Source organism: Petromyzon marinus, chromosome 4, assembly GCF_048934315.1.
Source record: "Petromyzon marinus isolate PM22_M1 ecotype Great Lakes invasive population chromosome 4, UKy_Petmar_22M1.pri1.0, whole genome shotgun sequence".
Classification (NCBI taxonomy): Eukaryota; Metazoa; Chordata; class Hyperoartia; order Petromyzontiformes; family Petromyzontidae; genus Petromyzon; species Petromyzon marinus.
Genome location: NC_133670.1, coordinates 21,246,608 through 21,363,362, shown reverse-complemented (window position 1 = coordinate 21,363,362; position 116,755 = coordinate 21,246,608). Strand labels below are relative to the sequence as shown.

The window sequence follows — 116,755 nt, the reverse complement described above, 5'->3', positions numbered from 1 at the left end:
AGCCACAAGCAAATATAATGAATTATTCATTCCTGAGATGTGAATGTTTCCATCTAACCAGCAGTTTGAAAACATGTATAAATATAATCATATCTTCAAACTCCAACGTTTGCTTTTATTAACGATTCTACTAGGATTCCTGTATTACAATAATAGTGTTTTTTTTCAGTTAACATGAAACAAACATTGGTCCATTCACATCTCCACCACTAATTCATTGTGTAGATAGCAACTTCTGAAATTATTATTTAAATACTAGATTCTAAATTTTTCATTTTGTGTTACAGTTTATCACAGATCCCATCACTGCCTGTATTTTACTGGTCCCTACTCAAGTGCAAAGATCATTGCAGCCATATTCGTCTATTGTCTTGATTGCTGTTTAGTACCCCAGTTATTTTCCTTTCGTGTCAACCAAAAAATAGTTCACGTTTTAGTCGGTACATATGTAATTATCCATATGCCAATTTAAAACTGTTCATCAGGAAACAATATTTTAATGTACTTCTTATGAGGGCCCCGTGATGTCAAGTACAGTCTCCAACTATTATTCACTCTATATCTCATGCCTCTCTATGTGTTATGAAGAAGGGTCTTTGCCAAAAAAGGAAGCCCATTGTTTTTTTTTTCCTTTTAAGGTAGCGTTATTGATAAATGTGTTGAGTTTATTTATTATTTAAATGCGTCATTTATACACTCTCCATTTACCATTGTAACCATTTCTTTGAATTATCATGAAGCCGCTGATTCATCACCTGCTTAACCAGGTCATCATTTTGAAAAATATATTTTTTTCTCTCGACAAACAAGATCTACACAAATGCAGTGGAAAGTTAATCAGTGAACCACAGCGTCCTGCATAATGCAGGAAATGGTTCCTCCAAGGGCCACAGAATTGTCATCATGCCCTTGCTGAGAAGCAATCTTGTGCTTTCATTAAGCGATAATTTAAGAGAGGGAGAAAAAAGGAACACACAGAGACTTTCTGTACAGCTTGTAGAGCTCTCTTCACCGTCACGACAATCTGCGCCACACGCGAACGTTCGCTCTTCAGTGTCAGGTGAAGTACCTTCTTTGCAGTATCTTATAATGTAATCATATTGTGCTTTACTCTGAAATAATTAATACCACAGTGCTCGTGTTATTTTCAAGGAATGATTGTCAGAGTTAAAAACTAAACTAGAACTACATTATTTTTTTTATTTTACCAGGTAAGACCCACTGAGCTTAATAGCTCTTTTTCAGAAACGAGTTGGCCACAAATGATGGCCCAATGAAGTGGCTTATCATGTGGAAAGGTATAGCAGCCAAATACTCTAAACACGTGTCTCTAAATTTGGAGGGAAAAACCGGAGAACCCAGAGAAAAATCAACGTGAACACGACCTCCTGTATACTAGGCGCGGTAGTTAACATCTCACCACTACAGCAAACAGTTGAAAATTCTTTACCAGATTGAAACACTGATTACATCTAACATTTTCCATGATCTGCCAATCAGTCCATATCTTATGCAACCACAGTCTTCTTCAACATTGCAGTCTTGGCTCTACTTATCAATTAAAATCAATGCCACTAGAATGGCATTGATTATAATCACATGCACAAATTATGTGATTTGTGCATGTGCGTGTTTTTGTTAAAATATATTTTAATGTATGCCCTATTAAGCGGACTAATATATAAGTACATTGAGAGCCAGAAAGAGGAACACGTGGATCAGAGGACAAATGCAAATGACATTATATTGACTGTTTAAAAAATTAAGTGGACTTGGGTAGGACACATCACTAGAAGGGATAATGACCAATAGATGAGACTAACAGAATTACAGCAAATGGAAGATGACTACCACAAGAGTTTCACCACCAGAGATGGGTTGATGAGATTAGCTCATGTACATGAGCTGGACCATGAGGGATAACGACGACATGTGGAGGTTTTCATCTTAGCAGTGTATGAATACGTGCTGTTGATGATTATGATTTATGCATTATTTCACATGGTGTGTCAGAGGAACACAAATTGCACAACACAGTGCAGGCTTAGATAAACCAATAGACTCACAAAGACACCCAAAGACTCACTCACACAGAGACCCATATACTCACTCACAGAGAGACCCATAGACTCACTCACACAAAATCCATAGACTCACTCATACAGTGCCACATAGACTCATACAGAGACCCATCGACTCACTCACACAGTGCCACATAGACTCACTCACACGGAGACCTATAGACTCTCACACGTGATAGACCCTTAGCAGGGTCCATCACGTTGATCCATTAGAGTCCCTTTCTCTACCCAAGGGCTGATTTGTGCCTGGTAGATGTAATCTTCGATTGAACGCCCCTTATTCCTTTTTTAATGCGTACTTCTACAGTGTGAGTGCTGCATTGGCAATGTTCGTAAGAATATCCGCTCCCGCTAAGGAACTTAGTGCACCCTAATATTGTGCGCAAAAGCACGAGATTTACCACAGTGCTGTCAATTTCACAAGTTGCCCGAATGGAACGGCTCAGTTCCTCCTGAGGATGCCGCTGTCATCATTGTCTTGGTGCCACGCCAGTGAACTTTCACCTCGGACGCGGTAATGAAGCACGCAAGTGAGCGGTGTGTGACTGCCGTTGCCCGTGTTAACATTGAACTTGGCCTTGTCAACATTTACCTGCATCATTGCAATGATTTCGTTCTCATTTGCCAGTAAACTGAAACTTTTAGTGCTGGTCGCTCATACAGGGAGTATGCCCCCCCCCCTCCTCTCACCCCAGTTCTTAAGCTACACTCATTTCAAACCTTTTAAAACAGGCTGCCTCAGCAGCAGTAGAGCATGCGTTCCCACCTGATGATGGACGCTTGTGTTGCGCCCGAAACGTCGTTATTTATGTCATTTTATGCCTACGTCACTTTACCGAAAGAACCAAAGAGTAATTGTTAAACTCAACAACAAAACTTAACTTTTGACTTTAAACTTTCGTGACTGCAGGAATTCATCTTTTTTGGTTCCTTCGGTAAAGTCATGTAGATAGAAAATAATAAAATAATTCAATTAAGAAAATGTGTAATAAAAATTAAAAAAAACTCATGACGTTTCGATCGCAAGACAAGCGGTCGTCATCAGGCAGAGAGATCGTCGTGAGTTTTAGTTTTTTTATATTAAAAAAATCTTTCATTATTTGTATTTTATTATTTTCTTTCTACGTGCCTTTACCGTAAAAACCAAAGAATATAAAAAACTCAGCTAAAGTATTTTTTTTAATTCAACCGGGTAAGGTCCACTGAGATATATAGCTCATTTTCCTAAGCGACCTGGTCACAAATGATTGCTTAGCGAAGTAGCTTATAACGTGGAAATATAAAGCAGCCAAATACTCTAAACGCGTGTTTCCAAATGTGGAGGGAAAAGCGGAGGACCTGGAGAAAAATCCACTCGACCACGGGGAGAAGAATACGCCAACTCCAAATATACAGCAGGCATCATGATCGTGATCGAACCCACGACCTCCTGTATACCAGGCGAGGTGGTTAGCATCTCGCCACCGTGGCGTCCTGTTAAATGTTAAATGTCACCGCGTGTTGGCAACTGGTATTTGGGTGTTAGAGGCACTTGAAAAAGTTTTCCGAGTGGAGCTATATGCAGTGGGACGAGTTGTGACGTGTTGTGACACATCTTTTGTTCATTCCCGCAAAGAGCAAGGGTATGCTGCTGGAAGCAGCGGTGGACGCAATGTAAAATGAACGTAAAATAACTTCCGTGAAACTAACAAAATCAACGTAAATTACTTCACAAAAGTGTTGCACTTCACAGTGGCACCTCCTGGCAAATAGGTGCTTTGGGATAACGGCATGAAAACGCACGGGCTTTTGGAGTAACAAAAGAGTAAAACAGTGATGAGAAGAACATAACCGATATACAGAAACTGTCCATGATAATTATGTACTGGTCGCTTAGCATGGTTGGCTAATTATGTACTGGTCGCACCTCCGATTAGCATGGTTGGCTACATATGGTGAGAAAGAAGTTCAACATACATGCATGCAACCGTGTTTGTCCGGGCTGTAATCGGAGTGGCTTTGAGTTAAATCATCCACAGAACAGCCCAAAGCAAGTCAACCCCCCCCCCCCCTCCAGTGACTAATTTATCTTGAGAAACCTGAAGTAAAATGACGATGATGTCAAAGTGCCTGGTCCGGCTGGGAGTAGACTTCTCATCTGTTGGGATACCCTCACTGATCTCAAAGGGGGGAGCAAGTTTTTATAGATTTGAGTAGGACTGTCTTGAAAAACAGTGCTGGGATCTCACCTCCAAATCGTATTCTTTTTGATCAGACATAAATATTCGCGAGTGCTTCTGCTATGATTTCTTTGTTCAGAAGTTTCTCCAAAAGAAAAGTTATATTTAAGGATGTACAATTAATCTCTCTCTCTTTGAGTTAATCTTTTTTTTTAAACTACTGCACAATAAAGACATACATTTGACACACAACATAGCCTAGACCACACAAAAATGGTTTGCTTTTATAACACAGTGAACATGCACAAGAAAAAGTCACTATACTAATTGGTAAAAAAAGGATTAAGTGTGCTAGAATGATGTATGCTGGACAATAACACAGGTGTACAATGTGTGCATTCAAAATTAGTCAATACATCAATTTGGTGAAATATTTTATGAAGGCAAATGAATCAGCTACGGTATTTGTTATGCAGTACTCGTGTACACAAAGGGAATCTTAATGCGAAGAATGTCTGAAGGAAAACATAACCATCTCATAATTAATGCAGTTACATTGCTCTGCTTCAGCCGTTTCTGTGAAACCAGGGGTTAACTTTGAGGTTGAGAGCTCCTGTCAGATCCTTTCTCCTCCTGGAATTGTAAAATGTACATATCAGCACATCTGGGTGTGCGCTCCACTTTAAGCTTTAATGCCACTGCACCAGAGGACGACACATATGAGCCTTACATCATTTAAGAACATACAACGGGAAAGGCAAAAAACATACAAAATTATTCCTGCGTTGTAAACTGCATCCGAATGATTTCTGCATCAATGAGCCAAACCCACAGAGGCCAAATCACATGACCCAATCCCAAGCAAAGCATATGGGCATGTTAATTTGTTTATTGACCTAAGAAAGATTGATAGCAATGCTGCACTTATAAACAAACATAGCAGGTGGTGCAATGTACAATATTCTAGAATTAAGCCTGGCATAATGAATCAGTGCTAAGTAATGACAAATGTTCATTATTATTCACACAATAGGCTGCTTCATTGTAGAATTTGGCAATCTCACATTGGCCTCATTTCCAGAAATATTCACTGCCAGCAATAATTAATATCCCATGGCAGACATTAAAGTAATAAATGAGAATGTACTAAAGAGCTTAATGCACAGTGGGCATTTTGATGGTTGGCATTGTTAAATTGTTAATGTAAGTTTGTGCATATGTAATTCAGCCAAAATTCTAATGGTGCTCATTTGTGTCTCTCTCTTTAATCACAGAAATACACAGCCATGCATCCGAGTGATTTTCCGTGTTGCATCGCAATTCTAATCGTTCATTTTTAAGTGGGCATAATGTAGAGTTAAATATACACATTTACCGTTGATATTTGGATTAGGTCGCGCAGTGATCTGGCCAAATTTCTGTCGTGAAACCCTCAAGCACCCAACATTGACAAACAAATTAAATTATCAGATGTATACACGTTTAACGAGTCAATTATATTTTTTTCAGCTCACTCATAAGTTGAAGAATAATTTTACCAGCGAATTTAGCAATTCTATACAATGGTTTGCTTGAAACTGCATCATACATCTTCAGGATGTGATCCAAAATGCAATCCAGGAAGTCAGAACAGCCATGTCATCATAAATAAATAGGTGTCATAACATCACAGTAACAATAAATCATATTCAAACATGCTATTAACCACAACAAATTATTGCATTTGAATTTGATTACAATAAAATTGGACCAATTATTTGCATATCATGCATTATTCATTACAATAACTCATGATTATACTGGCCTCTAGCAGGATAGCATTATTATGCAAAGTGAATCTGAAATTAAGTGTTAGAAATGTAATAATAGTTCATTATTGGATATATGTCACCTACTTGTGAATCATGTTTCCAAGCTGCACTCAATGTATAATTAGTAGCTCAATTAAAGTTGTGTTTTTTTTTCATTTTATATCTGCTGGCCAGATTATTACTTGGACTAATTCATAAACGAAATATAGGTTTACGTGCTTTGAAGAGGGGCCTTTTCCCAAAATGGTACCACACAATTATATATTTATTTCAAAGCAGTGTTGTTGACAAGTGTGTTGAGTTTTTTTTGTTCATTGTGCTTGTGCACCGCTGCCAACACATCTTTAAAGTCCATAATAAAACCAAAATAAACGCAATATACAATATCAATATGCATGCAATTGTAAGCTGATTGATAGTCCAAAGTGTTAAAAAACTAAATCCCATGAAATTAAGTTCAACAGTAATAGACTTCAAATGACCGAGTGTGTGCATAAGCATATGCATGAGTATATAAATACTCTGAGTAAGTATTTACCAATATTTACACACATTACACATTATGCTCACACTGGCTTAAAATTCACACTAGTTTAAAATTCCTCAAAGTTGTACATTAACTGCACATGCATAAATTAGACAAACTTGGCACTCGAGTGAATAAATATCCCTGGCAGCGAGCGCAGCGCCACAGAAAAGAGTCTTATTTCAAGTCTCAGCATGAAGAGTCGTCGTGGCAACATGAATGTTTCCTCGGTTACGCCAAGGTGGCAGTGACACAGCGCAGGCCTCGCTGATTAGTTTCAATGGCCGACCAAACAATGTGCCCAAATGCAGTGGCGCCACTTGCACATATCCACCAGACGTGAAATGTTGCCCAGCCACCATTATTGTAAACAAGATGCCAAACTCTTTCAAGAAAAATGACACGTATAAATCTGCGACAACGTAAGTAACTTGAAATGCATTTTTTTTCTAGGATATGCTACAAGGTGGTTTTATGCCAAAATTATCACATTTACAAAGATGGTATTTATATGTGCCAATATATTGATCAAATTCTGATCAATAAAACTCACCAGTGATGTCAGACTTAAAGCAGACTAAATAGCCAATAATTTTGGCATAAAACAACCACTTGGCCGAACTAAACACAAATTTGCAATATGGATGGAAGTAAGTCATGTTATTCTGGGCACTGAGTGTAAATTATTTTTTGGAAACACTACGTAAAAAGCAACTATTATAAATAATTACAGTTTCCGAGGAAAGTCACATTAACTTGCAGACAAATGGTACAGGATGTGTGTCAGGAAATTAAGCGTCTGACATTTATCCCTGTAGACTGCACATTTTAAACCTTGAAACAGTGGTGTAGCCGTCAGGTATCCAGGCTGTGTAACTGCAGCAGGCCCACAGGCCAAAAGGACCCATGGGCCAACCTACGAAAAGGGGGGAAATTGGACAGGGAGCCTGATTTATTTCCTTTCCCCAGCACCAATATCATGTATGCTAAGCCACTGCTTGTAAATAATTGATTTAGTCAAAGTTTAAGACATCGTATTGATGTTTTCTCAATTCTCATTTATTACTTTGTAAGAATGTGCGAGAGAAAAAAACAGAACTGTCAAAATACTCCTGACCCAATCACTCGGAATGTGCCATATCGTGAAAGCTAAGCAGGCTGAGTGGATAGTGTTCGGATGGGTGGATAGTGATCGGATGGTTTCATGGTTGGCAGCCGTGGAGAATAAAGAAAATCTACGGGACTCTTATTTCTACGCTCCCACGTCTATGCTCCCGAGCATCACTAACTTGCACTGACCAACAGAGTGAACGTTGGTCAAATGACCTCGATGACCCAGACGGCGCAGGGAGGTCCTCACCCAGCAGTGGATTGAAAAAATAGCTGTACATGCACGCTGTATTACGGCATTCACATTTTTCAAATAAAACAAACAAAAATTGCAATAATATGTAAATCCAGCCACCCGGTACAGCACAGATCTACGTTGCCAGGGTATGAAAGCCAAAATTATTGAGAAAACAAATCTTGGGGTGTGCGAGTATCTGAACAAAATGTTTGGGATTGAAATTGACCTGAACACCCAAGTACTCAATTCTGACATAAGGTGAACGCATAGAGCAGCTGACCTATGAATGGGTGCAGTCACAGGAGTCAAGGACAACATCCGTGCCTGCTGCAGTTACCGCCAGTTAGGAGTGAGTGTAATAATCCATTCGGCCCATCATTTCCAGTGCAGTATTCACAGAAGACATTTTGAGCCAGCGCAATAATACCATATTACTGTAGATATTAGGACAGTTGCATTTTAAATTTGACAGGTTGAAAATATCATGGGACCTCCTTTGCCAGTACCAAAATATAAGAATAGTTTTTTCCCCTTTTTTTTCTGGCAACAAAACTGAAACCTTTTACAAGGAATCGTGTCTGCATTAACCACAATACCTGTGGTCAGAATGCAAACAAAAACATTTTGTTTGCAAAAAATGGTTTAGCACCATTTGAGACGAGGCTCAAAAGAAAGCTGTCTCTGGTGTCGACCAGTCAGTTTCAAGGACAATGCATATATTATCAGAGTATGGTTTTGTTTGCATTCTGACCACAAGTATTTTGATTAATGCAGACATGATTCCTTGTAAAAAAGGTTTTCAAATTTGTTGCCAGAAAAAAGGGGAAACCCCTATTATTTTCGGTTGCAAATGGTTGCAATAAAAAGTCAAAGCAAAATAAATGATTGTGCAAAATACATTTTGCTAAATAGTTTTTTTTCGCCAGATGTGTTCTATTTTTTCAATTATGCAGTCAATATGCCAATCTCTATGATAAACTGAAATAAACCTTGCTTACTTTAATCGTGTTAGCACTGTTAAACCAAGGCAATTTTCAAGTTACACATCTTACATGAATGCATCAAGTGCAGCTTAGACACACTGATTAATGGGTTATAAACTACATATAGGTAAACATATTAAGAGTTATTCTGCTCTCAGCCATGCAGGCTATTATCGATGGCATCATTTTTCAATGTCTCTTTGGCTGTAATGGTGTTGTTGCAGTGGACGCCAAAAACATTGAGCCAGTCTTGGCAACAGGACAGGACTAAATGCTCTGCGCCTCGCTCACCCACTGCTAACATCAGACATTGTTGAAAACAAAGGTCCCCTGTGGCAAGAGGGCATGTTGGTAATGTTTTTGATATTTTGCGAATATTAGTGCAAATTGACATTTAGCGGAAAGATGAGCTGGCAATAATAATTATAATAAAAATCAGAGGACATAGCAGTGCAAGGGATCATCTCGGTATTCCGTGAAGATAGTTTTCGTTTCAGCAATGCCTCAGATGTCACGTTGCAAAGTTAACATTGCCTGTGTGTCCATCTTGCAGCACTTTTCCTGCACATTTGTATAAATAATACAAACAGAATGTTTCTTCTTTCCCATAGTTATCTAAAATTTGCGACGCTTTCACCCACTCGGTGTATTTGTTTTCAGCTTGTCAGAGGTTTATGAGGGATATTTAATATTACAGCTTTCCCTCTTTCATCATTTTGATCCCAATCTGTCTTCCCAAATTGCCCTAGGAATACTATTCTTATTGTTTTCCAGTATTGTAGTCTCTCCAAAAATAGTATTTATTTTGTTTAACAAACTTAACGTGTATAGTTTCTGTTTTGGTCACGCAGCATTTATTTCGTGCTCAATTTAGCGAAATTATTTGCTCAGTTATTAAATTAATTCATGGAGTTCAGTTTCGTTGGATGATGTAATGCAATGGTGGAGCGAGGAAATCAACACGTGAACATGAATTAATATGAGCTGGCTCATCATAAGAGCATGAGAGACTGCATTTTTGTAGATCTTCATCATGGATAGATCAGGGCTAATGTTTGAATGGTATACCTTAAGCTAATGTATAGCTTATACGTTACAAATATATATTTTTAATTATATACGTATGTAATTAGTTGAGATCAACTCCTCTTCGTCAATATTAATATAAGCGAGCAGATGTGATACCCAAACATATACAAAACAACATAGAGTGTAATCACTCTCTGAATAACATTTATTGTCATTTTCAACGTTACTACGGTGCAGCAGTTGCCACTTGTACGTAATTTCCCCCCTGTTGCTGTTGTAGGCTTCACACGTGTTCTTTGTAATCGAAATTGTAATTTTTTTGTGATTTTATCTATTCTCGTCGGTGCTAATATCGCTGTTTCTAAACCTCATTATTATTTTTTCCTCCTCGTTCAATATGGGGCATTCTATCTCTCTCTCTCTCTTGCAACAGTAGAGACACTGAAACCTTGGTTCGTTTTTTTATCGATTACTGGAGCTGGCACGAGTCACGACATCTCGCATCGCTCGGCAGACTGCGGCTACACACGCGCGGGTGTGGGTGTGCCAGGGCCCTCCGTGCCACGGCGACTCATGTCCATAGTGGCGAGGAGGGTCGCTACCTCCGAGGTACAAAACAATCTGAGACATATCACGAGGAAAAAAAAAAGAATATTATCTCAAGATACCAGAAGCGGGGTGTAGAACCACATGTAAATGCATTCTCTCGGGGAAAACTCACAAGACTTCCCAGGAAAGCTGCCTTAAAAAAAGTGATCCTGGGAAAGCCATAACAGGTGGCAACTCTCTGGCTTCTCTCCCACTTGAGTAAAAAAAAAGATTTCTTGCTGTGGTTGTCACACCTAATGATGATTGCTTGTGTTGCAATCTAAACGTCGTGATTTAATTTTAAAAAAAAATTCTCCACCTACGTGGCTTTACCGAAAGAACCAGAGAATAAGGTGGCAATTCGAGTTGGCAAGATTAAGAGCCGACGTGGTCAATGCCTCGATTAATCTAACCGCCGTCGGTATGTATGTGGCAGTGATTTAGCTCTCTCGACACCAACGTTCATCACTCACGCCTTGGCTTTTGTTGTGGAAAGATTTAACCTATGCTTGGGGACTGATTTAATTATCATGTAAGTACAACTGTTAGTACTCTTTGGTTCTTTCGGTAAAGTCACGTAGGTAGAAAAATAATAGATCACGATGTTTCGATCGCAACACAAGCAATCGTCATCAGGTGGGACAACCACAGCAAGAAAAAAACTGCTGAAGTGAGCAGTTTTAACTTCAAATCAAGATACAACTGTTGGGTTTGTGCACTCAAGTTACGTACAATGTGCTACTTAAATGTTACCCCACCTACTCTAAGGAGATAAATATGTCTGTCCTGTCTGCTTTGAGTACTGTCAAAGAATTAAGTCACCTGTACATGAGCTTCCTTTTGAAGCCGTGTCGTCTACGACTTATAACAAGTCACATCAGGGTGGCTGAAGAGAGAGATATATGAAAAGTGGATGGGTGATGGGGAGGAGAGAAAATAATGAGATTAAGGTCATATGATAGGCATTGGAGCAATTATAAACCAGTGAAAGTAATGCCAATATGACCAAATGAACATTAGCTTAGGCCAGTGTAAATATCTCTAATGTAGATCAACGGCAAACGTCTGCCGACAAAAAATAACTCAATAGCGTATATCTGCAGAAAGACGTGGATAAAATGGCACCACTTCTCCGAGTCACGCCTTTCACCGACAAAAAGAGGGTAGCACTCTCACACTCTGCTCAATGAGAAGATAGTAGATCGGATGAATGTTCTGCCACTTCTGGAGGATTCCTTTTAAACACAAAATAAAGGAGACAATTTCCAAGTGATGTATACATGGACTGACTCGAATAGGATGAATTTTCCACCACTTCTGAATAATTCATTTGCAAAAAATTTAGATAGCAGTGCTAGAGGAAGATCACCTCCCTCTCACCTGTGGATATATGCGGATAGGATCAAACTAATTTGTCAATTTCTAGATGACTCCTCTTGTGTGTGTGTTAATTGCAGATGAAAGGCCATGTCCGTGCTATTCACTTAACATCTGAAAATAGGTTCAATGTAATTTTTTAGACCACTTCCAGGTGAATTAACCATGGATAAACATGACATTTGTTTTAACATCGAGAGCTGCATAAAATCCTTCCACGAATTTTGAGATTATATCTTTTCCATGGGCTACGGTTCCATATGTTTCACGAATGAATTCCATTTGTGAGTTGCCAATCATCAACCTCCCGTGACGATGAAGACGACGTGCGAATAGAATGACGTTGTTGTCACTCATGTTATCCATGAAAATAAAAAAAACCTGCCGATAATAAGAATCCACCGACAGTTGATAGGATATTTTGCACATCGATTTGCATCATCGCCATCGTGTTCATTACAGCTTTGGTTGAGGGGCAGAATTACACGTTATGTGTGCACTTTAGTGCATATCTGAAATACGCAAGCTAAATCTATATATTACTTGACTATTGCCTCTTAGAGTAGTACTCTGAGTAACATCTGAAACTTGATGTAACCAAGGTATTCCGTGAAATGAAAAACAGGCATGCACTCTGGACTGTGCAGCATAACTGCACCATCTGCTGTTTATTCTGTGGCATTGAGAGTCAAGCATGACGCAGTAGTGCACATGTATTCTGTTTCAATGTGGAATTGACAGTTGCACAGTGCTGGATCCTTCCCATCAAAATTGTAAAGTAAATTATATTCGTATATTCTTGGTTCTTTCGGTAAAGTCACGTGGAAGGGAAACAATAAAATAATATTTTTTTCAAATGTTCTTGCTGTGGTTTTCACACCTGATGATGATTGCTTGTGTTGCAGTCGAAACGTCGTGATAATTTTATTGTTTTATATTTTTATTATTTTATTGTTTCCCTTCTACGTGGTGACTTTACCGAAAGAACCAAGAATATGAATCCCTGCAGTCACGAAAGCTTTAAATCAAAATTAATATTCGTATAATTTATTATTATTTTCTGTTAATTATGTTTCTTGTCAGGTAATATCAGGCTTTTACTGCACTGCATATCCAGGTGTTTGGATACAGAGTTTTAGGCTTTTATAGACAGCTAAGAAAGCTCTGTTCTTTGATAGATATTATTTGCCTAATTAGAAAGAAAATGTTGACCTCTACGAGCTCGTCCTGTATACTGCAGTGAATCCCTCTTAAATACAGATTGACACATACATATTTGCATAACATGGGACCTTTTTTGCAAGTTTCAAAGTATGAAAAATAATAATAATAATCGGTTTTACCCTTCCCGGCAATAAAACAGGTGTTAAGATGTTCAACCACCAATTAGATACCTTTTGCAGGAAATCAAGTCTGCCATTAACCACAGTACTTGTGGTGAACATGCAAAAAGAACATTGCCCTGAAGGGTAAAACTTATTCTTACTTTTTATACTTTGATACTTGCAAAAATGGTCCCACGATACAGCTGCTCACCCCGAGCTATAAGTGCGCTAATAGTGGCATTGTCTTTGTACTGGTCGCCTCTTGCCGTTCTATGGTCTGACACTGGTGAGACTGGGCCATAAAGAAGGCTGTCTCTGGTGTAGGCCAAACAGTTTCAAAGACAATGCCCATTTATTATCAGAGCACGTTTTATTTGCATGTTCACCACAAGCACGTGCGGTTAATGCAGACTTGATGCCTTGCAAAATATATCTATTTGGTGTTTGAACATCTTAACATCTGTTTTATTGCCAAAAAGAGTAAAACCGATTATTATTTTTCATATATTTGCATAAATAGGACTTTCTCTTTACAGTTCCATTACCCAAAGCCTTAAATAATGTAAACCCCAAAACCCCATAAACTTTTAATTAAACTAAACATTTGAAAAAGGGATACGTATAAGGACTTGCGCATTACAATTAGATGTTTCAGAAGTGAAGATATTTCTATAAAAAAAATTGGAATATAGTTTTCCAAATATTATGACCAAGTAATTGTAAAATTGTACATGGTACTTTTTAACACATTGACCATCACTGGTACAACTGTGCAGTATTTGTTTTGTACTTTTTAATATTCTATAGGGCAGTTCCAAAATAAAAATAAAGATCTCAGTCAAAATCATCCGAATTATACGTACTGGGTGTAATTTTGAAGGCAATTATATTTTTTGAATGTATGGCTTAATTGTGTTATCGGTTAATAGTGTGACACATACAGGAAACTGAATGAAATAATCTAGTTTCAGTATGTCCTACACCACGGTATTTTATGAATAGTTCTCTCTTATCAAGAAGAGGTAGACAATTTTTTTTATATATATAATTAGTTGATATGTGCCGAAGTAAAAAGGCACTTCATGATAACATAAATGATTACCCAGATCTTTAAAGTGTCTGAAGTGAATGTCCAAAGCCATTGAAATTCTCTGTAATTACATTGCGTCACCAACAGTTGCACACTTTGGTGAATCAGTGCCTTTTAACAAAGGTCATATACTCATTTTCAAAGAGGCCATTGAATTGGCGAGAGCCCGCTGCACGGTTATAAAACACTGCTTTGGTGAGGATGCAAGCGCCGAAAGGTGCAGTGCCTCCCCCCCCTCTCCCCATGTTAAATTAGATGCACATCGAGCGTCAGCCTTCAAGACTGGCAGGAGCAGCAGGCTGCAGCCGCCTCGGGAGACGCCGCTACATCCACCGGGGCCCGCGGCCTCACGTAGAGCCCTAACGTCTCGGATCGTCGCCAAAGAAGACAGGGAGAGGAAACCAACCCCGGCACCGCGGATTCCACTTCCATCTGGGACCACGGCGTGCACTCAGAGATCTGCGGATCCACAAATTGGGACTCCTCAGCCACCTCAAGAGCCACCACTAAACCTGACGCCACCCCCCTCCCCAAGGGATTGACGGTAGCATCAGCCCCGTGCACGAGTGAGAAATTACATTCGGCAAGATAGACTCTCCGCCTGATGAAGATCGCTTGTGTTGCGATCGAAACGTCGTGGGTTTTTTGCTTTTATCATTAAAATGTTATTATTTATTATTTATATATACTTTCATTTTATGTTATTTTCTATCTACGTGACTTTACCGAAAGAACCAAGAATATGAATTCCTGCAGTCACGAAAGTTTTAAGTAAAAAAACTAGAGACCAGTTTGATCACAATTCGGATTCATCAGTACAGTCCATTAATCAACGCCTCTTGGAGCATGTATTTAGAGAGGGCTTGCATTTCCACTGTGGAGTCCCCCACTAGCATCTACCTAAAGGCAATGAAAGCAATATGTGTATAAGAAACCCCATTACAACACGTCTGGAAGCTGGAAACAAATTTAATGAACTACACCAAAGTGTTCACGCAACCATCAGTAAGGCAGTTTCCAGCATGCATACATGGCCATGTAATGTGACCACCACATTGCATAAATAATTTATCTTAGCCTTGTTACTGCTGTGCTATTGGATGCTCCATGAAGAGTCCCCGTGGGCCGTGTTGCAATTGCAAGTCTCCAATGATTAGGCGCGCGTCTTTGACCAATAACAAACCTCTTTAATTACCCAGGAAAGCATCGCTAAATCTCAATACTAGTATTCAAGAGGTTATTGCATTGAGATACCGTATTTAGACAATCTCGAGTGTGAGCATTTAACTTGTGGGAGGAAATCGCAGTAACTATATAAAAAAAACCCCACGCATACAGGAGGGTAATACTCAAAGCTCATCACAAATGTATTAAAGTATAAACTTTACTGCATTTCCATCGTCTGGCCACCTTGCACCCACCACCGGGAGGCAGTGGGGGCACACGCCTGTAATTCAGCACTGGAAGCAAGGGTTGGCGGATCGTACAACTGCTGTGAAATTTCCTTCCCATGGGCATTGAGGTTGCCATACCCTCCCTGTCTTGCCAGATGACAGTACAGCGAGTGTGGACTAATGTCCAGCTGAATGGGATAGTGTTGCCCCCTCGCATACATGAGTTTTCTCCAGGTGCTCTGGTTTCTTCCGAAAACATAGCAACACTCAATTAACCAATAACACCTTAATACGTAGAGGATTGCAGAGCTTGGTGGTAGAATTTGGCATTGGCTCATCACCCGACTGCCTTTCCCGCTTGTCTGTGGTATCTCACGCCTCCGAGCCATTCTGTTTTCAAGAGCGAGCAAATACTGAACATTAAACATTTAATGTAATGATTTTTATTCAAATGCCTTGGGGGCCGTCCATAAATGACGCCACGCACCTGGGGGGGGGTCAGACATTTGTGACGATGTGTGACGAGGTGGGGGGTTTGAGAAATGTGACATCACAACAAAATGCGCAACTTTAAATAAATATAGACAACACGTTCTACTTAATTAAATAGACTTTTTAATGAATGTTTTCTCATATAACATCAGAGTGCAGCGGCACATTAAATATACACTAGAATGACAATAGTTTAAAGCGATTTGAATGATGCTTTTTCTTTTTTTTGGGGGGGGGGGCAGAGCTTTGTGACGTCATATTTGAGTGGGGGGTCTGACTTTTTGTGACACCGTGACGATGGGGGGGGGGGGGGGGGTCAAAAATCGTCCAAAATCGCGTGTCGTCACTTATGGACGGGCCCTTTGTATTCCGAGGCAGTCTACCATCCAAACACCAGCCGGGCTCATCACTGCTTAGCTTACGAGATGTGATAATATCGAGCTCATTCAGGATGATTTGGCCATAGGCAAAGCACCTCAAGGGAATTAATTTGTCACCCATAGATGGGGACGTGTACCGCTTAATGCAACATCGTGTGCTGACGGCACGGTGTTATGCAAGTGCACAGAGCTGCCTCTGGTCACGTGGGTTGTTTTAATGATGAACTGTGTAGCAATACTCACGCGCGCCTCGGGTGTCGAGGTGCCAAACCATGAAGTCGGTGCTTTTTAGATGTGTACTGTACTTTAATTCATAATTTGACCACATACACTTAACTTACCGTAACATCTCAAAATGTTTAGCCATTAAAAAAACGGTGCAATTCAAACACGCACTAAACGTGTCTTTCATTTTAAATCTTAACAATGTTACAGTCAGCAAGGTATCGCTTCAGTGACGTCACAAGGTAGAGTGCAGGATCACGTGGTAGCTGACCTCACACAGCCTTTTCATACACTCTCCATCTGTGATTTAATAGGTTTTTTTTTTTAAATAAAAGTAGATCAACCGTAATCCCACGATACAAATGCGTTCGCACAGAAGCAGTTTCATTCACCCATATTTCAACACCTCGTTATCATAGTGAAAGTAAACATCATCACAAACTATTTTAGTCGAACCAGAATATCACCTTCCTTGAGTACAAATTTAAAACATTTCAAATACGTGATCATCTTTACAATTGGTCATTAAAATGCAGCATAAACGTCTTTGTACAAAGGCACATTCCAGAACAAAATGTTAAAGTACAACTTTTCATTGTTTCTCCACTACCCCCTAATCTTTAGAGAACAGAAGTCTATAATCGTGGTTACCACAATAATACATCTTCAATTTTGGCAATACTGTACAATGGTTACATTGTTAACAATGTTTGTACAGCAGTTAACATATATTTAACATATTATTTATTTCGTAAACATGTCTTTGGATACATCACAATGCAGATGAAATCACACATTTAAAATTACAATGTCATACGACCCATATACTTTCACATTGTTGATTACATTTGTTTAACTAAAAATGGTGAGACGCATAATTTATGCAGTTTACGTGAAGTGCCTCAAGCATTATCTTAAATAGGCGATTGATTTAAAATCAGTCGCTCCCCAAAAAAACTGTAAAAGATGTTCAAGATTTTTTATGATCTCTAAATAAAATGCCCGAGCCCAAAACAGGCGGAAAAGTGTTTGCAGATTGCTTCATGAGAAAAGGCTACATTTAGGCTTCCGTAGAGCTCACTGCAGGACACTCGGGCATGTCCCTGTGCATGCAGCCCACACACCAGGGCAAGACAATGATGGGCCTTTAAACAGGCGGCTTCAGAGTGTCTCTTGATCGTCTACCTTCTCGTTGTGGCAGAGCCACCACAGGCAGAAGACAATCTTTCTCCGTAGAAGCACTTTTCTCTGGACTCTGCAATGCCTGGCCAGAAGGCACTGTTGCCGTAGCATCCAAACTAGGCTTCTTGGGCTTGATGGGTCCAGTTCTACGAGGCTTATTGTTGGCTTCACTGGAGCTGGAAGGATGGGCATTGGTGCAGGTTGTGGATTGAGAAACACAAGGTGGACTGGCCATGAGTGTTGTGATTGGAACACTGAAGGGTGCAGTTTTGGAGACTGGAGATTTCTTGGCTAGGATTGGCATTCCATTGTGCTGATGGCTCGTCATGCCCTCCCTGGTGGCCGAGCCAGATCTGTAGCCGAGTATGGGTCCAGTGCGATGCGTGAGTCTAGCCACACCCACCTGCAGAATTCAGCCACAACACACGAGCGAGTGAAATGACAAAGTCAAGGATAAGTAATTTTCACAAACATTACAAAAGTTCTTAACATAAATGAACACATGCATATGTACAGCCCTTTTTGTCAATCCACCGCTGAAGGCATTCCTACACTGTTTTATGGTTATTTAACCATACTTCACCACACTGGATAGCGCACGTTCGTGAAGGGTGGGAATGCATAAACAGGGGGGAGCACACAGAAAGTACAGATCAATGGATGTTGGTGCATCTGTCCTCTGCTGCCCACCCACCATGCAGCCCTAGAATATGAAATGGAGAAATCGGATGACAAAACTCAGGTGAACGCACTTAAAAAAAAAAACAAATGTAAACGTGTTTATCTTGCAAGAGGGCTTGTACCTTTGCTGGGGTAGCGGAGACCGTTGTGGCGGCCTGGGATGCGTCCGACGCCGCGCTCCCGCTGTGCAAGCAGCTCTGCGCACCAGCAAGTGGACCATTCTGAGCTGAAATCATAGTCCGAGAGCCCGCCTGGGCGGCAGTCACGGAACTTTTGTGCCCGGTCGTCGCAGGGCTGACGTGAGCTGTTGTTGGACTGCTCCCAACGGCGATAGAGCTTCTCGCAGGGGTACCGGCGAGGCTGCTTTGAGAAGGCGTTGCAAGAAGAGCTTTGCTCTCGACAGGTGCTGCGACGCCCTTCTGCGGTGCATCCCTTTCAACCGATGCCACGGTCGTGGGTCTACCGTGAGCAGGAGTTACGCAGCATTTCTGCGTGGCACTAACAAGGTTGCTTCTTTCACCAGCCATTGTGATCGACATCTGCTGTTTGGCATGCTCCGTGTTGTGTTTGTTTGTTACAAGGCTCTGTTGAGAGGTAGCTGTTGTGCCGTGCTGAGCAGCAGCTGCAGTGCAGTGTTGCATAGCAACTTTAGTGTTGCGCTGAGTAGTAGCTGTAGCACTGAGTTCAGTAGCAGCTGTCATGCTGTGTTGAGTTGTAGGTGTAGTGCTGTGTGGCGTAGCAGCTGTCATGCTGTGTTGAGTAGTAGGTGTACTGCTGTGTGGTGTAGTAGATGTAGTGCTGTGTGGAGTAGTAGATGTAGTGCTGTGTGGAGTAGTAGATGTAGTGCTGTGTGTAGTAGTAGGTGTAGTGCTGTGTGGCTTGGTAGTTGTAGTGCTGTGTTGAGTAGATGGTGTAGTGCTGTGTTGAGTAGTAGATGTAGTCCTGTGTGGAGTAGATGGTGTAGTGCTGTGTGGAGTAGTAGGTGTAGTGCTGTGTGGAGTAGTGGCCATTAGGCTTTCTTGAACAAGTGCAGACTTGGGTTGAGCAATAGCTGCAGACCTGTGATGAGTCGTAGCTACGTTGCTTTGTTGAGCATAGGCCACAGAGCTTTGATTAACTGGTGCAGACCTGTATGGAGTAGTAGCTACACTACTTTGTTGTGCATTGGTCAGAGAGCTTTGATTAACAGGTGCATGCCTGTGTTGAGTAGTAGCTACGTTACTTTGTTCAGAATTAGCTTCAGAGATTTTTTTAATCGGCCCCAACATGACTTGAGAATTGGCAACAGGAATTCCTTGACAAGCAGCCACAGAGTTGCCTTGCGTGATGGAGACAGGACTGAGCTGAACAGGAGGAGCAGCAGGAGGAATGCACTGGGCAGCAGCTGAAGGACTTTGTTGAACTGGATGGGGACTATTGTGAGTAAGCGTTGCCACCTGAGTAGGAGTTTGAGCTGAAAGGGGATGGCTTTGGGATGGGGTAGTGCATGAAGATTGGTGAACAGTGCTGGCCTCGAGCAGGGTATCCACTGGTAATGAGACAGGCACCGCGTGTCCAAACTTTGGATGGGTGACTGGCAAACAGAGAAATATTCAATCATATTTTCTGAAAATAAAGACGTACGTAGTTTTTTTGCAACATTACAGCCACTATGTATGGGAAAGAGCATACGTAAACAGAATGCCGTTCTGTTTCTGCAGATATAAATGAGAATGTTTTTTTTATTCTATAGGCCTATTGGCTTTCAGGGAAATTATTGTCCAGCAGCATTTGAATAAGCAGGCAAACTCTGGACCCTGTTCAACCTTATCAGTAGAATCAGGCTGGTTGAACAAATGCTGCTAGTTTACCAGACGCCATTAGAACAGAACTCCATTAAAGATCGGGACCTGTTAAATGTATGCAACTTTTCGTTGGTGATTTCATGTTAAAACATTTTGGTAATAAACTAGTTTTTCAATGCAAGCCACCCAATTTTATTCAGCACTTAAAATTTCATAAATTCTGGGGTCAAAAGAATGTATTTTCTATTTTTGAGTGCAAATAAAAGTGTGTGCATTGAAACACTTGTTTTTTTTACCAGATTTTATTTATTTAACTTTAATCTTGCAAACATAATTTTTATATGTACATATTCATTCTAAGATTCCAATCCAGACAATAATAGTTCATTATTAATAGTTAATTATTGTCTGGATAATTGTAATATATTTGCAATAGTGGAATAAAAAAATAAGTAAAAAACACAGAGGCCCATGATTGGTGGGACTTGGGAGCGGTTCTTTAAATTAAAACTTGAATGGTCACGTGACACGACGTTAGATTTCGTAGATCCGAAGATATTAAGCGTAAAATATTTTAAATAATATAAACAGACAACAGGGCAAGTTAAATAAAAGCGCGTAAAAAAATTGCGCTCAATCGTAACCTCATTCAACTTGTCGAACCTCTTTCAAAAAAATAGTCCAGCAATCCTTGCACGACATGGATAAATGACAAAGGAACAGGCATCGCCACACCCCTGGTAAAACTAAATGTGCTGGGTTTCTGAATTGCACTGTACGGCACCACAAATGAACTAAAAAAATACGCAGTCACACCTATCGTCACGCAGCTTTTTCGTCGAGTTTAACAACGTGTTTTATGGTTGGACTGCTTGTTGTTCGAAGCGATTACTGTATGACGTTTAGCTCCACATCCATGAGGCCCGATGGTTCGCTCCACTTGCTGGCAGCCTCTTCAAGAACTGAATTCAGTTGCTGAAGGACTGAACTTATATCGTGCCAAGCAGCATGCAGTAAACAACGAAAATAACACATCGGAGAGCTATGCAGCATTACTGTGAAAACCTATACGGTAGTAGCAGTAGTTGTATTAAATGTAGTACTTACTGTTTCCAAAGGTGTCAATCATTTTCTTGACGGCTTGTCTGTCCCACATGAAGTGAGCCGTCTTGCCAAGGTCCTCATCATATTTACGCTCACTTACAAATTTCTGAAAATCACAAACAGCAATAGTAAATTCCTTGTGCAGTGATGCAATGGAAAACCACATACATGTACCGCCCCTTTGTCAATCTACTGCTGGATGAAGATCTCAAAATGGAGGAAATTTCAAAGCTAATTAAAACACATCAGCATTATCACTGCTGTAAGTGTGCTCATTAGCTGCACAGTTCAAATATAATACAGGCGGTTTATTGAGAACACCATGCCCCATTCCATATTGCCTTGAAGTTAATTGCTTTACCTTGATCTCAGCCCTCAGATCTGTGAGATATGCATCAGACATCTGGGCCGCATTGTTCTTGTCACAGAGTTTTTTCAGCTCAGTTGCTTTCCTTTGCCTTGCATTTAGTATGCTCACTGCAAGGACATTACAGAGATAAATGGGTACCCGTGACAAACATGTCAAAACACAGCCAAGAGATAAATCAGGCCACGGTTGAAGCTAAATTTAAAAAAAAACTTAGTTGGTCCAAGAAATACTGAAAATGAATAGGTCATATTTCAAAATGTATTTGAATTACATAATATTTTAAAACTATGTTTAAAAGTAATTTTATCGAGCCATTTAGTACATTAATTCGTCACTGGCTCTTTATTTGAAACCATTAAGAGCAAGTTACTCAATATTTTGCCTGCCCACCTTCTGCTTTAAACAAATACTACCCCAACTATTAGCATATTATTTATTTTTCTTCTTGCCAGTGTTAACGATGATTCTGGTAATTACATTGGCTGTTTATGTAGGCAATTTATCTTGAAAAGGCATATAGATGATAGCAGCATTTAAACCGTTCTCTTTTGCTCAGCAATTTATATATAACTGGCATTTAGTTAGTGTTCTTGATGCAAATGCATGCTGCAGCACTTACTCGCTTCGTGTTTAACTTTATCAAGCTCTGTGAAGATGCTCACCTCCCTGTCCATGAGCCTTGAAGTCAGAAACACAAGCAATACGTCTTAATAGTTGCACAGGATTTCCTTTTAACCCAGGAATATACCCACTGAGCCAACTCTTTCAGTGGGGTGGCACATCTGGATGTTTGGCCAATTACATTTGGAGTTTTCTGCATTTGCTTGCTTAGGCCATTGCTGGAAGGGCCTCTAATAGTGGGAGCTCTAGAAAGCCCCTCTACATAATATTTGAACCACAATACCTTGCTGATCGCATCAAGGAGCATAAACCATCCTCACATTGGCTTTTGGCTAACCATCGAATCAAGATGGTCACTGCATCTCGTGCTTTCAGATGTGCTTCTGCAGTTGTCTGGAACGCTCTTCCTTTCCAATATTAGGAAGCTACTGGAGGCATGCACTCTTAAATCTAGATTGAAAACTAATTTCTTTAGAACTGCTTTTCGTGTTTAGTTTGTTGTCCTACCCACACGCTTCTGATTAGCACGTTTGGCTATGTACGGTGTGAAAGAAGTTCAACATACATATAGTACATACATTTGGGCCTATTCTTCCACGCTAGCCAAACGTCTTGGAAGAGGTGGGAGTACCCACAATTCGTCCCACCACACGTGACATGGCTAACATCAGTGACGAGTGATTGATAAACCAGTTCTGAGGCACCTGACCTGAACTGACCAGCGTGGTGAAGTATTGTCACACAACCCCCATGATATCGTGTGGGGAGGCATTCACCAGTTATTGAAATACGCAAGAGAACTAAGAATAGGAACAGACTGATGATGAAAAACGTGTTTCTTTATTCATCTCTTAGCAGTCAAAAGTCCTTTCAAACCCACGCTGCACAAGTTCACTTACCAATCAGTTATTTCAGAAAATGCTGCCTTTATATTTTTGGTGGAACCTTCTGCTTCTTCCTTGAGTAATGTTTGGTATCTGTTTAATGATACCACACACCTTTGAAGATCCTTGACTGATTTTTCTACGTTCCCACCTATAATGACAATTATATAAATTAATTAAATAGCTGGCCGTCACATGAAAGAAGCCTTCTACTTACCGTGATTATGTGCAGGATATGCCTTATGTACTACAGTATGCAATTGCTTATTTAATATTTAAGAAATATTAGTAGAAGTGATATTATTCATTGAAGAAGCAACAGACAGTAAATTGTGCCAATCACACATTTTCAATAATGAACACCGAATGTGCAATATTTTCCATACAGTGCTTAAACTTTGCTAAAGTCTTTGGTATAAAACAAACGAATCATTCATAATAACACATTTAAATACAAGAAAAATATTTAAATTATACATTTGGTAAATGAACACTACAACAATCAACGAGAAACCTGATATGTGGTTGCACTGGCAATGCCTGTCATCGGAAATGAGCATTTTAATCGAGGAAACAGTTTGGGACAAAGCATGGGAATTTGAGATGTGTATTTTAGTGATGCCTGCGCTTGAACAGCGTGGAACGATATCCGAAGGCAAACATTACATAGTGTTATCTATACGTGATAATAAAATATAATGTCATGGCCATAGATTGGGAATTTGAATATTTCATTAAATCCGAGTAAAATACACAACAACGAGAAGAACGGCAGCTTGTTGTCACTTTTTGTATCTTCAAAATAACAGTTTCCATTCAAGCGTTTGTTATCATCAGCTAAAAACTGAAAATTTTGTTTCAAAGTGTTTTGTGAAACCCGTCCTTTCATTCCATACAATTCTACTCACAATGCGGAGGAAACAACGCACCTGGCCTTCTCCGGTTCTCTTTTCTGCTGGATCCGCCGCTGTCTCTCCTCCCACCTTTGCCATCCTTTTGATCTGGGTTGCTGTCCCTTCTGCTGTGGGGACCGCTGTCCCTACGCCCAGAGTTGCTGTTTTTTCGGCCAGGAAGACTACCTTTTCTTCCCGTATTGCTATCTATTCTGTCTGCATTGCTCTCCTTCCTCTGACTTGCACTGTTTCTCCTGTCAGACTGGCTGCTGTCCCTCCTCTCGGATTGGTCGTCTCTCCTCGAGACGTCGCTCTCCATATTGTCCACTTGGCTCTCCTGTTTAGCAGTTGAGCTGTCCCGTCTGGAAGACTGGCTGTCCCTTCTGATAGGCTGGCTGTCCCGCCTCGCAGATTGGCTGTCTTTATCAGCAGACTGGCTGTCCCTTCTGATAGGCTGGCTGTCCCGCCTCGCAGATTGGCTGTCTTTATCAGCAGACTGGCTGTCCCTTCTGATAGGCTGACTGTCCCGCCTCGCAGATTGGCTGTCTTTATCAGCAGACTGGCTGTCCCTTCTGATAGGCTGGCTGTCCTGCCTCGCAGATTGGGTGTCTTTATCAGTAGACTGGCTGTCCCTTCTGATAGGCTGGCTGTCTCGCCTCGCAGATTGGCTATCCCCACGATTACTTTGGTTGTCTTTATCAGCAGACTGGCTGTCTCTTCTGGAAGGTTGGCTATCTCTTCTAGACGACTGACTATCCCTTCTGTTAGGCTGGCTGTCCCTCCGGTCAGTAGAGCTACCCTGATGACCAGATTCGCTCTCCTGTATAGCAGTTTGACTGTCTCTTCTGAGAGATGAAGTGTCACTTTTAGTAGGTTGGTTATCTGTTCTGGTATTTTGACTGTCCCTAGCAGGCTGGGTATCTCCGTTAACAGAGTGGCTGTCCTGACCAATAGTCTGACTGTCCCTTCTACCAGTCTGACTGTCCTTTCTACCAGTCTGGCTGTCCCTTCTACCAGTCTGGCTGTCCCTTCGACCAGTCTGGCTGTCCCTTCTACCCTGGTCAGGTGCATCTGCAGCTACAGCTGCACCTGACTGTTCTGCACCATCAGGGTCTCTGTTGTTCTGGATCGGCGTTTTTGTGCAGTTCAGACCGATGTCCCCGAGGCTCATAGCAGTCGCTTTTTTCTCCAAGCCATAATTGACGTCAAATACTTGAGAGTTATGTTCTACCTTCGCTGGGTTGCTTCTCCTCCTGTCTAACTGGACTTTTGTTCCAACTGCTCCATCACCATTCTCCTGACGTTGTGTACCCAAACTAACGCTGCGCTTTAATAACATTTTCTCCCTTCTGCTATAAATGTCTGCCGGGCCAAACACGTGGACAGTGCCTGTCGACGAAGCGGAAGGCATGGCAGGTGAGTTTCCATTCCTCTCTATGTCACTGGCAACACCTATTCCCCTTCCCAAAATATCATTTGAGTTGCCGTCTCTCCCCTTAGTTTGGTCCTCCCATGTTATGGTTGTGCCAATACCGCCAGGCTGCTCCCTGCATGCACTTGGAGGAGCGGAATGTTTGTCAAGATTAACTGTGGTTTTTAAAACTCCGCCACTGGTATCTGCTGCTAGGGATGTGATGTTTCCTTTGTCGCCCACACCTACTTTGATATCTGTTTGCTCTTTATGAGCTAAATTGCTTTTTTGCTGCCCTTGTGATCCCACATTGGCAACTGGTGGCACACTGTCAATGTTAGACTCAGGCCCTGAGATGTGACAGTTATGATGATTCTCGACTAAATTGCTGGTCTTCTTTGTTGCATCAGAGTTACTACACTTGTCAGTTGGTACTTTGCTGCTACTATGCTTGCTTATTGCACTTAAGTTGCTTTTAAAAGACGAGCAAGTAGTTTCCCTGTCATCATGATGTGTAAAACTTATTTCAGTTTGGCGATTCACAGTCCCACGCTGTGGAGAGGCACCAGGCAGGCTGTCTGAAGAAGTGGATGAACAAATTAAACTATGCGTTGACACTACTCCACGACTGTTACTAATGTCAAAAGCATTTTCAGGTTGGCCCATCGGACTTTTGGAACATTCCTGTGGTAAACCATGATACACTTGCTCCTGAAAATGAATTTTCTTCGCACCTGCCAAAGCAAAGCAATTTAAGTCAATTATCATCGAAGTTCACCGCGGGAAATAATGCTTTTAAGATATTTTCATAAAACATTTTTTACCTCACCAGTGAGTCTACATTGAATAATTATATAATGGATTGCTTAGAACGACGCCGGCCACTTTGATAATTCGCTGACGGCAGTTCAAATATTCACCAGGCTACTCCTGAAGCCGTGCGCGCTGGCCTCTTCAGACTCAACAAGAATGAATACCAATTGCGGATCAACTCACAAATACATGAAAAAATAAGAGCATTATTATCATTATTCACCTGGAGAGAGAGGTGCAGAGTTGAATGGTTGGCTCGCCGGCTGCTGATCAGAACCATTCTCCAGGAAACCACTGTCCACATGGTCTCTTTCCGAGCAAAAGGACGAATGTCTGGAATCGACACCCGTTCCACTCCTCCTTTCACTCGAAAGCAACGCGTCTTGCAGAAACCCGTCTTTCAAGGCACCGTCACAGCCCGCTTCAAAAACGCTGCTGTGCTCGCTGACACCCGAGCAAGTTTCGCTGGCTGCCTCGGCTGCACATGCCCCAGGCTCCGTGGCAGAAGCATGAGACGGCACCTTTGCCTCAGCCCTTTCAGGATTCTGCACGTCTATGTCGTCTTGAGCTTTGCTTTTTTTCTTTTTTGGAGTCTATAAAAACAAAGTGAGCGAGCACCGTACTTTCACTGCATTCAGAGTCAGAAATATTAAGTGTACGCGGTTACAACACCATACCTGGTCAACCCATAAGGTGTACCCGTATTCTTGTACAGGGAAATTGAGTTTTCAGATCCATACGGAGTACAGCCCGAATCAATATGGGAGAAACACGTTTTTGTCTATTTTTGTGTTTCTCCCTTGTGATGGGACATTGTAGGATGAACGTTGAGATTTATAAGGGCACGGGGTGAGCAATAAGGCCTGAATTGGTCCGTAATAAGGTAGGCACTGATAAGGGGTTGACAGATATGCGACACCAACATACTGCATCTTCCAACATATTATGTTATTACATAATTAATAGGTGACATGGGTCAAGAATATTACTAGTATATAAATACCTTCTTTTTTGTCATATTCCAGGCACCCAGAATTTCTGAGACATTTCCTGTTGCAGAAAATAAATATACAGTGACCAAGAGTTTTTGGAATCGATGTAATCTACAACATAACAAGTTACATTTCTGCTGCTCTGAAACTGAAGTTTTGGAGTTGTAAATAAATACTAGTCAGTCACACTCAGTCACAGAATCACTTCATCAACAGTAAATTGTCCTTAAATCAGCACAAACATGCATATCTAATAAAATATATATTTACTCCAGCCACTCAATCTACAAAATGGAAAAAAAGGTCTCCCAATACCATGTCAGTAATAGGGTTTTACCATGCGTACTTGGGCAGTGCAGTTTTGACATAAATAGGACATTAATTGAGCATTTAATTAAATATGTACCCCTTTAATTTTGCAACCACAGCACATTGTGATGTGATACATGGCAGTGCTTGGACAGTTCTCTTCTGATCTTACACTGTTATTATTTTCGAGTAAAATGTCAGTTTGCATTCTTTGTGCAGTACTGCAAGATTAACTTTTGAACTGTTGCGTAGAGTCAATTATTGGAAAAGCAAAAGTCATGCTGACCGTGTGGACATGAACAAAATACAAGATAACACCATAAACTAACAAATAACTCCTGAACCAGTGGTCTCACACTCACCCCCACGTGAATCCCCATCCCATGAACAGATGAGACCCATATGTTTAGATAAAAACACTTTAGTTTTGTAAATGTAGAGGCTCCACAGTGCAGATATCGCAGGGTAACGCACTGCGTGTGAGTTAAAACTAAACAATTTTTTTTATTTTACCAGGCAAGGCCCACTGAGCTATAGCTCTTTTTCAGAAGCGACCTGGCCACAAATGAAATTTATAGCAGCCAAATACCCTAAACGCATGTTTCTAAATGTGGAGGGAAAAACCGGAGGACTCGGAGAAAAATCCACGTGACCACGGGGAGAACATGCAAACTCTAAATATACAGAGTCGGGATCGAACCCATAACCTCCTGTATACCAGGAGAGGGAGTTAACACCTCACCACCGTGGCACCCAGTTTAGGAAAAACAGCTGGTAGAAGCATAAATATATACGAATATATACTGTAATACAGCACTATAGATAAAGGCAAAGGAAATGTACATTTGTGACATTTGTGTTCAACTCTATGGAGCAATGATGGATGGAGACAAGATGCTCTCAATAGCTGACATTGTTACAATGAGTATTGACTGAAGCCAAAGTTCAGAAAAATACTAAATCATAAAACGAATACAAAGACGTCGCTCTCCTTTCAGTTGTGTCCGTTTTCATACGTAACACTTACTTCAAGCAACGTAATATTTGGAACCACTGCTTCCTTTAAGCAACATAATATTTTGAACACATGCAGAAACATCTAGTGGCAAAAATTTTACCCGGTGGAATTTAACTTGCCCCAAAGCGTGCACTCCAGAGTCGTTTCACAACGGCACACGTTCTTTGAAACAATGACTGTCGCCTAGCAATTCTAGTGTGGTCAATCCACCCACATTAAACAATTCAAATCAGGAAGAGATTTTTGGGTTAAATCGCGTAAGTATAAAAGTGTCTGTCGTTAAACCCGCCAAGACCCGGCGCATCCAATTAGTAAAGTTTGTCACGTAAACAAAACATGCCAATTTGTTACTAGTACAGCACACCGATGTGTTGAAGCATAAACCCACAATATATACAACAGGTTATGGATAATATCGGTCGCGAAAGCGTTGGTGTTAAACTGAAAATGAAAACAGATTTGTAGATTCATAAAAACAATATGGGGTTACTGAATGAGCATGGGTGGGAAATTCAGACCCTGCTGTGCCGAGGTGTGGCACAATTTACCTTCGAGAAAGGCATGCACGGCGTTGTCCACACTGTAATCAAAGTGCTGCAGCACCAGAACAACTTCATTCTTACTCCGGTTGGGAAATATTGCACGGACAGCATCGATCTGCGGCGGAGAAAGGCAAGAACGCAATGATTTGGCCAACTTTTGTTCGTCAACAGCCTGGGATTAAGGAGGTGTGGGGCAGGGGGTTTGCTCTTGATAAGTACAAACAGTTAGCATGCGTGGCAATTTCATCAGCAAGTGGGATTCTCTGTGGACTCGTCAAAGGAGCAGCAACAACAACAACCGCCATTCGCGACTAAGTGGCGGTGATGACACCATGGCGCTTGTGCCAAGCTACGTGCACGTTAAGGCCATGTGACGCGTCAAACGCCCACTGGCAAGAGGTCACAGGACAGACTCAGCAGGTGCCATGGCTTGACTGACTGGCCGATGTCACCACCTGTGCCAACCCACCATATCACGCACAGATTATACACAGTCTGTACTGCAATATTTGTTTTTATATTGATCTGTTTAAGACGGAATGTTACTCCTGCGGCAGACTCATAAATGAGAGACGTGAAACAATTGTGCAGGTTTATTTAAGTGGGTTTTTTTAAATTCCAAATGAAATCTTCTGCAGTATATGTACATTATAAAAACAGTGCAGTACATGTGAATTGTCAGAAATTTATTTAACAATGTATTTTGTTAACAACACTGAAGGGTAAATATGTTGGCATGTATATCGAATTTTAAACTTAATTTCGAATTTGAAACGTAGTTAAGAATGTCATATATATCGCTCAGATGAGCATGTAAAATACCCGTAATCCTTTCACTTGTTCCACTTGTTCAGTGTACAACATGGCAATCACCGTGGTTACATTATACGGCATTACACTTGAAAAGTATGTAGTGTGCTGTTAAAATGCATTCAACTGAACGAACCAAATACTTTAAATTACAAAGCAAGCTCCAGCGGTTTTGACTCGGAGAGACCTCTCCCTGATTATTAAACGCAAAGTGATGGCCCTGCAAATATTTCGCCTCCAAGTGGGTTGGTCCAAGCAAATGTCAAAAAAACCTGTCACCATGGCAGCAAAGAATGTCCGCTTTTAATCGTCTCGGTTAACGTACAAAAAATATTTGCGACAGAAACGTCCAGTTTGTGCTGATTAACAACTGGAATCACTAGTCATTGGGTTACATGCTGTGTACTTTAAGTATGCCATATGTACAAGACAGGGTTCAATGCAAGAATAACCAACCCACATTTCACCCATGGTGGATACGCATACAAACCGCACGTATCAAGGTTAGATATTGGCATGTGTTGTGCGCGCGTGTCCGACGTGAGTGTACACATTTCTTACCTTTTGCTTCACATTTTCCTGGGCTTTGGGCTCTGCAATTTTCATGTCAAGGAGCAACGGGGACGAATCTGTAAAACATAACAATTACAAACATTTTACTTCACCAGCAAGGAAACACCATTCGTACAAACCTGTACATTGCCCCCCTTCTCGGTTTCTCCCATCACAATCACAACCTCGGAAGTGATATCTCTTCTCCTGAGATCCTGCAAATTGTAACACTACAGTCTTGTAATACAGCAGTATTCAAAGTCGTTTCGGTCCTTTTGGGATAGGCACCTACTAATGAAACCAATGTTACCGACGAATGAATGGAAACAACAACAAACAACGGCTTCCGTGACTTGTGAACGCTTACGTGTTAAACTGCATTTGCGTGCAGGGAAGTAGATCATGCATAAACATAAACCGTACCTGTTTTAGTCACCTGCAGATACCGTAATGTAATAGCATTGAGGAATCACTGCGAGAGAGAGAGCTGAGCTTGGAGACCGGTAAATGCCATTGGCAAAGCATTGTCATTGTTCCCGAATAAACAAAACAAAGACAATGATCCCCACCCCCTGTATAGCCCTAACAGACTGGTGGGGCAAGTGCTCTTAGTAAGCACCTATGAGGGGCGAATAAACAATACTCTGTAGTACAGGGTGGTCTAGATGTCTCGTGACCCCCCCCCCCCCCAGTTTAACTCTCTAAAACGTAAATGTTGACTTAAAGCTATGAAAACATTCCTAAAAATGTTCTTACTACATGTCTGCATCAAATTTCTGCGATAAGACATTACATCCGTAAGTTTTTTTTGGGTTATCACATCTTTAAATTTAAAAAGGAACGAAGACATTACATCTTGAATAAAAAAAAAAACCTAAATTCCTCAGGAAGACGCTGTACAGCAGTGCTTAACATTACTGACGTCACTCAAACCTTAACGATGGAATAACCCATATTCTGAAAAGGTCAAAGCAAGTGATGCAAAGATTGGCACATGACACCGTGAACCTGGCATCCATGGCTAATGCCACCGGTTCGATTCCCGGGTCGTGGCTAACACCAACGCCGAGTGGTATCTGACATGGGGCCCTGAGCACCCACTTCCTTCACAAACTGCACTGACCAAACAACCCAACGTGACCCAAAAGGTGTGGCTTCTTCACACAAAGGGTTGTACGTCCAGCATTTTAAAAGTCAACAAAACTATTTGGTCATGCTGCAGTTTGCAGTGCTGCAACACTCACAATTCATAAAAAAATAACTCTATATATTCGTTAAAAGGAAAGAAAAAATATCGGGAATATTTCAGGCATTGGCCTTTCTTGATAGCACACACATTGTTGCACATTTTAACCTTAAGGCACATTAATTGTTTATCCAATTAAATATATTTGTACAATTTCAATCTAAATCCAGGCAATTCTCAATCCCTCCTCACACCATGTCAGTCGTAAAGGGTCTTTGGCCGTAATACATATTGCCATTCAAGGCAGTGCTATTGACGAATGTGTTGAGTTTCATTTTGTATTATTTAAAAAGTCAGCATCTCTACAGTCACTGTATGTTGAGCATTACGGAGCGTTGATCATGGTCGTGCTTAATGTCTCTTGATGTCCCCGTCCTGTGATGGGAGACAGTCTCTCCAGACGACAACTACTACAGAAATAAAGGAAGTGTGAACTATACAGTACAGTCGTTGGTTTTAGGGTCAGTGCCCATGAGCTCACCAAAAATGTAGAGCACAGCACTGGCAATAAAAAAATATACACTGGGGTTGAATTGTTGCTCATTTTAACCTGAAGACGCTTAATACATAAAGTGTATCCAATTATTTTTTCATTCATAATTCTCAATCCACCAATGGATGAGGGCCTCACCACGCTATGTCAGCCATGGGGACAGTTTGGCCATACTTCACCACGCTGACTGGTGAAGGTGGGGCAAGAGCAGGGCCAATTCTGATACTGTATAACTTTGCCACGGATTTTATCTGTGAACAGGAATTTAAATCGGTTGACTGGGATTCACAATGCAGCGAGCTCACCGCTGTACCACAGCTCCATCCCACCCCCCCCTTTTTACATAGTTTTATCCTACATATTTTCGAATAGTGGACTGTATAAGATAAATACTGGGCCCCCCCCCCACCCTGCACAATTACTGTAAGACCATAAAATGAAGGGCTCAGCAGGCGTCTCCATTGCGCGTGTTAATCTCAACGGCTGATCTGATATTTCGAGCAGAGTCACACAGTGTTAACTATGCAAGTATTGTACAGAATGTATGGGCGTGCTTCACTTTGCTGACAATTAAACTACACAGTGCCCATGAACTGAAATTAAGGTACGTAAAAATAGCAATAAAACAATCCACGTGTCGCTATTGTGAGGCTGGGTATGGTCTGGTTTAACCGGTTCCTTTTGCTGTCCTGCATACACAAAGATGAACAACAACGTTCAAAGTTATCAAAATGAGTAACAAGATCTAAGGATTTAGGAGTGCGCAGTTGAAACAATTTTGATCGTCAATGTTTTATTTAGAAGAATTTGTAAAAAAAAAACTGATCCTGGTAGCTGATGAATGTACTGGATCGTATATACAGGACAGAGTAATTACTACTATAATGAGCCAATAATGTTTGTTTGTGCGTCACGCGCGTGACGTCACTCCACTTGCCGCACCCCCCCCCCCCCGTCATTAATATTCATGAGCGGGTGGATTTTTACACTCACGCAAATTCGCTTTTAAAAATGAATCTAATAAAGAATTCTACGCAGCAACAAAGTGGATTTGGTGTCTTTGTTTATTTCTTCAGCACTTGAGACAAAAGGTAAAGCTAATTTATGCTTCTACATTATGGTAAAATAGACATTTCTCGGTGATTTTCCAGATATTGCATCGATTTCCAATTTATTTCAACCCCAGCGACCGAAAGCAGAAGAGAATAAAGTATCAGAGCAGTGAATTTGAACAAATTGAAGGTCAGTTTATATACAGTGCTACAGTGATATGAAGCGAGGTGTTTTATGACATCGTTTTGTGCAAGAATCACTGCCATTAATACAGTGATACAGTGAAATGCAGTGAAGTATTTGATGACTTCGTTTTGTGCAAGATTCACTGGCATTAAATTTACACAAGATACAATTATACTCTGCTCAATTGTTTCGTAAATATTACAGCTTCCGTCCTAGGGCGGGAAAATAAGCTCGTATATACATGATGTTCTGCGTCTAACAAAACAATGGTTAAGGATTTAATACGTACAGCACTGTAGAACATTGATTTAATATCCCATTGTATTGTGATTGAATCATCATCACCACCGCCACTCAAAATATATTGATAATACGCAATTGACAACACAGGTCTCATCGCACAACATCCAGAAACACAAAACTTTCTGAATTCAAATGTGCACAATATATATTGTCACGTGCCTCAAAGATAGAAAGAGTAAAATAAACAACCGGCACTTCCAATCGCAATATTTATTTATATGAAAGCCCTTTGACATCCATAGCCTTTTAGAAAAGATGCTTTGGATCCGGTACTAAGGCAGATTATGTATATTCTATGGGTCTTTCGGTAAAGCCACGTAGATAGAAAAATAATAAAAAAATATATCACGATCGAAACGTCGTGATATTTTTTTACGTGGCTTTACCGAAACACCCATAGAATATGTATTCCTGCAGTCTCGAAAGTTTTAAGTCAAGATTTCACATGTGTACCTATGTGACGTACGTGCGAGTGTATCTGTGTATGCACAAGCACACAATAGGCCTTAAAGTTCACAAATGCCTACATAAATAAACCCAGATATTATCCAGCTCGAGGAATGTAAGTTCCCCTCGCGGTCGACACCTACTGATGTGTGTAGCTACACAATACATGGGGTGGGGGAGGGGTGGGCAGGGTTCACCTTACCAACGCACAGGTGATGCGTGCACCACGCGCAACATTCCTGGATGCTGACGTCACTCCCACGTACCTGGTTTGCCTGAAGGCTATTTATAGGAAAGGCAAAACGCCCTTTGTGCGTTCCATCTCCTGTCATTTCCAGTTTCTTTACGGTTTCCTACCTTTGCTCGCTGACGTAAGCAAAATGCCACCATGCACGTGCCAAGCGCATTTCTGTGCGGGGTTGCATTGCTAGGGACACACGCTGTTATTTGCCCGTCAGTCAGTCGTGCGGGGTTATCTTTTTTTGTTTTAGCAACCTAGAAATAATATAAAGAAAAATGCACCTTTTCGTGGATTTTTAGGATTCCTACTAACAGTTTCTTTAACAACAGTTACAAACAATCTCTGAAACAGTGTAATTCTGTGAAACGTGTTCATATGGATTTACAAAATAATCTTTGATAATAGGTTTTTTTTTGTTACTGGCAAAGGAGGTCCCAAAATAATCTTTACAAGTAATAACTAACTTTAAACATTTGGTTCAGCTATTATATATTTGCTATTATTTTTCAGAACTCTACATTTAATCTGTGGCATACCCCGTATTGTCATATACACATCTCTGTTCTCAAGCTTATTAAACATTTTAATTACTCTTTGGTCCTTTCGGTAAAGTCACGTCTAAATTAAATTAAAAATAATAGAATACGACGTTTCGATTGCAACAAGCAACCATCCGTTACAAATGAATGAGAAAACAAACATAGTAAACTTGGAAATATAATGCAATACAACACAACAGTCAACACCCCACCTGGTTTATTACGTTCTTCTAAAGATTGCTAAATGTGAGAGAGACAAAACATAGACACGGAGACACAGAGACACACAGACAGACACGGAGACACACAGACAGACAAGCTTGTGTCAAAGATTGGTTAGCCACAAATATAATTCCCAAGGGAGTAAGATAATACCATAATACAGTGAGGGAAAAAAAGTATTTGATCCCCTGCTGATTTTGTACGTTTACCCACTGACAAAGAAATGATGAGTCTATAATTTTAATGGTAGGTTTATTTGAACAGTGAGAGACAATAACAACAACAAAATCCAGAAAAACGCATGTCAAAAATGTTATAAATTGATTTGCATTTTAATGAGGGAAATAAGTATTTGACCCCCTCTCAATCAGAAAGATTTCTGGCTCCCAGGTGTCTTTTATACAGGTAATGAGCTGAGATTAGGAGCACACTCTTAAACGGAATGCTCCTAATCTCAGCTTGTTACCTGTACAAAAGGCACCTGTCCACAGAAGCAATCAATCAATGAATCAGATTCCAAACTCTCCACCATGGCCAAGACCAAAGAGCTCTCCAAGGATGTCAGAGACAGGATTGTAGACCTACACAAGGCTGGAATGGGCTACAAGACCATTGCCAAGCAGCTTGGTGAGAAGGTGACAACAGTTGGTGCGATTATTCGAAAATGGAAGAAACACAAACGAACAGTCAATCTCCGTCGGCCTGGGGCTCCATGCAAGATCTCACCTTGTGGAGTTACAATGATCATGAGAACGGTGAGCAATCAGCCCAGAACTACACGGGAGTATCTTGTCAATGATCTCAAGGCAGCTGGGACCATAGTCACCAAGAAAACAATTGGTAACACACTACGCCGTGAAGGACTGAAATCCTGCAGCGCCCGCAAGGTCCCCCTGCTCAAGAAAGCACATATACATGCCCGTCTGAAGTTTGCCAATGAACATCTGAATGATTCAGAGGACAACTGGGTGAAAGTGTTGTGGTCAGATGAGACCAAAATGGAGCTCTTTGGCATCAACTCAACTCGCTGTGTTTGGAGGAGGAGGAATGCTGCCTATGACCCCAAGAACACCATCCCCACCGTCAAACATGGAGGTGGAAACATTATGCTTTGGAGGTGGAAACATTATGCTTTTGGGGTGTTTTTTTGCTAAGGGGACAGGACAACTTCACCACATCAAAGGGACGATGGACGGGGCCATGTACCGTCAAATCTTGGGTGAGAACCTCCTTCCCTCAGCCAGGGCATTGAAAATGGGTCATGGGTGGGTATTCCAGCATGACAATGACCCAAAACACACAGCCAAGGCAACAAAGGAGTGGCTCAAGAAGAAGCACATTAAGGTCCTGGAGTGGCCTAGCCAGTCTCCAGACCTTAATCCCATAGAAAATCTGTGCAGGGAGCTGAAGGTTCGAGTTGCCAAACGTCAGCCTCGAAACCTTAATGACTTGGAGAAGATCTGCAAAGAGTGGGACAAAATCCCTCCTGAGATGTGTGCAAACCTGGTGGCCAACTACAAGAAACGTCTGACCTCCGTGATTGCCAACAAGGGTTTTGCCACCAAGTACTAAGTCATGTTTTGCAGAGGGGTCAAATACTTATTTCCCTCATTAAAATGCAAATCAATTTATAGCATTTTTGACATGCGTTTTTCGGGATTTTGTTGTTGTTATTGTCTCTCACTGTTCAAATAAACCTACCATTAAAATTATAGACTGATCATTTCTTCGTCAGTGGGCAAACGTACAAAATCAGCAGGGGATCAAATATTTTTTTCCCTTACTGTACATGGCAGAAGCTTAAAATTAGTGGGCGAATTTTATGAAGATCTACATTACAAAATAAATCCCTATAGGCTGGCTGACTGAAAGTACAGGTGCCCAACCCCATTAAGAACAGTTTGTGTGGCTGTCTCATCAGCAGGTATATATCCCGGAGTTATCTGTTGTGCCGGTTTGTGACTGGGAGGAAGCTCCAAGCAGATGACTTCTGAGAGCACTGGCCAGGCCACTTTGGTCGTACGTGCAATGTGCGAACAGTTAACTCTGGTGAAAAGTGCTTTTAATTGATTTTTAAAAAAACATTTTATGTGCTTCAGTTCATAGGTTAACTGTCATTTCTAATGATCATCGCAAGTCTTTTTGAATATATATTATTGTACCATCCAAGGTATTAACAGTAACATTACATCTGTTAATCATCAACTTGAAACTACTAAACACCATCTCCTGTTACTAACAGAAATGAAGATTTCACAATCATCTGACCTCTCACACTTACTGTTCCCTGCCTACAGCCTTGGTTCAAAGGTGGAGTTTGCTTACAATTTAACTTATATACCAGCAACCTTCTGGTGCTGAGATTATTTCCCTTGATGAATTTAATGCCCACAGCACCACTGTACATGTGTAATGTAGCACTCAGAGACGCTGTCTTGCTTAAGCTATATATTTATTAAATATTATAGTCGATGACACGGTCCGGACCACGACTCCCTACAGCCGCTTCGAGCACCACTCCGCGCTGCCTTTTATTCCCCCTCGGGTCTGCCACGCCCCTTTTCCCCGAACTCTCTCCTTGGCCTCACTATAACACCCCGGGGGGGTTCCATCTCTACCCCTGTGTTGACTCCTCAACTAGTTACCTCACTTGACCATGCCTGTCCTCATAGCTGCAATCATTATTTATGGCCACTAGGCCCCGTACTGTCCTTACACATGGTTACAAGAAAGTCAAACAACCTTAATAACCATGCTACTTGCGCATAGCAGATTAAATCTCTGATCGACCATATGTCTGTTTCTGACATCTGACCCAACTCCATACACGGTTGACATTACTGCACCAATTGGCACATCTAATTGCTGTATAATACCACTCTTACACATAAAATGTACAAAGCTAAAAACATTATTTCCAGTTACAACAATGTTTATTTGTGTATGTCCCATCACTTATATTCTAGCTTCCCAGGGTGCACAACCTTTGTTTTGCAACAAATGAGACATCAACATGTACTTCGGCTGTTACAGATATTATTTCTGTGGGCATGTCAACCTTTATCCATAATTTCCGAATGTTGGCAAAGTTAGTTCTTCTCTGCGGTTCAACTTGAACTGGCAAGCAGAAGTGTACAGAATTTTAAATAAAAAGCAGATAAGAGATGGTAGCACTCTATCTCTCTCATCTCTTACCAATTGCAAAGATACACGGAACACACGTAGCTGTGTCATCAAGCAAGCAATACTTGACTTTGTAAACCATAAGAGCAATACACTGGCATCGTGTCCAGTTGGCTATCATCAATGCTGGTCGTTTGCATGATCGCTTTAAAAAAAATTCTGCAAAACTTTATTTCCGCTAATCAAGCATGAACATGGCTCTGTAAGTTTTGATCAAAAGACAAATGCCAATCTCTTGATTTGGTCCAGCAGACTTCACTCTTTCACCCCATCCATGCTGTCTTCAACCAGGTGAAAAGGCTCCTCTTTATGTTTTTTTCCCCCTGTACAGTACTGCTCGACAAAATATGAACAGCAAAGTAAAAGTAAGTGTGCTTGGGTAGGATACATCGCGAGATGATAGCAGATAGATGAGACTGACGGAGTGGTAGCCAGAGGAGAAAACACATAGGACTAAGATGGATTGTTGTGTACCATGAGATCGTGAAGGATGGTCACTTTGGGGTAGCCTTCATCCAGCAGTAGAGCGATCAATGCTGCTGATGATACACCATATTAAAGGGAAGTGTTTTTCGTTTTGAAAGCAAGTCACAAGCATAGCGAGTTTTTGTTACTGTGCCAACGACTCAAATGCATAATAATGCAACAGAAACACAGACTCGGGTGATTCTGATTGCTATTGTTGTTAATGGTCATGCTGTGCACAGACTGGCTATACCCCGGGGTACCAAATAATACTCCAGCGCTGTCCTACCAGACAGTCTCGTCCCTTCACCTGATGAAGGCCGCTTGTGTTGTGGCCGAAACGTCGTGAGAATATTATTGGGTTATTTTATTTTATCAATTTATTATTTTATTCTCATTCTACGTGACTTTACCGAAAGAACCAAAGAAGATGAATACAAAATACCCGAGGCAATTAAATACTCTATTTCTGGGACACTATTTTTTTTTCCTGGGGTGTTACTTAACTCCGCGACTGGGGTACCAATCAATCCGAAATCAGTGCCACACTCCGCGATTTCGAAACGCCAAACATCAGCATAAAAAAATCCGTTATCAAAAAATTTAACTTTGAATAGTGCATCGTGTACAGCTCGTCGAGATTGCCGCATCGCTGACCATCACCAGACTCAAAATGACTGCATCACGGACATTATGCGAGAGCCGGGGTACTATGGTACCACGGGGTACTATGGTACCACGGGGTACTGCCATAAGGTTCAATTTTCACTGTTGGCTCAGGGCTGCTGCAAAGGGTTACTTTGCTATGCTTAAAATTAATGTGTCCTTTAAGTGCGGTGATTGAATAGAGTTAATGGTTATAAATCAGTTCAAACATTGTAAAACTCAACAGGTTCCCGGAATAAGTGATCAAGACCATATTTTACAAGCATTCCATGAATGTTGCAAGTGCAATACAATACAGGACTGTACTGAAGTAAACTTTGCTTTCAAGGAGACCTGTTCCCACACGCATTCAGAAACGCACACCGTAAAGCACAGAACAAACATCAAGGCATCAAAATAAATCCGAGAAACCACAAACTTGACCTTTCAAAACCCAGTGTTCGTGAGATTAATGTTACTTCCTTTTAAACGGTGAATAAGCAAACAGTTGACACACGTCGACTAATCACCGAATGCAAATTGTTTAGTATATGCATGGGTACGAAGTTACAGTCCATATATATAACGAAATGCAATGTCGATTTAAATAGAACATAAACGTACCCACACTTAAAGAACCGTACAAAAACAGTGGGAATACAGAACAGTATTTATTTAGAGAGAGGCGCGTAGTCAATCATAAGCAGAGGAAAAAACAAAGCTATTGAGCTTGGACTTGAATCGGCGTATGCAATAAAGGGCATGGATGGCTGAGGGAGTTCCAAACTACATGGGCAGCATGGGAGAATGTGCAACTTCCCAATGAGTTCTGAATTGATACTTCTTCACATGACTTGACACCAATAGCACTATCAGGATAAAAATGAGGAACAAGATTTAAAAAAAGCCTTGCTTACTTCAGTGAAGAGTGCATGGAGGGGCGAAAATTGAGATAGAGAGGAGAGGGAGGCATGGCAAAGTCCATGGAGTATCTTGAAGACAGAAAGTAAAATCTTGAAAAAGATAAAGGACTGGATTGGGAGGCATAAAATGGACTGACGTATTGGGATGATGTGGCCTTGATTACGGGAGAAGTCTATCAGCAAAATTTTGGGATTATTTAGAGTTTGCAGATGACGGATTTAGGAAGTTTTGAAGAGGAGAGTCGCAAAAGTCGAGTCAGGATGTGATAAAGGCATGGATGAGGGCCTCTAGTTGTAGCTGGGATAAGGAAATGGCATTTGACAGTTGCACAAATGAAGCAGAGAGCTACTTTAGTTTGAAGATTTGCATATAGGCATGCCCAACAAATACTCTACTAAATGTGTTCTAAATACAGAATCTTGTCTTGTTGGAAATCTGAGAATATATATTTAACAACAAATACATAAGTTATGCTAATAACTATGGGATTTTTTTCAACTGAACAAGAAACAAAAAAACCTGTATCACAAGTTAGATGATGTTTTACATAGTTGGGGTTAATTCAAATGCAAATTTGTCATGAGTGTGTAGCGTATATGAAATTAAATGCTAAACATGTGTGCACAAAGTCTAAATGTTAGTCTCAAGGTAACTACTGTGCTGCAGGAGATCGCTCTAGCTTGCTTCTCAGGGTCATAAATGTTATTCACCTGATGAAGTTTTCTTGATAATCTGACACGAATCCCATATTCAATCCAGGTGACTGCTCATTGAGACAATATACAGGCATATATTGACTACATGCGTGGGCACAGATTTTTAATACAGTGTAGATGCCATTAGTAAGGCTTCTGTACACAACATACCAAAAAAGCAGCTACTATGCTGTAATTTTTCGATTTAAAGCTTTCGTGACTGCAGGGATTCATATTCTTGGTTCTTTCGGAAAAGTCACGTAGAAGGGAAATAATAAAATAATAAAAATACAACAAAATAAAATTATCACGACGTTTCGGACGCTGTCTTTCTGACAGCTCTGTTTCCTCACCTGAGGACGGCTGCTTGCGTTGTGGCCGAAACGTCGTGAGAATTTAATTTTATTGTTTTACTTTTATTATTTTATTATTTCCCTTCTACGTGACTTTACCAAAAGAACCAAGAATACTATACTGTAGTTTCAAGTCTGTGTATAATGGTGGAATGATTTCAATATTTAGAACACACGGTGCTAAATGGACATGTGATCATATCATCACCAGCCGTGATTAATACACTGCTGGATGAACGTCTCCAAAAGCTGTCGCCAACTCTGGGATGCAACAATCGATGTAGCTGAACCTGTATGGGCGCTGATTTCGCACTCCATCGTCTTCTCTTGGGTGTGTTACCTCCTTTGGATGTGACCAGGTCGTTCGCCCCAACTACTTGTGACGTCTCCAGCCCAAGGACACTTAATTTTCAGACAACAGGATGTCGTACTTCGAGTCCATCAGTTCCTCTTTCAGCCACTTAATAAAACTCAAAGCATGCATTTAACCGTGCTTATTTTGCGAAGATTTCAGCTTGTGTTAAAATTGTATTTGTGAGTGTTCACGTCTCTGGATCCGAGTCATAATAACTGGCCATGCTTAAAACCGTTCTTCTTTCTGCACATGCCTTTATTGCTTGTCATTGTGACAGTATACAGTAGTATCGTGAATCGTGAATGCTGTATTGGACTTTATCAAGTTAAATTAATGTAAATTATTATAAATCCCTGTGCAGCAAACGTAATAGACCGCATTCAAGTCTGTGAAACGTTTACGTGCAGCACCATAAAGTATAAATTTAGCTAACAGGGTTGTATTGCACTGTAGATAAAGATCTTTACACACAAAGGTTGAAAGTTCAAATCCAGATCAACGACGACCCAGTAACATCATTAATCCAAGTAAGAAGAGGTTTTACCCTATTAACTGGCACAAAAACTGACACCTTTATTCAAGGCATCATGTTTGCAATAACCACAACACAAGCAGTCAAAATGCAAACAAAAAAGACAACTCTGATAATATTATGCACTGTCCTTGAATTTGATTGGTCCACACCCGAGACAGCTTTTCTTAGAGCCTAGTCTCCATTGGTGTTGGACCAGAAGACGCCAAAAGGCGTACAACTCAAAAACAGCGCACTATCATTAATCCAGTTGATAAAATTACTACAACTTCATGGGAAGTCAATTGAGTCGTGGTCTTATAATAATTATCTGACCCTACGATAGGAATATGGCATTGCCAATACTGGCCCAGGAGCTGCAAAGAAATGAGCTCCGTTTGTAGTATGCTTTTGATACTCGTTTATAAACATCAATACGAGGAAACACTGTAAAGCTAACGGTACTGTAATGTATTATAAAGATAAACATGATATAAAAAATACCCACGTAGCACAATAAATGCCTTAATTCCAATTAAAATGGGCGCTATCACGCATTACAAACTGTACCACACACTCCTTAACATCGGCTCTAAAGTAATGTATTCGTCTACATTACGTCCCCTTGCGTATGTGTTGCAATTGCAATGATTACCAATCTAAAACTGAGTGACGCCGAAGGAAGACCTCTTCCAGGGAAACACTGCTGATCAATCTACTGGGTAACTGTAAGCTGTGTACCTCGTTTCTCCTAGGAGTGGTTCTAAATCGGTTGTCTTGTGTTACCGGAAATCAATTGGAAAACAAAACCGGTAAAACCCGTCAGCGGTATGCCGCACGTTTAGAAATGTGAAGAGCAGCACATATATCTTCTTCAGATCGTTTAACTGAGGCCACAGGGAGATGCTGTGGTATAAAGGTGAGAAAAATGGAGTTGCAATGCTGAGGTAACCGGTTCCATTCGGCTGGGCAGCATTTGCAATCATGATCAGTAATGTGCTTGCATTCCCTCCACCTCTGTCCACGAAGCAGTATATTAAGTGCTCGAGTCGGTGGACTGACAGATTGCGCGTGGTAGGATAAAGTGGGGGTAATGCTCACCTATTCTTTCAGCGTGAAAGTACGTAGGATGGAAATCCTCCCTCGAAGTGGAGGGGGTCCTTTCCAACCACCAGTGGCGTGGGCAATGCAATTACCGGCCTGCACCTTAACCTTATTTTACCTTTTGCCTTAACTGAGAAAGAACGGAACCCACGAGTGAACTTATTTGGGCATTCTGTAAGGAAGCCACCGTTTTTTTTTCCCTGCTTCTGATTTCTATTTTGCTTTATTGCTTGTACTTTTTTGCCTTTTGTTATTTTCGTGAACCAGGTAACTCTCTTGTTAATTACTTTAATACTATCCTGGTCTCTTGAGTACTCACCTGATTAAATAAGGTAAGCTTGACAACTTGTAACTTGTAGGCGTTGGTGATTTAAGAGCCTGTCCGATGGCCAATCAGAGTTGCACGCCACCGTGCCGTTTGTACGTTCTAGTGGTTGGTAATTGCTGCATTCATTCCGAATATTCCACAGGTCGTGGTTACCGGTATACCAACCCTACTTTATAAAGGGTGGCCCATGTATTGTGACCCCAAATCCTTTGCATATTCATTTCTGTTTGAAATACACCTTACTTAAAAATATATAGTTTTAGGGAATTTCAATAGGGGGTCACCATGCATCTGCACCACCCTGTACATTTGGCTGAGTCGAGGCATCCAGTGTGATGGGGTGTTTTTTTTTAGACTGTGGAGTTCCCGCGATATTGCTTTCCACGATACGACTGTACGGCGATCCCAAATTTCACAATGTGATTGTCGCGATACGAGTTTCTTATTGACTTTGCAACAGCATATTGGACCTTTCTTTTACTTGAGCGCGTGTAAATAAAGAGTTCCCTCGACGTTCTTCGACTGCAACGCACTCGGCAATAAGCCTGCCGCAAGTCTTCTTAAATCATTGCAACTTCACATCAACACACGCGTTGTCCTCTACGCAGCACATCAGCACTCCGCTGTAATCCAATACAAGCTACTTATACAATGGTGACGGCAGATAAGTGACACACTACCAATTCAATGAACAGCTATCGATTTACGACATAGCGCGATGTTTTCGACCGCAACAAAATTATGTTTTTAGTTTTTTTACAAATCACGCCGTGACGATATTTGCGTAATGAACGACGATACGAGGTGTCGATGATCGAGGGGAGACATCGTCGGTCACATTGCGACGCCCCTCGGTACCTTGACGCGAGCCTCTCTTGGCCATGGCGATGCAGCTCGACGCGGTCGAGCCAGGCAGGTAACGCGTCTTGGGGTCAGCCTCGGCATGAACGTCTTCCCCTCCTTCTCACTCCCTCTCGGCGGCGTCCTTCTGCCTGTCAGCTTGAGGAACTCATCTCCACGCTCCCACCCACCAACCCCCCTCCTCGAGACGTCTTCTTCACTCCTCGACTCGTCTTTGTCGGCGAAGCTCGCAGGCGAACGCCCGAGTTGTCCGTCTCGGTCCCGTCCCTTGTCACAAGCCGCTCAGCCGCCGAGAGCCACGGCGCGAAGTGACAGCGCGGCGCAGGTGAACGCGCACAGCATTCAAGTCACACCTGTTGCAGGTGGATGGGAGGTGGGGAGGGAAGAGGTGGGGCGGGCTAGGTGGGGGGGGCTATGGTGGGGGGAGCTAGGTGGGGGGAGGGGAGCTAGGTGGGGGGAGGGGAGTTCCTCTTGCCCCAACTGACTCTGCGCTTGCTCAGGATGTGTCCACGTCAATAAAAGTGCGGCGGCGACCTGGTCGAGTTCAGCGGCTCGTGACGCCACATCCCCTCCCTCCCCACCACCCTCCCTCCCCACCACCCTCCCTCCCCACCAACCACCTCCCCACCACCCTCCCCACCACCCTCCCTCCCCACCACCCTACACCCACACAAGGACAAAGATCCCACCCCCCGTATAGCCTGCAACAGGCTGTTGGGGCAAGTGCTGTTAGCGAGTAGCACACCTATGAAGGCCGGCACGGCACACGAGGTTGGTGGGTGGCCAGTACCACGCCCGGCCGCCTTTGTCTCTCCCCCACCCCCCACCCCCACCCTAGTGGCGATATTTAACTATAAAACCAGGTACTCACTTGAGGCTGAGTCGACCTAGGGGAGGCCCAGGACCGGTTCAGATAACCGTCACCGGTGTTGGTGGCCGCGAGCAGGGAATCGAACTCGGGTCGCCGCCAGGTTCGTAGCGCTAACCACGACAATTACCGCTCTCCCCACCTATGGGGCCGTCCATATATGACGTCACGCGATTTTTGACGATTTTTGACCCCCCACCCCTCGTCACACGGCGTCACAAAAAGTCAGACCCCCCCTCAAATATGACGTCACAAAGCTCTGCCCCCCCTCCCCAAACCATATTTCCATTTTTAAAATAAAACATGCTTCAAATCGCTTTAAACTATTGTCATTGTAGTGCGTATTTGATGTGACGCTGCACTCTGATGTTGTAGGAGAAAACATTTATTACAAAGTCTATTTAATTAAGTAGAACGTGTTGTCTATGTTTATTTAAAGTTGCGCATTTTTATGTGACGTCACATTTCTCACCCCCCCCCCCGTCACACATCGTCACAAATGTCTGACCCCCCCCCCTAGGTGCGTGACGTCATTTATGGACAGCCCCTATCCCCACACACCACCCCCACGCTCCCCACAGTCCCTCCCACCCCTAAGCCCCCCGAGCAAGAGCCGCGGACCCCGCCCGGCCGCACCTCTCGCCGGGACGCGCGAGTCAAACGCCCGGGTCGCCTAAGGGGCTGGCGCCTCCCCCCACCCCATCGCTAACGTGGTGGCAGCGGAGGGAAGTATTCGGAGCACAGCAAGGCCGGTGCGGAGTCGTGCCTGCGGTGCGGTGTCGTGCCCGCGGTGCGGTGTCGTGCAAGCGGTGCGGTGTCGTGCAAGCGGTGGTGTCGTGCATGCGGTGCGGTGCAGTGCATGCGGTGCGGTGTCGTGCAAGCGGTGCGGTGTCGTGCGCGCGGTGCGGTGTCGTGCAAGCGGTGCGGTGTCGTGCAAGCGGTGCGGTGTCGTGCGCGCGGTGTGCTGAACTTGGTCGGCGACGGTGAAGAGCAGGCGGTTCGGCAAAATGCAGCATTCAAGAGCAGCACAGCGGTGAAGTGTTTCCTGTGTTTGAACTTCTCTCGCAGCGCACGTAGCCAACCGTGCTCATCTGAGGTGCGGAGGGAAGGACAACTAAGCACTACAAGCAGTTCTAAAGAAATTAGCTGTCAATCGGGATCATTCTAAAGTGCATCATGGCTCCCAGTGGCTTCCTAATATCACAAGAGCGTTCCAGACGGCCACAGGGCAAGAAAGTGCGCGATGCAATGACCGTCAGTGGCTGGCAAGTGAACAGCAGCAGTGCACGAAAATGCAGCCGTGGTGGGCAGCATTCAAGAGCGGCAATGCAGCAGTGAAGTGCCATTCAGCAGTTCAAGTGCGGCAGTGCATTGACGTACATCGATGAAGTGTAGACCAAGTGCAGCAGTGCAGGAATCCAGACTCAGTCTGCCACCGCTCAGTGCAACTTGCACCTTTCACTGAACTCCTGCTGGTGTGGGTGTGCGACACACTGACAATGATCCGAGGAGGTGGATTGTTTTATTTGCATTGCGACTTGAATAAAATCTACGCTTTTAATCCCCCAATCGGAAGCTCGTGTGCAAGTGTTGGGTGGATTGATACATCGCAGGATCGACTCCGGGCAAGGCTGGCAGCATCGGATTTTTCATGGTTTTAATCAATAAAAAAAACGATCATCTCAGATCGCCAAAAATCCGGTTGTATTGCCTGTTAATCCCTCTAATTATAGCCCCCCCCCCACCAAAGAGAAGACAAACAACAACACATTCCGCTACAAGATGGTCAAGTGGTCGCAAGACACCGATGGAGTCTTGGCTGTCCGATGGCAGCGAGTGGCCAGAGCTGCAAACGGTCTCCGTCAAGCTGTTTCAGCATCGCCACGTCCAGCGCCGCATCCGAGAGGAACTTCTTCTCCACCACCGGCCTTCGTTCACTCTCCAAGCTGAGGAACAGCCCGAGCGTGCGGTCGGTGGAGAAGCTCGTCTTCAAACTTGATTTGGTGCTTTCGCGACTGCAGAAATTACTCGTTTTTTTTTCGGTAAAGTCACGTAGAAATAAGATATAATAATAAAATTACATAATGGCATACGACGTTTCGATTGCAACGCAATCATCATCAGGTATAGAAGAGCTAAATTTGAGAGGAAACGCAGAACCGCAGATATATACTTAGGTGTCTGTGTATATATCTGCGGTTCTGTTTCCTCTCAAATTTAGCTCCTCTATACCTGATGATTGCTTGCGTTGCAATCGAAACGTCGTATGCTATTATGTAATTTTATTATTTCTTATTTCTACGTGACTTTACCGAAAAACCAAAGAGTAAGCTCGTCTTCATCAAGAGCAACATTCCCACCTTCGACGGCACGGTTGAGATGATCGAAGAGGACAGCGAATCCAATGACTGGCGCCGATTGGCGACTTCACTTGATGGATTAAAACCATGTTTTCTTTTCGACAAAATCGTTTTTTTATATATATAAAACCAATAACCCGAAAACATTTGCAAAAAAAAATCTGTTTTTTTCCACTCTTGACTGGGAGGGCTTCATCCAGCAGTGGATGGATCCATAGCTGATGTGAAAAAAACGTGTTGTGGTTAATTACAGTACTCTTACTATGCTCACCGACAGTGACGAATTATTAAAAACACGTTCACGTGCCACATTTTTCACGCTGTTGCCAACCTGATTTTGCACGATTTTTCAATGTCAGTCTTCGCAAAGTGTAAAATGTAACGTGGCTTTTCGGCCGTTTCATCAAATGTAAAATGTGGCTCTTCACGTCTGTCAAAGATTACCCGCCACCTCCGATGAGCACGGTTGCCTACGGACGGTGCGAAAGTTCAACATAACAAAGGTATATTTAGAAACATGTGCTTCGAATATTTGGCTGTTATAAATGTCAACATAAGCCACTTTGTCAATCATTTGCAGCCAGGTCGCTTCTGAAAGAGCCATATAGCTTAATGGGCCTTGATTGATAAAAAAAACTTTTTTTTTTGCTTCAAACGCCCACGCAGGTGTACGTACCTACAGTATTACCACGTCATTTATGACCAGGCGATACCCCATTAAAATGTCTGTGTGTAGCATAGGAAGGACCTTAACCTTCATCAGATGGAGAAGTGGCAGGACTCGTAAAATCAACATGTACCGCGTTCTAGAATTTCCAGATGACAATGACGTTGGCTGTTACTCACGCATCCTCAAACATCCTAACTTCTCCACCTGCCTACACACGCGCTAGCTTGCACACACAGGAATGACGATAACTCACAATGGTCACGCGCATTACTGCAAGGCTTTCAGAGAAGTGTCAAACCGACCATGCCCGCATTGAAGCCAATGGCATAACTTGCTAGTAGCTCGAAAACCATTATTACGATACACAAGGTGACACCTAGTCTTTCGCGAGCAAAGGACACCTGTTAATCAGTCCACGTTCGTATAGCACCACCTGGCGGTGAAAAAACAAAGCAGAGAATAATACATTTAAATGGTTAAAGGAAACAATTTGAACATACAAATAAAAACCAATTTAATTTCGAGCGGCTGATTTAAATACACGTCGGTATTGTACTATATACGAGTCAACGAATCATTATCGGTATGAGTTAAACTGGAGTTTTCCAGTTAGAGAACAATTACTTAAGGTGGATCGGGACCAAACAGAAAAAAATAAGTGCATTATTTGTACTTCTGGAAAACTAAACTTGATCATGCAATGCAACATACCAATGTCTCTGCAAAATTAACATTAACCAACGACTTACTCACCATGACATGGATCAGAACCAAGAACGGACAGAAATTGAACAAAAGCCGAATTACTGAAAACAAATTAAGACGGGAACACATTAAGGAACAATAAATCATGTAGTATCCCATCTGGAAGGGGCTGGAGCAGGACCACATTGGTATAAGAGATGACGGCCAATGGACACGATTGGTGAAAAGGGCAGTGAAAGGAAAGCACCAAAGGATAACCACTGCTAAGAGGAGCAATGTGGAGTGAAATGTATGTAGGGATGGGAACAGCATGGAGTAGCCTTCACATCCAGGAGTCGCTGATTGTACCATGTAACATTAAAATGCTTCTTACAGTAAATTATATGCATAGTGTCCCTTTTGAAAACTTAAAGTGAACAATCGCTTCGACTTTCCATGGTAATGTGCATCTGCTGATATACATGCCCTGGAAGCAGCAAAATGGTTGCCCTATAATGTAAATTATAAACAAATTAATATATCTGCAAATTATAACAGTGAAGCTACAATGTGTCTACCCTTAGCATATATAAAACAAAGACAGGCAACACGAGCCCAGTCTACATTTGAAGAACGTTTAACAGATTTTCATAATAAATTAGCCATTGTCGACCAACACAATGATAACACCATAAGTATTTAAGTATTAATGAACTCAGAACAGCACTGCAATAATGAAAATCAATTGATTTTATTAAAATTAAAATGCTTGAACCCCACCCACATTTAATGACGTTAAAATTGTACAAGTTGACCAGGCAATTACATCTGGCAAGTACATTTATAGTTCTACTATTTCATTCTCCGCAAAGAATATCTTTCAGAAGAAAAAAAGTTTCAAACAAGTGTTCACAAACCAACTCCCACTTAAAATGAGGATGCAGGGAGCCTCTTCATCAGTGGTCGGCAATCCGATGCAGTGTGCAGCGAGAGAAACGTGAACACTCCTCATTGAGGCAACTGCACCTCTTCAAGCCAAAGTTCCAAACGTTCTCTTCCACGGACTTGTTCCCATAAGTGGCTTCAAGTCTACTCCATCATCTTCCAATGTACGAGGCGGATGACAGTCCAGTCTGCATCCACACCTTCCGTAAATTCACGGCGAAATCTGAACAATTGAAAATGGACGTGATGTTAAAATCCAAGCAGAATACAACAAATATTAAAATTCCCTTCCAGGTGTTCTTGTATTACACTTTAAAAAGTTGACCAATATTTGGAAACGGTCTGCTGGTGCCAGTAAAAGCAAAATTTAATGCCACAAATTAATCAGTTTACCAATTAACAAGCAATTATCAAAATAGTAGTATTTATATATACACACCCAAATAGGGAAAGCACCATGACAAATGTTTACATGTTTTGTTGAATAGGGTATAATGATCATTAAGGTATATTAAATGCAAGTGTGCGATTAGCCAGGTGAATATTTTTGAAGCGCAAGTCTGTATTAACCGTGGATAAAATGAAAAAATCATATTTGCTCTTTCCTATTTTTATAAGACCGCTCATAGCATAAGTGTCCAACTTTCTTCAAAATAAAGTTTACAAGTGTATTCTGAGATTGATTAACTAAATGTATGAAAACCACTGGGAGTGAGAACACACAAACTATACTGCATACATGAAACTGCAACGAAAATAATATAATATAATTGTTGTACATGAACACCCCTGTGTTACAATTCAATCTGGACAGGACACAGGCAAAGTGGCCACCTGCTTCCATGGAATATATCACATCAACGTGCGCGCTAAGATATTTTGCAGAAGGCACGTCTCATTGGCCATACTTCATGCAAGTCAGTGTGGGTTGCAGGTAGAAAGCACAGACGTCGGGGCATAGAATTACAGGACGAGACGTTGCTGCAACGCCCTCTGTTGACAAACTACATAGCCAACCCCCCACCCAGTCCTATTTGGCATGGTCACCCATCCGGACTCCACAATATTTAGCATCATAGATCTGATGAGATTGCACGCTGACAGATGAAGTCGTAGGTTTGTTGTACGCACTCGTAACTGGCCGTGGCAATTCTCTGCGTGTTGTCCTCATCTTCTGCGGAAAACGTGATAATCTTCATGCCAGCCAAATCATTGTTAGGCAAACTTGCACTTGTCAAATACCAGAATCTCATGAGGATGTTCACGTAGCGCCGACCTGAAAATAACAATGTGTCGCCGTTAAACACCTCTTACATTAACAATGTGCGAAATAACTGACAATGTACATAAATAAAAAACAAAATTATAGTGTATACACTTACAAGGGTGGCGAAGTGGTTAGCATACCACACTATGAACCTGGTGATACAAGTTCACTTCCAAGCCATAGTAAACATTTATGCCGAGTGATATCTGAACTAGTCCAGCCACCTTCACCAACCCGCACTGACCAGCATGGTGACGTATGGTCAAACACTCAAGTCTGAAACGGCAAGTAGAAGCCTTCATCCAGCAGTGGCTGTAAATATACAATTAAAGGCAGCTTTAAAAAAAAGTGCACGTGTCTAAATAAGCTTGAGCTGCAATGTTTACAAACAACTGAAGGTTGTCTCAGATGATTGATCACCAACGCATCCACAAAAACCAAATACGAATGCATTCACTCCATTTTCTTAGACCCGAATGAATTACATTTTTGATCTTGAGTGAAAAATAGCAATACAATTTATGCAAGTGCCACCTTGTGGCCAAGGAGAGAAAATGCATAAAAAGGAAAGTGCTGCAGTCGTTTGAAACGTCATTTTCGGGGTATTTTCACTCCAACATAAGTGCACGAATAAAGTACAGATCCAGCTCTTATGGTGCATTACCGCTATTATCGTAGTAGATGGCTACATCGTCAGTTGCGGAGTACATGACATCCTCCAACGGCACGGCAAGTTGCCTCCGCTGGCTCTCACCCATCAAGCTGCACTTGTGGCGCAACTCTTCCAGGGTCTGTTGGGTGAAGAGAGAGTTGTAACGTGTGCTCGTCGCCTTCGTGGTTCTACTCATGGCACCCATCTGCCAGTGCTTTAAAAACAGCTGGCTTGTTTGTGTACTTGTTGCGGAAATTAATGAAAAAGTACAGCCCTTGTGCAGCAGCATGATTAACCAAAGTTTCACCCCACACCATGTGGCTCATGTGGGTTACGTGACCACACTTCACACAAAAATCAGACTAGCGTGAAGGCAGGGCGCATAGACGTACGATTGATTTTGCCGCACTGCGCTTCGCCCCCCCCCCCCCCCCCAAGGATCCCCCCCCCCCCCAAGGATCCCCCCCCCGCAGCTACCTATGATGAGCTGTTTTGTATCGTGATTACCCATCCAAACAAATTTCGAGGTTCAACCCTGCTTGGCTTCCAAGATTTTGGCAATATAGGGCACATTCTGGCCAATTTGGCAACATACAGCACATACTTAATACTACGCACATCCATTAAATACGTGTCCAAGGTCTCAGGAAAAGACATCCATGGAGTGCAGGTGCTGCTGTTCTTACATCTTCATCCATGAGTCCTTGAAGTTTGTCGAATTTGCTCTCGGCGACGAGTGAAGACACGCAAGAAAATGCCTGCGAAAAAAAGAAATTGACGTTAATGCGCTGCCATATCTTGAACAAACAAAAACCTTCAGCAGTTTAATTGATGTACGGGTCAGTCTCCTTTTGTTAATCCCCTGCTGGATGAAGGGATCTCCCCACACGGGTCGTGGGGGGTTCACCATACTTCACCACGCCGACCAGTGCGGTTCGAGGTTCCACAGCAAATATTACCTGTTGTTATGCATGGAGTTCGCCCAATCCAAATCACTATCCAAGACGCAATCCTGCTTAATCCATCCGAGACCTATTAGAGCACGAACAATCGTGGCAAAATTGGTCATGCGCGAACATGAATAAAATGTCATAAAACAAAGAGACAAAAATGTGACGGGCATTGAAACCGCAGGTTTAGCTTGCCAACAAAGATCAGTGCAAATGTAATTAGCGCTGCTGTATTGAGCGGAGTTTGCTCCTGGTTGCGTGCAAGCGCGAACTCTGGAATTCCTGGGCTGATTGTCTAGGTCAGCGGTCAGAACTCCCCACAAGTTCATGGTGATGACAAGCGTGGCTAATCACCGACCTACCAACCCGCCAGGGCTGCACCTGCATCAGAAAGCCCTTTCAGGGAGATTAAAAATAAGTTGTGCACCACTTATCTTTTCAAATGGGGCAACGAACAGTCAACTGATAACCGCGAATGACCTGCAGTGCCTCAACTGTTTAAAAAGAGGTTAAGCACAATACAGGAGAAAACGCGTAGGATTTCGCGACCAATATATGAATTCATTCATCCACCCCCCCCCACCCCTTTGGCACGTGAAGGGCTCACAAGTTACGCCATCGCATCTACCGCTCTATTTAAGGGCCGAAACAGGATTTCGCCGCAAATCTGGCCGTCCGCTTGATAATGCTAGTTGGAATTATTGGCGAAACGTCGTACTCAAGATTGTAAATGTTGTGTGGTTACTCTCCAACACACCAGGTGTTGCTGTACTAGTCACGAATTGGCACGTTCTGGTTAACGCGACAACCCTTACCAACTAATTGGCCGACGGGTGGCGGCGGGTTTGACGACGCATTTATATTTACGCGATACAACCCAAATATTACGGACAATACAATGTCCATCACACTGCATTTGCTCAGCGAGGGGGTGGTGGGTGGGATGGTTGCGACCTCCGTCGGCAGGCCGTAAGCCATCGTCATCAGCCATGGTCAATCCACTGCTGGACGGGAGGCCTCTCCCAAAGCCTCCACCGGCTCACAAGACCCTCGCGATTTAAGCAGCCAAAGCCGGGACCCGCACACGAGCAGATGTCACTGCACCAGCTCTACCGGCAGACGTCTCTGTCGGCCGTGCTTCCCCCATTCCTTGACCGCCCTGAGCCGGTGTTGACAATTGCACATTCCCGTGGCGGGAACCCGTACATCCAATGAGTACAAGGCCATTTCGACTTAAAAGTAGTACTTGGTTGTATAGACTCCAAGATAACATTGCCCGAGAGAGCCTTGGGTCCAACAGTCGGCTCGGCTCATGCGATCTGAATGTTTGACCTTGCTTGCTCGCCGGGCACAGAAGCGAAGCCACAATTGCAGAGACATTGTTGCAATAGAACAGTGAAGACCACCGTGCATCAGCGAACGTCCCTGCACGGTTACGTTCACAACAGCCCCTTGTTGTCAACCTACAGCCGAATGCGTGCCCCCCCCCCCCCCCCCCCCAAGGCGTTAGGCCGTCGTGTAAGGGTCATTTGACCATACTTCACACCGCTATGGTCATTGCAGGTCGGCGAACGCAGCGCGCACAATGCTGTACAACAATACAATAAGCGGGCTGTGAAGTCGTCCTCATCGCTACTCACAGCGCCATCAACTCAGCCGCGTTTAAACCCCACGGTGGTCGCCCATCAAAGCACGCGCTACCACAGGCTCAACAATCCGCTTAGCTTTCGATATTTGACCATATCGAGGTGTGTGTGTTGGGGGGGGGGCGGGTAGAGGTGGCAAGGTTACAGCAGCAACAGAAATGCGGAGGCGATCGATGCCTCGTGGCCGCGGTTGTTCGAACGCACTTGCTTTGCGCCGTCCGTGAACTCCTCTATGGTGAAGTCGGGGTCAAAGTAAGTCCTCACGAGGAAGAATAGGAACTTGTGCTTGAGCCACGCGCCGGGACTGGGGATGGCCATGAACATCATCCTCTTCTTCTTGTTATTGTTGTCGGCCTTCTTCGCCGGGCCCGTCGTCTCCTCGCCGTCGTCGTTGTCGTCGTTTTGATGCCCCGGGCTTCGACCGTAGAATCTCCCCGGCGCGGCCGCACCGCAGGGGCCGCAGAAGCCGTAGGCGGAACCACGGGCACCGCTAGTCCCGACGCACGGAGACCCTCGGCACGCGGTGCCAGGAGTCCTTGAGAGCGGCCGCGACCGCGAGGAGAGACCGAGGCTTCTGCTCAGGCCCAGGAGGGCCGAGCGAGAGGCGCCGATGCGACCCGCGGAGACGAACATCGGGGCCGCGTTTCTGAGCCGATGGCGGTGGATCTCGTGGTGGTGGTGGCGGCGGCAGCGGCGACGATAATGTTGTTGATGATGATGATGTTGTTGTTGCTGCTGCGTTGACAGCATAGGCACAGGGGCCTCGTCTCCGTCAACGCCGCTTTTATAGCGACCCCCACACCCAGCCCCCCCCACACTCCTGGCACCACGCCCCCGCCGTACTGTACGTACAGTGCGCGACCGTCTCTCCGCGCACGTGCGTTTGTCGTGCACTGTACGCGCGCGAGCACGTGGCGCGCGCGCGCGCACAGTGCATGCCTGAGTGCACCGTACGCGACTTCCGCTTCACGGACACGCCGCTAAGTCGAGTGTGCGGTGTGGGGCGTGCGGTGTGTAGGACAAGGAAGCGCTCGCACCGTAGTACGGTAATCGAACCGTGGTACAGTAATCGTACTGTTGCACAGTAATCGCACCGTGGTACAGTAATGGCACCATGGTACAGTAATCGTACTGTGGTACAGTAATCGCACCGTGGTACAGTAATGGCACCATGGTACAGTAATCGTACTGTGGTACAGTAATCGCGCCGTGGTACAGTAACGGCAATGTAGTACAGTAATATCACCGTGGTACAGTAACGGCAATGTAGTACAGTAATCGTACTGTGGTACAGTAATATCACCGTGGTACAGTAACGGCAATGTAAGTACAGTAATCGTACTGTGGTACAGTAATATCACCGTGGTACAGTAACGGCAATGTAGTACAGTAATCGTACTGTAGTACAGTAATATCACCGTGGTACAGTAATCGCACTATATTAAGGTGCGAGGGGACTCTCTCCAGCACGGCGCGCGTTTGCGCCTCCGCTCCACCGAATTAAGAACCCCCGCACACACTCACACACTCACACACACACTCTCACACACTCACTCTCTCACACACTCACACACACACTCTCACACACTCTCTCTCACACACTCACACACACTCTCACACACCCTCTCACACACACTCACACACACACTCACACACCCTCTCACACACACTCTCACACACTCTCACACACACTCTCACACACTCAATCTCACACACACACTCTCTCACACACACACTCTCTCTCACACACTCTCACACACCCTCACACACACACTCTCTCACACACTCACTCACTCTCACTCTCTCACACACACTCTCTCACACACAGACACTCTCACACACACTCACACACTCTCTCACACACTCACACACTCTCTCACACACTCACACACACACTCTCACACACTCACTCTCACACTCTCACACACTCTCTCACACACACTCTCACACACACACACTCACTCTCACACACACACTCTCTCACACACTCTCTCTCTCACACACTCTCACACACACTCTCACACACACACGTACTCACACACTCACACTCTAATACACACACACTCACACACACTCTCACACACGTACTCACACACACACACGTACTCACACACACACACTCTCTCACACACACACACTCTCACACACACACACTCTCACACACACACTCTCACACACACTCTCACACACACACTCTCACACACTCTCACACACACTCTCACTCACACACACTTTCACACACTCACACACACTTTCACACACTCACACACACTCTCACACACTCACACTCTCACACACACTCTCACACATACACACACTCTGACACACACTCACATACTCACACTCTCTCTCACACACACACTCACACACACACTCTCACACACACAGACTCACACGGGTTCGGGGTGCCGTGTTTATATTTGCAGTGCGGCGGGCTCATCGGGGTAACTGAGAGTGCGAGAGGAGAAGTTTGCGGGGTCGCGCTGCCCGTAAATAAGAAAGCGAGACAGACAGACAGGGAGCTGAAGGACGTGTCTCAGCGTCGTGACACGGGCGATGGCAGCGGGCGACAGGACGCAGGTGCGTCTGCACAACGGTGTCACCAAGGAGGTGTTCGTAAACGAGATCCGGCCCCTGGTGAGACGCCTATATGCACGCAGATTTCATTTATGACCTGCTTGGCCGGGAACGAGAGAGAGGGGGCTTCGGGCCAGAGAGTTCGCGTAACGTTTTTGCTCTTCATCCGTTGAAGGAGCGCCGCAGGCCACGAGGATGATTTACTCAGCGGCGCGTGGTTTCTACTGAATGGCTACAGTCGCGCCGTGCTGTGGGGCTCGTCTTCTGATTTTTTTCATTCGTGAAATGAGTACGCGCGCGCCCGCCGCTCGTTGATGTTGCGTGCACGTTGAACGTCTTTCGCACCGTACGTAGCCAACCGCGATAATCGGGAGGCGCTGACGATGTTCCGATGCTGTTGGTGGTTAACAGCAGGCGTCTAAGTGGGCCGGCCATAAATGACGTCACGCACCTGGGGGGGTGGGGGGGTGGGTCAGACATTTGTGACGATGTGTGACGAGCGGGGGGGAGGGGGGGGGGGTTGAGACATGTGACGTCACGTAAAAATGCGCAACTTTAAATAAATATAGACAACACGTTATACTTAATTAAATATACTTTTTAATGTTTTCTCCTACAACATCAGAGTGCACATGAAATACGCACTACAATGACAATAGTTTAAAGCGATTTGAAGCATGTTTTATATTTTTTTCGGGGGGGGGGGGGAGGCAGAGCTTTGTGACGTCATATTTGAGTGGGGGGGGGGTCTGACTTTTTGTGACACCGTGTGACAAGGAGGGGGGGGGTCAACAATCGCGTGACGTCATTTATGGACGGCCCCTTAGACGATGAATGTCAAAGCCAGAAGAGGTGTGCGATGTTTGGGTCTCGGGTGAGGTGTTTGTTATTCTGAACGATTCCACAGTCCGCCGGCAGCGATCTTCTGGATACCGGGGTGAGATTCAAGGATGACGGTGACAGTGGGATCTCAGAAGAGAGATGGTGCATCCAGTGTACCTCGCGCTACGTCTGTGGCTACTGAATCACGTGCCTACAACAATGTACAAGCAACCTGTAAAACAATGAGAGATTCATGCCTGGGTAATATACCGTCCCCAGCCCACGTGGAACCTGTCCCAATGGGATATTCACAGTGTACATTCCATAGCTGTCAACCATATGGTTTACCCCATATTCTTGTACAGGGAAATTCAGTTTTCAGGTCCGTACGGCGTACAGCCGTTTCAATACGGGCAAAAAATATATATTTGTGTTTCTCGCCTGTGATAGGACTTTGTAGGATGAACGTTGAGATTTATAACAGGATCGGGTTGACCAATAAGATCTGAATTGGTCTGTAATAAGGTAGGCACTGATAAGGAGTTGACAGGTATGACATTCTGATTAAATTCCTACTACGGCCTATTTCTTCACCTCGGTGAGAAATCCAAACCACGCACCAGTTCACACATTTGGAAATTGATCCAATCATCTGAGCTCTCGCGGACCAAGGCCTACTACAATTTATGCGAAATAAGAATGTAAAGGCTGCTCCTACACAGAGATTTCTTCCAGAGAGTGGCAAAATACTTGGAAATCCCAAGGGTATCACGTGACGAGATACACTCACCAAAATAAATATGTATAGCGACATTACAAAATACAGTTTCCAAAAAAATGAACGGGAGAAATAAAGGCACACACCAATGGAGAATATATTAACTATCATATTGGCTGATGATAGTCATGACAACCAGTGACATTGAACTACGTGAAATTATTGAATTTAATTTAAGGAGGCTGATAAATGGGTCACACAATCCACCTTTGTGATAGACTCTGAAGCCCTGGTGAGACCTCAATACAGTATCCTGTGAGACAGCTCCCAACTTCCATGTGAGATGCCTACCTCTTGTGGACTGTCTCCTTCATTGAGACCTCCAACACCCCTGTGATACATTACAACTACTGCATTTATAGTGCACCCATAACGTAACGAACGTCTCAAGAGTGCAGCGTTTTAGCCTAGGGACAGCCGGGTGGCAGCTTGTCCTGCGTGGCCCATATAAGATGAACACAGCACCTGTTTGTGCGAGTGGGCATTAGTCTGCCATTAGGGGGGCGATGTTGATGTTCACAGTACAGGGGACTCCTCTACTTGACGAAGGAGTTAGGTTCCAGAGTTCTGTTCGCAAGTCGATCTGTTCGTAACTGTACTCCTGTTCATTCCAGACATGTGTAGTGGCCTTATTGACATCGGAGACTGTTCATTGGAGGCAACACGTATTTATTACAGACGCTTCAATTACAGTGTTCGAATCTGATACTTGAAGAGGTAACGGCCTCTTCACCCGTACTCTACAGAGGGAACGTTCCCCGAGCTTTAGCCCAGGCTTGCTCCCTGGTTCCCTCTATCCTGGTCCTCTCTCAGGAGGCTCTCTGAACTGGCCCAGCTTCAGCGCAGGTCCCGATCACCAGCCCCACGAGTCCGGCCCTCAGAAGGACATCGGGCCTCGTGGCTCTGATGTCGCACCCTGGCTTGCTTTGCCCGGCCCTCAGAAGGACAGCGGGCCAAAGGAGTTCCAGGGTCTGGCTAGTCGATCTTCTTTCTTCACTGGCTCTTCATCTTGCTTGAGTCGAATTCCCTCTCAGCTCTCTAGGTCCCACCTTTTATACAGTCCCTCACTGAGGGGCGGGGCTGGGAGGGATCACAGCGTCCCCCACAGCCCCCCAGGGTGGTGGCCGTAGCGGACGTGGTTGTGGCCACCGCCCTACAACCGCGTGTCACCCTGCGGTAACACCTCTACACATGTATGGCATGTACACTAAACACGGGGAATCGCTTTAAACGATGTATAAAGTGGTTAAAACACAATGCATATATTATCATAGTATGTTTTTTGTTTGCATTTTGACTGCAGGTATTGTGGTTAATGCAGACATGAATCCTTGTAAAAAGGTTTCAGTTTTGTTGCCAGAAAAAAACCCTATTATTACATTTTGGTACTGGCAAAGGAGGTTTAATGATGTATAAAGTCCTGTAGATGTAGATGCCACCTTTTCTTCCTGTTCTGCAGATGTAGATGCCACCACCGCCATCTATTTGCGCGGCGGTTGAACTTAGGCCTCTCGGTCCAAACAGGCAACTGGACATATGGAACGGTTTGTTCGTATCTCTGAAAGTTCGTAAGTCGAATGTTCGTAAGTAGAGGATTTCCTGTATTCCCCAACGTCCACTGTGATGCAGGCATACTGCACATATTTGATGGTGTTAACGTGTTGGTCCCAGAGCAGTTGCTGGGTGTGTGCATTCTTATTAAGTGGTTCTTAATACTTTTTTTGGGCTACTTAAACACGGTAGGACCAACACCTCGGCCGTGGCAGATCACTGTTAGAATTCAGTAGGCTCACATGACATTGACTTCTCCAAGACAGAGGTTCTTTGCAAGCCATCTGGCTACCATGAGAGATTCGTTCATGAGGCTATCCACATATACAAACACAGAGACAATTTCAACCGAGAAGATGGATTCTGGCTTAGCAATCATTGTAAGGATTTGATAAACCATTTCGGGTCTTAATTGATTGTTCACACGGTGGCTTTCAGACCGCATCCATTATTTTCGTCTCCCCCCTCCTCTTTTCCGAGCATAGATGGGCTCGTCCATCTGAATAACTGCCAAATCGCTCTCCGTGGTGCTAACGTAAAAAAAAAACCGCCACTTTTTTCAAATTTTCTTGCTGTGGTTTTCACACCTGATGATGACTGCTTGTGTTGCAGTGGAAACGTCGTGATAATTTTTATTGTTTTATATATATTTTATTATTTTATTGTTTCCCTTCAACGTGACTTTACCGAAAGAGCTAAGAATAGATATATATAATACTGCTGTACACCTTGTTGAATTTAAGTTTCAACCGAGTACCCCCTTGTCTGACCCATCATGGTTGCTGGGAAATAAATGTGAATAATGAACATCAGTGTTTTAACCAATTTGTCCATTTTGTGAGGTATCCTAACTAGCCTCTGACTGCAAACAAATAAAAACAAATTCAACGAACGATCTGCATGCATGACGTAATTTGTTCAAGTTCGCCGGTTACTCTTAGAAACCACATTGTTTATCATCAATGAGTTTAGAAAGGTATTACATATCGTTCTATGTTACCACATGGATTAAAATGTTATCGTAGTTATTTTATATTGGCAGATGCATACATGATTATTCACCAATGACTCTCATGTATGACATAATTTCACACATTTATAAATCACCTCGCGTATCCCCCAGGGGTCTGCGTACCCTCGGTTGAAAACCACTTGCTCAAGACCAGTGGTTCTTCACCTGGGGTAGCACGCACCCCCTGGGGGTGCGAGACATGGCACATTTTTTAAAAGAAGGTAAATCAGATTCTTAGCTCTTTCGGTAAAGTCACGTTGAAGGGAAACAATAGAATAATAAAATATATATAAAACAATAAAAATTATCACGACGTTTCGACCATAACACAAACGGTCGTCATCAGGTGTGAAAAACCAATGGCAAGAAACATTTGAAAGAAGTGGCTTTTCACACCTGATGATGACCGTTTGTGTTATGGTCGAAACGTAGTGAGAATTTTTATTGTTTTATATATATTTTATTATTTTATTGTTTCCCTTGAACGTGACTTTACCGAAAGAGCTAAGAATATGAATTACTGCAGTCACGAAAGCTTTAAATCAAAATTTAAGAAGGTAAATCATCGAAACAACTTGAGCACGGGCATGTAAGTGCAACTACCGTGTTTCATCAAACCTGTGTATTTATTTAACATACATTTTTAACGGTTGAAAACCAAAGGAGTGCAAGGCTGCAGTGAAGGTTAAGAACCACTGCTGTAGACGGTGCTTGCTGGGCCCTGTTGGTGCTTGCTGGGCCCTGTTGGTGCTTTAACAGCGACGGCCGGCAGTGCTGCGAGGCGTGGATTTGGGGCCGTGCCTGTCTCGCTGGGACGCCGAGTACTTGCGGGCAGCCGGGGGCACACGGCCCGTCCGGGTCCACGCCTCCCCCTCACCTCGCATGGACTTCATCCACAAGAACTTTGCCTACAAGTGAGCATGCTCTTGCGTGAAAACGGGGTGTCCGTCACAAATAGTAATAAGAAGTAAAAAGGCGTTCAACTAATTCAAATGTATTTCATTTGAAGCACTTGTTCAGTTTTCGAATGAATTGCACCGAGTTTGAGTTACGCACACTCTGAATGACGCTGCAAATCCGTTTTGCTGTTTGAAAAGGTAATTTGTGTTGACCCTGGGTTCGACCCAGCACTTAAGCGTTGCCCGCATCCATAAACACCCCCAAGTCTATGGTTGTGGCTTGACATAGTCATGGTGAGGAGCATGCTACCTATAGAACCGTTGACTTTCCATTTGAAAAGCAACTCACCATGTTGAGTTTGGTAATCGATTTGATGGCATCAGCAGTTACTTCGTGAATGCGTGCATACGTCCTGTGTAACTAAGGGACCGTGGATGGTTATGTGATGAACTTTGGTTATTGTGAGCGTGGATGTGTTATGGTATTTAACAAAAAACAATGTTACATTATATTGATGAATATTCGGTATACAAGATAGCAATGCTCATTTCCTTGTTAGAATATTTACATGATCTTAATGCAACTACCTCTTTTAGTTTTAAGGCTGCCATTGTAGCTTCAAGTTATGTCCGACACAGATACAAATGTAAAAACATAAATCGCGACAAGCTATTTTCTCCTCTGTTCCTTGATTTATATACAGAGCCCAACACTAAGGTGCGTCAAATTACACATGCTGGACTGTTACAACCCAGCCGTGAAAATACAGCAAATCGTTGCCCATTGAATGGGTTAAGTACTTTTTTTTTATTAGCCACAATGGGCAAATCCGTAATCCGCAAACTCAAAGGCAAATGGGAAAACTGTGGTTTGGTTCATGGTTTGTAATACGACAACCCTGTTGTTTTATGTTACCCTACATCAACCTTAACGTTAAACAGGAAGTTTATTGTATGTAAACTACAATTGATATTTCCTCATATAGAATAATACAAATGTTGTGGCTGAACCTCACTACCTCACTGGAGTCTGGGAACACGTGACCTGTGACACGCAATTGGCTGCTTGGGAGACAAGACGGCACCGCGTGGGTTCTTCTGCGGCAGCGTCATCATCGCCGCGAGCGGTACAGTTAACGATGTTGTACAGGAATCTCGCGATCAATGGTCGAGGGCACGATCAGCGAGCTGTTCCTCAAAAAACTGGCGCAAAACCGCAATAGCTAAACCCGCGAGAGGGAAGGGGTTTGCTGTACTCGCAATTTTAGTACAGAAGCCGTGCTTATATCCGAGTGTGCCTGTATAAGAAGTTTCCCTTCCCCCCCCCCCCACCATTGTGCTCAGCATGTGTTGCTATAAAGTGTGATTATATCCAGCTTTGCATTTTGAGAAGTCAGGAGCACCTGTTGGTGAATGTGTGCAAAGCAGCTTGACTCTTATCCACCAGATTCGGGCTGGAGTTGTGTTGCCGAATTTAAGTGAAGCACAATTGCTGTTGTTTAGAACCCTCCCGTTCGATGAGTTCATTCAACGCACGGCTGAAGAAAAGCACTCTAAATTCTTCTTTTGTGAGGTAAAGTAGTGTTTGCATTCACACTGGGTCTTCATCCGCGTTCTCTGTTGGCGTTCTCTCCACGCTGACCTCAATATGGAGGGTTACGTGAGCTTAAGGAAGCTTAAAAACGTGAGATATGTGCACACTGCTCAATGCACATGTGGCAAGACATTTTCTACGCTTTATAAGTTGGTTAAATGCAGTGGTTAGTAGATACTTTCAAATTATTCATATAGCATTACACTTAACACGTGTTACCAGGAGGTACTCATTTGTATGTGTATTAAAATGAGTGAGTGATTTGCATGACTGAAAAATGACAAACACGGGCTCTGTTTCAGAATGAAAAATACTACCTGCGAGCTTTGGGCAACGACCCCAGAAAGGTAACCAACGTTGCCATCAGTGGCGTAATTGTTGCAACATTAATGTACCGTACAGCACTTTTAAAATACCATTAATAGTTTTGTGATGCATTTCATGTTTTATATCGCTTGACACATTTATCTAAAACTATTGGAGCGTATGCCCTGAAAATTGGAATCTTTGTTAAACTTAGTTTGCAGCGTACACGTGAAGAAAAAGGCAGACCCATCCCTCTTCCCAAACAGGATGTTGCTGACATAAGAAAGCAGTTTCCCGAGTTGGCCAAGGATGTCATCCTCCCTGAATTTTATGAAGAAGAGCAGTTCTTCTCAAGTGTCTTCCGCATCAGCTCCCCGGGCATTCAGCTTTGGACACACTATGATGTATCACGCTCGGCGCATTCACACTCTTTTTGCATGCTTACTTTATTTTAAGATATCATCGTTTCATACAATCAATCCCCTGCAGGCTGAATGCCTTCCCCCAATTGCCATCTCTGACTGTTCTGCGCTGTGACAATCCACCTAGCACCGGCCCACAAGCTCCATTGCCTTGTTGGATATTTTCTCGGATGTTCCATTTCTTTGGACATTTCTGTTAATTAATTATTTGGGAGACTAAACCCCTACCTATAAATGCAAAACATAAATTACGGTCCATTTTCTATTTAGAAAAATGTATTGCCACAAGTTAAAACAGCAGCCCTACTAATTTTCATGTGTATGTATATACAGTAAAACCTTGGATTGCGAGTAACTTGGTCTGCGAGTGTTTTGCAAGACGAGCAAACATTTTAAATAAATATTAATTTGATAAACGAGTGAGGTCTTGCAATACGAGTAGTACGTATACGCTTTGTCTGCCGAGCATCACGTGATCACAACTGATATACGAGTGCTTTGGATAACAAACACGTTTCTGGAACGAATTATGCTCGCAATCCAAGTTTTTACTGTATGTTGAACTTCTTTCACCCCGTACGTAGCCAACCGTGCCAGTCGGAGGTCTTGGGTAGTGTGGCTGTGCACTTTTGGGTCCACTTGTTTTTGTTTTCCATTGCAGCGACAGACTCAAAACACGTGATTTTGGGGTATTTGCAAAATATTGTGATTTAACAAGTTGTGTTTTTAATTTTGATTTAAAGCTTTCGTGACTGCAGGGATTCATATTCTTGGCTCTTTCGGTAAAGTCACGTAGAAGAGAAACAATAAAATAAAAAAATATAAAACAATAAAATTCTCACGACGTTTCGACTGCAACACAAGCAATCATCATCAGGTGTGAAAACCACAGCAAGAAAATTTTAAGAAAAAAAACGCCACTTTTTTCAAATTTTCCTGCTGTGGTTTTTCACACCTGATGATGATTGCTTGTGTTGCAGTCGAAACCTTCTACGTGACTTTACCAAAAGAACCAAGAATAAGTTGTGTTTTCCCTTCTATTTAACATTAGTGAAACCGCACACTTTGTTGTGTCCTATCTAGAATTGTATTTATACTTTGTACAGGTATTGCAGTTGAGGTTATAGAACAATGCACTTTGATTACTTTCATTACCTATGCCACAACTTTGATCTACATAATAACTTCGAATAGGAAAGGTATGCTGTTTTGCATTATTAATAGCTTAGTTAAATAGTGATACTTTTATGAATCATGGTCAAAGTCCAATGCTTTCTTAATTACCAATCACATGTAACCTTTATGTAAGTACAAATATGTTATATTACCGTGTGTCAACTGAATAAGTAAAACTTCGTGAATGTTTTTTAGTCTTTAGATGAAATGGTGAGTGGTGGCACAACGGTTAGAGCACTGTGCTCTGAGCCCGGTGACCTGAGTTCAAATTCTTGTCATTGGTAACATCAGTGGCAAGTGAAATCAGCTGTATGCCAGCTCCCCTCCTCTTACTTGTCACCAGCCTACACTGACCAGTGTGGTGAAGTATTAAAATATGGTCAAATAACCCCCATCATCAACACAGCATAGGGAAAGCCTTTGATCCAGCAGTATATTGACAACGACTAAAATCAAAAGTACATAAAGCACAGTATACATTAAGATAATCGGATATGAAATGTTACGGTTATAACAAAATGCGTCGTGTGCTGTTGCTAACTCTACTCTTGCTGTGCTCGTTCGTACAGGTTATGGATAACATGCTCATTCAGGTCGTGGGCAGGAAGAGAGTGGTGTTGTTCAGCCCCAGTGACGTGCCTTTCCTCTACCTCAATGGTACCAAAGAGTCAAGCTGGAATATAATTTTTTTTACATGAACTATTGCTCTGCCGATTAATTGGTTCACGTGCTCGACTAATCGGATAACATAAATATTATCCATAATATAGTTTTTTTTTGGGTTATGTCGCATAAATATTAATGTGTCGATAAACCCGCCACCACCTTGCAGCCAATTAGTAAGGTTTGTCACGTAAACAGAACATGCCAATTCGTTACTAGTACAGCACCCCGGTGTGTTGGAGAGCCAAGCCACAACATTTACAATCTGAGTACGACGTTTCGCCATTACAACTAGCTTCATCAGGCGACAGCCAGATTAGTGAAGAAATCCTCCTGTTTCGTTCCTTAAATAGAGGGATAGATGTGATTGTGTCACTTGTAAGCCTTTGTTGAACTAGTAATGAATTGGCATGTTCTGTTTACAATGCAAACCTTACTAATTGTCTGTGTCGGGTGGTGGCGGGCTTAACGACACATCTATATATATTTACGCGATCTAACTAAAAAAAACTATATTATGGATGATATTCGTCGCGAAAGCCTACATGTTAAACTGACATAGACCTTGAATGTGACAGTCACATTCAGGGGCCCGAAATCAATAATATTCGAGTCTCACTGCAAAAGCAGAAATTAAACGGATTCGCTTATCGTTGACATGCAATTGGTTAATAAGTTGTTGAATTCATAATTTAGTGAGCACTAGTTAAGATATCAATTATCTCTGCGAAACTAAATGAGGTTTGCTTCCAATGATGAGGATTATCTCCATATATATAAAAGGCAAAGTTGTGAATATGTGTGTCTGTTCAAAATGTTTAGCATACTTCCCGACATGCAACAAATTTGCCATGCGGGTTCTTTCCAGACTAGAGGTTAGCGCGCTGCACTACGAACCCGGCGACCCGAGTTCGATTCCCGCTCATGGCCACCACTGGTGACGATTATTTCAACCGCTCCTGGGCCTCCCCTAGGTCGACTCAGCCTCAAATGAGTAACTGCTGTGGTGTGAACATCGCCACTGGGGAGACAAAGGCGGCCGCGCGTGGTGGATCCAAGCCCCGGGCGAAGCCGGGTAGTACAGCTAGTATTTTTCATATCATTGGATAGCAATGTAATACAATATCAAGAAGAGCCATCAAGATGAAATGCATGGAAAAATGTCTAAAAATACCTTCTCATATGTTTCACTGCCATCGCCACTATATTATTGCTTAACATAGGTAAACATACCAATCCACCAATGGATAAAGGCTTCCCCCACACCATGTCTACCATGAGCCGAGGGCAGGAATGGCTGAACACTTTCCACTGGCGTGACCGGTGCTTGGAACCAAACTCAGGTTCTCGTGTTCATAAACGCAGTGCGTCAACCACTATACTACTGCTCCACACCTAATTATAAAGTTATATATCATTAGTATCTAAAGATGAGCCTTCATAATGTGCTTTACATAAAGTCAGTGTGACATGACTAATTCTGTGAAAACCACAGCAAGAAAATTTGAAATGTAATTGCTGTGGTTTTCACACCTGATGATGATTGCTTGTGTTGCAATCGAAACGTCGTGAGAATTTTATTGTTTTATATTTGTATTATTTTTTTTCCCTTCTATGTGACTTTACCGAAAGAAACAAGAATATGAATCCCTGCAGTCACGAAAGCTTTACATCAAAATGACTAATTCTCTTAAATGTGTGACTATCTTTGCTGTGTAGTCTTATTATGCATTTAATTGTATATAATTGTTAATTATTCTGCATCTCGCTGTGTCATTTAAAGGTGGTAGTGGTGACAAAAGAAATGTAGCAGTGATGAATATTTAAAAATCCCAGCCCAAGTGCCAATGAGCATTCACTGCACAATAATTTCTGTTAAGTGGCCAGTACGACGCAAGACGGCACTGCGTTTAGAGGCAAAAGCATTTCATGCACTAATACAGAACTTGCATTATTTAACAACTCGCTAAACTGTATGAGATGTTTAATAATGCACTGGGGAGCTGCGTCTGTTGCATTCATAACTACTTTGTGAAACTGGTCTTTTGTGTATTGTCATGCCTTATAAGGTGTCCTCCTTGCATTATAAATATCGGCTACCATGAATCATAATAACTTGCAGGAATGTGTACAGTTGTAGGAGGGAATTGTGTAATCTGATATCTATAGTTATTTAAAAGGTGGTGATTTAACATTCGGTTGCTAATTTTTTTTTGCATGAATATTTTCCAAATCACAACTGCGTCGTAATCTGCAGGGTTTATTTATTTTAAAGTGAGACAACTAATATATCGTCTTCTGTGTCAACGTTACTGAAAACATGCTGTACAGTGAACGCTGTCAGAATCAAGGAAATATATTAGAAGCCTTAAGGGGGTAGCAGATTGCATTTTTGAATGTTAAAATCCACATTTAGAAACTAAATTGACTATGTGCTGAGGTTGCACATTTATCACATGAGCAACGTTACAATATGTGATAAAGTTACTTAAAACTATATATAATTAATATTCAATCGTTAAATACTTCAAACTATCTGGCAACATAGGTCACATATGATTATGAATTAAGCATTATATTACTAGATAAATTAGATCCTCGAACTAATTATTTAATGAGCACTTTGCCCAGTCTATGACAACTCATTGTCTAATTTCATAAGGTCTCCTTTTTTCCCCATTGCATTTTAAATGTAATAAACACCTCATTCGAGCCCCAAACATCGCACCTTCTGGCCTTGACATTCTTCAAAGACACTGGTGGAACCATCAACCGCATTAGAGCATAAACAGGTCGATGCACACACATCTTCATGAATGGAAAATTAAAGACAAGCCACAGATTGACTGGCCATGCAACCCAAACTATGGATTTTAAAATAAACTGCCGTAGTCTGTGTTCCTTCAACGGAGGAACGGCAACAATCAACAACCTCCCTCCTGGCATTTAGCTCCTGGACATATCGCCGTACGTAAGAATATGATAGAATACAATGGTATTGCAATGGTCATGTGTTTGGGCTGTACGTGAGCAGGCGACAAATCAGAAGTCTTGGATATCGACAGCCCGGACTTGAAAACATTTCCTGAGTTCAGCAAGGCCACCTGGCACGAGTGCGTGCTGGAGGCAGGAGATGTCCTTTTCATTCCAGGTATTCGGCGGGCCGACATGCTGAACCGTGATCTGTGTCCGTATAGCATGTATATCCATTCCCCTTGTCTGAAGAAAAAAAAAACACGTATAGTTTTTAGTCCCTCTGAAAGCAGTTCATGTAAATTTGAACCGGATACATTTTTAATTATTAACACAAATACTGCATGCGCCTTTACAAATAAAACCCATTTTGTTTTTGCCTTTAATGAGCCAGAAAATTCTCCATCGTGACATTCAGCCAATCACTGCTTGTGGTTTCACACTTTGAAAATCGTGCTGCGTCCCATCTCTGGTGTGACTTTTTGACCTTTCCTCCACATGGGAAAGTAATTAAATGTTTAAACCGAGCTATATGGCATTCATGATTTATTTTAGGGGTTGTAACTAGTTATTGTGAATGTTGGTGTGATTTGGTTTGTATGGGATTTATTTCACAGAAAGTGTATTTTGTGACATTGCGTCCGTCGCCTTTAATGCCATGTTAATGCCTGTAACTTTTTCCAAATTTCCACAGTACTTGTTTTTTTTGTCATTTTTCGCATGAAGAAAACTCGGCTATTAACGTGCCTGATCCGAGTAATGAATAAAAAATAGTTCCATAAATGTTCACTTATTGGGTAGATCACCACGGCTGTCGTTCATTATTACAAGGGTGTTTGTAGTATTTTAATAATGCCGAATTGATTACTGTCGACGCTGCTAGCGGCTAGTTTTCTATTACGTTATGAAGCGAGCTAGCATGGCTCATTTACTGAATTTTAACTCGGTTACAACTGACTGGACGATTTCAGCACCGGGGTAATTGGAGGTTAACAGCCTATAGCAGTCAGATTGCAAGTGACATGCGTTGCTGTTTTCTGACTAATGTATTAATTAAAACCGAAAGATAAAGTCGACCAATATTGCCCCATATAAAATGCATGCTCTGAACGCATTAGTTGAGCCAAGTGCCATTATATGTAGAGAAGTGATGAGGCACTACTTATTTTCACCTCAATGGATGGTATACCGTCTAGAAGGGTGCATTGTGTGGATACTCAAGTTGAATAGCAAGCTCAGTCCTTAAACGTAAGTGAACCCTGGCTAATGTACGAGCTTTAAGTGCAGTTAGTATAGGGATTGGTACATTTAAAAGCCATTTACTAAAGAGTAATTGGATGTTACGTTTTTTTTTGTTAAACCACACTGACAATATATGGTTAATAAAAGAGGAGAAACTCACTTTGTTATCATCTTGCAGAAGGACAAAGCAAATAGCTTAGGTTAATTGAAACAATACCGCCGATCATGAGCCATGGCCGTCGCATAATATAGTCACGTGTCAAAGTGTCTCCCTACTAAAATGAGCATGTGCAGTCCCCATTTCCGTAGGTGGCCTGGAGGCAGTGAGGAAAATTCCACATTCCTATGGTCAAGGCCATTCTCTACTGGAATACCACTTATTAGCACCCTTAAGTATAACCAACAAGCAGTAACTGGTACAGGCATCTTGCCACCATGGAGCCACGGTGGTGAGATGTTAACTACCTTGCCTGGTATGCAGGACGTTGTGGGTTTGATCGCCTGCATATTTGGGAGTTTTCACGATTTCCCCGTGGTTGCGTGGATTTTTATCCAGGTCCTCTGGTTTTTCCCGCCCCATTTAAAATCAACACGCGTTTAGAGTATTCGGCTGCTGTAAATTTACATGTGATAAGCCAATTCATTGATCTATCATTTGTGGTCAGGTCCCATCTGTAAAATACCTATATTGCTCTGGGCCTTACCTGGTAAAGTTAAAACAGTTTAGTTTAATCGTTTTAGATTATAAATTGTACCCTGGATATCCTTCAGAAAAGTTGCATGCACTCTTTAGGCACAACGTGTGCTGTCCCGTTGACGTGCAGCTTGAGTCTCCGCGTGAACGCCACTCACGTGGGTCTTTGTCGCTGGCAGCACTGTGGTTTCACAACGTGACGTCCTTGGAGTTTGGCGTGGCCGTCAACGTCTTCTGGCGGCATCTTCCGCTTGACGCTTACGACCGCACGGACACCTACGGCAACAAGGACCCAGTGGCGGCCGCACGAGCCATGCAGGTCCTGGAACGCGCGCTGAAGTCGCTGGCAGAGTTGCCTCCGGACTATCAACGCTTCTACGGGCAGCGCATGATCCTGACGGTGCAAAGGAAGGTGCTCGGAAGAAATTGCTCTGAACCAGCTGGAAAATGATGGCTGTATTTAAGCAACTTAAAAAAAAGCATCTAATTGTAACATGACTTAAATTGTTTGAAGTGCCTCCATCCTAAAATGAGTATTAGGGCTGTGCTTGTATTCGTTAGTGGCTCCAAGCCAGTGGCGAAAAATTTCACTTTCTCTTGGCAGGGGACAGCCTCCACAGACTGACCAATGTCCCACAAAGTAATACTCGTTTCATTGACCCCTGAAGGATATCGGGTTAAGATGACCCCCTGACCATTTTTTTTTTACTTTCAGCCCATTTGTCAATCCACTACTGGGTGACAGCCTCCCCCAGTGCCAGGTCAGTCATTGGGGGTTGTTTGACTAAAATGTCACCATGCTGGTCAGCTAATTGCCTAAATGTTGTATCTAAATGTACCATAACATAATACACATTTTTTTACATAATACAAATGGAGTACAAAATAGTCGGCAGTGCAATAACTAACCTACTTCAGTCGTTAACTTACGATCGTACATTTTATAGCGTTGGCGACACTTTTAAGTTTGATATTAAAGTTTTCGGAGGACAGCTGCGACGCATATGAATATGTACAGTGAAAGCATAATTAAATAGTAATTGTTTTGTCAAAAAAGATCATCTTAAGGATTCATTTCAATAGCGTACAGGCATATGGTGATACATAAGAAAACGCATGCTTCCTAATGGCTGTGGTGCACCATGTTAATGAGTCCATCTGCTGTGCCAGAGTGAACATCACGGTCAGAATTGCACACAGCTGACCACCTAGGCAACAGCCCTCATCTGTATTCAGATACGTTTTGATTTTATTTACCGATGTTTTTGTATTATTCAATGTGGCAATTATTTACATAAATCTAAATTTGCCTGAGTTTCTGCAGGAGGTTTAAGACTATTTGGTTTGTTTTTGTTTATTTTGGCCTGAAGGCTGAAACTTGCGAATGTTATTAATCATTATGCCTGGTTTATACAATTAGTTTTTATTGATTATTGGTGTGGAAAGATATATTTTGATAAACATGCTCAATGGTGACCTCTGCAGTTGGTGATTGGGATTGATTGACCTTTGCTGTTTTATGTACCATTAAGCATCATAGTAATGAACTGATGTGAAAAACCACATCAAGCAATGACGTATCTTCCTTAATAGTTGAGTGAAATGTTACTATCCAGTTGCATTGCAAAGTATTGTTCTGGTGTATAAAATACTTGAGCATGCGTGATATTCAATAAATGACTAAACAACGTTGTCACGTCAATGTACTTGTTGGCAAAGCAGAGTCGTAATTATTTTTATTTATTTAATAAGGGATAGCTCTTTCACGCGATTGAGCTCTTTTAAATCTCGGTCATTGTCTGGCCCATCTCTGTGGCGCGGATTGCTTCGAACACTTCACGTCAACGAGCGCGCCTCCTGGAGGAGCACTTCTGAAGCTGCGCTCTTGAAATCGCATTCCCGCAATTTGCCACTGCAACATGATACCTCACATGCCGACAACGAGGCCTACCACTTGGCATGTGAGTTACTTTGTTCGCGTTTCAGTCAAACCGGTCTCAAGGTGAGGAACGCATAACTGCAACACCGAATTTTATTTTATCTCCTCGTTCCTTTGTGCACAGTATACCACCCTCTTACTAAATATACAGTGGCCTTATTTCCTATAGGGGATTAATATGATTAACTAACTTAATAAATGTACAATACATTACTGGGATTTGACGGGACTACGAGGTTGTTATTTTTTTCTGCGTGAGATTGTGTTAGTAAAATGTGTGTTACATTCCCTCCTCCACCCGACAGCTAATTAATGACGTTACGTGAACAAACATGGCAAAGTTTGACCGCTTCCACACACCCCGTGTGTTGGGAGACCAAATCCACAACATTTAACAATTTGGGTTTACTAGGTAGCATGAAGCGTGTGCAAATATATGCGCAGTGAGGTGTACTTGCAAATCATGATTTGAAAAAAAAAACAAGTCTAAAACTTATTCAAATTCGTCTCCAGCCACGAGCAATCCACAGTTCATAGCTTTCCGCAACTATTGGTGTTTACTGTGGCTGGAGACGGTAACTTTCGTTTTAACAGCAGGGGGCATCCATACTCTGCAACAGATCATGCAGACCTTTTTTTTTACGTTTAGATTTTTTGAGATAATGGTAACTGGTACTCATTAACTTGCCGTAATCATATTGCGATCATGAATTTGTGTAATAAGGACGGGGAGAAGGGAGACTGAAGTGTAATACTTTCATAATTGCAGTGAGCTGTGGAACTAAAAAAAGTCAGACTAGTTTATACCACTGAAATTGCGTGGCCTGCAAGTTGTTTGGCAGGTAAACGTGGTTAAACATTTTTGTCTTGTTAGAATTTAGATTAGAAATTATTATAGTATGGTAAAAAAAAAATTAAGTGGAAAACAGCACAGAATACGTATGTAAATCACACGTTATAGCAGTGTAAAGCGTTGCGCATTTATATGTAACATGTTCAAACCTACATTAATCTGCGGATTTGAAAGAATGAGTGCTTGCTTTCAAAGGACACGTGCTGCAAAGGTAACCTTTGAATTACGTTACAATAGCACAGCTGCACTAAAACGATATTATCTAAAAGTAGCTTTGAAAACAATGGAAAATAGTACATTTCATAACTCGGTTAGTGTTGTGGTAATAAAACAGTTTATGGTAAAACAAACGAGAGACTAAATGTGGGTAAATCCATGAGTCTTTTAGTGGGCTGCATTTAAGTTGTACTGCACAATGGATAGCTGTCGTCAGGGAGGTTCCCGGGGCTAAAACAAAATGCTCCGAGGCGTTGTGATATGAGCACAACATAAATGCAAGTTATAGTTAACATTTTAATTGTATACTGTACATCAATTACAATGGATGTAAGTGTACAGCTTCTGAATAACTGAAAAATGAGAATAGGGTTTACCCTTTTTGGCAATAACACAGGATATTCAAACACCAGATACCTTTTGCAAGGAATCAGGTCTGCATTAACCACACGTACTTATGGTGAACATGCAATAAAACTTTGATAATATATGGATTGTCTTTGAAACTGGTTGGCCTACACCAGAGGCAGCCTTCTTTGTGGCCTCGTCCCACCAGCGTCAGATCAGAGAAAGCCAAAGGGCGAATAGCACGAAGACAACGCAAGTATTTATAGCTCGAGGCGATCAGCTACATCATGGCATCTTTCTGCCAGTTTAAAAGTATGAAAAATAAGAATAGGTTTGACCCTTTCTGGCAATAAAACAGGCGTTAAGATCCTCAAACGTCAAATAGGTAAAACCTATTCTTATTTTTCATACTTTGATCATGGTAAAAAAAAAAGGTTTTCTGAACATCATTGTTCTTTTATTTTGAAGGACAATGCAGTACGCCACGCGATTGCACAACCGCAGAACTTGCAACTCGGACGGGGTCTGTTTAAATGCGTGCCGTGTGTGCCCCTCTGCACTGCGGGCAGCACATGGCCCGTTTTGGCTGAGCTGCAGAAACGAGGCTTATGGGAGTGCCTAATGGCCCGGCACTAGCGCCAATAAAGCCACTTTCCATGTTAAATGCGGGCTGGTCCTGGAGGCCTCCCTGGCTTAATTGACCAGCAGCAGAAATGCCCCAAAGTGCAGCAGGAGCTGATGGAAACGTGCTGTGACTTTGCGCAAGTAAATAATGCACTGTATTTTGATGTTTATCCGTAGATTTGTAGCGTTCCAATCCTCTAGGTGCTGAAAGGTAATTAGACTAATGGATAAACTGTGTTGGGATATTATTTGGTTAATATTTTATTTGAAATGATTTATTGTTTTCTACCTTCTGGCAGGGCTAAAACTTTCATGCAGATGACTTTAACCCTGCCTGTGCCAGTGTAGTGAATTGTGTTCACGATGAAAATCTGGAGATTTTTCGTGTTTCAGAGACAATGGAGAAAGAACCAAGAATATACATCAGTGTTCTGATGTATATTCTTGGTTCTTTCGGTAAAGTCACGTAGAAGGGAAACAATGAAATAATACAAAAATGGTTCTTTCGGTAAAGTCACGTAGAAGGGAAACAATAAAATATTAAAAATATAAAACAATATTATTATTTTTTATTTATTGTTTCCCTTCTACGTGACTTTACCGAAGGAACCAAGAATATGAATCCCTGCAGTCACGAAAGCTTTAAATCAGTGTTCTGATGGTCTTCGTGTGTATATTCAAAGTAAAAATAATGTTCCTTTGATTTTTTTCTAATTGCAAAAACTTTGCCGTTTGACTTGACATTTATGTACGTGTGCATTATGTGTACAGTAACTGTGAAATTTAAAATGATTTGAATAAACGAATAAGCACCAAACACGACAGTGCTGTGAGAAAAGACAGCAAAAGTTTGTGGCGTCCAGCATCCCGGCCCCTTTTACATCATAGTGATAGTTGGTGCCACTAAATGTTTTCTTTTCTTAAGCATAATTCTCTAGAATTGTGTTGCTTCTTCATGTGTACACTTTAACGCGCCACGGTATCAAAATGTCAGTCAGTCTTCCTGCAAGCGATGAAAACGTCCTGCAGATGTCAGCCACCACTCTTCTTGCACTTGACAAATATTCTCGATGCTCTTCCTGTGCTTTTAGACCAATGAGACAGCCCGCACTCGTGCATGAGGGTGTGTATTGGTTACTTAGCACGAAAGAGTGCTTGTCTCATGTTTTCAAAGTTGAGAGTTCACGTCTCAGGTTCGACTAACATCATCATCATCATCTCTGGGGTCAAAGAAATTAGCATCTCTGTATTTTCTTAGAAAAGCAACTACATGTGTCCTGTGATGAGGACAGGTCCTCCATCATGTGAATGCGGAATTTCAAACACATTCTCATGAATCGTAACATATATATAAGCACTGCCCATTGCTCATAAATATTCGGGCACAGTTACATTGGCTTTATGGTTACTTGGTCGCCACGCCCCAACTGATCCAAAAATTCATACCTAGCTTGAGAAGAGAATTCCAATTGCAGTACAACTGTGGTCACTGTCCAGTATTAAACCTTCACAAAAAGTTACCGCACTTAATTAACAATGCACGATCACATTTTGCTCAAGCGCATGCATATAGGTCAAGGGGATCTAAACCTGATGAGAGCTGAAGATAGATACGGGAATCGTGTGAGGTTTGGCACAATTCCCACAAGTCTGGTACAACCGTGCAAGTTAAACCTCTACCGAGCGTGACGGGACAGGACGAGAGATGAACGACACGGCAGGAGGAAGTGGGATAGGAAGGCTTAACCCTCGGATCAAATGAGAAGCAATGATGCCAAAAATTAGGTGCAATCCAGTCATTTAGTTCGGAGCTTTGCACACTCAACACAGTGGACCTGCTGCGCATCATGTGGCCTATTAAATAAATGACCAAAGCCTTGCACTTGCAATGTTCCTGGGAATTGGTCATTTAAATGCTGGACTTTCTTCTGAAAGCAAGATTGAGAATAACGATATACTTGCACCATAGTGAGGATAATAATGTTAGAGAGAATGCTATAAGGAGTCATATTAGTGTGCTGCCAGACCTCGGACGCAGATGGGTAAGAGAGAGTATTAGTGATGGATGAGCACACAAATTGGCAAGTGGGTGGACTGGTGAGTGGTGAGCAAAATGCTGAAGAAAGTGAGACGGTGTGTTAACATGCAAGCGTGCACGATAAGCAGGTGCACGTGTTATGGAGTGGATTAGAGTATAGTCTTTAGGGCATGTGCATGTTAGATGACTGAATGTTAATGCAGAAATGTAAAGACATTATAAAGTACACAAATATTCAGGCAGGGGTGTATAGGGTAAACCCAAATGGTAGCACCTCTGCATAGCAGACAGCCACATCCACAAGTGTGGTATGTCTGTATGTCTGTTGAACTTCTTTTGCACCGTACACAGCCAACCGTGCTAATCGGAGGTGCGGGGGAAGGACAAAAAGTTGGTGCTTGCAGTTGGTCCTGACGACTCGCTTAGCTCTCTGTGACACTGTGACCTTGCATCAGCTGGCATGCTAACTGTGACAGCCAATAGTGAATGAGCGAGGAGTTACACTCGAACAAGTGGTCAATTCTAAGGACCGTTTAAACTGAACAGAAACAAATATGATATTGGCCTCAAAGCACTGGTCCAAGATTGCAACAACAAAAATCATTGAGGATTAACATGGAGAAAACTAAAATTATGGAAATCTGCAGACAAGAGGAAGAGGTAAATGTTAAAGTCAAAGAAGAGGTATTAAACTTTTATACCTTGGGGGATTAGTATCGTAGAATGGACATAGCAAAGGAGTCATTCAAAGAATAAGACCATATCTAATACTGAACGTGCAAGGCATTTGAAAGGCTCACGACATTTCAACAGCAATAAGTATACTAAGTATGCGAGACAACTGTAATGCTGATAATGTTTATACGGGTAAAGTAAGAGGAGAGTCGACAAACAAAAACTGCAGAAATAAGTTGGAAGGAATTCTGAGAATTGAAGTCTGCAGAAAACAGATTTTAGTGATAATAGTGGTAGGTCAAGAAATACCACTTCTGATTTGGACATGTTCTGAGAATGGACCCGGACAGGATGCCACATATGGCGATACGTACCAACGTGCAAGGCATGAAAAATAGAGAAAGGCCGATATTGTTTGATAAGCACGATTAAGAATCGAGTACAACATTTTTTGGGAAAATAACAAAGCCATGAGGCTGATATTGGATAGAAATGGTTGAAAATACTTAACTTGGCCCAATCGTTACTGTTGAGCTGATGGATAGGAATCTTATATAATTCAGTGGTGGTTCATGACACCAGGTTGAGGAGGCTAAAGACTCCACTTCAAGTTTTACAGTCTCAGGTGACAACACGTGCAGGCCATGTGCAGGCAGACTAACTTATTGGAACACAAAGGCGGCGCCAGTGCTGGGCTCCCAACCGGACCAGCTATCACGGGAAGCTTCGTGGGCTGCGAGTGTCCGTCTCGTGCAGAAAGTACTGATGATGAAGCCACACTCCAGTTTCTAGGTGGGTCTCCATGTGGTCATATGGGTTTCTGTGTGAGTCTATGGGTCTCTGTGAATATATACGTGTCAATGTGAAAAAAGTGCTGATCATGAAGCCACTGCTAGCACGTGCAGTTTCTCAATTAGTTCACCTGCACGCCTCGCCAGAGATTCGAAAATGAGGTGGACTTTGCTACCCCCTTTAACCTGGGGCCACATATCAGTTGCAGCATTTTCATACTTAGGCCCAACATCATTTTAAGTGACATTTGAAACCCTGTAATTTTGTACAAATCATATAATGAGTGAAACCCCAGGGTTGACGTGCTTTAAAAATATGTGGGTATCCTTAAAATCCCATTCACGTGTTGTCCCTGTTTAATATATGCAGTCTATGTGATAATATCCTACATACAGGCCTACAAGACAGTATATATGTATGTGTATATTTCCATTTATGTTTAACGTGTGGAACATTTGCACGTTTTTTTTACCAAGTAAAACCGTTGCCCTCAAACGAGCAATGGCACTAGGCAATCTCTGGCACTAGGCAATCTCTGTTGCAGCACTATGCCGTTGATGTAAATTCCACATTCCTATGGCGGGTGTCGGTTTATCTATAGTAGACTAATCCTTACTTTCCACAAGATTGTACTCTTTTTCCTGACTGCCAGAGGGATGATAGATTGGCTGGGTAAACCCTCGACCAGGGTTTGAACTTGTATCCTTTCCGTGCTACCTAGAACAGATGACATTGGACAGATGGTATTTTGGAATACAATCCTGTATGTTGTGTTGATTGTACCATGCATGTAATAAAAGAGTAATAACAAATGAAGATACCATTCATGGAATGGCAGTTTTTACATATTTATTCTTAGAGTGGCTTACTCAGTGATAAACTTTATTTAGGTATGTTTTTTCTTCTTCCACAAATATAAATATTACCTCACAGAGTTAAAGTCAAATAGAGTCACTGTTGTGCTCTTTGTTAGTTTATTTATAATTACAGCTCTTTACTGTACTTTATATTAGACGCTAAAGTGTAACGGACGAATGGATTTATTGCAAAGTGTTACTGTGGCCAGTAACACAATTGAGTCTATGATGGCTATACGCTATATGTATATCACGTGCAAAGGTACTGCAAACGGGTCTTAAACATTTTAAATAAAAAATGCAGCTGGCAACGTACGTCTTAGAGTAGACGGGACCATACTGTGGCTACTCCCTTGCTATGTCTTTTTTTTGCCTGGTCATATGCTGTTGGACACGTGTCAGCAATAATGCAAATGGCGCACCGAGTATACCTGGAGATCTCAGGGTTATGCTCCTTTCAGTAGCCGAGCAAGTGTGAGCAGGCACCATGGTTTGTCAATCTGTTTGAACAGAAAGGTCGGTGTTAGGATAGCCCAATGAAGTATCTGGACTTGAAAGGTTACATGTCCATAAGCAGTGCCAGTGCCACAGTGCGTAATACCTGCATTGACGCTGTGGTTCATGAACCAAATTAAGATTGAACAAAAACCGATAAGTGGCCAAACAAGCGTTGAGAGATGCGTGCTTGCAAAGACATAGAGAACAACATCAAGATAAGCAGATAGATGAGAGAACATATGCGTGTAAATGGCATTATTTAAACTGTTATGAAAAGTAAGTGGGCTTGGGCAGGACATGTCGCAAGAACAGATGATGGCAGATAGTAAAAAAATAATGACTGAGTGCCAACCAGGGAATGGAATGCGTCTGAGGGGGGTTTCGATCACCAAGGAGATGGAGCGATGGAATCTGCTCGTGTGCAGGTACGCAGTGGATCACGGGACCGTGAGAGATGGCGGTGGCTTGAGGGGGGCCTTTGTTTCACAATGGATTGATCATGGGCGATCATGATTAAAAACAACAGGTGAAATGGCTGGTGACAAGTATTTTTGCCAGGTGAGTTCCTCAGTGATGACATTTGGGTGTCTGATGATGTGTGATGCTTGTGAAGTTGCACGGTGTATTCATTGGTTATTTAAAAACACACATTTGCCTGTTAGTCAATTGAGTTCTGGAAAAGACAAACGTAAATAACATTCCATCAAGTACGACTGTCCAAAACGTACATATATTTAACCTCATTGTTAATTCCTTGGCATAATGTGTAACTCTTATACAAACAATCATGACTTCGAGTGGGTTAATATTATATTTATTAGACTCGGGTATGAGCGACCGACATTCAGCATTGGTTTGACAGAGGGCTGTCAATTATTATTAATGATTGTGTTGGTACATCCATTTTAACTCTGCTGTCGTTTTGTTAGGACGATTGTGTTCCGCCATTTTAGTCATGATTCCCCATTACCATTGTAATTTTCCAGGGGGTTTAATAAGTTTGCCAAGTTCAGTGGCTTGTATTACTTAGAGATTCAACACTACGGCTCAGCCCCACAGATGCCCAACCAGGTTTGAGTCTGGAAAGGGGCCAACCAAAACACTCTTTTGGAATTCAACAATGGTTGGCAGGTTTTTTTTTGTCTGCCACTATCTGGAGGTGTCCATACAATCGCAGTCTATAAACAGCCAATGTCTCTTAGGTGCCGAAGACCAATAAATTTGGTATGAAGGACTTTGTTTCCATGGCTTTCCCTGCCCTTGCACTTGGCCATTTTCCACATTCTGAAAAATTAATCTTGAGATAAATCATTGAGATGTGTTCTTCGAGTTAAACAATTTTTTCCCTCCCTCCAATCAAATGTACAATCAGCGACGCGACAATTTAACTACTGTGAAATCTGCCAAATATTGTAACGCCAACAAATAAGAACAAAATGTGACGAACCTAAGAAAAACAAGTATGGGGCGCTGCATAAATTGAAGCAATTAGCGGGACCCCGGGGTCCCATCACTGCCCCGGGGTGGGAAAAACCGCGTAGCGACACGAGTCTTGCCTTACCGACAACAAAACTAGTGTCAATCGATAGGCCTCGTCGAGAGCTACTCGGGGCACTAAGTTTAGTAAAAAGTTGAAAAATTACATAAACACGTTAAATTCACTGCCTGGGTGGCGGGCCCGCCTTGTCAAAGAAGCTGAGGATGGACGGCTGACCGGAGGGCGTTGTCGCCGCGCGCGACTGCGGCGGACGCCCCCCGGGGCTCGCGTTTGGCCGGTGGGGTGGCGCCCATCGTGGTGATCGCCGCCTGCTGGCGCTTGTTGGCACGAGTCTGGGTGGGCGGCGCGTTGCTGTCGGGGTCACGAGTGGGCGGACTGAAAAATAATAATTATTGACCTGATTTTTGCAGGACCCCGGGGTCCCGCCAAATGATTCAATTCTTGAATTTTTGCACGCTGTTATTTGTAGCACTTTTTAATTAAGTTTCTTTTTTACTATTACCTCAATGCTCAAATCAGCATTGAGGTGGTGCTCATTTCCTCGTTGCCACCCTGAAACAGTGGTGGAAGTTCCATGTTGCTATTACGAGGGTGAGTGTCTCCATAGAATACTCGCTGTTGATTTTCTCCACGAAGTGGTCCTCATTTATTTTTAATCAGTGATGGTTACCTGAGTCTACCACCAAACAGGAAAAACTGATCATAAAAACAATTCCAGAAAATTATTGTAAATGCAGTTGTGTTAGTGGTGTATAACAATACGTAAAGACCAAACATTACCCTGGTTTACTATGTGTGTATCCATGTAAGAGCCAATTCAATGTGTATGTTCCATCGTCTATATTCCATAAATGTTATAACGATGCAATATTTAAAATGATTTGCATGTCTGGAAGTCATAGAATTAAGTTGATGCCGTCAGATACAGTATGTACAAATCATTGTTACAATAGTAAATGTTAAGAATAAAGTATATATACAACAATACCTTGACTTTTCTTTTGTCAGCAGTACTGTATAATGACAGTTTTGCGCTGTGATATTTCCAACGAAAGATGAGGCCTCATTTAAGCTCAGACATTATTAAATATTTTTTGCTGTTTCTTATAATTACTTCAAGGCAATTCAGTTCATGGAACCAATCTTAACTCATCCAATCTAGAGCTGGAAAGATTGGAGGGTCAAGTAAATTTATCAACTATAAATGGTAATTGACAACTTCTTTGTGGAAGATTATCGAGGCCACGTAAAAAATGGCGGCCACCCTGACTCCCGAAGGCGGGCAACCCCGGACAAGCCACGCCTAGCGTGACGCGCCTGACGATGCCGATGACGACACCAACGGCGGACCATCGCCTCCCGTGCAGCAGTCATTGAGAGAATCGAAGTGGGGATTTTTTTTTATCACACTTTTCGCGAATTCAAATGAGTCGACTCATCGAACGGATCATCGGTAAAGTAATCGGTCACTTAAATCATTGCGTAGGCCAATTCTAATCCAAACGGCATCATATCCAAAACCCGCTTCGACAGGAGCCATGAAAACCTCATCCTCAATGCGCCATTAGCCTTTTTACTAAACAACCATGGCCACTGTGCATCACAGCTACTGAAGCGTGCCCCTCTGGGTTAAAGTTTCACCGTGCAAGTTTAATAAGTGGCGGCAGAGATACCTCCTATCCAAACACGGCAGCACAGTGTGGCCCAAGTAGCAGGATCAAGCATCAGTCATGCATGTCCCATCTCAGTGGCCGCCCATCCTAATCTTGCCCTTTTCACACCTTTGTGAGTTAAACATCTACCAGCTTTAGAGGGGCAACTCTTCCCATCCATCTAAACGTACCCTGCCTCTTCCGCACCCCATCACGCGTGCCACAAATACCTGGGAAGCCGGCAATGTCATGAGCATTCGCTCTTGAGAATTTTTTTTATTTTCACACGCGCGTACACATTTGTGATTTTTATATGGGCACGCAGAATTTAAAACAAGCAGGAGTCAAAAAAGCAATTATCTCATAAATACACACGCGTACGTACATTTTTGGTGGAATCTTCATCATATATTGGTATTTTACGAGGGTTTACAGGAGAGAAAAAATATACCACAGATGTTCTGATATAATCTGGTCATAAATGTCATGTCACACAAATTGTCATATGATATATGTGATGCTGCAAACCGATTCCGTTGTTTGATGATCAAACAAGACATCCGTGGGCCAAATTATATATTTCAAATCGCAGTGCCTTTATAATAAACATTTACAAACTTTTAATTCAAACGAGGAGGCTCTCGTGTCTTCAGCAACCACGTTCGTCTTGCTTATAAGATTAAATAGTTGTGAGCGTGTTGTTGCTGTGCTTTTGTCGTCAAACAGCATATTATGTCAATGCTCATGCCAAGCTGTCTATCCATCAGACATTCGGCTCCTTAACAGAACATCTTTGTTAATATCCTATGACAACACAAAATCAAATACTGTGACGTCTTTGCCCATTGCCAAGTTCGTGCAATGTATGTGTCTTATCGTCGCCATAGGCATCACAGAAATATTTTAATAAACTTATTGAAGTAGAATTACACACAGAACAGGTACTTTAGCTATGCGAGTGAAAATATGCTAAATTTTAGAAGCTGCTAGTGGCCACTTTACGTTAACGCAGTTGTTTTATTTGAGAAATATTTAGCAAATTGGTAAACCTACACCCACTGAATCCTATCCTCTGTTGAACACACCATGTGGCATTGCTGTTTTTGTGAAGAAGTTGCTCCCTGCCTAAATTCTGATTAAGTGGAACAGCGCTCACTCAAGTGCTGAAAGCATAAACCAACAACCAATTACGACAACCTAGAGTGCAGATTAGAGCAATCAGCTCTCACTTCACACCTCCTAAGTACTTTCTTCATTCAAGCACTGCAGTCACAGAGGGCTCCACAGTGCAGCGTCGGCTGGAGGGTGAGGTGCTCGTACTGGCATTAATCAATGTTGAATCTGGACACACATAAGTAATCTTGGGATGTGGCAATTGCATTTTAATATGGAATTACCATATTCACTGGGTGTAGTTGCTCAGTTTAAAACGGGTAAAGGTGCAGTGCAGCAATTTCTTGAGGGTATTTTGGTCAGGTATCTTAGAAGAGGTGGGAGTACCGACAATTTACCCCACCACATGTGACCTGTGAATGGACTAACTGTGGTGTGTTAATTTATACTACTGAGTGGACAGAAGTGGGGGGAAACTTAGAAACCTGCCCCATTGTGTTCACTGTGCCTTTGCCTCTTACGCATAAGTTGAACTTCTTTCGCACCGCACGTAGCCAAACGTGCCAATCGGAGGTGCGGGAGGAGGACAACAAACTGAACACGAAAAGTAGTTCTCAAGAAATGAGCTTTCAACCTCTGGCCACTGCCTGTGTCTGAGTTCACAATGCAAATTACTGTGTGACACAAATACTCTTGTGACTCTATATATGTTTGAAGAGAGAATTGCACTTCAGTAAAATGCTTTTAAATATGCACAGTCGGTGTTGCTTTTGTCTTTCTGAGATAATTACTCAGGGATTGCGTAAAACAAACTTGGCGGGCTATAATGTATAACATTGAAATCAAATTAACGGTTGACAATTATTTTTTTACACCATGACTTTTATTCTGACCCGTGAATTTTTTTCACATTATTCAACTGCAATTTTTTTACAATTTTAGGAAATTCACATGATGGGCATAGCTCATTTAAAAATACAAAAAATATATATTTTTAAAAGTGTCGTAAAAAATATTCAGGAAATAGAGCTGTTTATGTTTTTAATAGGTCTGCCCAGCTTCCTGAATACCTGTGGGATGAGTTATTTACACATAAATTCCATGCTTATGATCATCAGTGATAGTGAATCAACTGCTGGTTGAAGGCCTCCCCAAACTGCCACTATCTGTTCCGACCCTGCGATGTAAATAATCGAATTAGCATTATAAATGAATTCATTTCATCGCTCCATCGCCCTGGTAAACGGTCTCTCAGACACGTTCCAGTCCTTGGCCACCACTCAGTCAGTATTCTCAACCACCAACGTTTCATCCCTTCTAGCGACATGTTCTTAAGAGTCCTTGTGTTCAGAGTTTGAATGGCGTCATTAGCCTGAGTATGTTCTCTTATCCACATGTTCCTCTTTCAGTCTCTTAATGAAAGTCCAAGCATGGATCTGTCCATGCTTCTTTGCACATTTTTTGTTAATGACCATTTTTTAAGAAACGTACATCATAGCAATCGGAAAAAATGACTCAAGATCACAATCAAATTGTTGCTGTATACTTTGCTGGCGCTGAAAGTTTCAGGCAATTCGCCATTCTGTGATTCACTGGCCAGAAGTGACTGCAAGTGTGACTTGAGTGGAATGTTTTTGTATTTACAGACTGCAATTAAAACTCTAAGTGCTTTGAATTTTCTTTAAGAGTAACCTATGAACCTTTTTTTAAAATATTACCAGTTGTAAAAATTACCTCTTTACCAGAAATAAATGACGTTGTAAGCAAAGATTGTATGCTGTGGGTTTTTTTTTATTGTGAAGCTTCACTGAAAATGAATAGATAGACAAGTTTCAATGTTGAGATACAATGTAGGTTAGGATTAACGGATGGCTATTGAAAATTATATACCAATTCGAGAACATTCATTGAAATATTTTTTTAAAGATATATTAATACGGTGAAAAATAAATTCAATGATGATCTTACGTGGAATAAACTGCACTCAACAGGTGCACCCAGGGGATTTTTTTTTTCCACTCAAATACAAAGTCATTCTTATCAGGAAACAAAATGGGTTGTCTATAAATCGAGTTTCCATTTTCACTCCACCACAGCCGATTGGCAGGGTAGGTGGCTCCCACCTCTTCCAAGACGTCTGACCAGCTTGGAAGAGGACGTAGTGTGGAAGAGGTGGTAAAATACCCCCAATAACCTCCAGAGGGTCTCCCGAGAGCTCCCACTGTAGTGGAGGTCACTTTCGCCAGCAGTGGCATGACCAAACAATTGCAGGGCTGCACCTTTTACCGTTTAATATCTTGTCAAGTAAATGAAAATATACGCACAAACGTGGTAATTTATTGCTTACAATAATACATTCATGAAACAATCTCAAAAATGGTCTATTACATACAAAGTAGTCCCCCCCCCACCTCAACCACCTCAAACCGGATGCACCGTATGCTACACACGTACGCTGCACTTATTTCGCACCGTACGTAGCCAAACGTGCCAATTTGTGCGAGGGTGCGAAGGATCTCCCGCAGTGAGTCGGGAGGGGGGCTGTCCCTGCATAGCTGCCGCCGGTCTCTCACTGTCCCAGAGTTTCCTGCGAGCTAACACAATCGCGTTTGGACTGTTTTCGTTAACAAAAAATGATCATCTGTCAGTCAACCACAGTTTAATATTTACTACACCGGGAAATGTTTGTACTGATGGATTATACCTTCAGCAGAATGCCAATTTAATGTACTGATTTTGTGTTTAGTTTTTCCTTCCCCCTGCACCTCCGATTAGCACGGTTGGTTATGTACGGTGCGAAAGAAGTTCAGCATACATACAATGTTGCTGAAATTATGCGCTCCCGGACAGCTTTGGGAGCCAAGTGGTTGTGAAAAAACAATACTCTTATTGTTTTATGCGGAGAGATATAAGAAGGGGTTGTATCGTGTGATTTCTAGTTTAAAAATGGATCAACCCGGTGGTTTTCAATCAGCCACATATTCCCAACATACATACATCTCAATGTGACCCAAAAGATTGATACGAAAAGGAGGAGTAACCAAGCTGGTTTTTTAAACTCAATTTTGCATATGAAGAGGAGACACGGGTGCACTCGCTGACGGGTAAGCCGTGTGTTTACTTTGCTACACGCAAGCTACACACAAGTTGGAATCATTTTTTTTTAAACGTGTACATGCTTGCAACTTGTGTTGAAAATTGTTTCAAGTAACTACAATCCCTTACTTAACATGGCACCACTCCTCCTCCTAAGATGCCACACTGGTGCTGTGAGGATGTGCCTAAATTAGGAATAGTTTAACCAAGCGCCGATGAAGCGATGGAAGCAACTTTAACTTGACCCGTGTAGAAATTCGGCTGCTTGGTGTGATGGCTTGAGGTTGTTTTGTAATGCGAATTGATATGTTTGCTCATCACGATTCCGACCCTTTCTACCGGCGCTTTTAGTTTCACTCATCAGCAGTGCCTACAAAAAAAATGAAGTGAACCATTATACACGGATGAAATGGAACATTTACACTTGTACTGTGTGGTGTTGACGCTTGCACGGTGGACAAATCACATTGCGTCTTCACGCCACCTCGCTTTGCCAAGGTGGACTGGGTATGCCGCCACGCACGCACGCACACACACAGAGCGCTCCCAGCGTGCAGTAGCGAGACTGCTATGCGATCCGCAATGTCGCTTTGCTCGACCCCTTCGCTGTGTGACAGACGTGACCAGGCGGACGAATAGCTACGAAGAGCGCAACAATGCAGGTGGGTAAACAAGAGTGTCAGGTGGGGAACCAACCCGATCATCGGCTAACAAGTGCTCGTACAATCTCACTGTTGTTTGTTGAGAAGCAGGTTTTCGCCATTCTTTACACCCCTTGGGTTGTCTAAAGAAGCAGATGGATAACGATCAGTTTCCAAAACAAAACATCCGAACGATACATCGCCTCCTGTGCACTTTGATGCCGAGGATATGACGAAGGTGCGTTCCTGTCGTAGGCAGGGGCAATGAATGAAGAGGACTCCGTTTTAGTTTTTTCTTGCACACAGTAGTGAGGCAAACATCAGACTTGGATTATTACATCTTTAACACATATTATTTTAATTCATATTTGGATTATATATTTTTTTTTACGTGATAGTGTCTCCACGCTCAAAACGATCCGCGAACGTTTATAGTGGTGACCCTCAGGTGGTGGTGGTGCAAATTTCACATCCGCATTGTGGATGGATGGGTGGGCCAGTCCCTTTAGATCCCTCACCTCCCTCTGGTTACTCCACTGGCTTCCCATCGCCAGCAGGTTCAGCCACACGATCACGGGATCTCCCTTCAGCCCCTGTCGCCCTGCACTGCAGCCCACGGTAGACCTCTGCCCAGGGTGCGACTCAACGACCTCCTCCTTCTCTATTACGAAGGAACCAGGCCCACCACTGCCAGGCATCACGACTTGCCCGTGAAACGCGATCACGCTGCAGATTCACAGCATTTAATCTACTGGGTAGTTCAGGTGTCTTGTGACCCCCGATTAATTGACCCCTGAACATGTTTTTTTGTACTTTGCATATTCAATTCTGTTTGAAATAAATTGTACTTTTTTTAAATATTCAGGTTTAGAGAATTAAATTGGGGTCGCAAGACATCTGGAACACCCTGTACACCTACTTTTTAGGGAGACTTCAAGGCCCCACCTTTTTTCGCCTGGTTTTCGAACGACACTGATCTTGGCTGTGAAATAATTGTACACATTATAAATTGCACTATTATATTTATTATATGACATGTAATGTGTATTTATTATATGCCACAATCTTGACCAAATAAGAACAATCATAAGTCGAGTAAAATGTATTTTTTTCCCATTTCCGATTTGCAGTATGATCCAATAAAAACACTGGCCATACTTAATACCAAAGGTTAATGTTGAACATTATGTATAACAGATACAATTTAGGCGTTTGTTAATTACTACACTCTGACCTCAACCTTACATGGTGATGTTGCACCACTGCTGGTAGATCATATGTTCACTGTAAATCAACACTACAAATGCATTACAATGATTACGTAGATGCTCTTGCTTGATTAGGTTGATTTATTAATAGCTTTAATGCATTACATGTCAGTGTTGAATCACTCATGATATTTTTTAGTGTAATTACAATATGCGCACACAACTTCTTCAGCAGATACACGAGGAGCTTTTGTCCCGAAGGCACTTTAAAATATTACAAAGAATAAAAATGATTTCTCAAATTCGGACAGGCAACTGCTTACATCTAAAATCACATAAAACTGTGAAGTGAAATTTAATTCTAAATTATAAACAACACGACTTTAAAACACTCTTGATCAGTTATGAGCAGTAACATCAAAGATAACTTTAACTTTTTTGTTCAATGTTAGAGTCAGCATTAGGGGACTTCCAATATATTCTGGCTATTGTGAGTAATTTAAGTGCTTTGTTCAGTAGTGTTAATTGTCTAACCTTGATTATTTTAAACATCTTAATATTTTCGAATTTCCTACATAGATAAAATTTGTGTCATCTGTTCAGCATCATGGCATTGCCACATATTGGACCAATTGTATAACTCCTAAATCCCATGGTAAAATGAATGTCCTTATTATAAATGAGGCGGACAGACACAGACTAAATGAGGAAGTAATGCACGGTATGGGCAGTCCTCACGTTACGAACCGAATTCGTTTCGGAGAATGGTTCAAAATTCGAACGCTTCGTTAAGTCGGAACACAATAACGTACTGTATTTAAATGCCCCTACGGTCAGTGTTGTGAAATGTGTTACGGTTCAACAAAAAGGGAAGCATTGTTAAACTCATAATTAAAATAAATATTGTACATTGGCACGGAACACTACACATATACTGTATAGTAAATAAAAGAAAGTAAAATAAATAGAAAAAAAACTATTTTCACTTACCTTGAGTCCTGATGCTAGCTTGTAGTCGGACGGGAGGCAATGAGTCACCACAATTGCACACAAACACGCGGGGCACCCACGCAACAACAACAACAACCGCCATTGGCCACTAAGCGGCGGTGACGTCACCACGGCGCCTGTGCCAGGCTAGGTGCACTTTGAGGCCACGTGAAGTGTCGAAGGCTCGCTGACAGGAGACCCGGGTGCCATGGGTTGGCTGACTGAGGTGACTGGTAGATGCACCACCTGTATCCCCTACTGTGCCAACTCGCTGTATTTTAGCCACCCGGCGCTCCGCTCGTTGTTGTGAGCGTCGCTCCTCCGCCCTCCGTTGTTGTTGGAGGGCGACTGCCTCCAACTGCTCAGTAGCATCCTTCACGAGCCTCCTCCACAGAGGCCGATCTTGACACCGCTGGTACCAGTCATCGGCAAGTCCACTCAGCTCCACGTCCTCCTGTACAGCATCAGTCCATCTTTTCTCCAGCCCGTGTCGTGCCCGTTTAGCCCCCTCTATGCGGCCAAACAGAAGCTGCTTGGGCATGCGGTGGCCGGGCATGCGAGCTACGTGAGACCCAGCCAACGCAGCCTCGCCTGTCGGAGGAACTCACTGATGGGAACGTGTCCCACATACACACACACACGCACTCACTCTCAGCGCGAGGCTGACTCGTTTACATCTCGCCGAGGATCGCTCCTCTGAACAAAATAGTTACGCCGTTCAGTTTGCAAATGCGAGTTCGTGTTTTAAGTGGATGTTTAAAAATATATATATTTCATGAAAGCCGGTTCGTTAGCACGGGCGTTCGTAAGTTGGGCGTTCGTAAGTCGAGGACTGTCTCTACTCATAGCATCACATTAAAGCTGGCCTACACATACATAGACATTTGTTGCCTCCCGATTATCGCCGTTGGCTACGTACTGTGCGAAAGAAGTTCAACACACAATACCGCAAACAACGAAAACAAAACAATTCCCATCATCTACATTTAAGAGTAATGGTCTCCGCATATAATATAACACATTCGAATCATGTGATATGGCAGAATTAACTGTCTTTTAAATTAAAAGAAGATATGCGATGTTTAATATTAATTACGTCCCTTAGAGGGAGAAATGTCACTCAACAAATAGTGTACGCTTTCATTGAAATATACAGTTACGTGGCAGAGCCACGTCTATTGTCTGAAACATTTGCGTCATCTCTCACAATGTAAATGAAATTTGAGCTTTCTTCTGTATGATACGTCGTATTTGATAATATTTGTTAAATACATTACAATATTGAACTATGATTGTTCCATTCTTTTTGAGGTGCTTTAGGCAAACAGTTCAAGTGATTACTGTGCTGATAATCGCAATATACAGTATCACAATGAGTACAATGTGTGTGTACATTTGTATCGGTAACCCAATGTCTAATAATCGAAAATTGCACAAACGAAATTATAACTCTGTTTCATTTCATTAATCTGCTCTCAGTTCCATATCGATGGGTTAAATAAGATTGTCGGTCAAAATATATTGCAAATTTCACAACACACACGCTAAAGCGTTAAATCTCAACAAAACATTTTCACTTGTCATTAACTTGTCTGATGTTGGTGTTGGGGGATGTTGAACGTCACTCGGTTTGTCACTGACATCCATGGCACAACATTTTTTGGTGTTGTGTTCAAGAAGCTACGTTGACCCAACTCTGTGGAATCCTCCGCGATGTGTATACGCGGATGCATAACCACCACCCATCCGAGATGCAGTATATGACACTTTCGCTCTGAAAGCTGAGATAGCGAATGCAAGTGACTCACCAAAAATGATGCGATGTCGTTTTATGCTCTCTAATGAATTAGTCGATAATAGAAACTCTCCCTGAGCCTCGCTGTCACCTCATTAAGCGACTCCTTCGGTGGTATGCGCACAATGCTGTACACTGGAGAGCACCAGCCCGTCGAGTTTGGCTGGCGCCGTGAGTCCACTGTTGGTGTACGCGAAAACATACACGAGACAACGAATTGCAAGTGCAATACCGCACAATGAATCAAGTTTTTCTTTTTCGCAAGCAACATATTAGGACATTGACTTCTGTGAACTTTTCCCTTTACTGCTACTATAAGGACATAACCGTAACAAAAAATGACTCAACAGCTTAATTTTTTTTTTAATTTAAAGATTTCGTGGCTGCAGTGATTCATATTCTTGGTTCTTTCGGTAAAGTTACGTTGCAGTCGAAACGTCGTGAGAATTTTATTGTTTTATATATTTTTTATTATTTTATTGTTTCCCTTCAACGTGACTTTACCGAAAGAACCAAGAATCTAACTTAATGTATGTTTGTTGAACTTCTTTCGCACTGTATGTAGCCAACCGTGCTTAATCCGAGGTGTACATAATGCATTGCAGGTCCGAAGTTTACATACAATATATGTGCAGTTAGTTACACGTTAAGTTCTTTAAAATTCATAAAGTTTGTGGAATCACAGAGAACGGTATTTTGATGGCTCCTGTACGTGGCAGGTTACAATCAGTGGTCAAATTAAAGGGCTGTGGCATAATGGATTTCTAACCACCATTCAGGACGTTAACAAAGCATGTTCCGCTTATGGCTAATCAAGTCCCGATGTGCTCAGGGTACACTGGATTCCCAGCCACGTGACTTATTTATGGTGCTGGCTCGCCTTCCATACCTGCAATAAATGGCGAACACCATCGTTGTTCATAAATTGTGCAACACACGTATTGAGGATTTGATATTAGTCATATTATTGCTGAAGCGAGCAATGGCATTTGTCAGTAGGGGCACATCAAAGCTTGACAGTTTTTTTTTTACAATCGGCACGTGGTTGTATGTACAGCTGGGCCTGCTCTGTAAAATGGCAGAGGCTACGCTCATCATTATCACCATCATCATAATCATCGCTATTGAGCTCTCTGTAACGTCGAATTGTTTGGAAATTTTGAAAAGTAGTTACTTCAATAAAAGTTCTCAGAAGAATAGTGTACAATGACTCTTAATTTTCTAATGTATCCCATTTGTGTTATTCTGTTATATTTTGTTATACTGTTATATTTGTCTAACTCACCCAAAACAAATCATAATGTTCCCATGTATTTAGATGTTTGACTTGGAAATGTATCAGTATAGGATGTAAAAGTACACTTTACAATATTTTGTCAAACGTATAATTTCAGTCCACAATGCAATCATTAATTATATATATTAGTTACAACGAAAATAAATTACCATTCGATTGAGCTAAATTCTCACCGCAAATGATATGACAAAATCCACGTGCAAATTCCTACTTATGTACATTTCTGCTGCCATTAGTATGCATTTCATAGTCATTAGCATTGTATCACAAGTAAATTAAGGCTATTACTTGATTTTAAAAAATGTTGGTTTGAGTATGGTTCCACATAAAAAAGAAAAGCTTTTATCTCTTAAATAGTACAAAGGCTGGGATATTTACACAATCTAGAAATGTGTTTTATTATTAAAAAAATTAAACTGGTTTATTGCCACGTCATAAGAACATCCTGAATGATTTTATTGACCCCCATCTGAAGTCGAAAGGTTTTTTTGTGTGGGCAATTGCAGTTAATAAAAGTTGTTTTTGAAGATGGATTAAAGGTAAGTTATTAATGCACCTTACCTGAATAAACCAAACTGTTACATCATCAGTAACTTTTATATTCCAATAAAAAAGCAGCAGTAAATGTAAAGAAAGGACTTTGGCTTTCTTTAAAACACAAGCTCATCCTTTGGTGTGCTATCAATTGATTTCCATGGGAACTGCATAATAAAATGACAAGGCAATAAAGGCTCGAATGGTGTACCTGCACGTTCAAACTATTATATTAGCTTTGATGGCCAATGTTTGTCCACACCTGGAAAATTAAACCGATTTAAACTCCCTGTGCAATACAGTAGATCCAACAGAGGGAAGATGTTAACTGATAACCTGCCATATGTTTAGTTAGGTGCACTCGTGATCTGCATGAGAGGGACAATCGCTGTCATGCTCCCACCTGCGTTCACAATTGTTAACCGCCCATGCCAAATAAATGAAAATGTGATGCTTATCGTCCGTTGCAGTTCAAATAAATCCATTACCAGGTAGTAAAGTCCCACCACCTTTAATTAACCACTCGCTGAACAGTGAAGGACAGGCCGAACTCAGCCAAAAATGTTTCCAGGGTTAAAGTTTTTTTTTATTGTGCACATTTGCAAAAACAACCCTGTACATGCCAATTATCCCGATTACCAAATCAGATATCCCTTCACATCACAAAAGCTAAACAATGCTCATCCCAGATGGTGCTTGGATTTGCGACCACCAATGCATAACACGTGTTCTTGACCGCGGGAATAATAAAATAATTACATTGTGGACATAATTTTAGTGCACAAAAAGTGTAGCAGCATCTGCTGTTGTACTGTGCTCCTATGCTTCCGGATCTATGCTCTTCACCTTCACGAGCCCGCACTGACCAGCGTGGTGAATTATGGTCAAATAACCCCCACGACTGACACGGTATGGAGAGGTCCTCATCCGGCAGGGAAATTACAAGAGGGGTGTGTAATGTGGACATGCCACGTAGAATTGATCAAAGTCTAGGGCAACACAAGTTTCTGAGACTTCATGTATATCTTGCAGGTTGCTCTGACATGTTGGATTTCTTTAAGCACGGCTTGTTTACCACCGTCTTAACTGTCCACCACTGCGTTCGTGAGACAATGAGAACACACAGCACACAACAAATTGAGTGCATTACACATTGAGGCAGGAGAAACACAGAAGAGGTCACGTTGTTATTTTATTCCCGTTGGAATGGCAATAAATAAATGTACAGAGAGCCCTAAGGATTATAAATAGCATCACCGTTTTCTACTTGAAATGTGTTTTCTGGTGTCTGCTGCGTCATACGAATGGCTCATATCCATTGGTGGCACTGAGCCAGCGAACAAAATTCCACATTCCCACGGCAAGGGCTAGTGGAGGTTTTCCAAACTCCAGTCCTCGTAACCCATCACGCGACGTCTTTTACCAATTGACTCCTCCCATTCAATACAAATTAACGCACTTCACGCTGCACGCGCCCGATGATTGTTAAACACGTCATACGTGACGCGTCAAGCAATTAATGCTGTCCGCGTTAACAGAGCCGATTCAAATTAAAGTCTCAGTGTGTTTGCGTGTGTGTAAAACACACGTGTTGCACGTGACGTAGCCAATGTTAATTGCTTAACGCGTCACGTGGGCCGTGTTTAACAATCATTGGGCGCGCGCAGCGTGGAACGAGTTAATTTGTAGTTGAATGGGGGGGGGATGCAAATTGGTAAACGCGGCAATACATAGCGTGGCTTTGGATCGCGAGGACTGGAGTTCGGAAAAACCCTGGGCACGTGTTTTTATGGGACGACCGCACTCCATTAACGTCCCACAAAAATGTGGGACTCATTTGATCGACCAGCGAAGATGAACGATGGACTATCGATACCCGACTTGGATTGCCAGTGGAGTGGCGGTGCAGTGGTTATCGCACTGGGCTATGAACCCGATCACCCAAGGCTGTACTCCCGGCCATGGCAAACATCAGTGGTGGGTGATGTCAGAATCGTGCCCCCCCCCCTCTCCGCCACCAACCCGCATTGTGGACGCGGGTGATCAGTGTCTGTGTATCTGTTAGGCCAGGGGTCCCCAACCCCGGTGCCGCGGACCGATAGCGGTCCGTGGCCTGTTAGGAACCGGGCCGCACAGCAGGAGGTGAGAGCGGTGAGTCCGCACGTGGCCCGCCACCATTATTTTATTATTCACCACTTCCATCCGCGCCTCTTTCCCGCACTGCGCACTCGTCTCGGTCACAGTTTTGGTAAGCCCCACAAGCGAACCCCTAGCCAGAATGAGTAAAAACAAACAAACGTCGCTTCTTTGAAAAGTAGGAAAGACCCAATGATGACCCCCCCCTCCTCTCCCTCGTTCCTTGAAAAAAATTATCTTCCACGAAACCGGTCCCTGGTGCCAAAAAGGTTGGGGACCGCTGCGTTAGGCGACCGTGCAGACATAGGCCGCAGAAAAGTCATAAAAGCATTTATAAATGCTCCATAGCAAACAACAATGTTATTTTTAATCGAACGTGTGTTGGAAGCATGGTGAAGTATGGTTAAAATCCGTTATTTTTCAAGGCGGCGGTGGGGGGGGTGGACGTCATCCAACAGTTGATTGAGAATTACTCTAATTTACTATTATATAACTATTATGTTTGTGAGTGGAGTCATCTGACTAACAGCGCCGCTCACAGTGAACGCGAGTGCAACACCTGCGAAGCGAAACATTTTTTGGCTTTTGATAGCTGCGGTGCCTGGCACGGGGGAACTCGGCTCTCCGCTCAAAGCTCACGGCTGTAACTGCGCCTCCATAAACGACGTCGAACGACTGAAACGCTGGGCGCTAGACTCAATAAAAGCTATATAACGCCTCCCATCGTGTCTGTTTGATCGTGACCCTTCAGCCGCCAGGAGTGAGTGACTTGTAAGCGGGCTCCGGGTGTTGGTCACGCAGAGGTGTAGCGGCACGAGTTAATCCACCGCCCATGTATTCCCTGCCACTCGTGTCCCTCCCTCCCCTCGGTTCAGTCGAAGGGGTCGCCGATTATAATTATCAGCAACTACTTTTTTTTCGTAGTAAATTACCTCTCGTGTCAAATATTACCCTGACCTGCACCCACGTGGAGCCTATGTATACGTCAGTAAGTCTATTTATAAGTAGGCACGTAAATTAGTTGACGTTTTATGACGCACGGGTACAAGAAACAACATGGGTGCCACGAAGAAACGACGCTCACAACAACGAGCTGAGTGCCGGGCTCCTAAAACGCAGCGAGTTTGCACAGTGAGGAGCACAGGTGGTGCACATGCCAGTCATCTCAGCAAGTCAACCCGTAACACCCGAGTCTGTCCCATACTTTTTGTGTTGAGTCTGTTATCTTTCCCCCGCACCTTCGATTATCACGGTTGGCTACGTATGGTGGGAACGAAGGTATACATACATAACCTCCTTCCAGCGAGCCTTCGGCACTTCACGTGGTGGTAATGGACGCCTGTAATCCAGAACTTTGGAGACCAGGGTTGGTGGATCACAAAAACGTTGTGAAACTCCCTTCCCATGGGTGTCGAGGTGCCATACCCTGGCTCTCCGGGAGAAGGCAGCACAGCAGGTAGACTAATCGCCATCTGTTTCTATCTGTATGGGTATATAGTGTTTTCCCGTCATGCGCATTAATTGGCTGTACACTCATTAATTGTCTGAAAAATATTGAAATAAAAACCCAATGCAGGACCCTCCTGAAAAAGACTAATTGTGGCTTATCTGGATAAATAAGTCAAATACAAATAACAAAACACGACCTCGAGGTGCACCTAGCCTGGCACAAGTGCCGTGGTGACAATCACCCTAAACCATATCGTGCGATTATGGCCATGCAACCCAAGCTGTGGACCATATAATAAACCACTGTATTCTGCTTCTTCAATGGAGGAATAGCAAAACTAGACGAACTGCCCTCTGAAGCCCTCTCGTGGCAAGCAGACCTCGACGTTGGCAATTGGCTCCTGAACAATTGTCATTCGCAAGAATAGAAAAGTGGCGAACCGCAATTGTTGTTGTAATGTGTGTGGGTATCCATGAAGCGACCGTGGACTGTTCGATAATAATAAGCATAAATAAACTACGTGATTTTGTGTTTAATCAGTGCCTAATACCGGCTATGACACGTGGATCCAAAACGTGATTTTCCAAGAATAAAACGGAACAAAAACTGAAAAATGCGCCAGAAAGCGTGGAGAGATCCACACTTGGAATTTACAAGGAGAGAAGAGGAACGCATGCATTAGAGAACATACGCACCTCAGAGGCATCAAACTGTTAAGATATTAGGAAGGGCATGATCATCCAGCAGTAGACTGATCATGGCCGATCATGAGGATCTACAAGCCCTCTTCTCAAGGGGCAATTGTCAAACAGAGCGCTGAAATGATCCACTGTGTGTGGATAATACATACATTGTATACACACTATACACCTGCCGACTGTTGTCTTGTGGCATTTGGCTCAGGTTAAGCATTCTTACGTTAATGCAGAGGTGTCACGTTCCGGAAAGCATTCAAGATGAGCCAATTCAATCAATGTGGTTAATCCAAAAAAACAGTTTTACCCTGGGGGGGGGGAGGGGGGGGGTGGTGAGGAGTTAATTTGTACGTTTAAAAGAGAGTAAATCACGTTTAAAAGGCAACAAATTATTTCCTCAAGTGATATTTGAACTGGTCCTGGGCCCACTCCACCAATTCGCTCTGATCAACATGGTGGTGAAGTATGGTCAAACAACCCCCACGACCGACACGGTGTTGGGGGTGGAGTTCACCCAGCAGCGTGCTGACAAACGACCGTACATTATGATTAGTATGATTGTTAATATTACGATGGGAAATGAACTTGTCAACCCACAGGTCAATGACGCTTACTGCTAACTTCTACGCATTGTACGTGTCCGTGTGCTTTTAATACGTTATTTGCAGGCGCTGTTAGCCAGACATGCACACCGCACGTGTATGTCGCAAGCTTATCTTGGGATGTCCCACACACCGACATGTATACGGGAGGAATAAACAATAGTCTCCAGCTTATAACCGGGAAACGTAAAGAAACACCGTTACTCGGTATGGCGAGAATCTGTAGGCGACAGCCCACACACACAAGGTACACAACTATGCGTCTCCAGACAGCTGTTGACAGCACCTGTAGTGAGTGTGAAGTGCGCGTTTTTCTTGCGTGGTCGCTATGCCCGCGGCGCCTGATATCGACCTTAACGTCTCGTCACGCCGGCAGGCATGCGACGCGAAGGTAAAAGGGAAAGTGCCGATGTAAGTGCCGCATTCGCGAGTTTAAAAGCCCCGCCAATCTCCTCGCCCCGTTACCCTGTCCCGCAGTGTTCAGGAGTTTAATGACGCGCGCCGCTAACGCAGCTCTTGCGTGGGGGATGTTGTCCTATAGTACTCGAACAGCACCTACATCTTCACCAGCCCGCACTGACCAGCGTGGTGAAACGAGGTCAAACATCCCCCGCGAGTGAACGGAGTGGGGTGGAGGCGTTCGTTCAGCGATGCAGAGAAAGCTGTAAAGACATACGCGTGTATTGATAAGATGTTTTCATTATTCAGTTTTTTTTAACCTTTTCCCAAAAGCACTTCAATCTGAATTCGTCCACTTCTTTATTTCATAATTTTCTTTGAATTTCTGTCCAACTTCAATAACTGTCCTATAAATATAGGTTGATTATCGCTCAGAGAAGATAGTCTCAATCAGTCCATCCTGGCGTGACGTATGAATCAGAAACGTGGACGTCTTCAAATAAAATCAAACATAAATTGAGAAGTGCGCAAATAACCAATGGCGAGTTGCACGCTTTGGAATGACACCGATAAACAGAAAGTGGAACACGTGGATTAGATAACTCACGAAAGATCGCGATATAATTTTGGTTGCTAAGAAGATTGGGTCTTGAGGAGGACATGTTGGTTTTAAATAGAGAAGACCTAACGACAGTGGCAGCCGAAGGTTGAAAAACACGTCTACCGGGGGAGATCGAGGTGCTGGATGGTTGTGATATTCCTACCCGCCCTTACTTGACATGTGCAAAAAATAACTTTATAGCTCATCAGATTACTCCAGTGTAAAATAAATATTCAGATTCTGATCTTGGGAAGTCCTTTATCCAGCAGTGTATTTGTTTCATGGTTGCTGCTGCTGATGATGATGATGACCTATGGAAAAATGTGAGACATGCTCGTCTTGGTCATGCTATGGAATTACAGGAGACCCATCTTTCGTGTTTCATTCACGCCATGAACCACGACGATAGTTCGTGTTTGTTTATGTGTTAATTGAATAGTGACATTTCACGCGCGGCGTTCATTAGGCCCGAAGTCGAGGCACACAATGGCTGTTGTCGTCACTACCAACGTTGCTATTTATTATTAACTAGCCATTTGCCCGTCCAAGGACGGGTGGATTGCAGTAAATCTGAAACTTGCAAGCGAAAAGCAGACCGCTGTCACACAGACCTATTTAATTTTAAGGTTATAATCTAATCCCTTGTTCATCATGACGTCCTTTTTACTTTGATGTCTCAACAGCGTTACGGAGATCACGTGACGTGAGGGTTCTGCCTTTGTAGTGAGGGGTGTAAGTTGACGCCGAGGAGGGGGGAGGAGGCGCCTCGGCCCCCCCCATGTGGAGTGACGTCAGCCGCTAATTATTATGAATGGGGGGTGGGGGGGTCCATGTGGAGTGACGTCACCTGCTCATGATTATAGTGAGGGGGGAGTATTCTTTGGATCTTTCGGTAAAGTCACGTAAGAACCAAAGAATACTGTTCATGATTTTAATTAGGGGGACTGGTCGACGTGGAGTGACGTCACGAGCGTTTCACACAGATAATCTTGGCTCATTATAGTAGGTAATAATAATGGGGGGGTGTCTATTTGGAGGACGTCACCTGCTCATGATTATTAATGAGGGGGCTGTTTGATGTGGAGTGACGTCACTTGCGCATGATTATTAGTGAGGGGGGAAGAGTACTCCACATTGAGTGACGTCACCCGCTCATGATTATTAATGAGCGGTGGGAGGGTGTCCATTTGGAGGACTAACCTGCTCATGAATATTAATGAGGGGGGACTGGTCGATGTGAAGTGACGTCACGAGCGTTAAGGACAGATATTCCTGGGTGATTATAGTATAGGTATTTTTGGAAATGTATTTTGGTAGGCAGACGCTCGCGGTTTTTCTGTCCCGTGGTGCCGAATGCAAAAAAATCGTCGACCGCGCAAGCCATTTGTGCATTTAAAATGAGCAGAAGGACCTGTGTAGACTACGCGTTTCTGCGAAGCCCGTTTTGCCGCTAGCTACGGACGATATTTCCGATGAAAGAAAGGCATCCAAACAAGAGAGGCGTGCAACGGGAGGTTGCACAATGACGACAGGGTCAGTGCCTAGGTCAGTACATTCGCTCGAAGTCAACTCGTGGAACACTTTACCCAGTGGTCGGACGATAATAAATTGATTCGTGCAAACCAGCCCAAGTATGCGCGTACCCAACAGAGACGGTGCGTTTTGGCGAGGTGGTAATGACATCGCCTGGTATGCAGGAAGGTTCGTGGGTTCGATCCTCGAGCCGAGACGCCTGCTGTATATTTGGAGTTTGCGTGTTCTCCCCATGACTGCGTGGATTTTTTCTCCGGGTCCTCCGTTGTTCCCTCTCCACGTTGACAACATGCCTTTCGAGTTTTTGGATATTATGTCCACATTATAAGCCGATTCGTTGAGTTATCATTTGTTGATAAGTCGCTTCTGAGAAAAGAGTTCTGCAGCTCAGTGGGCCTTATCTGTTCAAATAAAAAATACAGTAAAACATAATGTATAGTTTAGTTTGCATACATATCCAGTGGCGCGGCTATCGGTGTGCAGGCTGTGCAACTGCGTCGGGGCTCAGGAGAGGCCCGGACATCGGGTTTACGAAGAGGAGCCGGGGAGAGGGGGGGGGGGGTCCCATTCATTCCCTGCACCGGGGCCCACGCTAACACTGCTACACCACGGTGCATTTCTCACATGCGTGAGACCTGTATTGTTATTAACAACTGTTACGCGCGTCTTATCATCACATTCGGGAGTGTTTGCAATACACACGGCTATGCGGGGTATGATGACATTGCGAGAGACGATTTCTCATTTTGTCGTTTTTTTTTCTTCCACCGTGCTCCACGTGGCATAACAAAGATGGAATAGGTGTGTCCGTGGAATGTTCTTTTTGCAGCTGGTGTCCTATAACGATGCTCCTTACGACGGTCCATGCGAGGGGCTTCGGTTGCCGGTCGCCACGATGTGATTATATTGATATTCTCGAAGACAGGTGACAATGTTCACAATGGTGTTCAACAATCCCCGTGCAAAAGTCAACAGCCGGATTTACACCAACGATACTCCAGCTCGGCTCCTGACACACCTGCAGACAGAAGTCACAACCACACACACACACCGTGCGCCGTGTAGGGCACCATAACCCCGACACCGCATGCCTTTACTGCGAATACAGCAATGCGGTGACATAGGAATTACCCCCAGCCCATAAATGCCCTTTTACCTTGGTCGACGATAAACTTACTGTCGCGTCTGGCTCTCGGCGAGCCCTGGCTCAGGCGCATCGGATGCACCGCGGAGTGTCGGGGCAAGCGCCACGCCATTCCAGGTGTCTCCCGCACACCTGCCGACGCGTCGCGCGATGTGTTTGCGATGCAAGGCGCTGAGAATCGGAGAAGTCGACACCCGTGCAGGAGGAGGGGGTTTACCTTGCTTAAAGCAAACGCTGCTAGAAAACATCGCTCCCAAGGGAGCGTAGGCTGGTGGACGTCGGCGGGGTTTTTGTTGTTGTTGACGTTGTTGCATTGTCGATGAAGAATATGACAGCTTGTTTGGCTACTTACGCATTGCTTTATGACACAATCCACCAACACAATGCGTGACTTTATACAGTCCTACCAGAGTAAGACTTGTTACGAATGACGAGCCCTAATCAAATGTGATTGCCTGCAATAGGAGAATGCTGACTATGATGGAGATTTGGGGATAATAATGTAGATGATGATTATAATGACGAAGCTGAAAAACCAGCGTTCGCCAGCCAAATTAAAACAAATTAATACACGACGATCTGAGATTACGTCCTCACGTGTGCTAAGAATTAAGACTACTACTACAGGCGTTTCCCTGTGGCCGTCCCACCGGGTGATTAAGAGAACACTTAATGAGTGTTGAATTATGACCGCGTTGTGTAATTTAGTGCGACGGACAGCAGAGGCAAAGAGGGAGTGGGGCTCACTGCGCCACCTGCAAAACGTCCGGGAGCAGCTGGGCTGCTGCTTGCTGGAGAAGGCTCCCGAATTTTCACCGAAATTCCCGAGGCTCATTTTACTTCGCAGGATTTTTCCACAACGTTGTAACTCCCCCCCCCCCCCCTAGTGTATGTACACACATAAAAAAATATATAATTCACGGGTGGCGTATAAAGGAGCAAATCGAGCACACACACGATGTAGAAATGCTAATAATTATTAAGAATTTAAATGTATAAAGCGTCCTCAATCAATCGTTCTCCAGGGCGTTTGCTTTGGGCCACGTATTATCTAATGAGTCAATAAGTATCAGCAACTCCCCGAAATGGTTAATGACATTCAAATTACAAGTATCTGTCGATTGCGTTACGGATGCATACTAAAGGTATATTGACTTTTGACATAAAAGTTATTGAATGTCGCCTATGAATTTGAATGTCGCCTATGAATTTGAATGTCGCCTATGAATTTAGAACAGGTAGCCGTGTTAGAAGTAACACCTACAAGTGGAGTTAATTATTAATCTTTGTCTCTCATTATTCATCTCTATCTCAGAATGCATTGCTTTCTGACAACAACTTATATATAACAAAAACAATTTCTATTTTGGCAGGTAAGGCCAACTTTGTTCAGAAGCGACCTGGCCATAAATGATAGCTCAACGAAGTGACTTGTCACGTGGAAATGTATAGCAGCCAAATGCTCGAAACACGTGACGTTGTTTTTAAATGTGGAGGGGAAAACCGGAGGACCCAGAGAAAAATCCACGCGCCCACGGGGAGAGAGACACGCAAACTCCAAATACAGCAGCAGGCGTCAGGGTCAGGGTCGGGATCGAACCTACGGCCTCCTAGATACCAGGCGAGGTAGTTAACGTCTCAGAGACACCGTGGCCATAATGTTAACGCCGATAATTGGCCGTTAAAATGAGCGAGCTCCACCTCGCGCAATACGCAGACGCCACTTTTATGTGTGTAGGAGACAACACGTGGTCCAGTGAACTCCAACAAAACAACAACAGCAACCACCAATAACCAACTGCGAACACTCCACCAACGGAAGACAGCATCAAACATAGCGGCAGGAAACTTCTGCGAATTGTTTGTATTCATCCGCAAGCGGGTTTAACTATTGTTGTTGCACGCGACTTCGCGCTGCAATCGCAGCAGTTAATAGAACTCCCCGTGGCAAAAAACAGGCGTTCTCCGCGTGAAGGATGCGGATTTGTTGCTTCAGTCGGCCACGTGAAAGTGGCACCGCCACGCCGCGACCTGAAAATCACGCCGCGGCTACCCGAAGCCAGCATCATCATCATCAGCATCATCATCAGCATCATTATCATCATCAACAGCAGCAGCAGGCAGCAGTCACGATCAATCCACTGCAAGATGAAGGCCTTCCCAAGCAGTCGCCAATGCTTTTGCGGTGTAACAATTAACCAAGCGCCGGCACACCACGGAGTTGGGTCGATTTCGTGGCTCCATCTCCTCCGAGCGAAGGTCCTCTCAGACGCGATCCGTTTTTCGACTGCCCAGTCGGATTTCTCGCAACGCGTTCCGCACCGAGCTCAAGCACGTGTCTGAACAGTTTGAATGATATTCTATGGTTCTTTCGGTAAAGTCACGTAGATAGAAAAAATAATAACAAAAAAGAAAGTGATAAAAAATATCACGACGTTTCTATCGCAACACAAGCAACACAAGCGATCGAAACGTCGTGATATTTTTAATCACTTTCTTTAAAATATATATATTTTTTATCTACGTGACTTTACCGAAAGAACCATAGAATAGTAATTCCTGCAGTCACGAAAGTTTTAAGTCAAAGTTTGAATGATGTCATTCACTTGCGCATTGTCTCAAATCCACGTGTCGCTCTTCCCGTCTCGCCGGTGTCATCCCAGGCATGCATCTCTCCACGCTTCTTAAGTACTTTTCATTTTTTTTTGTTTCGAAGCAAATTTAGGTTTTTTTATTGTTTTACAATGAATATGCAATATAGTTATATGAACGGCCGCTGCAGCTGCTCGGCTGAGGGTGGGGGATCTGTGCGAGGGTGGACATCCCCCCACAGCCAACCTTCTTTCATTCATTCAATTATGTTTTTTTTTTGTAAAAACTCGTCCGCCACTAAACAGGGCATTGCAATACTTAACGGTATAAATGAAACGAAGGCAGGCCTCCCTATAAAAAAACAAGACACGTATGAAAATATCAAAATGAGAGGACATATTCAAGGAGAAGCTAAAATATATATAAAAAATAAAACTATTCTCGCAGAGTTTCTTGAACTGTGCAGTGCCCGGAGAACAATCTGAGAGCCTTTGGGCATTCGCGACAGCGAAGTTTGAACCAAAAAAAATTGATGCTCGGTGGCCGTCCGCGGCTACGGCCATCATCGACGTAAAGGGAACTTGGTCCGCTCCCGCACACCAGGGCATCGTGCGGGTAAGAATATCGGGCCAACGTTTGGAGCGTTGGGGCTAGACCGCAGGCGACGGCGAACATGCGGCTCCCGCAGCCGCATGCGGATCTGTAAGGACTGCTCGTTGACGTGAATCTACGAAGTGACCACCGGGATCTTCAAGGACTGCTCGTTGACGTGAATCTACGAAGTGACCACCGGGATCTTCAAGGACTGCTCGTTGACGTGAATCTACGAAGTGACCACCGGGATCTTCAAGGACTGCTCGTTGACGTGAATCTACGAAGTGACCACCGGGATCTTCAAGGACTGCTCGTTGACTTGAATCTACGAAGTGACCACCGGGATCTTTAAGGACTGCTCGTTGACGTGAATCTACGAAGTGACCACCGGGATCTTCAAGGACTGCTCGTTGACGTGAATCTACGAAGTGATCACCGAGATCTTCAAGGACTGCTCGTTGACGTGAATCTACGAAGTGATCACCAGGATCTTCAAGGACTGCTCGTTGACTTGAATCTACGAAGTGACCACCGGGATCTTCAAGGACTGCTCGTTGACATGAATCTACGAAGTGACCACCGGGATCTTTAAAGACTGCTCGTTGACGTGAATCTACGAAGTGACCACCGGGATCTTCAAGGACTGCTCGTTGACGTGAATCTACGAAGTGATCACCGTCTCGTGTTCGCACGCATTGCGGCTCTTCTTGTTATGTTTGGCTTGCCGACCCATGGGCTAGACGTGTAGGGGTCCTGCTGCACCGCGGGACGTGTGATAGTTTCAGGGCGCGGAATGGGGTTCAATGCTTAAGGTTTGGGGGCGAGTTAGCAAGCGTCAGGGTTAAGGTTAGAGCTTGTGGGAGCTAGGTTGAGGATAGGAGCTCGAGTTAGTGTGGTTTATAGGTTGAGAGTTCGGGTCATGGTCAATGATAGGGTTCGCTAGCGAGGGCGAGAGTTATGATTCGAACTTTGCTATCACGGGCTAGGGGTTAGAGCTCGCGAGGGTCAAGCTTGTGCAAGAGTTTTTGAGGGTTATGGTTAAGGATGGGCTTATCGAGGGGTAGGGTGAGTACTAGAGGCAGTGAAGGGTAGGGTGAGTACTAGAGGTCGTGTGGGGTAGGGTGAGTACTAGAGCTAGTGAGAGGTAGGGTGAGTACTAGAGCTAGTGAGGGGTAGGGTGAGTACTAGAGCTAGTGAGGGGTAGGGTGAGTACTAGAGGTAGTGAGAGGTAGGGTGAGTACTAGAGGTGGTGAGGGGTAGGGTGAGTACTAGAGCTAGTGAGGGGTAGGGTGAGTACTAGAGGTAGTGAGGGGTAGGGTGAGTACTAGAGGTGGTGAGGGGTAGGGTGAGTACTAGAGGCAGTGAGGGGTAGGGTGAGTACTAGAGGTAGTGAGGGGTAGGGTGAGTACTAGAGGTAGTGAGGGGTAGGGTGAGTAGTAGAGGTGGTGAGGGGTAGGGTGAGTACTAGAGGCAGTGAGGGGTAGGTTGAGTACTAGAGCTAGTGAGGGGTAGGGTGAGTACTAGAGGTAGCGAGGGGTAGGGTGAGTACTAGAGGTAGCGAGGGGTAGGGTGAGTACTAGAGGTAGTGAGAGGTAGGGTGAGTACTAGAGCTAGTGAGGGGTAGGGTGAGTACTAGAGGCAGTGAGGGGTAGGTTGAGTACTAGAGGTAGTGAGGGGTAGGGTGAGTACTAGAGCTAGTGAGAGGTAGGGTGAGTACTAGAGCTAGTGAGAGGTAGGGTGAGTACTAGAGCTAGTGAGAGGTAGGGTGAGTACTAGAGGTAGTGACGGGTAGGGTGAGTACTAGAGGTAGTGAGAGGTAGGGTGAGTACTAGAGCTAGTGAGGGGTAGGGTGAGTACTAGAGGTAGTGAGGGGTATGGTGAGTACTAGAGGTAGTGAGAGGTAGGGTGAGTACTAGAGCTAGTGAGAGGTAGGGTGAGTACTAGAGGTAGTAACGGGTAGGGTGAGTACTAGAGGTAGCGAGGGGTAGGGTGAGTACTAGAGGTAGTGAGAGGTAGGGTGAGTACTAGAGGTAGTGACGGGTAGGGTGAGTACTAGAGGTAGTGAAGGGTAGGGTGAGTACTAGAGGTAGTGAGGGGTAGGGTGAGTACTAGAGGTAGTGAGGGGTAGGGTGAGTACTAGAGGTAGTGAGGGGTAGGGTGAGTACTAGAGGTAGTGAGGGGTAGGGTGAGTACTAGAGGTAGTGAGAGGTAGGGTGAGTACTAGAGGTAGTGAGGGGTAGGGTGAGTACTAGAGGTAGTGAGAGGTAGGGTGAGTACTAGAGGTAGTGAGAGGTAGGGTGAGTACTAGAGGTAGTGAGGGGTAGGGTGAGTACTAGAGGTAGTGAGGGGTAGGGTGAGTACTAGAGCTAGTGAGGGGTAGGGTGAGTACTAGAGGTAGTGAGGGGTAGGGTGAGTACTAGAGGTAGTGAGGGGTAGGGTGAGTACTAGAGGTAGTGAGGGGTAGGGTGAGTACTAGAGCTAGTGAGGGGTAGGGTGAGTACTAGAGGTAGTGAGAGGTAGGGTGAGTACTAGAGGTAGTGAGGGGTAGGGTGAGTACTAGTGGTAGTGAGGGGTAGGGTGAGTACTAGAGCTAGTGAGAGGTAGGGTGAGTACTAGAGGTAGTGAGGGGTAGGGTGAGTACTAGAGGTAGTGAGGGGTAGGGTGAGTACTAGAGGTAGTGAGAGGTAGGGTGAGTACTAGAGCTAGTGAGGGGTAGGGTGAGTACTAGAGCTAGTGAGAGGTAGGGTGAGTACTAGAGGTAGTGAGGGGTAGGGTGAGTAATAGAGGTAGTGACGGGTAGGGTGAGTACTAGAGCTAGTGAGAGGTAGGGTGAGTACTAGAGGTAGTGAGGGGTAGGGTGAGTACTAGTGGTAGTGAGGGGTAGGGTGAGTACTAGAGCTAGTGAGAGGTAGGGTGAGTACTAGAGGTAGTGAGGGGTAGGGTGAGTACTAGAGGTAGTGAGGGGTAGGGTGAGTACTAGAGGTAGTGAGAGGTAGGGTGAGTACTAGAGGTAGTGAGAGGTAGGGTGAGTACTAGAGGTAGTGACGGGTAGGGTGAGTACTAGAGGTAGTGAGAGGTAGGGTGAGTACTAGAGCTAGTGAGAGGTAGGGTGAGTACTAGAGGTAGTGAGGGGTAGGGTGAGTACTAGAGGTAGTGAGAGGTAGGGTGAGTACTAGAGGTAGTGACGGGTAGGGTGAGTGTTAGAGGTCTGTGGACGCGGCTGAACTCATGGGCACTCAAGCTGCGTGTGGTCGCGCGTCAACACAGAGACACACGGCGCGCGTGTTAAGTGGACACACGCACACGAGAGCGCCTCCCCAACGAGGTGTTGCGTGCCGCTTTCAAAACGCTCCACCAATACGCGGAATTAAAGGTCTCGCGGATACTTGTCGTAAACAACTAAACACCGAATTGCGTTTGTTAACGCGTTCGGAAATAACCGGTTGTGGGCTGTATAATTAACTGAACATTAACCAAAAAATCTATCATTAATAACGCATTTCGTCGTCGGCAGCCGTGGTCAATCCGCTGCTGGATAAAGGCCTCCACAAGCAGCACATAATCTCATTAATTGCGTTCCGACTTAACGCGACATACATCTATATGTACAAGCAAAGTGGCCTCGGGTATGAAATAGATTGCAGTTAACAAGTGGTTTATTAAATATCCCTGGCTTCTCTCTCTCTCTCTCGCTCTGGCTCTCTCTCTCGCTGGTCATCTTGCCACGAACTTGAGATGAATTCCACGGGCAAGCCAAGCTGCTCCAGTAGCATTGCCACCAAAAAAACCCAGCGGCACGTGTTGCGTGTTGTCGATGCGTCTCTGTGTGAGTGAGTCCTGCAGTAGCGGTCGTGGCGGGTCGGTGCGTCTCTGTGTGAGTGAGTGAGTCCTGCAGTAGCGGTAGTGTAGTGGTTAGCGCTACGCCGCGCTACGAACCCGGCGACCCGAGTTCGATTCCCGCTCACGGCCAACACCGCCAGTGACGATCATCTGAACCGGTTTCTGGGCCTCCACTAGGTCGACTCAGCCTCAAATGAGAAACTGGTGCGGCGTGTAAACATCGCCAATGGGGAGACAAAGGCGGTCGGGCGTTGTGCTGGCCACCCAGCGCCTCGTGTGCCGCGTCGGCCTTCATAGGTGCTCGCTAACAGCACTTGCTCCAACAGTCTGTTAAGGCTACACGGGTGACCTTTGTCTTTGTGGATATTGCATTGTCGCCTTCTCAATTTCACGCAGACAAAACCCACCACTCCACCAGTCTGTGGCCCGTGCAGGAGTTTTGCACACATTTGCGGAACCTCGCCGAACGGTGTTAGCCGCACGATCACCGCATGCGTTAGCACAGCTTCACGACTCCCCAGCCAGCTAGCTACGCTTTTTAAAGTGGCTCTTACAAATAAACAACAACAACAAACAACGCGCTCGCTTCGCAGGCTTCTCGTATTTAACAAAACTGTTAAAATGAACGCAATGTTTGCAAATGCCCGCGCGCCCGCAACACTTCAACCGCATTTCAACAATTTAATTAATAATTAGAGCGGATTGTTTCATGAACTCAGCTCGCGCAGCGGAATTGTTCTGCGCTGACGAATCCAGTCGCGAATGTTGTTCTTGTTGCTTTTGCTGTTGTTTAAATCTGAAACAATCGCGTCGGAACCGCATGTTCTCGACTAATGAACGTAATTAATTACAAAATGGCGCAAGATACAATCATGTCGACAAGGGCAGTGCTTCTTTAGGAGTAGCGTTTATTGCAAATGATCCCGGCGGATTCGGTCTTGGGGTGGTGAAAAAAGTTCATTCGGAACGAGACGTTTAAAGTGCGAACACCCACGCAAGCCGCATTCATACGCGCCTTTCAACAGCGTAACGCCTCTCATCAGGTCACCTGCCCCCGATGTAATCGTTCCGGCTCCGGACGAATGCCGGGCATCACGTAACGGTAGCATTAAGTTGTACATTTGAAGTGTATCACTCTCGCAAAAAAAACTTTATTCACGAGCCGCTTGTGCGGCGCACACGCGCAGCGCAAATGTTAATTTGCGTAACCGCCACGCGTGCTTTGAGTTGTACGGCGAGGAGAATGCAGCGCCAGTTTTTGTTGCTTTGGCGAGTTTTTGAGCCTCTATGGTTATTAGAAGTTATACCTTCGATTAGCACGGTTGGCTCCGTACGGGGCGAAAGATGTTCAACGTACGTACATATAAATATTCTTGAAAACCGAGATGAGAATGACAGTATTTACTCTCGGTTTTTTTGTGTTACATGTTATACCACTGTAAAACTTGATCTCTTTGCAATTGTTCTTACGCGTGAAGAATTACGCACAAATGGCGCCCAAGCGTTCTTTTTAAGTTGACACTTGGTTTACCGCAATCTATTGATTGATTTGCTTTGCCTTTTATAATTAACGGTGTTGCGTTACTGCTTTCTTTCGTTCGCCTTTACCACCGTAATCCTCAAATAAGTATCCGCGTAAAATTCACAATAACATATTGTATTTCATGATACGCGTCTATAAACAAAGCCAAACAATACAAGAAAAGTTAATTGAAAATTTGCTGTCACGGCCTTATCACAACACAGCTGCGCGTCTCGCGCAGAAACAGGTGACCTGTCGAGTCTAACCTGTCACTGGTGAACCTCCGGACCGCCTCGGGATTTTGATCCGCGCGGCATCGACAGAGAAGTCTCCCCGTGGAGGGGGGGGGGGGGCTCTCGCATCGTTTTCGGCGACAGTACAACTGAACACAAATCAACTCTCCCCACCCCCCCCCTCCTTTTTGTTCTGCACAAGGCATAAATACCAACAAGCGCCCGCAGCGCCTTGCAGTGAAACTTTCCAGTGAACACAGGCGGCAGAAGACAGAAAGTGAAGAACGCTACTCTTTGCACGAGGGTCTTTTATTTAAAATAAAAAAGGCGTAACACGCAGCCACGCGTGCACGCTCGTATTCAGCGGGTATATATATATGTCTACGCTCGCGAGAATACACAATGAAGGAACGCATGCCATATAATGCAATAGGTTTCTTTAAAAAAAATAGGGACAATCTTTGTGCATAAACACCTACAACAAACAAAAATATGCTTTAGCTAAAGTTATTTACGCAGAGTATTCCGGCTATTAGTTAATCGTCTCGATCTAAAGATTTCGAATAACCAATGATATGTTTGTGAAAAAAAATTCGCGCCGGTCAGGCTCATTGCCTGACCGACTTCGCCAGGTTCAAACTCACCGCTCTTTTGCAGCCGCGAAGGAGAGAAACGATGAACCTACTGCACCCATCCTGCAGTTAGCTGCTCGGGGGTAGACCGACTGCTAACGTTAAGTGCAACAACCAAAAAAATGCGCATACAATATAGCAAAAAATAGATATACTTTCACTGCACCACCTCTATGATTTACCTTTAGATGAATAAGCGCAGACAAAGGCTCATTGAATATCCGTATGTACCACCCCTCGGGTCGTACTCGGGGGGCTGGAGAGGTATGAGCACCCTTCCCCCGAAATTCCTGCCGAAGGCTCAGCTCCTCCTCAATGCTTACAATCAAGTACATTTAATATACAAAACTCTCTGCAATAGTTGGAGGTGGCTGGAGAAAATGCAAAATAAATAGGACGCTTAACCAATGATCGCTGCAGCATCCCCTTACAATCATCACCGGGGATGAGAGAGCTAGAGCAGAATGCGCGATGGACTCATCCTGTTAATCGGTTAACATTTGTTTAGAGTTTGTTGACCATGGACTACGCCGTGCACCGGTAAATGTTGTGTCCCCGCTCCCTTTAACCAAATGACACGCAACAAGGGCTGGTAGGTAACCATAGTGGGCTCCATGTGTGGCGGGTGATAGGGCCGCTTGCGATGAATCGGGATGTCCTCCGTGACGAGGATAAGTTAGGCAACACGCGAAGCGCGGACACTGCCTGCAAGCTGCCCGTGTGGGACGCTCTACGGGCGCGTGGCATTTCGGGGCTTGGGAGTGTCTCGGGGGATGCGGCCAGAGGGATGAAATGCCGCGTCAGGCACAGGTCTCTCTTGCTAAGGTGGCCGAATTAGAACTTCAGAGAAAACTGGGTGAAACTTTTTCCAAGGGAAAATCTGCCGATGACCTGCTTACTGGTCTATCTGTAGTCATTTGCTGTGAAGGAGGGCCGTTGCCCGAAACGTCGTCCACGTTTATATTCGTCCCCCTTTTAAGGCAGTGCTATTGACAAATGTAGTGATTTATATGTGTTGTTAGTCATCCTTGCGCGCTACCGTGAACGCAGTGTAACCAGATAATGGGTCTACAGTCCATATATTGTACTGTATATTGTCTGCATGCCTGCAATAAAGTCCCCCACAATATCTCGTGTCTCGACAATGAGACTAACTTCCGCAAAACGTGTCGGTGTGATCGAGTGTAGTTAACACACACAGCTGGTCGTACGACAGGAGCGCGTTTGTGTGCGTGACTATGTTGCCATAATTGGAGGCAGTAATGGTGTTTTTTTAAGTAACTTGTAAACTGTTGATTTGACTCTAAACTATAGGCCACACATTTGCAGTGACCTATCGTCAACGTGCCGCTCGTTGACCAACTCATTGCTCGATGAGAAGCCTCTCGAACGCTGTCGCCTTGCGCTGGTCAGCGAGGGTTGGGGAAGAATGGGAGCATCTACTTGGGAGCATAGGAGCACAGTCCAATTAGCCCCGTTGTATTTCACACCACGAGCAACTACTGCCTTGATATATACGCATTATAACAGCACTTTATTTAAAACGTCGCACTGCCGGTTACGGATTAAACGTATTAACACAACACACCTCTACGAATATTTGCGCGAGGATGTATTGGTTTGGAGCCAATTGTAAAGCAACAAACAACGACGGCGTGCATGTTGCTCAACTGTAATTGTCGAATTTGTACAAATGTAGCCGTGCGACTGCATCAAGGGAACAAATAAAGTTCATGCACTCCGCGTAAAGATGTCATTATGATGATGGCATGAGTATGCCGTGTAAAGTTTGCCGCCCGTCGGCGTCTTGAGTAGACGCCGGCCAAAGCGTCGCGAGTCTCAACTCGCGACGTTTTATCGTCGCTTCAGCCGCTAAAACGCGAGATTTCTCACAAAGTAAAAGTGTCTTCATGAACGCGTTACGGCAGCGGTAACGCGCTGCGGGCGAATGCCCCCCCCCCCTACCACCCCGCCGCTAAGACTGGTGACGAAGTGATGATGATGATGATGATGGGTGAGACGAGTGGCGATTTGGTCGTGCGTGTTGAGTGAATGATAAGTGGCAAGCGTGGCGAATGATACGCGATTAATCATTGGTGTATCGCGGTTGACGATGATGACGACGATGAGTGCAATGGTGGACAGTGAGTGACGAGTGACGAGGTGACGAGTTGCAGTAACGATGACGATGATGGCTGAGCGTTATAACGAGTTCGATGAGTGATGTGATGATGATGATGATGATGCCGACGACGGTGATGATGATGATCGACGCAATGAGTGATCGCGAGGGACACGTGATAATGATGATGAGTGACAAAACAACGGGTGACAATCAATCGTGACGAGGGCGACACATGGCGGGCGGCAGGCGATGACGACGATAATATACGAGCGGTGATGCGCGATGATGAGCGACTATTCACGACGACGACGACGAGGTGACGATGATGACGAATAGCGAAGGGTGACGAGGACGGACGACGCGTGCGCTAAGTGGGCACGGCTGAACACTGTCACGAGGGCGGCGAGTGATCACGAGCGACGCTGCTGCTGCTGCTGCAGCTGACGACGACGACGAGGTGTTTGGGCGATGATAAGCGATCTCGCGCGATGAACGACGAGGCAGGCGGTGGCGAGGTTTGACGAGAGGCGCCACCGCGGGCGTGCCCGTGGTTATTGCAGCGCACGCGGGCGGCCTCGATGCATTCCGCGACGCTTTGAAGCGGTCAAGCAGCAGCCCCCCCCCCCCCAAACCTCCCCCCCCCCCCACCCTACCCAGATCGATAAACATCGGTAAGGTCTTTAATTAAACTTTGCAGGATGAGAGCTTACCCGCGGTGATCTCGTGCAAACGTAACGCGTGGAAGATTTCGCACCACACAAAACAACATCGCTCGCCGCATCCCCAAACCCCCACCCAACCTAACCACCGCTTGCCCCCCCCCCCCCTCCCACCTCTCTCCACCACCCCTATACGAATAGCCACGCAGATTGCCGGGGGAATGCTATTATTAGCGAGCACCTATCAATTAAGGTCGTCACGTTGCACAATGGGGTGCTGAGTAGTTGCGGCCAGCAATTACAAACCCTTGTTTCTCGAGTACGATATGTTTGCATAACGCATTGCACTAATTTAAGACTGAGTGGACCTAAGGGATTCCCAGGCCAGATTTCTTGATACGACGAACCTCCCTTCAGGCTAATCTTCCCCGTGGTCACTGTAATCAAATCCTCGGGTGGGGAGGGTTCGCAGCGCACTTGCAAGACCCACGAGCGTCACCGCTCCCCAGACGCACACACAGACATCCGACCCTCCCAAACCACACACGCAGTTGTACCTTTATATATGTTAACAAAACAAAAACACGCGGCATCTCATAGTTCGAAGGCTCACCCTTTCTCTCTAGCGAGCAACCCCGCCCGTCTTCCTTCTCCACAAGACCCCCGGCGGGGTGGGGGTGGGGGGGTGGCTGGCGCACGTGGGGACGGGCGGCGCCACTGCCGAACGGGGGGGCGCCCTCTTCTCTGCTGTGACTCGGGGGCCACGGAGGTTGTGGCGCGGTGAAACAGAGACCCCCCCCACACACACACACCGTGCCCCCATGCAGTCGTCGAACAGCAGCAGCAGCAGCAGTCGCAACCTCACGAAACGATCTCTCCCACATCACGGGGGGGGGGGGGGTGGAGGGGACGCCACTCCGCAGACTTGTAACATCACCCTCCTCCTCCTCCCACCACCACCTACCACCTTAGTCCCGCACAGCAGCAACACACAGAGAGAAAGAGAGGGAGAGCAGTTCTACCCACACGTAGCATCGTGCACACTGCACAGCAACCCCGCCTTGGCGGCTGTGGTGGAGTTAGGTTAGCGGTGTGTTTAAAAGTGTGCCTCGTAGTTGGCGTCTTTGGTTATTTGGCGAACGTTTCGTCACTTTACGTTCGTGTCGTTCGGAAGCACCGAGGGAGCAGGCTCCACGCGGGCACGGCCTTGGCTGTTAAAGGGGCCAACAAATGGCACGGTATTACACAAAGCGCTTGGAATAGCCTTTCCCTCTAAGACTACAACTGACCAGTGTGTATATATATGACCAGCGCTCTACGGTGAAGCCGTGTGTAATAGTAGAGGATGTGGACTGCGTGTTGTGAACATGTTGCCCATCTCGGCTGACCAAGGTGCGCTCCAAGCTGAGAGGGGCTGCGATGGAACCATTGCGAGTTACGATCGGACAAGAGCCACTGGACACGCAGGGGCGGACACACACACACACGTGGCGCACATATATAGGGGCGCTCAACATGGTGTGAACATCACAGAAAATAAAGTTACAAGGCGCAGAAGTCAAAGCACGAATTGACATTTATTAATAAAAAAAATGTAATCACCTCTTCGCGAAAAAAGTGTTCGTATTTTCAGTCGAAATCCCAAAGCTGACCCA

The 116,755-nt window shown here is 43.6% G+C and overlaps 3 protein-coding genes and 2 long non-coding RNA genes across 8 annotated transcripts; 1 reads left to right on the top strand and 4 right to left on the bottom strand.

Moving 5' to 3' along the window:
* Positions 1-15,268: 15,268 nt before the first annotated feature.
* On the bottom strand, positions 15,269-45,307 carry LOC116938422 (uncharacterized). The gene is made up of 12 exons (XM_032945537.2): positions 44,926-45,307; positions 30,784-30,851; positions 29,419-29,527; positions 27,555-27,601; positions 26,775-27,144; positions 24,364-26,472; positions 23,450-23,585; positions 22,549-22,607; positions 21,921-22,036; positions 21,563-21,665; positions 18,794-20,244; positions 15,269-18,393 (listed from the first exon to the last, which is right to left on the bottom strand). Exons 1-12 carry the CDS (start codon positions 44,948-44,950, stop codon positions 17,956-17,958), a joined length of 5,031 nt encoding a protein of 1,676 aa, XP_032801428.1. The 5' UTR covers positions 44,951-45,307; the 3' UTR covers positions 15,269-17,955.
* A 4,938-nt stretch (positions 45,308-50,245) lies between these two features.
* MAIP1 (matrix AAA peptidase interacting protein 1) lies at positions 50,246-55,767 on the bottom strand. The gene is made up of 5 exons (XM_032945541.2): positions 55,175-55,767; positions 53,061-53,132; positions 52,387-52,513; positions 51,587-51,731; positions 50,246-50,678 (listed from the first exon to the last, which is right to left on the bottom strand). The coding sequence occupies exons 1-5, from the start codon at positions 55,718-55,720 to the stop codon at positions 50,600-50,602; spliced, it is 969 nt and encodes a 322-aa protein (XP_032801432.1). The 5' UTR covers positions 55,721-55,767; the 3' UTR covers positions 50,246-50,599.
* A 37-nt stretch (positions 55,768-55,804) lies between these two features.
* On the top strand, positions 55,805-73,368 carry TYW5 (tRNA-yW synthesizing protein 5). 4 transcript variants are annotated; one of them, XM_032945580.2, is made up of 9 exons: positions 55,805-56,016; positions 57,397-57,550; positions 62,470-62,624; positions 64,113-64,182; positions 64,506-64,550; positions 64,776-64,913; positions 66,677-66,764; positions 69,805-69,921; positions 71,859-73,368. In XM_032945580.2, the coding sequence occupies exons 2-9, from the start codon at positions 57,527-57,529 to the stop codon at positions 72,128-72,130; spliced, it is 909 nt and encodes a 302-aa protein (XP_032801471.1). In that variant the 5' UTR covers positions 55,805-56,016; positions 57,397-57,526; the 3' UTR covers positions 72,131-73,368. The 4 variants fall into 4 exon arrangements, with proteins under 4 accessions (XP_032801471.1, XP_032801441.1, XP_032801457.1 ...); XM_032945550.2 differs by having other exon boundaries at positions 57,397-57,607; XM_032945566.2 differs by having other exon boundaries at positions 55,805-56,030; positions 57,397-57,607.
* Positions 69,901-83,612, bottom strand: LOC142910587 (uncharacterized). The gene is made up of 3 exons (XR_012933010.1): positions 83,006-83,612; positions 71,838-80,521; positions 69,901-69,989 (listed from the first exon to the last, which is right to left on the bottom strand). It is a non-coding gene; the product is annotated as an uncharacterized LOC142910587 (long non-coding RNA).
* Positions 83,613-86,552: 2,940 nt separating this feature from the next.
* Positions 86,553-91,328, bottom strand: LOC142910576 (uncharacterized). Its single transcript, XR_012933008.1, has 3 exons — positions 90,718-91,328; positions 89,439-89,501; positions 86,553-88,662 (listed from the first exon to the last, which is right to left on the bottom strand). It is a non-coding gene; the product is annotated as an uncharacterized LOC142910576 (long non-coding RNA).
* Positions 91,329-116,755: the final 25,427 nt, after the last annotated feature.

Excerpts from the sequence above, each read along its gene's own strand:
- LOC116938422 (XM_032945537.2), bottom strand. The coding sequence starts at position 44,950 with ATGGCCAAGAGAGGCTCGCGTCAAG. Across the intron at positions 29,528-30,783 it reads AGGAAAATGTGAAGCAAAAG|ATCGATGCTGTCCGTGCAAT; the intron begins GTAAGAAATGTG and ends TCTCCGCCGCAG. Across the intron at positions 26,473-26,774 it reads CTCTGCACCTCTCTCTCCAG|GTGCGAAGAAAATTCATTTT; the intron begins GTGAATAATGAT and ends TTGCTTTGGCAG.
- MAIP1 (XM_032945541.2), bottom strand. The coding sequence starts at position 55,720 with ATGCTGTCAACGCAGCAGCAACAACAACATCATCATCATCAACAACAT. Across the intron at positions 53,133-55,174 it reads TCACGGACGGCGCAAAGCAA|GCATTTTCTTGCGTGTCTTC; the intron begins GTGCGTTCGAAC and ends TTTTTTTCGCAG. Across the intron at positions 50,679-51,586 it reads ATTGCCACGGCCAGTTACGA|ATTTCGCCGTGAATTTACGG; the intron begins GTGCGTACAACA and ends TCAATTGTTCAG.
- TYW5 (XM_032945550.2), top strand. The coding sequence starts at position 57,527 with ATGGCAGCGGGCGACAGGACGCAGGTGCGTCTGCACAACGGTGTCACC. Across the intron at positions 62,625-64,112 it reads CACAAGAACTTTGCCTACAA|AACCCTCCCGTTCGATGAGT; the intron begins GTGAGCATGCTC and ends GCTGTTGTTTAG. Across the intron at positions 64,551-64,775 it reads TGGGCAACGACCCCAGAAAG|GATGTTGCTGACATAAGAAA; the intron begins GTAACCAACGTT and ends CTTCCCAAACAG.